Source organism: Lycium barbarum, chromosome 7 (assembly GCF_019175385.1).
Source record: "Lycium barbarum isolate Lr01 chromosome 7, ASM1917538v2, whole genome shotgun sequence".
Classification (NCBI taxonomy): Eukaryota; Viridiplantae; Streptophyta; class Magnoliopsida; order Solanales; family Solanaceae; genus Lycium; species Lycium barbarum.
The window spans coordinates 57569224-57713402 of record NC_083343.1 but is presented as its reverse complement, the minus strand read 5'-3'; positions in this window follow the sequence as shown (position 1 = coordinate 57713402).

Here is a 144179-nt window from a genome sequence, read left to right as displayed (position 1 = left end):
TCGAATGTTAAACTAGCCTCATAGCGTATTGTAATACTTCGGGGAGGTCTCCTCTGTAGATACCTCATGTCACTTAGCATATTCATCTTAGGAGCTTAGGTTGCCTCTTGCGATCTTCACGGTTATAATCCCTTTTTCGTGGCATCCGCCGCGTCTATCCCCTTACTAGACACGTTCCCGTACATCGCCACATTAGGGATTCCTTACCTTAGTTAGTGTGGACTCAATATTGGTCCCACCCTGTGACATCTGTACTTTTTCTCCTTTGTTCCCAAAGCTTTCCGTTGTCACGACTTCCCTTTTTCTGTTAGTGTAGTCCGGCTCGGACAATGTGACTCGTGTGGGGTTTCTAACCATTTTCCACACCCCAATTTACTCTGGGCTGCCTACTTTTACACTCATCTCTTGTTTTCGCATTTACAAAATTTTCAGCATATTTCCCAGGGGGTCACCCATCATGGGATTACTCCCACTTGAGCATGCTTAACCCTGGAACTTTAATGCATTTCGAGGTCTCGGTGTCAATATTTTTACCTCCGCTTCCCCGTACTACTTATGTCGCATTACATGGAACGAGTTGGGGTCTCGGCAGTTTTCGAAACGTCCGCGTAACACGACTTTTCCTTTATTTACAGTTCGGACCTTTCCAATTTCCAGTATTCGCCTTTTACCTATGCGTATGGCCACTTTTCGTCCAGATTTCCAAATTCTTAATGTGTTCAGTAATACAGAGGACAGTATAGGAAAAATAAAATTCGAGTTAATTAACACACGTCTATCACAGAAAATACTGAAAAAATACCTGTGGCCGCGTCTGCAGAAGGCTCAGGATCCTGTCGTCCTGTCAATGCATATAAGCGGTGCGGAGGACCGGCTGAACTGGGTGCTCCTCCCCTACCTCGGCCGCGGCCCGCTGGAGCCTGGGAATTCTGTCCACGAGGGCGCACGGTCGACGATGAACCGATCGCTGATCCGGCTGGCTGAGTTTGGCCTCCTTCACCCTTTAGTGGGCAATCACGTACAAAATGGTCAGTCCGTCCACAGGCAAAACAACCACCGATGTCTAGGTAGCACTGCCCAGAGTGTGGCTTGCCACACCGAGCACATCGTGGTGGGGGAAGCCCCGTCCTGCTAGAATCGGCTCTGTACTGGAGTCTTGAAGCCTTAGAGCCTTGTCCAGTTCCTGAATTGGTAGGTCGGTCAAATCCCCATTCCGCAAATCGAGGAGGTGCACTGGCCGCTGGTTGGCCCGAATACCCAGATTGCTCTTGTGCCTGCCCCCCTCTATACTCGCTCCTACCCCTGGAAAATCTGCCTCTTTTTCTGGAACCCCTATCTGGATAGCTCTCCTCTCTCCGTGTCTGATACTGCTCTTCCAGATTTTGGGCGTGGGCCTGGATGCGGGTAATAGTCATCCCGTCTTGGAGTGAGGCCGTCAAACACTCCTTAACCAAATGTGGACCTAGCCCACTTACAAACCGGTGCACATGGTCTCCCCTATCGGCTATCAGGGCGGGGGCATACCTGGCTAGCGAGTTGAAACGAAGACTGTATTCCCGAACGCTCACATTTCCCTGTCTCAGGTTCAAGAACATATCGGCTCGAGCCCGTCGAACCTCTGGCTGTAGGAAATGTCGTAGGAAAGCCTCAGTGAACTCCTGCCAAACCGGAGGGGGTGTATTTGCTCCCCTCGATGATATCCAGTTACCGTACCATAGAACTGCCACATCCCGCAGCCTGTATGAAGACAACTCTACGGACTCCATATCCGAAGCATGTATGATCCTCAGAGTCCTCAGCATCTCGTCTATAAAACCCTGCGGGTCCTCTTGTGGCTTCGATCCATAGAACTCTGGAGGCTTCAGGGTAATAAAGTCTCGGGCCCTTGCACTTACCGCCCTGTCTCCTGTGTCCACATCTTGCCGCTGAGCTTGTGCGGCGACTAGCTGGGTCAATAACTGGATGGCCTCTGCCATCTGCTGGCCCGGAGCTGCTGGCGGTGGAACTGGAGGTGCGGGGGCTGGAGCTGGAGCTCTTCCCTGCTCTGCCGGTGCAGGGGGTGCAGGAACAGTCTGAGGGGGAGCCTCATTATGAGATTCTTCTTCTTCTAGCTCCCATTCAACTCTGCTGGCCGCCACCCTCTTGGCTTTCTCGGCCATCGTAGCCTTTTTCTTCAGGCGGCATTACTGAAACCATAACATCGATTTTAGAAAAGGAGCATGGAAGCCTGGTAACATAGCTCTATCGCACAGATTTCGGAATACAAAGAAGGTCACATTTCCTAAATGCCCTGTAGCCTCCTGTCTATAAGTATGGCGCGCTACACACCCATAGACAAGACTCTACCGGACACGGCTCGTAGACAAACCCTAGGACCGAACTGCTCTGATACCACTTCTGTCACGACCCGACCAGGGGCCGTGACGAGTACCCGATACTTGTACCGAGCACCCCTTAGCTATCCTGTATAAACAGTGCCATATATATATATTTTTTCTAAACATCAACATTTGCAGTAAACTTTCTAATATCGCGTTACACCAGAACGCGAACCATTCGGAATAAAATACATTAAACTGTACATAGCTGACTGTGTATATCTGTCTAATGAGCCTCTAGACATAGTACATTTATACAGAGAAAGGGCCGAGTACTATCGCGCCCGAAAATACATACACAAAATAGTACCGATGAAATAAGGCTCCGGAACAACTGGAGCGCTGTCGAATGCTGCTGATAGGGCGCTAGGAATCTGGTCCGTATACCTGCTGACCTGCGCGGCATGAAACGCAGCGTCCACAAGAAGGGACGTCAGTACGAATAATGTACCGAGTATGTAAGGCATGGAAAACAATGCAAGCAGTAACATAAAGTATGATCAATAATAATATCACGGAGCCATAGGGCGTATAACGAGGCAAGAACGTAACCTGTACATAGGAAGGCCCCTCTTTAGGCCGGCTGTCATGTAGGCTTGTCTTTTTATCTTTGAAACGTTTCTTTTCATGGGCATAGGAGTCAACATTTTTATATTATTTATTCTCGTGTACAGAAAACAGTACATTTCAGTAACGGTATCTTTTGCTCACATTTACAGACGCCGAATACAATCGGCTCTCCCAACCCCCTCGGTGTCCCTTATTCATGTATACAGAAAACAGTACAATTCAGTAGACGGTAGCTTTCATTTACATTTACAGACGCCGAATACAATCGGCTCTCCCAACCCCCTCCCCAACGATGACCCAACATATTACATCACATATGTATCACACATTATATATATATATATATATATATATATATACAGACGCCGCGTACGGCTCATCCCATATCCCGCGTCCGGGCATCCCGCGTCCAGGATGGAATCCAGCTGAATCAGGTGGTGATATAACAGTGGCCCTTCCCTTTTTCCCCACATACACATACATATACATTTACTCATCTTTTATGCATATACATGTCTTATATACATTTACTTTACCATATATATATACATACCCATACACGTATACCCGTTTTATGTACCTATATCATATAAGCACACAAGAGAGACAAGGAAAATCATGTATCCATCGGAGTGACATAAGGTCGGAGACCTCCGATTACATTACGGAATGCTAGTGATAGCTTCGTCTCACCTTGAAGGAACAAGTATTTTAAGGCGAGACTATCAACGGAGAATAGTGTTACAGTAACCGAAAACGAAATCTTAAGCATTTTAGATGACAGTCATAGGTTTTGGAATCTTAGAAAATAAAGTTATAGCTAGAAAATATAAATATGATTCAAAAATTAGTTTATCGCTTTCATGTTTATATTAGGTGCTTGGCTTAGCCGTAGAGTCGTTCCGGTCGTACTTATCATAGCTACATTCTCTTGTCCGACATTGTCATTATCATTATCATCATAGAAACACTCCCGCTGGAGTAGTCATAACACTTATCACTTGGTGACGAAATCGGGATCAAAGGCCCCCTTTTGATTCACTTCAAGTACGTTAACCAAGATTATAGGAAAATCCGAGAGTAACGGGCCCACCTCGGGCCGGACGAGGTAGCGTATACAATTTACCCATACTTACGTGTCATAGCGTTACTTGTATGAGTCTTAGGGTAATCGGGTCCCACTTAGGCAAGTTATAGGGGTCTAGAAGGTCTTTTCATCATTTTGCACACTTTTTACTTCAATTCAATTGAACGAAAAGTTGAAAACTTTAGGTGCGGATTCCGGGGATTAGGGTTGTCCCCGTAACTCGTACCCGAATTCTTTTAGTCAAGACATGCCATAGAAAGAAGGGTGAAGCCTTACATACCTCTTTCCGCTCCTTTAGCTACTCCAAATTCGAGTCACAATCTCGTCAAAATCTGCGATTTGGTCATTTTCACCAAAACTCTCATTAGCATACTTAGAGTTAACACCTTAAGGAAACAATTGGCTACCGAAATTTCGGCAGCATTTCCTCTGTAAATACACCATCCTCGACATTCAACATATTCAAATTCGCATCAATCACAATCCGGGAATTCAAACCCGGCCAAACTATCGATATGAATTCAACGACTACACTAGCAACTTCCATATTCAAACAATTCACTACTTTTTTTTTTCAAAAACCGTCCAACTTCAATAAAATCAATAACGAGCTCATGTATACGTTCCAACGACATCACACTAATCATATAGTCTTTCATGCATACAAAGAAACATTACATTCCATTCGTTTAACTTCTAAAGCAAGTCTCCACCATTTCAACTTTGCTAAGGTTCATAGATAATCATTAACACAAAGAATCCGCAACATAACGACAATCAAAGCACTACATAAAATTGACTCGTTCTCCTCCATATTATACCACAACCACACGGCCACACCACTACACACAACACACGGCCACATGCATGCATACTACAATCTCTCCTAAAATTCATTCAACTTCCATTTTCCACATTTCATTCACAACCATAACAACCAACACTAGGCAAGATAATTAAAACACACTTTCTACACACATATATATACATATACATACACGGCCATGCTTCATATTCCTCTCCTTCATGATTTTCATCAATTTTAACATACTACTACACATATAAACCATGCATAACTCATAAAACAAGATCAATACTCACCTTTCTTCTTCAACTTCTCACTTGCCTATCTTTTGGCAACTTGTAGGATTATGAGTTGTTCTTGCTCCAACAACAACTCCACCTTGTTAAGCACCTTTATCTTGGTAGGAAATGATTTTTGGAAGAATTGTATCAATTTTCCTTGGGAAATTTTACTATGGCCGAAATGCCTTAGGGTTTTCTCCTTCTTTCTTTGTTCTTTTCTTGAAATTTCTAGAAATTGTTATGATAAAGATGACTTGGTCATCTTATTTAACTACATACTTTGACCCACTTTGGGCCTAGCCCATGGGTATGGCCGGTTGGGCCTATGATTTTGTCTTAAAAATTTAATTCAAGCCCACTTGAATTTTTAGCTAGTTTATGTAATTCATGAAGCATTTTTCCAATTTCCAAATTTGCCCTTCGCCATTCTCCATATTTCCACTTCAAAATTTTTATAAACAACTTGTACACCAAACAAGATCAAACTTATAATCTTGCTCTTAATCTCCCGCAATTACCTTAAATTATCCGAATGCGAAAAATGCGGGATATAACACTTGGTTGGCCAGGTATGTGTGATCACCGAGCCTATATATGGTCGGGTACGTGAAACACCGAACTTTCGAGGTCGGGTATGTTATGCGAGCGATACGTGTATGATATGATTATGTATATGATATAGATATGAGCATGAATACGAATATGAATAAGGATATGTATACGAACACGATCTTGGATACGAAATGTAAAGGAGTACGAATACGAGTACAGATTCGGATAAGGATGTATGTACACAATTATGTGCTAGAAATGGAAAGTCCCTATGAAAGGCAAGTAAGTGCCCGTGACGATGATATTACTATCTCCCATCTTATGTTATTTCTTATGTTGCTTACTACGTTTCTATATTGATATTGATCATGCTTTACATACTGAGTACATTCTTCGTACTGACGTCCTTTTGTTTGTGGACGCTGCGTCATGCCCGCAAGTGCACAGGGAGACAGACTTGATCCATAGCTACATTCTCAGGGACTACATAGCAGAGCTCCATTTCATTCGGAGCCATAGCTTTTGGGTAATTATTCTTTTGTGTACATAATTATGGGCATAGCGGGGTCCTGTCCCGCCTATATGATTTGTTATACTCTCCTTAAAGGCTCATAGACACGTGTACATGGTTAGATATGTCTGGCCTTGCCGGCCTATATTTTGTATGTCATTTTGATAGTCATGTCGGCTCATGTACATTGACGTGGTATAGATGCCAACCATGATATAAAAGTATTGTCGTCCAATGGGACTAGCATGAATGATGAATAGAAATGTATGTTTAATTATGTGTCTCACCTAGATGTAAGCATAAGTGTAATCCAAGGGGTGCCTGGGTGGGCTAGCACCGGGCGCTCATCGCGGTCCTCTAGACGGGTCGTGACAAAAGTGGTATCAGAGCAGTTCAGTCCTAGGGTGTGTCTACGAGTCGCGTCTAGTAGATTCTTGGTTATGGGTGTGTTGCGCGCCACACATATAAACAAGAAGCTGCAGACATTTTAGGAACAAATGACCTTCTTTCTTCATAAGAATCATGCGATAGAGCTATGATATAAGCAATTCTTGTTCCTTAACCGCGTGTTGTGTATTTCAGAAATGCCTATAAAGAGAAAGGCTACAGCAGCCCAAAAGGGCAAGACGGTGGTAGAAAAGCGGGCTGAAAGTGCACCGCCACCAGTAGTGGAGGAAAGTGAGTCCCAGAGTGTGGCTCAATCTCAGTCCTCCCCATCAGTACCTATATTAGAGGAGCGTGAGGGAGCCTCACCCCCAGCTCCAGCACCTGCAGCTCCTCCACCGGATGCTTCAGGCCAAGATGTGAAAGAGGCCTTTTGCTTACTCAGTTGGTTGCTGCTCAGACTCAGCGGCAAAGTACAGGGGAAGGTGACAAGGCTGTTAGTGCAAGGGCCCATAATTTCATTACTTTGAACCCTCCGGAATTCTTTGGGTCAAAGCCGGAGGAGGACCCTCAGGATTTCATCGATGGTATGTTGAGGACGCTTCGATTGATACATGCTTCGGACACCGAATCGGTGGAGTTAGCGTCGTATAGATTGAGAGATGTCTTGGTCAATTGGTACACAGTTTGGATGGCTTCACGGGGAGCCAATGCACCTCCCCCGGTATGGCAAGAGTTTGTTGATGCTTTTCTCCGACATAATCTGCCCCCAGAAGTTCGGCGAGCTAGAGCCGATAAGTTCTTAAATTTCAGGAAAGGTATCATGAGTGCTCTAGAGTATAGTCTCTGCTTTAATTCTTTGGCTAGGTATGCTTCGGCCATGGTAACGGATATGGGTGACCGGGTACACCGATTTGTGAAGGGCCTAGCGCCACATTTGATGGATAGGTGCTTGACTGCATCCCTTCAGGACAATATGACTATTGCACGCATTCAGGCTCATGCTCAGAACTTAGAAGAAAGCCTGTGACAGCAAAGAAGCGAACGCGAGCATGATAGGGAACATAGCAAGAGGGCCATATCGTCAGGTCCGATGAGTGAGTTCAGAGGTGGGTACAGGCAACAGTTTCCCAGGCATTAAGGCTATTCTATGGCTAGTGCATCTCCACGGTTTTCAGGCTAGAGATTTGATAGATCTACTCCTTCCGAGCCGAGTCAGAGTTTTTTGGGGTCCCAGCGCAGAGATGATTCGGGTCAGGCAAGGCCACCCTTGCCACGATGTTCCCAGTGTGGGAAGTTACATTGGGGTCAATGCCGATTGGGTTTAGAGGCTTGCTATTCATGTGGTCGACCATCCCATATTATGCGCGATTGCACTTCGATTCATAGTAGAGGTAGGGCTCAGCCTTCAGGGTCAGTATCCGATCTTCATCTTCTATGCGCCCTATGGGGCCAGGTTTACATGCGCCAGTTGGCCATGTTAGAGGCAGAGGGAGAGTCCCCAGTTCTAGCGGTCCTCAGCAACGTGTTTATGCTTTGGCTGGACGCCAAGATCTTGAGTCTTCTCCTGACGTGGTTACAATTATATTATCGGTATTTTCTCATGATGTATATGCTTTGATTGATCTGGGCTCCACATTGACATATGTTACTCCATATATTGCTGGTCGATTTAGAGTCAAGCCGGAGTCGATTAAACCTTTTGAGGTGTCTATACCCGTGGGTGAATCGGTAATAGCTAGCCGAGTATATAGAAATTGTGTAATTGTGATTTGTGATCGTCGTATCATGATCGACTTGCATGAGTTAGAAATGGTGGATTTTGATGTTATTATGGGCATGGATTGGTTGGCTTCCTGCTACGCCAACGTTGTTTGTAGAATGAAAATGGTTCGTTTCCAATTTCCGGTAGAACCAGTCTTAGAAGGGAAAGGGAATATGGCGTCACCAAAAGGTAGGTTTATTTCCTATCTAAAGGCAAGGAAAATGATCACAAAAGGGTGTATCTACTATCTAATCCGGGTTCAGGATGTAGAAGCTGAGTCGCCGACTCTTCAATCAGTTCCCGTAGTGAATGAATTTCCTGATGTGTTCCCGGAAGAGCTTGGCCTTCCTCCCGAGCGGGAGATTGATTTCGCCATTGATGTGTTGCCAGGCACTAAGCCTATATCTATTCCTCCTTATAGGATGGCTCCGGCGGAATTGAAAGAGTTGAAGGAGCAATTGAAAGACTTGCTTGAAAAAGGCTTTATTAGGCCTAGTTCATCCCCGTGGGGAGCACCCATATTGTTTGTCCGAAAAAACGATAGCTCCTTGAGAATGTGTATTGATTACCGGCAATTGAATAAGGTGACGATTAAGAACAAGTATCCTCTTCCGAGGATTGATGACTTATTTGATCAATTGCAAGGCGCCAAATGGTTTTCAAAGATCGATTTGAGGTCCGGGTATCACCAAGTGAGAGTTAGGGAGAAAGATATCCTTAAGACAGCCTTCAGAACAAGATATGGTCATTTTGAGTTTCGGGTAATGTCATTTGGGCTAACTAATGCACCAGTAGTATTTATGGATTTGATGAACAATGTGTTCAGGCCTTTCCTAGATCTATTTGTGATTGTATTCGTCGACAACATCTTGGTATATTCTATATCCGAGGCCGAACATGCGAATCATTTGCGTACTATCCTCGGAGTTCTTCAAACTCGGGAGCTGTTTGAAAAGTTTTCCAAATGTGAGTTTTGGTTGAACTCAGTGACATTTCTGGGACATATTGTTGTAGCCGATGGTGTTCGGGTAGATGGTCAAAAGAACGAGGCCGTGAAAACTTGGCCAAGGCCCACGACTCCTACGGAGGTTCGTAGCTTTCTGGGCTTAGCAGGTTATTACAGGAGATTTGTAGAGGGTTTTTCTTCTATTTCTTCACCGCTCACAAAGTTGACCCAGAAATTAGCAAAGTTTCAATGGACAGATGCTTGTGAACGTAGCTTCCAAGAGTTGAAAAGTAGATTGACTTCCACCCCAGTCTTGACACTTCCAGAGGGATTCGAAGGATATGTTGTTTATTGCGATGCTTCAGGCATTGGGCTAGGTTGTGTATTGATGCAACATGGTAAAGTAATCGCGTATGCTTCAAGGCAATTACGAAAACATAAGCAGAATTATCCGACCCACGATCTAGAATTGGCTGCAGTGGTTCATGCATTAAAGATATGGAGACATTATTTATACGGTGTCCACGTGGATATTTATACAGATCGTAAGAGTCTTCAGTATATCTTCAAACAGAAAGAGTTGAATTTGCGGCAGTGACGGTGGTTGGAATTGCTAAAAGATTATGATGTTGATATCCCATATCACCCCGGAATAGCAAATATTATGGCTGATGCTCTTAGCCGCAGATCTATGGGAAGTTTATGTGATGTACGACCAGAGAAACGATAAATGGCTCGTAAGCTCCAGCAATTAGCTAGCCTAGGAGTTGGAGTAGTGGACTCGGGTAACAAGGGAACTACTATTCAGAATTTGGCAATCTCGTCACTAGTAGCAGAAGTGAAGAAGCGACAATATGAAGATTCCATGCTAAGGCAATACAGAGATACACTCCCTCAGAAAGAGGAGTCATCATTTGATATTTCAGGAGACGGAGTTCTCTGATGCCAAGGCAGATTATGTGTTCCCAATGTAACAGGTATACGCCACCAGATATTAAGAGAAGCTCATTGTTACCGTTATTCTATTCACCCTGGGGCGACGAAAATGTATCATGACCTTAAGTCTATATATTGGTGGAATGGAATGAAGAAAGATATAGCGGAGTTCGTAGCTCATTGTCCCAATTGTCAACAAGTGAAAATCGAGCATCAAAAGCCGGGTGGATTGTTGCAAGCTATAGAAATCCCAACTTGAAGTGGGAAGTGATTAACATGGACTTCATTTCAGGTTTACCCCGTTCTCGACGTAAGTATGATTCCATATGGGTGATTGTGGATAGACTCACCAAGTCAGCTCATTTCTTACCAGTCAGAACGAAGTACGTGGCAGAAGATTATGCAAAGCTTTATCTTAAAGAGATAGTGAGACTCCATGGTGTTCCAGTATCTATTATCTCCGATAGAGGGACTCAGTTTACGGCTAATTTTTGGAAGTCTTTCCAAGAGAGTTTAGGGACCCAAGTGAGCCTTAGCACGACATTTCACCCGCAGACTGATGGACAAGCGGAGCGCACCATTCAGACTCTTGAAGATATGTTACGGGCATGTATGCTAGATTTTGGAGGTAGTTGGGATGATCATTTGCCACTGATTGAATTTTCTTAAAATAATGGTTATCATTCTAGTATTCCAATGGCACCGTACGAAACTTTGTATGGGCGAAAGTGTAGATCCCCAATTGGGTGGTGTGAAATAGGAGAGGCTAAATTGATAGGGCCAGACTTGGTCCAGCAAGCCGTAGAGAAAGTCCAGCTCATACAAGATAGGTTATTGGCAGCTCAAAGTCGTCAAAAGTCCTATGCGGATAATCGTCGAAGAGACTTAGAGTTCCAAGTGAAAGATTGGGTGTTCTTGAAAGTGTCCGCAATGAAGGGCGTTATGAGATTTGGCAAGAAGGGGAAGCTTAGTCCCCGGTACATTGGGCCGTATGAGATTGTGCGCAAAGTGGGCAAAGTGGCCTATGAATTTGATCTACCTCCGGATTTGGAGTCAGTCTATCCAGTTTTCCATGTCTCGATGCTTCGAAAGTGCGTTGGAGATCCTACTAAGATTGTGCCAATAAGTGATGTGCAAGTGACAGAAAAGTTTACTTATGAAGAGGTACCCATTTCCATACTAGATAGGCAAGTATGGAGGCTTAGAAACAAAGAAGTGGCCTCAGTTAAGGTTTTATGGAGAAGTAGTGAACGAGAAGAAATGACATGGGAAGTGGAAGAAAGTATGCGATCCAGATACCCGCATTTATTCCAGCCCTTGGAAGAGATCCAAGATGAGATATCAAGATCACAAGGTATGTATGTTTTCCTTTTATGCTTTTGGGTCGCGTGTGGCCAAATTCTATTGATATTATGTTGTGGCCCTATGAGGCATTGTTATTATGTGTTGTTGTGACCTGATGATAGTACCATATTATAGGGGAGACTCTGGTAAATTTTTTATAGAATCCCCGAAGACTTTAACATTCGAGAACGAATGTTCTTAAGGGGGGAAGAATGTTACACCTCGGAATATCCTCCATTGTTGTCCAAGTGAATGGACTAGTGAGGAGTACGAGTAACCGATATTTCCATGAGTAAGAAGTAACAGTTGATGGCCTTAAGCGAGATTCCAAAGGCAATTGCAATAAAAGATAGGTTATGCTCCATAACGACTAATTATAGGTTCTGAAAATGTGAAAAGTTGCAGATTTGCACTTTGGCCAGTTGAACGTAAAATGAAATATGGACCGTAAAGTAGTATACAGCCCGTAAAATGCCAGGTCGTATTTCAACCTCCAAAACTTCAACTTTCTGTCAAATGCTTGAATGGTTAAAGACGACTTGAAATATGGACCGTAAACTGAAATCCGGCCCGTAAATTGTGTTCGTAAATCACCATATCTCAGCCTGACTTTCTGGTTCTATTATGATTAAATACGTCCACGAAATATGGCCCATAAACTGGAATACGGACAGTAAACTGAGTTTACGACCACTGCGCACTTTCGACTACTGTTCATCTCAAATCAGATTTCAAGTCATTAAAAGGGAGACTCAAGCTCATTAATTCATTTCATGTCCACACCCCTTCTCTCTGAAACATCTCTCTACATTTATTCCCCAAGAATTCAAGGATTTTTAGTGATCACCAACACAAAACATGTGAATCAAGTGTAAGAAAACCCATCAAAGATCATTCAAGTCAAGAAACCTCATTGGAGAGAAACTAGGGTTTTTGCTCAAGCGGAGTATTATCAACCAAGGATTGTTCCTACAACATCCAAGGTAAGATTTATGGGATTTATATGTTGTTTGAGGTATTTAAGAGTTGAAATATTTGGATTGTAGAAGGGTATCGAAAAATGGGTCATGAATGTGGAATAATCCCATTTTGAGAAATGGCTTGAATTGAGTTATGAGTCTTGATGTATTGTGATGTAAATGTGTTATAAATGATGTTGAGAACATGACAGTAGCAATGTACGTGAATGGACATAGTCATGTGTTATAGCCGTAGATATGGGTGATTGAAGGTAAACTAAGAAATGCGGATAATGTGGATGAATAATGACTATTGTTATAGTATTGAGAATGTATTATTGACGTTCGAGAGTTGATATACGCTACAGAGGAATGACGTATAAATAGAGGAGACGTTGCCCAATTTTTCTCTAAGTTTTTGTCATGTATGCTAGCTATCAATTTTAATGATAGTATGACTTTAATGAAGGTAGAGACCTGAGCTTCGGAAGAGAACGTGCAAGTGTAGAATAGTTCAACAGAAAGGTATGATATTCTCTAAATGCCTCTATCTTCAAAGCTACTAAGCTTACGATTCTCGATATGTTACGATTGTACTAAGTTCCTCATATGACAAACAAGCTTATAAGATAGATGTGACGAATAACGAAAATAGTGATACTGATATTGATAACGACTATAATGGTAATAGCGATAGGGATAACGATAACTATGATGATAGTGACGATAATAGCAAGGATGCTCATGAGCTTATATGTATGTGTGCCTATGTATGGCTATTATGAAAACCCCGAGCTTTTATGGTTGGGTAGAATATATGTAGATGTATATGTATGTATGTTTATGTAAACCGCGCACACCACTGCAGTTGGGTATGGTTAACACTGAGCCTTAGTAGGGCCAGTTATGTGTAACACTGAGCCTTGGTTGGCCAGGTATGTGTGATCACCGAGCCTATGTATGGACGGGTACGTGAAACACCGAACCTTCGAGGTCGGGTATGTTATGCGAGCGATACGTGTATAATATTATTATGTATATGATATAGATATGAGCATGAATACGAATATGAATAAGGATATGTATACGAACACAATCTTGGATATGAAATGTAAAAGAGTACGAATACGAGTACAGATTCGGATACGGATGTATGTACACAATTATGTGCTAGAAATGGAAAGTCCCTATGAAAGGCAAGTAAGTGCCCGTGACGATGATATTACTATCTCCCATCTTATGTTATTTCTTATGTTGCTTACTACGTTTCTATATTGATATTGATCATGCTTTACATACTCAGTATATTCTTCGTACTGACGTCCTTTTGTTTGTGGACGTTGCGTCATGCCCGCAGGTGCACAGGGAGACAGACTTGATCCATAGCTACATTCTCAGGGACTACATAGCAGAGCTCCATTTCATTCGGAGCCATAACTTTTGGGTAATTATTCTTTTGTGTTTATGATTATGGGCATAGCGGGGTCCTGTCCCGCCTATATGATTTGTTATACTCTCCTTAGAGGCTCATAGACACGTGTACATGGTTAGATATGTCTGTGTTATATCCCGTGTTCTCGTACGATTGGAAATCGAGAAATAATTATGACTCGGGTGTTAGAATGACCTAATTTAATTTTTTGTGAATATGACTATGTTGGTTGTGAAATCTTTAATGCTAAGCCCTCGGGAAAGGCCAAGGGTAAATTTGGAACTTCGTAAATTAGTTTCGGGAATTACAAAACGGGACTTTTATGAATTGGGCCAAGAAAGTTGAAAAAAAAATGAAAAATGAAGCCCAAGAGTTGAAGGGTGGCCGGCCCCTTTGCCAAGCCCAAACCCACTTTTAAAGGGTCATGTGCTATGCACATGACCCCTAAATGGATATATATGTAAGACCCTTAGTAGTATTCAAGAGCAAAAATCACAATCAAGAACATCAACAAAGAAAAGGGGCATTCGGCCGTAGCTAGAGGAGAAAGAAAAAAAAAAATCTCCAAGCTTGGTAGTTGATCAAAATTCTTGTTCTTCCCATAATTGTGAAGTACTCAAGGCCCTCTTCAACGGGGTATAATTAGTTTGGCACGAGATCGACGTTTGCGACAAGTCGGGGTTTCAAGGAAAGGTAAGAATTTTGCCCCTTTTATGTTATAGAATTGATGTGAATGTGTTAAGCATTGGAAGTAGATGGAGATCCCGTAATTTTAACGTAAATAGAAAGTCGTGGGTGTGTGTGTGTAGTGTGTTTGGCCGTGAGTATGGAAGGAAAGAAATGGCTTGAATTGATCTTGTTTAAGTTGGCATAATGTGTTGTTGTGATCCTTATATCGTAAATGATTGATTGTTGAATTAGATTGGCGGTGGAAAACGAATTCGGATGTTATCGGAAAGTGTATATCCTTGGTATCTTTATGTATATCAATGTATATTTTTGGTACTAGAGACTTTAGATATGACTTTTTAATGATATGGATGAATTCGGAATGAAACGACGTTAGTTAGAATGTTCGTCGTGAAATTTTGATATTTTGAAGAACTATGGAAATTTATTGATTTTGGTGCAATTTCGTGTATGGCTTAGATTGAATTTGGAATGTGTTTGACTAGTGTTGGATGGGTAAATGAATACAATTATGTGAATATAGAATTGGGATTTTGAAAGTTTGAATGGAAGTTGCCAACTTAAGAAATCATGTAGAATTTTGAAGCTAGGGTGACTTGATTGTTGTTTATATTGTTTGGTTGATGTGTGGGCTGTTGTGGTTGGTTAATTTGAGCCGAGTTACGCCTCGGGGATGTTAGATTTATAGGGGAAATGCTGCCGAAATTTCGGTAGGCAAATATGGAGTTAAAGGCATTTTTGAGCCTAAGAATCTCATTTGGTAACTTTGACCATTTGCAGATTTTTGACGAAACGGGACGGGACTTTTGGAGGAGCTTACGACATCTGTGAGGTATGTAAAGCTTCCCAATTCTTTATTTGGCATATCTTAGTGTGTTGGTTGAATATGAGACCTTCCGGAGCATTTCTGCTCCTCGAAACCCGATCCACAGGAAAGTTACTATTCATTCAATTCGATTGAAGCCTAAAGGCTCCCTTTTGGCTAGAATGCCATTATTCGTCCGAAACCTATCGAAATGTGGTCGGGTAACCTAGAAATGATTATGTATGACCTTTGGCATATTACTGCTCGAAAAAGAATATGTTCGCCACCTCACTTCGACTCGAGGTGGGTCCGCTACCCCAAAATGCCCGATTTGCCCTTCGGGCCATCTTTGAGAATAGAGTTGAGCGTACCACTTCTGATCTTTGGAACATCCTTCCACGGGGTATGTTTGGACTATTCGATGCACTAATCCAGGTTTTGAACTATATGGACCATTTTGGAATTGTTTTGCAAAATGAAACCTTATGTCGACTAAGTATTCGACTATTTTGTAATAGGATATGATTTATGAGTTTACTTTGTTTTGAAACACTATTTTGAAATACGATTTGCATTTGTTTGCTCACGACTCCGCTCGTGCCTTATTATGACTTCGTTCACCGGTTCCCGGGCCGGTTTTGATTCGTGCGTTGTATGATAAATTCGGCCGTATGCTGTGTTACGGTTCCCGAGGCTTCGCCATAGGGCCGGGTTCCGTTTGGAGTTATGCTGTGATATGGCTCGTGATGCGATACGCTCACCGATGATTATGATTATGTTCGGGGATGTACGGAGATTTGAAACCTTCTGGTGTTATGCTGTGTGTGGCGCCAGCGTCGGAGTGGCGACCACGTTCTTAAGCGTTTGCATGATTTTGTTTGCATAAAATACATGTATATTATTTCGATACAGATTTTGACATACCAGTTTGTACCCCACTTTGACATTTGATTTGCTTTCGGTTTTGATCTATAATTCTGTACTCCGTGCTTTACATACTCAGTACATATTTCGTACTGACCCCCTTTCTTCGGGGGCTGCGTTTTATGCCCGCAGGTGCAGATATCGGTGATCCTCCGCAGTAGGCTTCACTTCTTGCTTTTCGGAGTACTCTTACTGGGTCCGGAGTCCACTCTTGGTACAGACTCCTCTACTCTGTATATCCTTTGTATATTTGACAGTTTGGGTTCGGCGGGGCCCTGTCTCGCCATATGTTATGTTTTGAATTCGTAGAGGCCTGTAGTCATATTTGTGGGGCGAGGGTCCTATGTGTATGTTGTCTGATTTTGCTTTCGGGTCTTAAAGCGGTCTGTTTGATATGATGGCCCCAAATGGCCCTTCTGTATATGTTTGTATTTTGACCGGCGATGCCTATTCCGCCGCTTTGTTTGAGTTTGATTTGATATGACCGCTTAAGACATATTTCCGATATAAATTATGTGTGATATAACTTCTTGAAAATTCTGAAATAAGTTTGGATTCGGAAATGAATATGCGATTTGGTCTGGGTACCCAGGTAGGGTGCCAGTCGCGGCCCACGGGGCTGGGTCGTGACAAAAGTGGTATCAGAGCGGTTTGTCCTCGGAATGTCTACAGGCCGTGTCTCGTAGAGCCTTGTTTATCGATGTGTTGTGCACCACATCTATAAATGGGAAGCTACAGGGCATTTAGGATGTCACTTTCTTTGGAATCTTAGATCGTGCGATAGAGTTGTGCTATTAGGGTGATTTTGACCTGACTCGCCTTTGTGTTTGCAGTGATGCCTCCGAAGAAGGCAACGGCGGCCCAGAAGGGCAAGGCGAGGATTGGAGAGACTAGCCAGGCACAGCGAGCTACCCGGGCTCGTGTATATGATTTGCCTGAGGATGTGCCACAGTCTGAGGGGTCTGCTACACCCCCACTAGTACAGCCTGGAGCAGGACCTTCAGCAGCTCCAGAGGTCCGTGTACCCGCACCTGAGACTCCAGCTCCTCAGCCAGGGGCGGAGGATAGGACCCTGAGGGAGGCTGTACAGCTGTTGACTACACTGGTAGCAGGACAGGCTCGCAGGCGCGGGCGGAGGGACGACGATGATGATGACAGGCGGGACAGCCTGAGAGTTCGGGAGTTTTTGTTATGTGGCCCTCCTGAGTTCTTCGGGTCTAAGCCCGACGAGGACCCCCACGACTTTATTCGGGGGATGCGACGCTCACTGGACTTGGTCAGGGCTTCAGAGACCGAGTCAGTTGAGCTGGCTTCGCACCGGCTTCGAGATGTGGCTACCCACTGGTACGAGACTTGGGAGCTGTCTAGAGGAGAGGGTGCCCCTCCAGCCACTTGGGATCAGTTTGTGACAGCATTCACCCGCCACTTTTTGCCCCCAGAGTTACGGCGGGCACGGGCTGATCGATTCTTACGTCTGCAGCAGAGGGGTCGGAGTGTTCGCGAGTATAACCTTGAGTTTGATTCTCTGGCCCGATATGCACCGGCCGTGGTAGCAGATATGTCCGATCGGATGCACAGATATGTTATGGGATTGGACCGGTATTTGGTTGATAGTTGTATGGCAGTGTCATTGCAGGCAGACATGGACATTTCCCGACTTCAGGCCTATGCGATGGGTATGGAGGACCGTCGCAGGTCTGATCCGGCTGGCAGAGATCGAGATAGGAGGCCGCCCAAGAGGGCTAGGTCCGCAGGTTATTCTGGAGATTCTCGAGGCGGACAGCCTCAGCAGCAGCAGTCAGATAGGCATTTTCCTTCGTCCGGCCGGAGTACGCAGTCAGGCAGCCGGAGATTCGATAGTACAGGACCGTCTGGGGCCGGTCAGAGCTCCAGAGTAGCAGGTTCACAGGTACCCAGGGGTCCCAGCCAGGCCAGACCACCCAGGCCCCGTTGTCCTCATTGCGGGAAGTCTCATCCCGGGGAGTGTTACCGAGCGACTGGAGCTTGCTTTTCGCGTGGTGGTCAGGGCCACTTTATGAGAGATTGTCCATTGGCTAGCGGTTCTGGTAGTGCTGCTTAGCAGACAGGGTCAGCCGCCGGTTCTTCTTCTGCTCCATCAGTTGCACGCCCTGGAGGGCGAGGTATTTCAGCACCGGCAGGACGCGGTCGAGGCCGCGGTGGCACTTCAGGTTCTAGCGGTCCCTCGAACCGCATATATGCTTTGGCCAGCCGCCAGGATCAGGAGGCTTCGCCAAATGTCGTCACAGGTACATTGCTGGTTTTCTCCAGATCTGTATATGCATTGATTGACCCTGGCTCTACTTTATCATATATTTCCCCGCTCGTTGCTAGTAAGATTGGGATAGTGTCTGAGCCTATAGAGCCATTTGAGGTAGCTACGCCAGTTGGGGATTTTATTGTAGCGAGACAGATCTATAGGGATTGTTCTGTGACCATTTATGATCGTAGCACTAAGGCTGATTTGATAGAGTTAGACATGCTTGAGTTTGACGTCATTATGGGCATGGACTGGTTGTCTTCCTGTTATGCTAATGTCGACTGCCAGAAAAAGGTAGTCCGTTTTCAGTTTCCAGGGGAACCAGTCATAGAGTGGTTCGGATCTACAACATCGCCGAAGGGTAAGTTTATTTCATACCTCAAGGCTAAAAAGATGATCCAGAAGGGGTATATCTATCATTTGGTTCGTATGCGCGATACTGCCGCGGAGGTACCTACCCTTCAGTCTGTTCCGGTCGTCAGCGAGTTTCCAGATGTTTTTCCTGACGAGCTTCCTGGCCTTCCGCCTGACCGGGAGATTGATTTTTCTATTGAGTTGATGCCGGATACGCAGCCTATATCTATTCCTCCGTACAGAATGGCACCAGCTGAGTTGAAGGAGTTGAAAGAGCAGCTGAAAGATTTGCTGGATAAGGGTTTTATCAGGCCCAGTACATCACCCTGGGGGGCGCCGGTATTGTTTGTCAGGAAGAAAGATGGGTCATTGCGGATGTGTATCGACTACCGGCAGCTGAATAAGGTGACTATTAAGAATAAATATCCCCTCCCCCGGATTGATGACTTGTTTGACCAGCTGCAGGGTGCTAGACATTTTTCAAAGATAGATCTGCGTTCTGGTTACCATCAGGTGCGAGTACGGGAGTCAGATATCCCGAAGACTGCTTTCAGGACTCGGTACGGGCATTATGAGTTCAGAGTTATGTCTTTCGGGCTGACTAATGCTCCAGCAGTATTTATGGATCTGATGAACCGGGTATTTCGGCCTTTCCTGGATATGTTTGTTATTGTGTTTATTGACGATATTCTGATTTACTCGCGATCAGTCGAGGAGCATTCAGATCATTTGAGGACGGTACTTGGCATCCTCCGTCAGCAGAAGTTATATGCTAAATTCTCTAAGTGTGAGTTCTGGTTGACTTCTGTGGCATTCTTGGGCCATATTGTCGGCGCAGATGGTATTCGGGTTGACACGCAGAAGATTGAGGCTGTGCAGAATTGGCCCAGGCCTACTACACCGACAGAGGTGCGTAGTTTTCTTGGATTGGCTGGGTATTACCGCAGGTTCGTGGAGGATTTCTCTTCTATTTCAGCACCACTGACGAGGCTTACCCAGAAAGCAGCAAAATTCCAGTGGACAGATGCTTGCGAGCGCAGCTTTCAGATGCTGAAGGAGAGATTGATTACAGCACCAGTTTTGGCTCTTCCAGAGGGATCTGACGGGTATGCTGTCTATTGTGACGCCTCTGGTATTGGGATAGGATGTGTATTGATGCAGCACGGTCGAGTCATAGCCTATGCTTCCCGACAGCTCAGACCGCACGAGAAGAACTATCCCACTCATGATCTTGAGTTGGCCGCGGTGATTCATGCTTTGAAGATTTGGCGGCATTATTTATATGGGGTCCATGTTGATATCTATACGGACCATAAGAGTCTCCAGTATATTTTTAGGCAGAAGGAACTAAATTTGCGGCAGCGGAGATGGCTTGAGTTACTAAAGGATTCCGATGTTGATATTTTGTACCATCCGGGGAAAGCCAATGTGGTAGCTGATGCGCTTAGCCGCAAGTCCGTGGGCAGTCTGGCTGATGTTCCATCTGATAAGAGAGATTTGGTTCGTGATATTCATCAGCTGGCCAGCCTCGGGGTTCGTTTGGTGGATTCTGGAGATTCTGGGATTTCTGTTCGTCCAGTTGCTGAGTCATCTATTATTCAGGAGGTAAAGCAGCGCCAGTTTGAGGATCCTCTTTTGATTCAGTACAGAGATGTGGCCCTTAGTAAATCAAAGACTCAGTTTGAGATCTCGCCTGACGGAGTATTATTATATGACGGCAGATTCTGTGTACCGGACGTTGCGGGCTTACGGCGGCAGATTATGGGCGAGGCCCATAATGCACGATATTCTGTCCATCCTGGTTCCACTAAAATGTACCGGGACCTCAGGTGTTTGTATTGGTGGGACGGCATGAAGAAAGATATTGCTGAGTTTGTTAGTCAGTGCCCGAACTGCCAGCAAGTTAAGATCGAGCATCAGAAGCCCGGTGGATTATTGCAGGAGATGGAAATTCCAGCCTGGAAATGGGAGATGATTAATATGGATTTCGTTGTTGGATTACCGCGCACTCCACGCAGGTACGACTCTATCTGGGTTGTTGTTGACAGGCTGACGAAATCAGCCCATTTCCTTCCGGTTCGGACTACTTATTCGGCTGAAGACTATGCCAGATTGTATATCAGAGAGATAGTCAGACTTCACGGAGTCCCTATATCTATTATTACTGACCGAGGTACCCAGTTTACAGCAAATTTCTGGAGGTCATTTCAGGAGGGATTAGGGACTCAGGTGAGTCTCAGTACAGCTTTTCACCCCCAGTCCGACGGGCAGGCCGAGCGCACTATTCAGACGCTCGAAGATATGTTGCGGGCCTGCGTTATTGATTTCAGGGGCAGCTGGGATGATCATTTGCCGCTTATTGAGTTTGCCTATAATAACAGTTACTACTCCAGCATCCAGATGGCTCCGTATGAGGCCCTTTATGGCAGGAGATGCAGGTCTCCTATTGGCTGGTTTGACGTGGGCGAGACTAAGTTGATTGGCCCAGACGTGATCCAGGAGGCTGTAGATAAGGTAAAGCTTATTCGAGAACGATTATTGGCTGCTCAGAGTCGACAGAAAGCTTATGCAGATAGACGACGTCGACCGTTAGAGTTCCGGATTGGCGACTGGGTATTCCTGAAGGTGTCGCCCATGAAGGGTGTCATGAGATTCGGTAAAAAGGGTAAGTTGAGCCCCCGGTACATTGGACCGTATCAGATCGTGCGAAAGATAGGCGAGGTCGCCTATGAGCTAGACTTACCATCCGACTTGGAGGCCGTACACCCGGTGTTTCATGTGTCTATGTTGCGGAAATGCATTGGTGATCCTGCCAGGATATTCCCAGTTGACGACATTCAGGTGACGGAGCAGTTATCTTATGACGAGCAGCCTGTATCTATTCTGGATTGACAGGTGCGGAGACTACGCACTAAAGAAGTGCCCTCCGTCAAAGTCCTGTGGCGCAACAATAATCGGGAGGAGATGACTTGGGAGGCGGAAGACGAGATGAAGAAGAAATATCCCCACTTGTTTTCGACATCCACAGGTAATCTAATTTCTTTTTTTCAGTTTGTTGTGTTGATTGCTAAAATAAATTACGTATGTCATTATTAAAAAGGGACACCCCTGCCTTGATCATAAGACCTTATAAGATTAATCTAACATTCGGGGATGAATGTTCTTAAGGGGGGGAGAATGTTATATCCCGTGTTCTCGTACGATTGGAAATCGAGAAATAATTATGACTCGGGTGTTAGAAGGACCTAATTTAATTTTTTGTGAATATGACTATGTTGGTTGTGAAATCTTTAATGCTAAGCCCTCGGGAAAGGCCAAGGGTAAATTTGGAACTTCGTAAATTAGTTTCGGGAATTACAAAACGGGACTTTTATGAATTGGGCCAAGAAAGTTGAAAAAAAAAATGAAAAATGAAGCCCAAGAGTTGAAGGGTGGCCGGCCCCTTTGCCAAGCCCAAACCCACTTTTAAAGGGTCATGTGCTATGCACATGACCCCTAAATGGATATATATGTAAGACCCTTAGTAGTATTCAAGAGCAAAAATCACAATCAAGAACATCAACAAAGAAAAGGGGCATTCGGCCGTAGCTAGAGGAGAAAGAAAAAAAAAATCTCCAAGCTTGGTAGTTGATCAAAATTCTTGTTCTTCCCATAATTGTGAAGTACTCAAGGCCCTCTTCAACGGGGTATAATTAGTTTGGCACGAGATCGACGTTTGCGACAAGTCGGGGTTTCAAGGAAAGGTAAGAATTTTGCCCCTTTTATGTTATAGAATTGATGTGAATGTGTTAAGCATTGGAAGTAGATGGAGATCCTGTAATTTTAACGTAAATAGAAAGTCGTGGGTGTGTGTGTGTAGTGTGTTTGGCCGTGAGTATGGAAGGAAAGAAATGGCTTGAATTGATCTTGTTTAAGTTGGCATAATGTGTTGTTGTGATCCTTATATCGTAAATGATTGATTGTTGAATTAGATTGGCGGTGGAAAACGAATTCGGATGTTATCGGAAAGTGTATATCCTTGGTATCTTTATGTATATCAATGTATATTTTTGGTACTAGAGACTTTAGATATGACTTTTTAATGATATGGATGAATTCGGAATGAAACGACGTTAGTTAGAATGTTCGTCCTGAAATTTTGATATTTTGAAGAACTATGGAAATTTATTGATTTTGGTGCAATTTCGTGTATGGCTTAGATTGAATTTGGAATGTGTTTGACTAGTGTTGGATGGGTAAATGAATACAATTATGTGAATATAGAATTGGGATTTTGAAAGTTTGAATGGAAGTTGCCAACTTAAGAAATCATGTAGAATGTTGAAGCTAGGGTGACTTGATTGTTGTTTATATTGTTTGGTTGATGTGTGGGCTGTTGTGGTTGGTTAATTTGAGCCGAGTTACGCCTCGGGGATGTTAGATTTATAGGGGAAATGCTGCCGAAATTTTGGTAGGCAAATATGGAGTTAAAGGCATTTTTGAGCCTAAGAATCTCATTTGGTAACTTTGACCATTTGCAGATTTTTGACGAAACGGGACGGGACTTTTGGAGGAGCTTACGACATCTGTGAGGTATGTAAAGCTTCCCAATTCTTTATTTGGCATATCTTAGTGTGTTGGTTGAATATGAGACCTTCCGGAGCATTTCTGCTCCTCGAAACCCGATCCACAGGAAAGTTACTATTCATTCAATTCGATTGAAGCCTAAAGGCTCCCTTTTGGCTAGAATGCCATTATTCGTCCGAAACCTATCGAAATGTGGTCGGGTAACCTAGAAATGATTATGTATGACCTTTGGCATATTACTGCTCGAAAAAGAATATGTTCGCCACCTCACTTCGACTCGAGGTGGGTCCGCTACCCTAAAATGCCCGATTTGCCCTTCGGGCCATCTTTGAGAATAGAGTTGAGCGTACCACTTCTGATCTTTGGAACATCCTTCCACGGGGTATGTTTGGACTATTCGATGCACTAATCTAGGTTTTGAACTATATGGACCATTTTGGAATTGTTTTGCAAAATGAAACCTTATGTCGACTAAGTATTCGACTATTTTGTAATAGGATATGATTTATGAGTTTACTTTGTTTTGAAACACTATTTTGAAATACGATTTGCATTTGTTTGCTCACGACTCCGCTCGTGCCTTATTATGACTTCGTTCACCGGTTCCCGGGCCGGTTTTGATTCGTGCGTTGTATGATAAATTCGGCCGTATGCTGTGTTACGGTTCCCGAGGCTTCGCCATAGGGCCGGGTTCCGTTTGGAGTTCTGCTGTGATATGGCTCGTGATGCGATACGCTCACCGATGATTATGATTATGTTCGGGGATGTACGGAGATTTGAAACCTTCTGGTGTTATGCTGTGTGTGGCGCCAGCGTCGGAGTGGCGACCACGTTCTTAAGCGTTTGCATGATTTTGTTTGCATAAAATACATGTATATTATTTCGATACAGATTTTGACATACCAGTTTGTACCCCACTTTGACATTTGATTTGCTTTCGGTTTTGATCTATAATTCTGTACTCCGTGCTTTACATACTCAGTACATATTTCGTACTGACCCCCTTTCTTCGGGGGCTGCGTTTTATGCCCGCAGGTGCAGATATCGGTGATCCTCCGCAGTAGGCTTCACTTCTTGCTTTTCGGAGTACTCTTACTGGGTCCGGAGTCCACTCTTGGTACAGACTCCTCTACTCTGTATATCCTTTGTATATTTGACAGTTTGGGTTCGGCGGGGCCCTGTCTCGCCATATGTTATGTTTTGAATTCGTAGAGGCCTGTAGTCATATTTGTGGGGCGAGGGTCCTATGTGTATGTTGTCTGATTTTGCTTTCGGGTCTTAAAGCGGTCTGTTTGATATGATGGCCCCAAATGGCCCTTCTGTATATGTTTGTATTTTGACCGGCGATGCCTATTCCGCCGCTTTGTTTGAGTTTGATTTGATATGACCGCTTAAGACATATTTCCGATATAAATTATGTGTGATATAACTTCTTGAAAATTCTGAAATAAGTTTGGATTCGGAAATGAATATGCGATTTGGTCTGGGTACCCAGGTAGGGTGCCAGTCGCGGCCCACGGGGCTGGGTCGTGACAGTCTGGCCTTGTCGGCCTATATTTTGTATGTCATTTTGATAGTTTTGTCGGCTCATGTACATTGACGTGGTATAGATGCCAACCATGATATAAAAGCATTGTCGTCCAATGGGACTAGCATGAATGATGAATAGAAATGTATGTTTAATTATGTGGCTCACCTAGATGTAAGCATAAGTCTAAGCCAAGGGGTGCCCGGGTGGGCTAGCACCGGGCGCTCGTCGCGGCCCTCTAGACGGGTCGTGACCAAAGTGGTATCAGAGAAGTTCAGCCCTAGGGTGTGTCTATGAGCCGTGTCTAGTAGATTCTTGGTTATGGGTGTGTTGCGCGCCACACTTATAAACAAGAAGCTGCTGACATTTTAGGAACAAATGACCTTCTTTCTTCATAAGAATAATGCGATAGAGCTATGATATAAGAAATTCTTATTCCTTAACCGTGTGTTGTGTATTTCAGAAATGCCTATAAAGAGAAAGGCTACAGCAGCCCAAAAGGGCAAGACGGTGGTAGAAAAGCGGGCTGAAAGTGCACCGCCACCAGTAGTAGAGGAAAGTGAGTCCCAGAGTGCGGCTCAATCTCAGTCCTCCCGATCAGTACCTATATTAGAGGAGCGTGAGGGAGCCTCACCCCCAGCTCCAGCACCTCCTGCTCCTCCACCGGATGCTTCAGGCCAAGATGTGAAAAAGGCCATTTGCTTACTCAGTTGGTTGCTTCTCAGACTCAGCGGCAAAGTACAGGGGAAGGTGACAGGGCTGTTAGTGCAAGGGCCCATGATTTCATTACTTAGAACCCTCCGGAATTCTTTGGGTCAAAGCCGGAGGAGGACCCTCAGGATTTCATTGATGGTATGTTGAGGACGCTTCTATTGATACATGCTTCGGACACCGAATCGGTGGAGTTAGCGTCGTATAGATTTAGAGATGTCTCGGTCAATTGGTACCGAGTTTAGATGGCTTCATGGGGAGCCAATGCACCTCCCTCGGTATGGAAAGAGTTTGTTGATGCTTTTCTCCGACATTATATGCCCCCAGAAGTTCAGCGAGCTAGAGCCGATAAGTTCTTAAATTTCAGGAAAGGTAGCATGAGTGCTCTAGAGTATAGTCTCCGCTTTAATTCTTTGGCTAGGTATGCTTCGGCCATGGTAACGGATATGGGTGACCGGGTACACCAATTTGTGAAGGGCCTAGGGCCACATTTGATGGATAGTTGCTTGACTGCATCCCTTCAGGACAATATGGATATTGCACGCATTCAGGCTAATGCTCGCATTCAGGCTCATGCTCAGAACTTAGAAGAAAGCCTGCGACAGCAAAGAAGCGAACGCGAGCATGATAGGGAACATAGCAAGAGGGCCAGATTTTCAGGTCTGATGAGTGAGTTCAGAGGTGGGCACAGGCAACAGTTTCCCAGGCATTCAGGGTATTCTATGGCTAGTGCATCTCCACGGTTTTCAGGCTAGAGATTCGATAGATCTACTCATTCCGAGCCGAGTCAGAGTTTTTCGGGGTCCCAGCGCAGAGGTGATTCGGGTCAGGCAAGGCCACCCTTTCCACGATGTTCCCAGTGTGGGAAGTTGTATTGGGGTCAATGCCGATTGGGTTCAGAGGCTTGCTATTCATGTGGTCGACCAGCCCATATTATGCGCGATTGCACTTCGATTCATGGTATAGGTAGGGCTCAGCCTTCAGGGTCAGTACCCGATCTTCATATTCTATGCGCCCTATGGGGCCAGGTTCACATGCGCCAGTCGGCCATGGTAGAGGCAGAGGGAGAGTCCCTAGTTCTAGCGGTCCTCAGCAACGTGTTTATGCTTTGGCAGGACGCCAAGATCTTGAGTCTTCTCCTGACGTGGTTACAAGTATATTATCGGTATTTTCTCATGATGTATATGCTTTGATTGATCCGCGCTCCACATTGTCATATGTTACTCTATATATTACTGGTCGATTTAGAGTCAAGCCGGAGTCGATTAAACCTTTTGAGGTGTCTATACCCGTGGGTGAATCGGTAATAGCTAGCCGAGTATATAGAAATTGTGTAATTGTGATTTGTGATCGTCGTACCATGATCGACTTGCATGAGTTAGAAATGGTGTATTTTGATGTTATTATGGGCATGGATTGGTTGGCTTCCTGCTACGCCAACGTTGATTGTAGAATGAAAATGGTTCGTTTCCAATTTCCGGAGTAACCAGTCTTAGAATGGAAAGGGAATACGGCGTCACCAAAAGGTAGGTTTATTTCCTATCTAAAGGCAAGGAAAATGATCACAAAAGGGTGTATCTACCATCTAATCCGGGTTCAGGATGTAGAAGCCGAGTCGCCGAATCTTCAATCAGTTCCCGTAGTGAATGAATTTCCGGATGTGTTCCCGGAAGAGCTTGGCCTTCCTCCCGAGCGGGAGATTGATTTCGCCATTGATGTGTTGCCAGGGACTAAGCCTATATCTATTCCTCCTTATAGGATGGCTCCGGCGGAATTGAAAGAGTTGAAGGAACAATTGAAAGACTTGCTTGAAAAAGGCTTTATTAGGCCTAGTTCATCCCCGTGGGGAGCACCCGTAATGTTTGTCCGAAAAAAAGATGGCTCCTTGAGAATGTGTATTGATTACCGGCAATTGAATAAGGTGACGATTAAGAACAAGTATCCTCTTCCGAGGATTGATGACTTATTTGATCAATTGCAAGGCGCCAAATGGTTTTCAAAGATCGATTTGAGGTCCGGGTATCACCAAGTGAGAGTTAGGGGGAAAGATATCCCTAAGACAGCCTTCAGAAGAAGATATGGTCATTTTGAGTTTCGGGTAATGTCATTTGGGCTAACTAATGCAACGGTAGTATTTATGGATTTGATGAAAAATGTGTTCAGGCCTTTCCTAGATCTATTTGTGATTGTATTCGTCGACAACATCTTGGTATATTCTAGATTCGAGGCAGAACATGCGGATCAATTGCGTACTATCCTCGGAGTTCTTCAAACTCGAGAGCTGTTTGCAAAGTTTTCCAAATGTGAGTTTTGGTTGAACTCAGTGACATTTCTGGGACATATTGTTGTAGCCGATGGTGTTCGGGTAGATGGTCAAAAGATTAAGGCCGTGAAGACTTGGCCAAGGCCCACGACTCCTACGGAGGTTCGTAGCTTTCTGGGCTTAGCAGGTTATTACAGGAGATTTGTAGAGGGTTTTTCTTCTATTTCTGCACCGCTCACAAAGTTGACCCAGAAATTAGCAAAGTTTCAATGGACAGATGCTTGTGAACGTAACTTCCAAGAGTTGAAAAGTAGATTGACTTCCACCCCAGTCTTGACACTTCCAGACGGATTGGAAGGATATATTGTTTATTGCGATGCTTCAGGAATTGGGCTAGGTTGTGTATTGATGAAACATGGTAAAGTAATCGCGTATGCTTCAAGGTAATTACGAAACATAAGCAGAATTATCTGACCCACGATCTAGAATTGGCTGCAGTGGTTCATGCATTAAAGATATGGAGACATTATTTATACGGTGTCCATGTGGATATTTATACAGATCATAAGAGTCTTCAGTATATCTTCAAACAGAAAGAGTTGAATTTGCGGCAGTGACAGTGGTTGGAATTGCTAAAAGATTATGATGTTGATATCCTATATCACCCCGGAAAGGCAAATATTATGGCTGATGCTCTTAGCCGCAAATCTATGGGAAGTTTATGTGATGTACGACCAGAGAAAAGAGAAATGGCTCATGAGCTCCAGCAATTAGCTAGCCTAGGAGTTCGAGTAGTGGACTCGGGTAGCAAGGGAAATACTATTCAGAATTTGGCAATCTCGTCGCTAGTAGCAGAAGTAAAGAAGCGACAATATGAAGATTCCATGCTAAGGCATTACAGAGATACACTCCCTCAGACAGAGGAGTCATCATTTGATATTTCAGGAGATGGAGTTCTCCGATGCCGAGGCAGATTATGTGTTCCCAATGTGACAGGTATACGCCACCAGATATTGAGAGAAGCTCATTGTTCCCATTATTCTATTCACCCCGGGGTGACGAAAATGTATCATGACCTTAAGTCTATATATTGGTGGAATGGAATGAAGAAAGATATAGCGAAATTCGTAGCTCAATGTCCCAATTGTCAACAAGTGAAAATCGAGCATCAAAAGCCGGGTGGATTGTTGCTAGCTATAGAAATCCCAACTTGGAAGTGGGAAGTGATTAGCATGGACTTCATTTCAGGTTTACCCCGTACTAGACGTAAGTATGATTCCATATGGGTGATTGTGGATAGACTCGCCAAGTCAGCTCATTTCTTACCAGTCAGAACGACGTACGTGGCAGAAGATTATGCAAAGCTTTATCTTAAAGAGATAGTGAGACTCCATGGTGTTCCAGTATCTATTATCTCCGATAGAGGGACTCAGTTTACGGCTAATTTTTGGAAGTCTTTCCAAGAGAGTTTAGGGACCCAAGTGAGCCTTAGCACGACATTTCACCCGCAGACTGATGGACAAGCGGAGCGCACCATTCAGACTCTTGAAGATATGTTACGGGCATGTATGATAGATTTTGGAGGTAGTTGGGATGATCATTTGCCACTGATTGAATTTTCTTAAAATAATGGTTATCATTCTAGTATTCCAATGGCACCGTACGAAACTTTGTATGGGCGAAAGTGTAGATCCCCAATTGGGTGGTGTGAAATAGGAGAGGCTAAATTGATAGGGCCAGACTTGGTCCAGCAAGCCGTAGAGAAAGTCCAGCTCATACAAGATAGGTTATTGGCAGCTCAAAGTCGTCAAAAGTCCTATGCGGATAATCGTCGAAGAGACTTAGAGTTCCAAGTGAAAGATTGGGTGTTCTTGAAAGTGTCGCCAATGAAGGGCGTTATGAGATTTGGCAAGAAGGGGAAGCTTTGTCCCCGGTACATTGGGCCGTATGAGATTGTGCGCAAAGTGGGCAAAGTGGCCTATGAATTTGATCTACCTCCGGATTTGGAGTCAGTCTATCCAGTTTTCCATGTCTCGATGCTTCGAAAGTGCGTTGGAGATCCTACTAAGATTGTGCCAATAAGTGATGTGCAAGTGACAGAAACGTTGACTTATGAAGAGGTACCCATTTCCATACTAGATAGGCAAGTATGGAGGCTTAGAAACAAAGAAGTGGCCTCAGTTAAGGTTTTATGGAGAAATAGTGAACGAGAAGAAATGACATGGGAAGTGGAAGAAGGTATGCGATCCAGATACCCGCATTTATTCCAGCCCTTGGAAGAGATCCAAGATGAGATATCAAGATCACAAGGTATGTATGTTTTCCTTTTATGCTTTTCGGTCACGTGTGGCCAAATTCTATTGCTATTTTGTTGTGGCCCTATGAGGCATTGTTATTATGTGTTGTTGTGACCTGATGGTAGTACCATATTATAGGGGAGACTTTGGCAATATTTTTATAGAATCTCCGAAGACTTTAACATTCGAGAACGAATGTTCTTAAGAGGGGAAGAATGTTACACCTCGGAATATCCTCCATTGTTTCCCAAGTGAATGGACTAGTGAGGAGTACGAGTAACCGATATTTCCATGAGTAAGAAGTAACATTTGATGGCCTTAAGCGAGATTCCAAAGGAAATTGCAATAAGAGATAGGTTATGCTCCATAACTACTAATTATAGGTTCTGAAAATGTGAAAAGTTGCAGATTTGCACTTTGGCCAGTTAAACGTAAAATGAAATATGGACCGTAAAGTAGTATGCAACCCGTAAAATTCCATGTCGTATTTCAACCTCCAAAACTTCAACTTTCTGTCAAATGCTTGAATGGTTAAAAACGACTTGAAATACGGACCCGTAAACTGAAATACGGCCCGTAAACTGTGTTCGTAAATCACCATATCTCAGCCTGACTTTCTGGTTCTGTTATGATTAAATACGTCCACGAAATATGGCCCGTAAACTGGAATACGGACAGTAAACTGAGTTTACGACCACTGTGCACTTTCGACTACTGTTCATCTCAAATAAGATTTTAAGTCATTAAAAGGGAGAATCAAGCTCATTAATTCATTTCATGTCCACACCCCTTCTCTCTGAAACATCTCTCTACATTTATTCCACAAGAATTCAAGGATTTTTAGTGATCAACAACACAAAACAAGTGAATCAAGTGTAAGAAAACCCATCAAAGATCATTCAAGTCAAGAAATCTCATTGGAGAGAAACTAGGGTTTTTGCTCAAGCGGAGTATTATCAACCAAGGATTGTTCCTACAACATCCAAGGTAAGATTTATGGTATTTATATGTTGTTTGAGGTATTTAAGAGTTGAAATATTTGGATTGTAGAAGGGTATAGAAAAATGGGTCATGAATGTGGAATAGTGCCATTTTGAGAAATAGCTTGAATTGAGTTATGAGTCTTGATGTATTGTGATGTAAATGTGTTATAAATGATGTTGAGAACGTGAGAGGAGAAATGTACGTGAATGGACATAGTCGTGTATTATAGCCGTAGATATGGGTGATTGAAGGTAAACTAAGAAATGTGGATAATGTGGATGAATAATGACTATTGTTATAGTATTGAGAATGTATTATTGACGTTCGAGAGTTGATATACGCTACAGAGGAATGACGTATAAATAGAGGAGACGTTGCCCGATTTTTCTCTAAGTTTTTGTCATGTATGTTAGCTATCTATTTTAATGATAGTATGACTTTAATGAAGGTAGAGACGTGAGCTTCGGAAGAGAACGTGCAAGTGTAGAATAGTTCAACGGAAAGGTATGTAAGGCTAACCCTTCTTTCATAAGGCATGGTTCTTTGGCCAATCATCTAAATCTTCTACGAGCTTATGATATTCTCCAAATGCCTCTATCTTCAAAGCTACTAAGCTTACGATTCTCGATATGTTACAACTGTACTAAGTTCCTCATATGACAAACAAGCTTATAAGATAGATGTGACGAATAACGAAAATAGTGATAATGATATTGATGACGACTATAACGGTAATAGCGATAGCGATAATGATAACGATGATGATAGTGACGATAATAGCAAGGATGCTTACGAGCTTATATGTATGTGTGCCTATGTATGGCTATTATGAAAACCCCGAGCTTTTATGGCTGGGTAGAATATATGTAGATGTATATGTATGTATGTTTATGTAAAGCGCGCACACCACTGCAGTTGGGTATGGATAACACTGAGCCTTGGTAGGGCCAGGTATGTGTAACACTGAGCCTTGGTTGGCCAGGTATGTGTGATCACCGAGCCTATGTATGGTCGGGTACGTGAAACACCGAACCTTCGTGGTCGGTATGTTATGCGAGCGATACGTGTATAATATAATTATGTATATGATATAGATATGAGCATGAATATGAATATGAATAAGGATATGTATACGAACACGATCTTGGATACGAAATGTAAAGGAGTACGAATACGAGTACAGATTCGGATACGGATGTATGTACACAATTATGTGCTAGAAATGGAAAGTCCCTATGAATGGCAAGTAAGTGCCCGTGACGATGATATTACTATCTCCCATCTTATGTTATTTCTTATGTTGCTTACTACGTTTCTATATTGATATTGATCATGCTTTACATACTCACTTTTATTTGAAGAGTACAAAGCATACATCAAGTATTTTATGAATTAAATAACTCGTTCATGACCCAAGAACAAATCCGAAGGTAAACTATGTGAATCAAGCATGAGAAGTCCCGTGGTACTTGTCGGATTCTAGTTCTTCTTCTTATGGTGGTTTTGGAGGATGCTTCAGGTAACGTAATCTGGGAGTTGGAGCGTTCTTGTGTTCTTGAGGTAACATTTCATCATATCTTTATGTCCTTGAGTTCATTAGTTCTTAATCATCTAATTGGAGATGGAATTTGTAGAAGGAAAACTCAAACTTGTTGGCTGTCGTAGATCATGTGTTTCATATGTTGTTGATGAAATGCTAGGATAATTTGGAAAGGGCTTGTGACACTAAGGGATGATTTAGGAAAAGGTGGCAAATCTTAATAGAACGTTTTATTGAGGTATCGAGTGAACTGCTAAGTAGGGATAAATTACGACGAGTTTGCGACTAAAAGGAGTAATAGTATGATTGAGATAAAAATACGGAGGAGGAAGAATTATGACAAATACGAATGTATTGATAAGACAGCTTGTGAGATATTAAGGATAAGATTGACCAAAGGTTAAGTACGCCTACTCCACAGAGTGTAATTAAACCATAGTAAGAATCGTGAATAAGGTTAAGAAGTGTTACACTATAGGACTGATTACGAACAGGATATTACGTGAATATAATAAGGATTGTTATAAAAATGTGTAAAGCCTAGCGAGGAAGTGACTAAAAGATATGATGTGATTAGTGTGAAATGGAAAAGCAAATATAGAACGAATAAGAAAGACTTACAAGGTCCTATAGGGAAAGTTCAGAATAGAGATCAAGTGGTAACGAAAGTGAAAGCGAGCACGGGAAGAGAAGGAGTTAAGTGAAAGAAGAAAATAAGAAGAAAAGGAGTGGGATTACAGTGTAGCGATGTGTTATGACATGTATAGCTAAGAATTGTGAAAGACCAAACTAAAGAAAGATGAGCAACGAGACAAAATAAGTGCCAGGAAATGATTGGTATGATAAGAACAAACAGGGATGAACATAATATGTTTTGAAAATGAGAAAGGGGTTATGTAGAAGTAGTGTTTTCCGAAGGATACAGGAGTAGCATGAGATTCCCCGTGTACAAAATAAAAGATGGACATAGACTGGAGAAATGAAAGGAATACTAAAGGAAGCACCCAAGACAGACGTAATTAATTGAGTATGAGTATAGGATAAAAGGGAAATATATAGCTACGAACTTAAGGTGTAGTACAACGAGAATGTGATAAGACAAGACCACTATTAAGACGAATTTGATATGATTTTGAGTAAGTTAGGAGTTAGCGTTGGGTATACAACAAAGGTGAAAGAGCATGAGGCATAAAGGAGTACTGCGTGTATGTGACTTCGCCTCGGAAATAGTGAAATCCTTAAAGGACAAGGATTGTGGATTTGCGAAACAACTGATGTATTGTGAATTTATTAGAAGAAACAGATGATATCCGTTGGGATAAAGATAGTGTTATAAGAAAGCTTGGGACACTTATCATCAGAATATAAGTGCTACCTAATTGAGAATTTGAAACGGCTATTATAAGAAAGCTTGGGACACTTATCATCAGAATATAAGTGCTACCTAATTGAGAATTTGAAACGGCTATTAGCACTAGCTACTTACTGACCGGAATAAATGGAATGTGGCTTTGGATAAATTGCTACATTAATTACATTACTCGAGTACCAACCATCAGATAAGATTTTGTACTATAGATCGAGAGTTATCATCGCTTCGTGATTTGGTTGAGGTTTCGTACTTGGGGAATCAAAGTTATAAATGATAAAGAAAAGGCATGGATATAGTATAAGTACAACCCCAAAGGGGGGAAGCGGGTGAAAGCAAAGTGAGTACAAATGGAAACAATTGACACTATAATATATCCAATATGGATACTCAAACTTCAAGTGAGATCCTATGCGGAAACAAGTTGGTAAGATCTGAAAGTCAGCGATAAACGAATAGTAGTCAGGATGGTATTTGAGACAAGACTGAGGATCATTTGTAAAGATTTTGTATTATATGACATTAGAAAGTGGATGCCTATAAAAAGGAAGAATACAACAAGAAAATGGTAACGAGTAACTTAAGACATATTATAAAGGATAGCAATGCTATACTGGATTGGAGGTTGAGACGTTGGCAACGGGGTTGCTTGCTAATGATATTATGACTTATAAGTAGAAAAGAAGAAGAGATAGGGAATCTCCTATAGTAGAATATGAGAAAATTGAATGGTAAGTAAAGGAAGGGAAAGGAGTACGACAAGATAGACAGCAAGTGAGTTTTAGTACAAATAAGATATGTAAAGCAGAATAAACCAAGCGAAGGAAAGACTATGACTAAGATTGGATGTACTTTGTACAAGCTATACAAGAATAGTTATGCAATCTACGCATATTTTATGTTAGGAATGAGACCAAGTGAGTATTTGATAAGAAAAGTAAGGATTTAGTAACAACAATGTGGGTGTGACATTCTGGACACATTAAGGAAAGGTGAAAAATGATTTGAGCCAAATTACCGGGACCAAATTAGTATTGAGGACAGATAGGACATAGCCATAGTTGAGCCTTGATATCAATTGAAAGATATAAGAAGAATATAGGGTCTTCATAAAGACTAGTGAGGCGACGCTAAGGTATTTCTTGGGCTGATTTGAGCACCTACACATACTTTTGTAAAGATTGCAATATGATGCGTGATAGGAGAACTAAGAGAAAATTTAAGTAAAGGGGCAACAAAAGATTTTGAAGTAAAGATAAAGAAACAACCCGAGATAAGGGAAGTTACAAGTTGGATTAAGGGAAGTTGTGAAACGGTTTAACCGAGACGATCAGAACAAGCGGGTCACTGGTTACTGGATGACAGTGAAGTCTAGCGCTATTTGATAAACCCTAAAGATCGAGATCAAGAACTAAAAGCAAAATGACAATTAAAAACCTTTAAAAAAAGAAAGTCAAAAAGTGATACATGATGCTGAAGCTTCCTGACGGGCTATAACAGTAGGACAAAGCAAGGTTATCAGAGTAAAATAATATTATACCGTGGGAAAGGTCGTCTTAGCCGCAGAGCCTGTGTAGGGTCTATAAGCACCGGAGGTATGAAATACTCCAAAAATTGTAAAGTTTAATAAATCGATGAGGGATGTCTGCACGTTTACAAGATCTTATTTAAAGATTAGAAGGTAAAGTGAAGTGAACAATGTATCATCTTAAGGGAGTAACTACAGAAAAGGAAAGAGTCGAGTTATAACTAAGTGCACCATGAATACAAGTCCGAATCAATCAGTGACAGTATGCAGACAAGAGAAAGAGTAACACTTCGGCAGAAGAGCTCGCAATACAACTGACAACCAACTGTGAAATAGAGAGGAAAGCAAAGACAACGACGTGAAATAATTACCTTCAGAAGCAACAGAAGGATGAAATATTACGGGAATGACTATGTAGATACCTAGAATGCGTTATAGTGAATTATAGCCAATTGACCAATGAAAGAGGCATGTGACGGGCATAATTAATAAGAGAACATTTGGGTAAGTATTGGGAGTTCAGGACCAGTTTAACATTCGAGGACGAATGTTCTAAAGGGGGGAAGGATGTTATACCCCGTATTTTTTCACGTCGGATTATTCGAAAGCTAATCGACGTAAGTTTAAGGACGAGATTATTCTTGGGATATGAGACAAGGGCTTTTAAATCCCCGATTTTTAATGAGTGCGCAATTGCTTGTAAATTTAATTGGTGTAGAAATATCAGTGGAGATTAGGGATTAATTAACCATGATTATATTATTAAGTGGGGATTAACAATTAATTAAGCTAATATGACCACTAAGTTGGCCCCACGACACATGGCAGAATTTGATTGGTGTTGAATGAAAATTGGACAAATGTCATAAGGATAGACACGTGTCACAAGGGTGGACACGTGTCCATTTTGTAGGCACCATATAAGATTATGGTTTGATGACTAAGTCATCAATTACATTACAATTTCAACTTTGCAAAATAGAACTTAGAGAGAGGAGCTCTAAAGCTCTAAGGAGAGGGAGGGTTCGGCCAGCCATGGCAGCCCCTAAATAGCTCACGGCCAGCCCCCCCCCCCTACACCATAAAATTGTTAGATTTTCAAGTTCAATTGGAGGAAAAAAAGGAGGAAGCTCACGACCATGGTTGATAATAAGAGCTTGTCTCTAAGGTATGATTTAATCCTTTTCTACATGTTTTGGAGATGGTTTGAACTTGCTATAATTTGGTAGATGTGGATTGGATATAAGGAATTGTGTATGTTGATGTTGAGGTGTTGTTTGGGCCGTGAAGGGGCTACTCTAATTAAAAATGGTGGATTAATTTTAATTAATGTTGTAGTTCTTGTTGTCATGGATTATGTGATGAAAGTGAAGGAATTTGATGGTTAAAGTTGAAGTTGTATTTGTTTTGTGGGCTGTTTTAAGGACTTATTGTGATGTTAAGGTAGTTTTCATGCATATGAATAATTGATGTTGTTGTCGTGTATGTGTTGATATGATTTGCAAATTTGGATGGAAACAGTGTATGAGAAAATGTCTAAGAAGCGTATGTGGTTTGCTTGGTGTATTTGTAGACGTTTGTGAGATTATCGGGCATCTCTATGTTGTTAATTAAGGGCTGTTTTGGGACGTGTTGTCATTCTTGTAGAATTGGAAGATTAAGTGTAATTAGAGTTATACATCACGTTGCTATAATGGTTGGACTGTTATAAGGTCGTTTCGATGAAATGTTACGACTGTAGATTGCTAAGAATAACTTGAATACGTCGTAGTCATAAGGTTAATTAATATTGAATGTTGTAATGTATGGGCTTATTGGAATATTATGCGGGCTGTTCGGAGTATCCTTGGATCATGTCTTGGTTAGTTTCGATATAGTACTTGAACGTGTGGTTGTTGATGTTGACTTGGTTGTTATGTGGTTGGTTTGAATATAAGGGAAACGTCGTCTAATTTTCTAGAAATAAACTACTAACGTTGGAATACGTTTTGAATCTTCCTGTAGCTTAACCATAGTTCTTGACGTCTTAATATAGGTTGAGACACTTGTGGCAACGTATACATATTGTGTTACGGATAAGCGTTAAAGGTATGTAAAGCTAACCCTTCTTTCTTTTTGGCATGATCTTTATGAAACAAACAGACGACGTATATATATGACTCCAAAGAAGCTCCTATTCTTAGAGCCACTAGGATGGCTAATGTTCTTGATTCCCAGCAGCTATTTCATTATGTCTTAATACGTGTATATGATTCCAGAAGTTCTATTTTGACATAATCCATAGTGACATTCGAAAGGTACTTGATATGACTATTGTCTTGATTTTCAAATGATGGTTTATTTTGATTATTCTATTGAGTCTCAGATATGATTTAGTTTGCATATGGTTGCTCACTACTTTGCTTGTGCATGCCTCAATATGTCTTTCACTGAGTCCCGGGCCAGGATACGTTCTTGTGCACAGTTTCTTTGTATTGTTCACCGAGTCCCTCACTAGAGGGCCGGGATACGTTATATATATATATATATATATATATGATGTGATGATGTGATGGTGTGATGATGTGATGATGTGATGGTGTGATGATGTGATTATGGCGCCAAGGATGGTATGTGGCGACCTTATTCACCGAGTCCCATAATAGGCCGGATATGATATACGCTATTGATATGCATGATTTTCATTTCATAAGGCAAGTGTATTGATATTTTAGAAGTCATACTTGTTTCTGGTAATCTCTATTTCAGTTCTGATTCTCTTTATTGTATTTCATGCTTTATACACTCAGTACATATTCCGTACTGACCCCCTTTCTTCGGTGATCCCCCATCCTAGGATTTCCAGTCAGCTGTCTTGGAGAGCTCCGTTGTTCCGGAGCCTAGACTTTTGGTACAGATCTTATGATGTATATGTATATGTTTATCCAGGGGGACGGCGGGGCCCTGTCCCATCATATATCGCTAACGATACTCTTAGAGGTCTGTAGACATATGTGTGGGTTGTGTATAAGTTGTGTTCAGTGGGGTCTATACGATGTGCTATGGATATGTTCGTATGTAGTGGCAGCCTTGTCGGCTTGCGTATCATTTTATGATTTGATTAGTTGAGACTCCTCAGGAGACAGTTTATCTGGATATATACATATGATGACGTTATGAACCTTCAAAGTTCTTTTGCAAGTTTCCATATTGTTCATAGATTCAATTTGACTATATCTAGTAGGTATGTATATGAGTGTCCAGCTTGGGCACTAGTCATGGCCCATGGGGTTGGGTCGTGACAAATTATGTGGCTCACCTAGATGTAAGCATGAATGTAAGCCAAGGGGTGCCCGGGTGGGCTAGCACCGGGCGCTCATCGCGGCCCTCTAGACGGGTCGTGACATATAACAGTTATTGCTCTTGGTCGAAGTTGTTGTTTATCTTGCCATTCCCAATAACCACATGAAGTAACCTACAAAAAAATTCAACTAATTCAGTGTAGAAAATTCAGCCATCAAATACTAATTTTTCAGAAATAAATAGGAATTTTACCAATAATTAATAATGCATTTAGGTTAACATTACAATGTATAAACATACCAAACGAAATTTAATTTACAACTTACTTTGAGAATTGGACATTTCCAAAACCTTATCCCAGCATTGGGATCTGTCCAAGCTGTCAAGTTTAGCACATTCAGTCCACAATTACATTTTTTGGCATTTCAACTATCAATTGAACTGATGGATCCTTCCGACATTGCTTAGAGAATCAATGGGGAAGATGGATTTTAAAATTAGGGTTCTAATTCTCTATGGTGTAGAAGTGTGAAATAAGAGGTAAAATTATTTTACCCCTTTAATTAGACGCGTGGTGGGTCGGGTTAAATCCTATGTGGAAGGCCACGTGGAATATTTTTTACACATGGGACTGCCCCGTCAGCATCTAACAGGGTCTGTTAACATGAGGGGTATAAGTGGTCCCTTCGAGTAACGGCGAGGGTATATTTGATACCAAATGCAAACGGAGGGTATATGTGATCCATTTCTAATAGTTCAGGGGTATTTTTGACCCTTTTCTGTTATGAATATAATATAGTTGCAAATGATATTAAGAGTGTTGAAGGAGCATTGTGTGTTGACGAATACGATGTAGTGTGGTAGTTTTAGTTATGGATGATTTGAAATGGAATTGGGAGGATTGAATAATGTATGGTTGATGAAGATTGTTGATTATGATATTGTGATGTTGTTATTGATGTTTGGGAGCTGTTATATCATATAGGGGAAGTCGTAGAAACAAAGGAAATACTGCCTGATTTTCGTTAGCTTTAGCTTAGGCTTAAGTACGTTTCTGATTATCTAATCTTAGCACAAATTCCTTTGAATGTAGACTTATGAACTTGGAAGGAAGCATATAGTTGGCAAGTTAGGAAGGCGAAAAGGTATGTGAGGCTAGTCCCTTCTTTTCTAAGGCATGATTCCTATGACATGATTCTCTTTATCTTTCCATGACTTTCTTACATCCTGAAAACTATGAGTCTATGTGTATAAAGAGTTTCTCATGAGATAAAGATAAGAGACATGTTATGAATACAATAATGATGATGACGAGTCTATGTCTAAAGATTCCAAACCCTATAACATGATATTCATTGTTGTTACACTCACCTTATAATGTTAGTTCCTTCAAGGTGAGGCAGGATGATTATGACTACTCCATAATGGAATCGGGGGTTCTCGACCTTATGTCACCCCGATAGAGTTCTAGCTTATCTTTGAGTTCTTATGCATGCATTATGATAAGTACATGATGATGAGATTACACCGTGCCTATATGGTCGGGCAGACACCGCTAAGGCGGGCAGCATATACACCATGTCTAGAAGGCATAGGCAGACACCACTAGTGGTTGACATGAGATGTTTACCCCAGACGCGGGAGGCCTGGATGCAGGCTAATGATGATCACACCGTACCTATATGGTCGGGCAGTTTATATATGCATACTTGATATGATGATGATGTTCATGATGTAAGTTAGCATGCATTGTTCCTTTTTAAATTATTTTCTGTTACAGGTTGTTCCTAACTTGATGTTTCCTTGTTTTTTCGATATGTTATTATTGTTTATGCCTTATATACTCAGTACAATGTTTGTACTGACATCTTTTACTTTTGGACGTTGTGTTCATGCCCACAGGTAGACAGGGAGGTGGCCCAGATTCATAGGAGCTATTAGCAGATTTACAGGAGCACTCCATTATTCCGGAGGTGCCATTTTTGAGGTGTTATTTTGTGTATATATATGGGTACGGCGAGGTCCTGTCCTGTCCCATGATGACTACATTGTATATTCTTAGAGATTATATATCTTCAGGTTATACGTAGATACGTATGTGTGGGTAGCAGCCGTGAGGGCCTATGTATATTTATATATTAACTTAGAGATTATATATGTTCAGGTTGAGTACGATGACTAGCATAATGAGTGGTGCTCGGTAGTCAGCTCCGGGTACCCTTAATATTGGCCCACTAGCCGAGTCGTGACAGAAGTGGTACAAGAGCAGTTCCGTCCTAGGGTGTGTCTATGAGCCGTGTCCAGCAGAGTCTCGTTTATGGGTGTGAAGCGCGCCACACTTATAAATAAGAGGCTGCGGGGAATTTAGGAAAAATGGCCATTCTCCTTCTTATTAGATTGTGCCATAGAGCCGTGTCATAAGATTTCTTTTTCTCTAATTGTGCGTTATGATTTCAGCGATGCCGGTAAAGGGAAAAGTTATAGCCGCCCAGAAGGGCAAGACTACGATCGAAAGGCGGATGGAAAGGGAGCCACCAACAAATATAGAAGAAGGTGAATCTCATAATGAGGTTGCATCCAATACCTCTCACACTCCGCCTATTCTAGAAGAATAGGAGGGGGCTTCGGCTCCGGCTCCTATGCCTCCAGTTCCTCCACTGGGTGCTTTGGGTCAACAAATGACCGAATCTATTCAATTATTGACATAGTTAGTTGCCGCTCAGGCACAACGGCAGAGTACGGGTCTAAGTGACAGGGCGACTAGTGCTAGAGCCCATGATTTCATAAGTTTAAATGCTCCAGAATTTTTCGTGTCAAAACCAGACGAAGACCCGCAAGGTTTTATTAATGAGATGTTGAGGATGTTGACAATCATCCATGCCTCCGATACTAAATCTGTGGAGTTGGCATCTTATATACTCCGGGATGTGGCAGTTCTTTGGTATACTAATTGGATATCTTTAAGGAAGAAAAATGCACCTCCTCCAGTTTGGCAAGAATTCGTAGATGCTTTCATCCGCCATTATTTGCCACCCGAGGTTCGAAGGGCCCGAGCTGACAGGTTTCTGAATCTAAAGCAAGGGAACATGAGTGCTTCGGAGCATAGCCTTTACTTTAATTCATTGGCTAGATATGCTCCAACGATGGTGGCCGATATGGGAGATAGAGTGCACAGGTTTATGAGTGGCTTAGGGCCACATTTGTTCAAGGATTGCTTGACAGCTTCATTGCAGGAGGGGATGGATATTTCCCGTATTCAGGCTCATGCCTAGAACTTAGAAGAGCAGCAACAACCGCAGAGGGGTGAGCATGATATTGATAGAGGACAAAGCAAGAGGGTTAGATCTACCGGTGCTAGTAGTGAGTATAGAGGGGGTCGGCGATAGTAGTATTCCAGATATTTGAGCCAGTCCGCGATTAGTGCACCTCCTCGGTTTGCAGGCAGATGCTTCGATCGCCCGATTTATTCTGCTTCGGGTCAGAGTTCAAGAGTCTCAGGTCTTCAGTTTGGAGGTGACCCTAGCTAGGGAAACCACCAGTGCCGCGATGTAGCCAATGCGATAGGTTACATTCGGGTCAGTGTCGCTGAGGCTCAGATGCTTGCTATGCTTGTGGCCAGGTTGGGCATATGATGCAAGATTGTCCATCGATGAGTAGTAGAGTTGGGGTTCTGCCCACAGGATCAGCAGCTTGTTCTTCTTCGTCTGTGCGCCCGATGGGGCAGAGTCCTCATATTCTAGCAGGCCGTGATAGAGGTAGAGGGGGAGCATTTAGTTCAGGCGGTACCCAGCCCCGTATTTATGCTCTAGCCAGACGACAGGATCTTGAGTCCACCCGGAATGTGGTTACAAGTATAATATCTATATTTTCTCATAATGTTTATGCATTGATTGATTCGGGTTCTACGTTATCTTATATTACTCCCTATATTGCTGGTCGTATTAGGGTGAAACCCGAGCCAATTAACCCTTTCGAGGTGTCTACTCCGGTTAGTAATCCAGTAATAGCGAGGCAGGTGTATAAAAACTGTGTGATTGCGGTGTATGATCGCCCGACTACAGATGATTTCATTGAACTAGAAATGTTAGATTTTGATATGATTATAGGCATGGATTGGTTGGCCTCTAATTATGCTAATGTGGACTGTAGAACGAAAATAATTCGATTCCAATTTCCAGGAGAACCAGTGCTTGAATGGAAAGGTAATACAGCGTCTCCAAGAGGTAGGTTTATTTCCTACCTTAAGGCAAGGAAGATGATATCTAAAGGTTATATTTATCACCTAGTCCGAGCTCACGACACCGAAGCAAAGCCGGTGACATTTCAATCCGTCCCGGTAGTGAATGAATATTCGGATGTATTTCCAGATGAACTTCCAGGCCTTCCTTCGAAAAGAGAGATTGATTTCGCTATTAATGTCTTGCTGGACATCAAGCCTATATCTATTCCTCCTTACCGAATGGCTCCTACAGAATTAAAAGAGCTAAAGGTACAACTGAAGGATTTACTTGAGAAGGGATTCATTAGGCCCAGTTCATCACTGTGGGGAGCACCCGTCCTATTTGTGAGAAATAAAGATGGTTCCCTCTGAATGTGCATTGACTCTAGGCAGATGAACAAGGTGATGATAAAGAACAAGTATCCACTTCCAAGAATCGATGATCTGTTTGGCCAATTACAGGTTGCCAAATGGTTCTCCAAAATTGATCTAAGATCGGGGTATCATCAAGTGAGAGTTAGAGAAGAAGATATTCCTAAAACAGCTTTCAGAACGAGATATTGCCACTATGAATTTCGGGTAATTTCATTTGGGTTGACTAATGGTCCGGCAGTGTTTATGAATCTGCTGAATAATGTATTCAGGCCCTTTCTAGACCTATTTGTGATCGATTTCATAGATGACCTCTTAGTATATTCTCGGACAAAAACGGAGCATGCAGATCATTTGCGTACTATCCTTGGGATTCTTCGGGCTCGTGAGTTGTATGCAAAATTTTCAAAATGCGAGTTTTGGCTAAATTCCGTGACTTTTCTGGGCCATATTATTTCAGTAGACAGCATTCGAGTTGATACTCAGAAAGTTGAGGCTATAAAGACTTGGCCAAGGCCTACGACACCTATAGAAGTCCATAGCTTTTTGGGATTGGCAGGTTACTATAGAAGATTTGTGGAAGGGCTTTCCTCTATTTCAACACCATTAACGAAGCTAACTGAGAAATCAGTGAAATTTCAATGGACTGATGCTTGTGAGCGCAGTTTCCAGGAATTAAATGATAGGTTAACTTCAGCCCCAGTCCTGACACTCCCAGAAGGGCCAGATGGTTTTGTTGTGTATTGTGATGCCTCCGGTGTCGGATTAGGCTGTGTATTGATGTAGCATGGTAAAGTCATTGCCTATGCTTCAAGGCAGTTGCGGAAACATGAAAAGAACTATCACGCTCATGACCTCAAATTGGCTACAGTTATTCATGCGCTAAAGATGTGGAGACACTATTTGTATGGCGTCCATATTTATATTTATACAGATCACAAGAGTCTCCAATATATTTTCAAACAGAAAGAGTTGAATCTTCGGCAGAGGCGGTGGTTAAAACTATTGAAAGATTATGATGTGGGTATTTTATATCATCTTTGGAAGGCGAATGTAGTAGCTGATGCACTTAGCCGCAATTCAATGGGTAGTCTATGTGAGGTTGCTCCGGAGAAGAAATAATTAGTTCGTGAGCTTCACCAGCTAGCCAGCCTTGGAATTCGTCTAATTGATTCAGGCAATGCAGGAATTGGTATTCACAACCCAATTGTTTCATCCCTAGATATGGAGGTGAGAGAGCGCCAATACGAAGACCCTCAGTTGAGCCGCTATAGAGATACATTTTATGAGAAAGAGAAGTCGCCATTTGAAATTTCTGCAGATGGAGTTCTTAGATACCGAGACAGGCTATGTGTTCCAGATGTTGCAAGATTATGTCATCGGATTCTAGAAGAAGCTCATCATTCTCGGTATTCTATTCACCCAGGAAGTGACAAAGATGTATCACGACTTGAAGCTAATGTATTGGTGGGATGGAATGAAGAAGGACATAGCAGAATTTGTAACTCAATGTCTAAATTGCAAACAAGTGAAAGCCAAGCATCAAAAGCTAGGAGGATTGTTACAAGCCATGGAAATCTCAACTTGGAAATGGGAAGTGATTAACATAGATTTTATTATAGGGTTACCTCGTTCCCGAAGCAAGTATGACTCCATATGGGTGATCGTGGACAGACTCATGAAATCAGCTCATTTCTTCCAGTCAGAACCACATATTCAGCAGAAGATTATGCAAGGTTATATCTTAAGGAGATTGTGCGACTTCATGGCATCCCGATATCTAATATTACAGATAGAGGAGCACAATTTACAGCTAAATTCTGGAAGTCCTTCCAAGAAGGTTTGGGTACTCAAGTAAGGCTTAGTATAGTGTTTCACCCACAGACTAATAGGGAAGCCGAACGCACTATTCAAACCTTGGAAGATATGTTACGGGCATGTGAGCTAGATTTGGCGGTAGCTGGGATGACCACCTATCTCTTATTGAGTTTGCATACAACAACATCTCTCATTCTAGTATTCAGATAGGCCCGTATGAAGCTCTATATGGAAGGAAGTGTAGATCCCCAATTGGGTGGTTTGAAGTAGGAGAGGTACAGCTAGCCCTGAGTTGATTCAACAAGCGGTGGAAAAGGTCAAGGTTACCCGAGATCGATTAGTGACAACCCAAAGTCGCCAGAAATCTTATGCGGACAACCATCGGCGAGACTTAGAATTCCAAGTTGATGATTGGATATTCCTGAAGATATCACCGAATAAAGGTGTGATGAGATCTGGTAAGAAGGGAAAATTAAGTCCTCGATACATTAGACCTTATAAGATTGTCCGCAAGATAGGCCAAGTGGCTTATGAACTAGACTTACCTCTAGAACTTGAATCAATCCATCTAGTTTTTCATGTGTTAATGCTCCGCAAATGCGTTGGAGATCCAACTAGAATCATGCCGATAGATGATGTCCAGATTACTGAGAAGTTGGCTTATGAAGAGGTGCTTATTGCCATACTAGATAGGCAAGTGCGGAATCATAGAAATAAAGAAGTAGCTTCGGTCAAAGTCTTGTGGAGAAACAATAATCGAGAGGAAATGACTTGGGAAGTAGAAGAAAACATGAAATCCAAGTACCCGCACTTATTTCCACCCCCGGAAGATACCCAAGATGAAACATCAATATTATGAGGTACGTATGCTTTCTTTTTATGCTTTTGGGTCGTGTGTGGCAATAATTTCTTGTTATTGTGTTGTAGACCTGTGAGGCGTAGTTATTATGGGCTGTTGTGATGGGATGGTAGTGCCACAATACAGGGGAAACTATGGCGAAATTTTCGTAGGATTCCTGAGAACTTAACATTCGAGGACGAATGTTTTTAAAGGGGGGAAGAGTGTTACACCCCGGAAAATTTTATGTTGTTGCTCAGTAAATAGACTAACGTGGGATAGGAAGTATATGATGTTTTACAAGTAAGAAGTACTATTTAACGGTTCCAATTAAGATTCCCAAGATGTTTGAAGTAAGAGAAGAAAGTTCGTTAGGAAAGGCGAAGTATATGTTGTGTTTCGGAAAGGATTTGCAAAGTACTGAGTTAATGCTGACTTAATGATATCTTAAAGAAGAGTTATGATGCCCTTTAGATTGCTAATGAAGTGTTAAACAAGTACCAATAAGGTTCCATAAGAATTGGAGGCAAAACGAAACAAAAAGGACAAATTTCGCGAAATTGTTGATTGTACGGTCCTTTATACGGAGAGTATAATTTATACGGTCCGTATAATAGGTCGTAGATTTCGGGTCGGGTCAGATTTTCTTTTTCCATATATGCACGACCCTTCTTCTTATTTCTCATTTCCCACTTCTTCCACACTCTCAAAAGTCCTAGAACCTTCTTCCAAGTATACTAAGGAAAATCTAAGGTGAAATCAAAGATCAAACACCAAAAAGTAGTAGAATCAAGTGCAAAAATGCTAGCTAAAGTTGATGGAAGCAAGGAATCTCTTTGGAATTGAAGCTAGGGTTTTCTTCAAGTGAACCATTTCCATCTAAAACTCATTTCTACATAATCAAAGGTATGATTTATGATCATTTCATGTTATTTATAGTATTGAGGGGTTGAAAGACTTGGATTATGGAAGAAAATAAAATATGGAGCTCAGAAGTGAAAATAATGGTATTCTTGAATAGTAGTTGACATGAATCATGACTCTTGATGTATTATGAATATAATCTAGTTGCAAATGATATTAAGAGTGTTGAAGGAGCATTGTGTGTTGATGAATACAATGTAGTGTGGTAGTTTTAGTTATGGATGATTTGAAACGGAATTGGGGGATTGAATAATGTATGGTTGATGAAGATTGTTGATTATGATATTGTGAAGTTGTTATTGATGTTTGGGAGCTGTTATATGATATGGGGGAAGTCGTAGAAACAAAGGAAATGCTGCCCGATTTTCGTTAGCTTTAGCTTAGCCTTAAGTATGTTTCCGATTATCTAATCTTAGCACAAATTCCTTTGAATGTAGACTTACGAACTTGGAAGGAAGCGTATAGTTGGCAAGTTAGGAAGGCGAAAAGGTATGTGAGGCTAGTCCCTTCTTTTCTAAGGCATGATTCCTATGACATGATTCTCTTTATCTTTCCATGACTTTCTTACATCCTGGAAACTATGAGTCTATGTGTATAAAGAGCTTCTCATGAGATAAAGATAAGAGACATGTTATGAATACAATAATGATGATGACGAGTCTATGTCTAAAGATTCCAAACCCTATAACATGATATTCAGTGTTGTTACACTCACCTTATAATGCTAGTTCCGTCAAGGTGAGGCAGGATGATTATGACTACTCCATAATGGAATCGGGGGTTCTCGACCTTATGTCACCCCGATAGAGTTATAACTTATCCTTGAGTTCTTATGCGTGCATTATGATAAGTACATGATGATGAGATTACACCGTGCCTATATGGTCTGGCAGACACCGCTAAGGCGGGCAGCATATACACCATGTCTAGAGGGCATAGGCAGACACCACTAGCGGGCGGCATGAGATGTTTACCCCAGACGCGGGAGGCCTGGACGCAAGCTAATGATGATCACACCGTACCTATATGGTCGGGCAGTTTATATATGCATACTTGATATGATGATGATGTTAATGACGTAAGTTAGCATGCATTTTTCCTTTTTAAATGATTTTCTGTTACAGGTTGTTCCTTACTTGATGTTTCCTTGTTTCTTTGATATGTTATTATTGTTCATGCTTATATACTCAGTACAATTTTTGTACTGACGTCTTTTTCTTTTGGACGTTGTGTTCATGCCCACAGGTAGACAGGGAGGTGGCCCAGATTCATAGGAGCTATTAGCTGATTTACATGAGCACTCCATTATTCCGGAGGTGCCATTTTTGAGATATTATTTTGTGTATATATATGGGTACGTCGGGGTCCTGTCCCGTCCGTTTGTCTAGTACTCTAGTAGAGGCTCGTAGATACTTATGCGTGGGTAGCAAATGTCCCATGATGACTACATTGTATATTCTTGTATATCATTTTGCAGCCGTGAGGGCCTATGCATATTTATATATTGCCTTAGAGATTATATATGTTCAGGTTGAGTACGATGACTAGCATAATGAGTGGTGCTCGGTAGTCAGCTCCGGGTACCCGTCATGGCCCCCTAGCCGGGTCGTGACAGTACGATTTCATAAATGCTTCCATAACTTCTTTGTTTTCAAAAGATAGAAGTTTATGACTCCAAGGCATGATTCCTTTCCCGATAATCCATAAATGTTTTCCAAAATGCCCGTATTTTCCAAACCAAAGATTTATGGTTCTGTGAGCTCTTATGATAATAGCGATGAACATGTTTTTACGATGATAATGATGATGTCAAAGACGATAATAATTTCTATGATGATGATGATTTTATGGTTAAAAGTCTCAAGTTATAAGATCAATGCTGTTATGAGATTATTGAGCTTATTTCATGATTTTCTCGATTTTATTCATTGTTATTGGTCTCACCTTATAATAATTGTTCCTTTAAGGTCAGATAGAGCGATGATGATTATTCCATAATATAATCGGAGGTTACCGACCTTACATCACTCCGCTAAAGTAATAGCTTTTATTTGTGCTCCTATGCATGCTACAAGCATAATATATGTATGTACCTATTTTATGGCATTACCGAGTTCTATTATTTCATTTTTCTTATGCACTGTACTCATTCTCATTCTTCATGTACATATAAAAGGCACAGTTGACAGGGGGTGACGCTGTGGCCTTTGTTGTGATGTATATATATAAGGTACAGTTGATAGGGGTGACGCTGTGCCCTATGATGTGATGTTTATATATATAAGGCACAGTTGACAGGGGGTGACGCTGTGGCCTATGATGTGATGTTTATATATATAAGGCACAGTTGACAGGGGGTGACGCTGTGGCCTATGATGTGATGTTTATATATATAAGGCACAGTTGACAAGGGGTGACGATGTGGCCTATGTTGTGATGTTTTTAGGGTTGACGATGTGGCCTATGGGGGGCGTTCATGTGCATTATTATAGATATGTGTGCTTTCTTGATATAGCCATACTGATTTATTTATCCTTGCACATTCATTGACATGTCTCAAATGTCTTCCAGGATTTTATGTACATGTTGATTTCATGCCTTACATACTCAGTATACTATTCGTACTGACCCTCTTTCTTCGGGGGCTGCGTTTCATGTCATGCAGGTGTATATAGATGAGTAGCAGACATTGGCTATAGGATGTTCCCAAGCTATCAGCTGGATTGGTGAGCTCCATCTCAGTTTGGAGTGTTGCCGAGTCAGAGTACTTATGTTATGGTATCTCGTGTATGTTTGAGACTTTTGCAGACAGTGTCTTGTGGATAGTGCGTCGAGATGTAGACAGTTGTTCGATGTGTTTTTATGATTTATTTTTAAAGATTTTATTATGACTATAGGTTTTCTTTGAATTAACTATAAGGCAGTATTCTAGGCACTCAGGCCATTCGGCGACTAGTGCACCTCCACGATTTGCCAGCGAGGGATTCGATAGACCTATGTACTCCAGACCGGATCAGAGTTTAGAAGCTTCGGGTTCTCAGTACAGGGGTGATTCAGGCCAGATGAGACCACCCTTACTACGATGTACTTAGTGTGGTAAGCTACATTGGGGATAGTGCCGATTAGGTTCAGATGTTTGTTATGCCTGTGGACAGCCAGGCCATATCATGTGTGATTGTCCATCGACAGGTGGTAAAGGTAGGGTCAAGGCCACAGGGTCGGCAGCTAGTTCTTCATCATCCATACGCCCTCAAGGGCAAGGCTCACAGATGCCAGCTTGTCATTGTAGAGGTAGAGGAGGAGCGTCGAGTTCTAGTGGTCCTTAGCACCGTATTTATGCTCTGGCGGGGCGACAGGATCTTGAGTCCTCCCTCGATGTTGTCACAGGTATATTATCGGTATTTTCTCATAATGTGTATGCATTGATTGATCCAGGTTCTACATCGTCATATATTACTCATATTGCTGATCGTATTGGGGTGAAACCTGAGCCAATTAAGCCTTTTGAAGTGTCTACACCCATTGGTGACCCAGTGATAGCTAGTCGAGTATATAGAAATTGTGTGGTGGTGATTTGTGGCCATCATACTATGGCTGATTGAAAATGGTAGATTTTGATGTCATTATGGGTATGGATTGGTTGGCTTCTTGCTATGCCAATGTTGATTGTAGAACCAAAATAGTTCGTTTCCAGTTTCTTTGAGAACCAGTTTTAGAGTTTACGAGAAATACCGCGTCTCCGAGAGGTAGGTTTATTTCCTATCTCAAGGCAAAGAAGATGATTGCTAAAGGTTACATTTATCACTTAGTTCGGGTTCAGGATATAGAGGCAAAGTCGCCAACTCTTAAATATGTCCCTGTGGGGAATGAGTTTCCAGATGAGCTTCCAGGCCTTCCATCCGAACGAAAGATTGACTTTGCTATTGATGTGCTACCGGATACTAAACCCATATCTATTCCTCCCTATAGAATAGCTCCTACAGAGCTGAAAGAGTTGAAGGAGCAATTGAAGGATTTGCTTGAAAAAGGCTTTATTAGGCCTAGTTTGTCGCCGTGGGGAGCCGCTGTATTGTTTGTAAGAAAGAAAGATGGCTCCTTATGAATGTGTATTGATTACCGGCAGTTGAATAAGGTTACGATCAAGAATAAAAATCCGCTCCCAAGAATTGATAATTTATTTGACCAGTTGTAGGGTGCCAAATGGTTCTCAAAGATAGAATTGAGATTGGGATACCACCAGGTGAGAGTTAGGGAGAAAGATATTCCTAAGATGGCCTTCAGAATCCGATATGGTCATTTTGAATTCCGAGTAATGTCGTTCGGATTGACTAATGCGTCGGCGGAGTTCATGGATTTGATGAATAATGTGTTTAGACCTTTTCTAGATTTGTTTGTGATTGTATTCATTGACAATATCCTAGTATATTCTCGGTCCGAGGCAGAACGTGCAGATCATTTACGCACCGCCCTTAGAGGTCTTCAGGCTCGGGAGCTATATGAAAAAAAATTCAAAATGTGAGTTCTGGTTAATTCCTGTGACCTTTCTGGGGCATATTATTTCAGCTGATGGTATTCAGGTGGATACCCAGAAGATTGAAGCTGTAAAGACTTGGCCGAGACCTACAACACCTATGGAGGTTCGTAGTTTTCTGGGTTTGGTAGGTTACTACAGAAGATTTGTAGAAGGTTTTTCTTCTATTTCTAATCCATTGACTAAATTGACTTAGAAATCAGCTAAGTTTCAATGGACGGATACTTGTGAGCGCAGTTTTCAGAAGTTGAAGGATAGATTGACTTCGGCCCCGGTCCTGACACTTCCTGAAGGGTTGGAGGGTTATGTTGTCTATTGTGATGCTTCAGGAGTAGTGTTGGGTTTTGTGTTAATGCAGCACAGTAAAGTTATTGCTTATGCTTCAAGATAGTTGCGAAAACACGAGAAAAACTATCCAACCCATGAACTTAAGTTAGCTGCGTTGATTCATGCATTGAAGATGTGGAGACATTGTTTGTATGGTGTTCACGTTGATATTCAAAAGTCCATAAGAGCCTCCAGTATATTTTCAAGCAGAAAGAGTTGAATTTACGGAAAAGACTATGGTTGGAGTTGTTGAAAGATTATGATGTTAGCATTCTATATCATCCCGGGAAAGCGACTGTTGTGGCTGATTCTCTTAGCCATAGATCTATAGGGAGCTTATGTGATGTTCAGCCAAAAAAGAGAGAGTTAGCTCGTGAGATTCAGCAGTTATGTAGCCTAGGGGTTCCAGTAATGGAATCGGGCAATATGGGAGTTACCATTCAGAATACAGCTGTTTCATCGCTAGTAGTTGAGGTGAAAGAACGCCAATACGAGGATCACATATTAGTTCATTATAGAAATACACTTCCTCAAATGAAGAAGTCATCCTTTGAAATTTCTGCAGACGGAGTTCTCAGATGTCGAGGCAGATTGTGTGTTCCGGATGTTGCAGGATTACGTCACCAGATTTTGGAGCAAGCCCATTATTCCCGTTATTCTGTTAATCCAGGAACGACAAAAATGTATTATGATCTTAAATCCATATATTGGTGGGACGGAATGAAGAAAGACATAGCAGAGTTTGTATCTCAATGTCCAAACTATCAGTAGGTAAAGATTGAGCTTCAAAAGCCCAGTGAATTGTTGCAAGCTATGGAAATTCTGACTTGGAAATGGGAAGTGATTAATATATATTTCATCGCAGGCTTGCCTGTTTCTCAGCATAATTATGACTATATATGGGTAATTGTGTATAGACTTACGAAGTCGACTCATTTCCTACCAGTCAGAACTACCTACGCAGCTGATGATTATGTAAATCTTTATGTCAAAGAGATAGTACGACTCTATGGTGTTCCAGTATCTATTATTTTTGATAGAGGGACATAATTTACAGCTAATTTCTAGAAATCCTTCCAAGAAGGTTTGGGCACTCAGGTGAGACTTAGTATAGCATTTCATCCACAGACTGATGGGCAACCTGAGCGCACCATTCAGACCCTTGAAGATATGTTACGGGCATGTGTGCTAGATTTTGGAGGTAGTTGGGATGATCATGTTACACCTCGGAAATTTTCGATCTCATACAGTGAATAGACCAACGAAGAATACGAGTATACGATGTTCTAATAAGAAGGGAATGATGTTTGACGACCCTAATTTAGATTTCAAAGGCAATGGGAATAAGAGGTAGGTTATGAGCCCAACAACTATTTATAGGTTCTGAAAATATGGAGAGTTGCAGATTTGCACTTTGGCCCAGTTGATCGTAAAATGAAATACAGACCGTAAAGTAGTTTACGGGCCGTAAATTGCCATGCCGTATTTCAACTTCCAAAACTTCAACTTTTTGTCAAATGCTTGAATGGTTAAAGACGACTTGAAATACGGACCGTAAACTGAAATACAGCCCGTAATTTGAGTTCGTAAATCACCATGTCCTCAGCCTACCTTTCTGGTTATGTTATGCTTAAATACGCCCACAGAATACGGACTGTAAATTGGGTTTAGGACCACTGTACACTTCAACTACTGTTCATTCCGGATCAGATTTTAAGTCATTAAAAAGGAGACCCAAGCTCATTAATTCGTTTCATTTCCACGACACTTCTCTCTAGAAACCTCTAGAATATTCTCCACTCTTCATCTACAAGAAAACAAAGGAAATCAAAGATCAATATCAAGAATCCAAGTGAATCAAGTGTATGAAACTCATCAAAGTTCATCCAAGCTAAGAAATTTCAAGAGAAGCAAACTAGGGTTTTGGTGCAAGAACAGTAATACCACTCAAGGCTTGTTCCTACAACATCTAAGGTAGGTTTTATGGCATTTACATGTTATTTATGATAAGGAAGAGTTGAAACACTTGGATTATAGAAGGATGTATGAAATGGGTCATGAAAGTGTGAATAGTAGCATTGTTGAGTAAATGTTTGAATTGAGCCATGATCATTGATAATTTGTGATTATGAAAATGTTATGAATGGAATTTAGAACATGTAATAAGTATCCTATGTGAGAAAAATGTAACAAAGAACCATGGCCATGATTGTGGAGAAATTGAAGACAAAGTGTGAAATACGGATATTGTAAACGAATGATGAGTGTTGTCTATCATATTGAGAATGTTGTTATGAATGTTCGAGATTTGATATAGAATATGGGAAAAGTAGTATAAACGAAGGAATTGTTGTCCAATTTTATCTAGCGTTAGTAAGCTGTTCTTATAATTGTTAGCTAATGTCGATACGAATTCTCTTGAAGGTAGAACGTGTGCATTAAGGAGAACAAGCAAGCAATAGATTAGTTAAACGAAAAAGGTATGTGAGGCTAGTCCTTTCTTTCTATGGCATGAATCCTATGGTATGATTTTTCCTCCTTCTCCATTAATCCTTTATATCCCGGAAAACTAATAGTCCATGTTCATGAATAGCCTTATGAGATGAGAGATATATTATGAGTTCAACAATGATGATGATGAGTTAAGTATAAAGATTCTAGCGTTCCCGATATGATGTTCCTATAAAGTTGATGATGTTACTCATTGTGTATACTCACCTTATATACTATTTCCTTCAAGGTGAGGCAGAATACTTATAAATGTCCATAATGGAATCGGGGGTTCACGACCTTATGTCACCTCGATAAAGTATAATTACCTTTGAGTTATTGTGCATGCATTATGATGAGTACATGTTGATGACATTACACCGCGCCTGTAAGGTCGGGCAGCACCGCTAAGGCAGGCGGCTTATAGATGATTACACCGTGTCTATGTGTGTTACACCTCGAAAATTTCTCCGTGAGCGTACAATGAATAGACCAACGAAGAGTATGAGGGTACGGTGTTTTACTAAGAAGGGGATGACTACTTATGAGTTTTGAAACTGCGAAAGTTGCCGATTTGCACTTCGACCCAGTTGGTCGTAAAATAGAATACGACCCGTAAAGTGATTTACGGACCGTAAACTACTATCGTCTTTCAACATTCCAAAACTTCAACTTTCTACCAAATGTCTAAATGGTTAAATACGACTCAGAATACGGACCGTAAATTGAATTACGGCCCGTAAACTGTGACCGTAAACCACCATGACCTCTAGCAAACCTTTCTGGTTTTGTTATGCTTAAATACGATCGTGAAAGATGGACTGTAAACCAGAATACGGCCCGTAAACTGGGTTTACGGCCACTGTGCACTTTCGACGACTGTTCACTTCAGATCAGATTTTGGGTTATTAAAAAGTGGACCAAGTTTATTATTTCATTTCATTTCACTTCTACATGACACCCCTTCTCTCTAAAACATCTCTCTACATAAATTCCACAAGAATTCAAGGATATTTGGTGATCAACAACATAAACTAAGTGAATCAAGTATAAGAAAACCCATTAAGGATCATACAAGTCAAGAAATCTCATTGGAGATAAACCAGAGTTTTGCTCAAGTGGAGTATTATCAACCAAGGCTTGTTCCTATGAAATCTAAGGTAAGATTTATGATGTTTCTATGTTGTTTAAGGTATTTAAGATTTGACATACTTGGATTGTAGAGAGGTATGGCAAAATGGGTCATGAATGTGGAATAGTGCCATTTTGAGAAATAGTTTGAATTGAGTTATGAGTCTTGATGTATTGTGATGTAAATGTGTTATAGATGATGTTGAGAGCATGAGATGAGCAATGTACGTGAAGGGACATAGTTGTGTGTTATAGCCATGGATATGAGTAATTGAAAGTAAGTCTAGAAATGTGGATAATGTGGATGAATAATGATTATTGTTATGGTATTGTGAATGCATTATTGACATTTGGGAGTTGATATATGCTATGAAGGAATGTCGTGTAAATAAAGGAGAGGCTTTCCGATTTTCTTTAGTTTTGGTCAGATATGCTATGTATCGATTCTAATGATAGTATGACTTTAATGAAGGTAGAAACGCTAGCATTGGAAGTGAACGCGCAAGTGTAAAATAGTGAACGGAAAAGGTATGTAAGGCTAACCCTTATTTCATAAGGAATGGTTCTTTGGCCAAATATCTAAATCTTCTATGAGACTATGATATCCTTCAAAGGATTTGATCTTCCGAGCTAGTAAGCTCACGATTCATGATACACCACGATTGTACTAAATCCCTCGTATGACGAGTAAGCCTATAAAGATAAATGTGATGAATCACGATAATAGTAATAACGATGTTGATGACGATTATGATAATGATGTAAATATTAAAGATGCTTATGAGCAATTATGTATATGTGGCTATGTATGAATACTATGGAACCCCGAGCTTATGAGGTCGGGCAAGATATGTAAATAAGTATGTATATGATTACGTAATGCGCGCACACCTCTGCAGATGGTATGGATAACCCTGACGCCTTGGTAGGGCCAGGTAGATGTAACCCTGAAGCCTCGGTAGGGCCAGGTATGAGTAACCTTGAGCCTTGGTTGGCCAAGTATGCATGCAACACCGATCCTGCATGGTCGGGTATGCTATATAAATGCTATGTATATGATATGGTTATGAGTATGAGTACGAATATGATACGATATGAATGTGAATAGAGGTATGTATACAAATACGAGTACAAATACGGAACAGAAAGATCTTATGCACGGCAAGTAAGTGCCTATGACGATGATATTACTATCTCCCATCTTGTGCTATTTCTCATGTTGCTTATTATGCTTCTATATTGATATTGATCATGCTTTACATACTTAATACATTCTTCGTACTGACGTCCTTTTGTTTGTGGACGCTATGTCATGCCTGCAGGTGCACAGGGAGACAGGCTCTATCCATAGCGGTATTCTCAGAGACTACCTAGCAGAGCTCCATTTCAGTCGGAGCCATAGCTTTTGGGTACTTATTCTTTTGTGTACATAATTATGGGCATAGCGGGGTCCTGTCCCGCTTATGTGATATGTTATACTCTTCTTAGAGGCTCGTAGACATGTGTATGTGGTTAGAGATGTCTGGCCTTATCAGCTTATATTTTGTATATCATTTTGATAGCCTTGTCGGATCATGTACATTGATGTGGTATAGATGCAAACCGTGATATGAAAGCATTGTCGTCCGATGGGACTAGCATGAATGATGAATAGAAATGTATGTTTAATTATGTGGCTCACCTAGATGTAAGTATAAGTGTAAGCCAAGGGGTGCCCGGTGGGCTAGTACCGGGTGCTCGTCGCGGCCCCCTAGACGGGTCGTGACAAAAATGGTATCAGAGCAGTTCAGTCCTAGGGTGTGTCTACGAGCCGTGTCTAGTAGAGTCTTGGTTATGGGTGTGTTGCGCGCCACACTTATAAACAAGAAGCTGCAGACATTTTAGGAATAAATGACCTTCTTTCTTCATAAGAATCGTGCGATAGAGCTATGGTATAAGAAATTCTTATCCCTTAATCGTGTGTTGTGTATTTCAAAAATGCCTGTAAAGAGAAAGGCTACAGCAGCCCAAAAGGGCAAGACGGTGGCAGAAAAGCGGGCTGAAAGAGCACCGCCACTGGTAGTAGAGGAAAGTGAGTCCCAGAGTGCGGCTCAATCTCAGTCCTCCCGTTCAGTACCTATATTAGAGGAGCGTGAGGGAGCCTCAGCCCCAGCCCCAGCACCTCCAGCTCCCCCACCAGAAACTTCAGGCCAAGATGTGAAAGAGGCCATACATTTGCTTACCCAGTTGGTTGCTGCTCAGACTCAGCGGCAAAGTACAGGGCAAGATGACAGGGCTGTTAGTGCAAGGGCCCGTGACTTCATCACTTTGAACCCTCCGAAATTCTTTGGGTCAAAGCTAGAGGAGGACCCTCAGGACTTCATTGATGGTATGTTGAGGACGCTTCGATTAATACATGCTTCGGACACCGAGTCGGTGGAGTTAGCGTCGTATAGATTGAGAGATGTCTCGATCCAATGGTATACGGTTTGGATGGCTTCATGGGGAGCCAATGCACCTCCCTCGGTATGGAAAGAGTTTGTTGATGCTTTCCTTCGACACTATATGCCCCCAGAAGTTCGGCGAGCTAGGGCCGATAAATTCTTATATGGACAAGTGATGACAAATTAAGAGATATTCATCTTCTAAATTAAGAAGGTTGGAGAAGCATGGAGAAGGGACATGTGTCCACTTTGTATTGGCAGAACCCATATATATATAGAGAGACAATTGATGACAAAATAAGACCTAGTCATCTTTTAAATCAAGAAGCTCGAAAAAAAAAAAAAAAAAGTATTCGGCCACCATGGCCAAATTTGGTGCCATGGAAATTTATCAAGAAAAATTATTTTCTTCTAGTATTCCAACTTGAAGGCCCTAATTAACATGGAGTGGTTGTTGGAGCAATAAAACCATTCATTCTTGCAAGGCACAACTCTTGCCAAGTTGAAGAGCTAAGTGGAAAAGGTAAGGTTTGATCCTCTTTTATGTGTTATGGATGGTTTGTATATGTTGTAGAGTGAAGAAATCGATGAAATTCATGAAAGTGTGGATGATATGTTGTAGCCGTGTAAGTTGGTGCTTGGCCGTATATGTATTGTGTTGTGTAGAAGTGATGAATTAATTTTATTTAGTAGTTTGATTGTTGTTGTTGCGGATTCCATAATAAAAATGAAGGTTTGATGAATTGAAGTGAATTTGGAATCATTGTGGAGGTTGTTGAAGAAGTTAGTGTGACATTGGTATGGTTTCTTATAATTGAGAAAATGATATTGCTAATGTGTAGGTCGTAAATATAATTCATGAATTTGGAAGTGAGACATGTGTTAGGAAGATTGTAAGTTGGGTTGTTGTGATTGAATTTGAAAGAAGGAAATAGGTTGTTATTGTTCTTGTTGAATTTGGAAGGTGTCGGGTGAAGTAGTATGTTGATTGAGTCGTTTTGAATGTTATGTGAATTGTATAACAAAGGTTGTTAATGTTAGAATGCGTCTTGAATTGATTGTTGATGTTGTTGGTATGATTGTTGGTATTGTTGTGATAATTTGGCTGAGTCGAATTCTCGGATTGTTGTTGATAAATTGGCCGAGTTAGATTCTCGGGTATGGTGTATTTACAGGGGAGATGCTGCCGAAATTTCGGCAGATTACAAATGAATTCATTTGAAGGATTAAGAAAAGTATATGATGATGAGTCTAATGATTGTGTCAATCTTCTTGAATGTAGACTAGCGATAACGAGCTTGGACAATTAAGTGTAGCTAATAGGACGTGGAGCAGGTATGTTAAGGCTCGTCCCTTTTCTTTCAAGGCATGATTCCGATGTTATGATTTCATAATGGCTTCCATATTTTCCTTGTTTTCAAAAGTTAGATGTTTATGATTTCAAGGCATGATTCTCCTCCCGATAACTCGTAAATGTTTTTCCAAAGTGTCTGTATTCTACCAAAATAGAAGTTTATGATTTTGTAAGATCTTATGACAATAACGATGGATATGTTTTACAATGACACTGATGATGTCAAGGATGAAAATATTTCTATGATGACTATGATAAGAATGATTTCATGTTTAAAGGTACTTGGTATGATTATTGCTTTGATTTTCCAAAAATGGCTTCTGAAACGCTCGTACAAGGTTCTGCACTTCAAACGCTCATAACTTTCTTATACTAAGTCGGATTGACCCGAAACTTGTTTCTGAGCCTTCAGGTGTCGATTTATGTATGTACCCATCAAGTCTTGAAAATTTGTTCTATGTGCATATGTATACGAAGCGACGCCTTATGAGATTTATGATCTTGTTCCATGTTCTCTTAACGCTGTTATTCGTTGCTAGTCTCATCTTATAATAATTGTTCCTTCAAGGTGACACAGAGTCAGGATGATCATTCCATAAGATATTCGGAGGTTACCGACCTTACGTCACTCCGATAGATACATGACTTTCTTTTGGCTCTCCTGCATGTTGTTATATGATATATGTATATGTATATGTATATGTATATGGGGTAAGGGGAAAGGTGAGAGCGTTATATACGCGTAGCCACCTGATCAGTTGGTATAATATGATATCGTCCCGAACGCGAGATGCCCAGACGCGGGATATATGGATAAATCGATCGGGCTGCACGTTCCGCATCAATATATATATGGATCGGGTTGCACGTTCCGCAGCAATATATATATGGATCGGGCTGCACGTTCCGCAGCAATATATGTATATGGATCGGGCTGCACGTTCTGCAGCAATATAATATAGTATATGTATATATGGATCGGGCTGCACGTTCCGCAGCACTAAGCATGCATGGTATCAGCCTAAAAGGCATTCAGATGTATAGGTTACTCTTTTACCCCATGATATACCCTATATTTCTATTCTGTTATTATTCATAATTACATCCCTTACTATGTTACTATTCATGCCTTACATACTCAGTACATTGCTCGTACTGACGTCCCTTCTTGTGGACGTTGCGTTTCATGCCGCGCAGGTACACCCAGATGAGTAGAAGTCATTATAAAAGATGTTCCAGCGAAGTTGGCAATCTCCATTTGGCCCTGGAGTGTTGCCGAGTCAGAGTATTATGCTATGATGTCTTGGTTGAAGTTAGAGACTTTGCAGACAGAGTCGTGGGTATAGAATGTCAGTCTTGTGGGCGGCCCCGTCAGCCGATGTGTCCTTTTGCCTTATGTTATAAATTCCATATGATTACAGATGTTACTTGATTTGAGATTGACGGAAAAAAAAAAGATGTTCTGGGAGCCCTTTGTATGTGTTTCACTTTTGTGTAATTCAAGGAGTCCAAAAGATTATGTATGTAATAAGAGTCAGCGGGTTCACTCGGCTCCGAATATGGGGTCGGGTGCCCATCACACCCTAGTAAGATCGGGGTGTGACAAAGTGGTATCAGAGCAGGTCGTCCTAGGGGTTGTCTGCAAAGTCGTGTCTGGTAGAGTCCTGTTTATGGGTGTGAAGCCGGCCACATTTATAAACAGGAGGCTGCAGGGCATCTAGGGATTGTTGACCTTCTTTCTATCTTAGATCGTGCGATAGAGCCAAGTCATGGGAAAATGAGATTCCTTATATAAGTCTTACACACGACGGAAGAAGGTGAGTGACGATATGGCAAGTCACAGAAGTAAGCCTTGATATATTGGTTCTGTTATCTGAAATTGGAAGCTCTGGATGGCTAGAATGTGATATATAGCCATATGCTCTGTGAGGCATTGTTGATATTTTTTGCGTACAGATTTTGAATGGTAAGAATTGTAAAGGAGACCCGGTCAGAATTTTTCAAAATCAGGCTATTTGCTCTTGAACACCTAACAGGAAGAGCGTGGAAAGGAAACATCGTAAATAAACAATAAGCGGGAGGTAATATGTTAGAGGAGCTACGGATTTGGGCATGACATGAAAAATGATTGTGAGAAAGACGGTTAGCGGCCCAAAGGATTAAAATGGAGAACGTTCGAGGTTTAGTAAGAGCAAGGTCTGTTGAAGGATTCAGAGAAAGTTGACAATCAGTTTTGCTGTAGATTATTATGTAAGGATGGTGAGTGGAAATCCGAACAGACTGATATCCGAGTACTTATAAGTAACGGCGACGAAGGTATATTTGTTACCATCGGGAATCTGGGGATCTAGGACGAAAGGTAGTATACACGAAAGTGAAAAGTGAATATTGAGGATTAAAAAGGGTAAAATAGTAATTGTAAAGGAAAGGACGTGTTACGAAAATGTCTCGGAATCTGTAAGACCTCGATTTGCTCTAGATCATGTAATAAAGGTCATGCGAGGAAGCGGACGCGATTATATCAGCATTAAGGCACCGGATTCCATCGAAGTTACGAGGTTAAGCGTGCTGAGGTGAGAGAAATTTTAGGATGGGTGACCCCCTGAGAAGTGAACTAGAAGTTCTATAAATTGAGACATAAGAGGCAAATGAGAAGCTAGAGTAACCTAAGGGGAACTAGAGTGTGCGGGATAGTTGGAGACCATAAGAAGGTCGCACAGGACGAGGCAGGCTAAACTGGTGAAGAGACAGAAAGTGCATTGCAACTCTGGAATTAGAATAGGCTTGAATAGCGTTTGGAAGTATTTTGTGGGCTAGTTGATAGTAATTATATATATATATATATATATATATATATATATATATATATATATGAATGCGTATGATATCTCATATGTGATTGTATCGGTGGACATGTGAGTCCCAGCAACCGAAGCCACGATATGGAAGGCATCAATCGAGTAAGGGTACCGAAGTTACAAGGTAAGTTGATGTCATTCTCACTACAGGTCAAGATTGGAAAATTCTAATACAGCGATATTTGGAAAAGAAAGAGAGTGATTTGATGGAAGATAAAGAGATCAAAATGTCGGAAAAAGGGTAAAAGGTAAGAAACCTCTGTGAGCGAAACCCTGAGAGAAACTATCGGCAAAACACGAGACTATTTGGATAAAACAATTCAAAGGTAGGCACGTGAAAGGGATAAAGTATGGTAATATGGAACAAAAGAGGAGTGTGTGAGGTCGAGAACCGATTTAAATAAGTGGGGCTAACATAATAGTGAGCTAAATGGGTGAAAGGGACTAATAGTGGATAGGAAGATATGGAAATGTTGACAAGGTGATGATATGGTCATAAAATGAAAGAAAAACCTATGGTAAGAAGTTTCGATATGATATGCACGGAGTGGGAAAGAAAGACGAGGAATAAGGTAATTACTGTAGACGAGGGTACTCGGAGGCTGTTGGCGTATAAGGAGCCCCTTAAAAGGGGGGGGGGGGGGGGGAGAACATATTATATTAGACCTAAGAGGAATTATATGATCTGTTAACGTGAAGCAATGCCCAACAATATTCATAAGGAATCCACACCGAGGAGCCAACAAAGAATAACGATGGACGAAACGAGCGCCAATACAAAGAAATCGAAGACAAGTATACTTGTGCCAAGAAATGACCTGCGAAGGACAAGGATAATAAGTTGGCACAATGGATTAGAAAAACCCATGACACGGAATGAGGACTCATGTAGAGACCGTAGAGTTCGGTTGTAAAGAAAATATAATGAAAAGATAAGGAACGGGCATGAAGAAAAGGGCAACTATAAGAGGGACCCCCCCCCCCCGAAGTGTTACAAGACCCCATAAGATCAGTTGAACATTCGAGGACGAATGTTCTAAAGGGGGGGAGGATGTTATAGCCCGTATTTTGTACGTTCGGATAATTCAAGTTGATTGCGAGAAGCTAAGGGTAAGATTATTTTCCAAATTATTTTAATGAACAAGTTGTTTATTGGTATGGAAATATTGTGGAAGGCTAGGGGCAAAATGGAAATTTAAAAAAAAATATGGTTATGAAGCCACAAGTGGCCGTGTGGTGTGTCTCCTTGTATATGTAGGAACAATATATATATATATATATATATATATATATATATATATATATATATATATATATATATATATATATATATATATGGACAAGTGATGACAAATTAAGAGATATTCATCTTCTAAATTAAGAAGGTTGGAGAAGCATGGAGAAGGGACATGTGTCCACTTTGTATTGGTAGAAGCCATATATATAGAGAGAGACAATTGATGACAAAATAAGACCTAGTCATCTTTTAAATCAAGAAGCTCGAAAAAAAAAAAAAAAGAGTATTCGGCCACCATGGCCAAATTTGGTGCCATGGAAATTTATCAAGAAAAATTATTTTCTTCTAGTATTCCAACTTGAAGGCCCTAATTAACATGGAGTGGTTGTTGGAGCAATAAAACCATTCATTCTTGCAAGGCACAACTCTTGCCAAGTTGAAGAGCTAAGTGGAAAAGGTAAGGTTTGATCCTCTTTTATGTGTTATGGATGGTTTCTATATGTTGTAGAATGAACAAATGGATGAAATTCATGAAAGTGTGGATGATATGTTGTAGCCGTGTAAGTTGGTGCTTGGCCGTATATGTATTGTGTTGTGTAGAAGTGATGAATTAATTTTATTTAGTAGTTTGATTGTTGGTGTTGCGGATTCCATAATAAAAATGAAGGTTTGATGAATTGAAGTGAATTTGGAATCATTGTGGGGGTTGTTGAAGAAGTTAGTGTGACATTGGTATGGTTTCTTATAATTGAGGGAATGATATTGCTAATGTGTAGGTTGTAAATATAATTCATGAATTTGGAAGTGAGACATGTGTTTGGAAGATTGTAAGTTGGGTTGTTGTGATTGAATTTGAAAGAAGGAAATAGGTTGCTATTGTTCTCGTTGAATTTGGAAGGTGTCGGGTGAAGTAGTATGTTGATTGAGTCGTTTTGAATGTTATGTGAATTGTATGACAAAGGTTGTTAATGTTAGAATGCGTCTTGAATTGATTGTTGATGTTGTTGGTATGATTGTTGGTATTGTTGTGATAATTTGGCCGTGTTGAATTCTCGGATTGTTGTTGATAAATTGGCCGAGTTAGATTCTCGGGGATGGTGTATTTATAGGGGAGATGCTGCCGAAATTTCGGCAGATTACAAATGAATTCATTTGAAGGATTAAGAAAAGTATATGATGATGAGTCTAATGATTGTGTCAATCTTCTTGAATGTAGACTAGCGATAACGAGCTTGCACAATTAAGTGTAGCTAATAGGACGTGGAGCAGGTATGTTAAGGCTCGTCCCTTTTCTTTCAAGGCATGATTCCGATGTTATGATTTCATAATTGCTTCCATATTTTCCTTGTTTTCAAAAGTTAGATGTTTATGATTTCAAGGCATGATTCTCCTCCCGATAACTCGTAAATGTTTTTCCAAAGTGTCTGTATTCTACCAAAATAGAAGTTTATGATTTTGTAAGATCTTATGACAATAACGATGGATATGTTTTACAATGACACTGATGATGTCAAGGATGAAAATATTTCTATGATGACTATGATAAGAATGATTTCATGTTTAAAGGTACTTGGTATGATTATTGCTTTGATTTTCCAAAAATGGCTTCTGAAAAGCTCGTAGAAGGTTATGTACTTCAAACGCTCATATCTTTCTTATACTAAGTCGGATTGACGCGAAACTTGTTTCTGAGCCTTCAGGTGTCGATTTATGTACGTACCCATCAAGTCTTGAAAATTTGTTCTATGTGCATAAGCATACGAAGCGACGCCTTATGAGATTTATGATCTTATTCCATGTTCTCTTAACGTTGTTATTCGTTGCTAGTCTCATCTTATAATAATTGTTCTTTCAAGGTGACACAGAGTCAGGATGATCATTCCATAAGATATTCGGAGGTTACCGACCTTACGTCACTCCGATAGATACATGACTTTCTTTGGGCTCTCCTGCATGCTGTTATATGATATATGTATATGTATATGTATATGGGGTAAGGGGAAAGGTGAGAGCGTTATATACGCGTAGCCACCTGATCAGTTGGTATAATATGATATCGTCCCGAACGCGGGCTGCACGTTCCGCAGCAATATATATATGGATCGGGTTGCACGTTCCGCAGCAATATATATATGGATCGGTCTGCACGTTCCGCAGCAATATATGTATATGGATCGGGCTGCATGTTCCGCAACAATATAATATAGTATATGTATATATGGATCGGGCTGCAGGTTCCGCAGCACTAAGCATGCATGGTATCCGCCTAAAAGGCACTCAGATGTACATGTTACTCTTTTACCCCATGATATACCCTATATTTCTATTCTGTTATTATTCATAATTACATCCCTTACTATGTTACTATTCATGCCTTACATAATCAGTACATTGCTCGTACTGACATCCCTTCTTGTGGACGTTGCGTTTCATGCCGCACAGGTACACCCAGATGAGTAGAAGTCATTATAGAAGATGTTCCAGCGAAGTTGGCAAGCTCCATTTGGCCCTGGAGTGTTGCCGAGTCAGAGTATTATGCTATGATGTCTTGGTTGAAGTTAGAGACTTTGCAGACAGTGTCGTGGGTATAGAATGTCAGTCTTGTGGGCGGCCCCGTCAGCCGATGTGTCCTTTTGCCTTATGTTATAAATTCCATATGATTACAGATGTTACTTGATTTGAGATTGATGGAAAAAAAAATGTTATGGGAGCCCTTTTTATGTGTTTCACTTTTGTGTAATTCAAGGAGTCCAAAAGATTATGTATGTAATAAGAGTCAGCGGGTTCGCTCGGCTCCGAATAGTACCCAAAAGGTATGGCTCCGAAGGAAATGGAGCTCTCTATGTAATCTCTGAATAGGCAGCTATGGATCAAGTCTATCTCCCTGGGCACCTGCGGGCATGACGCAGCGTCCACAAACAAAAGGACGTCAGTACGAAGAATGTACTGAGTATGTAAAGCATGAGCAACATCAATAAATAAGCATCATGAACAACATATGAAATAGCATAGGAGGGGGGAGACAATAATATCATCGTCATAGCGCTTACCTGCCTTTCATAGGACTTTCCATTTTTGATACGTATTTGTACACCTACGTCATCATCCGTATCCCATAATAGTACTCGTACCATACTTGTGCTCATATTCGTATACATGTCCTTATTCGCATTCATATACATAGTCTTTTCAAATTCATATTCATATTATATACATAGCCATACTATTATAAACATACATAGCGTGCCCGACCATAAGGTTCGGTGTTTCATACGTACTTGGCCAACCAAGGCTCAATGTTATTTCTACCTGCCCCGACCAAGGCTTCAGGGTTATCCGTACCATCTGCAGAGGTGTGCGCGCGTTACGCAATCGTATACATACTTTATACATAATCATATACATATATCCTACCCGGCGTTATAACCTCGGGAGTGTCATTATAGCCCTCCATAGGCACATATAAGTATAATAGCCCGTAGGCACCTTTGGCGTCATTATTGTTACTATCGTCATCACTATCATCATCATTATTGCTACATCCATATCTTAGGCTTACTCGTCATATGAGGGGCGTAGTACAATCGTACTACATGTTAAGGATCGTGAGCTTATGAGCTCGGAATGTCAATCACTTGAATACAACATACTCATATAGAGGAATTAGAAATTTGGCCACGAACCATGCCTTATGAAATAAGGGTTAGCATTACATACCTTTTCGTCGGACTATTCTACACTTGCACGTTTCCTTCCAATGCTAGTGTCTATACCTTCATTAATATCATAACAATGGCCATTAGTCATTCACATCATCCACATTATCTAGATTTCTCAATTTGCTTCTAATTCTCCCATATTTATGGTCATGACCTCCAACTTCGTCCATTCGTCTAAAGTGTCGAGTTCATGATCTTAGTACCATTTTTAATACATTCATATCGTAACACAGCAACATTCATAATTCAATTCAAACTATTCCTCAAAATGTCATTATTCACCATTCATGACCTAGTTGACCACATTTTCTACAATCCATGTATTTTAATTCTCCAATACCTTAAACATCTTGTAAAAATGATGAATCTTACCTTAGAAGTTTTAGGAACAAGCTTTGGTTGATAATACCCCACTTTGAGCCAAACCCTAGTTTTTCTCCATTTGCATTTCTTAACTTGAATGGTATTTGATGGCTTGGTTACACTTGATTCACTTGTTTATGTTGTTGGGGACTTATAATCCTTGAAAACTTATGAAATAAATGTAGAGAGATGATTCTAGAGAGAAGTGGTGTAATGTGGAAATGAAATAAAACAAGTCTTGATCCTCATATTTAATGAATTGAAAAATCTGTGCTGGGTCAACAGTTGTCGTCCATGGAGGTTTACGGTCCGTATTTCAGTTTACGGACCGTCCCTTGTGGTCGTCTTTAAGCTTAAGCAGAACCAGAAACTTAAGGCTGTATGCATGGTGATTTACGACCATGGTTTACGGGCCGTAAATCACTTTACGGTCCGTAAACCTAGTCGTATTTTACCATTTCTCGGCTGGGCAGAAAGCTGAAGCTTTTGCATGGCAGTTTACGACTGCCAGTTTACGGACCGTATAGCAATTTGCGGTCCGTATTTTGCAATTTACGACCACTGGGCAGTTGCAATTCTGCAACTTCCCATATTTCTTAGACTTCTCATTTTAATCACCCCCGTCCATGCACATGCATTGCTTACCTTGTATCTCATCTTAACTTAGCCAGCTTCCTCGTCTCGCATCGGATACTTTCGAAATCTCGCCTAAGGTCATCAAACGTCGTTTCTTGCTCATGGACATCATGCACTCATATTCATCACTAGTTCATTCTCTTGCGTACCAACGGAAAATTTTCCGAGGTGTAACATTCTCCCCCCCTTAAGAACATTCGTCCTCGAATGTTAAAGTCTTCGGGAATTCTATGAAAATTTCGCCAGAGTTTCCCCTACATTATGGCACTGCCATCCTGCCACAACAACCCATAATATCGATGCCACACAGGGCCACTACACAATAACATAAAAATTGGCCACACACCACCCAAAAGCATAAAAGGAAAACATGCATACCTTATGATCTCGACTTCTCATTTTGTACTTCTTCCAAGGGCTGAAATAGATGTGGGTATTTGGATCGCATACTCTCTTCTGCTGCCCACGTCATTTCCTCTCGATTGTTGTTCCTCCATAAGACCTTAACTGAGGCCACTTCTTTGTTTCTAAGTCTCCGTACTTGCTTATCTAGTATGGCAATGGGTATCTCTTCATAAGTCAATTTCTCTGTTACTTGCACATCATTCACTGGGACGATCCTAGTAGGATCTCCAACACATTTCCGAAGCATCGAAACATGAAATACTGGATGAACTGACTCCAAGTCTGGAGGTAGATTTAACTCATAGGCCACTTTGCCTATCTTGCGTACAATTTCGTATGGCCCAATATACCGGGGACAGAGCTTCCCCTTTTTGCCAAATCTCATTACGCTCTTCATCGGCGACACTTTCAAGAATACCCAATCTTTCACTTCGAACTCTAAGTCTCTTCGACGATTATCCGCATAGGACCTTTGACGACTTTGAGCCGCTAGCAACCGATCTTGTATGAGCTTAACTTTCTCTATTGCTTGCTGGACCAAGTCTGGCCCTATCAACTTAGTTTCTCCGGTTTCAAACCACCCAATTGGGGATCTACACTTTCGCCCATATAGAGCTTCATACGGTGCCATTTGAATGCTGGAATGGTAACTATTATTGTAAGCAAATTCAATGAGTGACAAATGATCATCCCAATTTCCTTCAAAATCTAAAATACATGCTCGCAACATATCTTCAAGAGTCTGAATGGTACGTTCGGCCTGCCCATCGGTCTGTGGGTGAAATGTCGTGCTAAGGCGCACTTGGGTCCCTAAAACCTCTTGGAAAGATCTCCAAAACTTGGCTGTAAACTGGGTCCCTCTATCGGAGATAATACATACTGGAACGCCATGGAGTTTCACTATCTCTTTAAGATAAAGCTTCGCATAATCTTCTGCCACATAGGTCGTCCTGACCGGTAAGAAATGAGCTGACTTTGTGAGTCTATCCACAATCACCCATATGGAATCATACTTACGTCGAGAACGGGGTAACCCTGTAATGAAATCCATATTAATCACTTCCCACTTCCAAGTTGGGATTTCTATAGCTTGCAATAATCCACCCGGCTTTTGGTGTTCAATCTTCACTTGTTGGCAATTAGGACACTGAGCTACGAATTCCGCTATATCTTTCTTCATTCCATCCCACCAGTATATAGACTTAAGATCATGATACATTTTCGTCGCTCCGGGGTGTACGGAGTAACGGGAACAATGAGCTTCCCTCAATATTTGGTGACGTAGACCTACCACATCGGGAACACATAACCTGCCTCGACATCGGAGAACTCCGTCTTTCGAAATATCAAATGATGACTCCTCCTTCTGAGGGAGTGTATCTCTGTACTGCATTAGCATGGGATCCTCATATTGTCGCTCTTTTACTTCCGCTACTAGCGATGAAACTGCTGAATCCTGAATAGTAGCTCCGCTGCTACCTGAGTCCACCACTCGGACTCCTAGGCTCGCTAACTGTTGAAGCTCACGGACCATCTCTTTCTTTTTCGGTCGTACATCACTTAGACTTCCCATGGATCTGCGGCAAAGAGCGTCAGCCACAACGTTAGCCTTTCCGAGGTGATACAAGATATCAACATCGTAATCCTTTAGCAACTCCAACCATCATCGTTGTCGCGAATTCAACTCTTTCTGCTTGAAGATATACTGAAGGCTCTTATGATCTGTATAAACATCCACATGGACACCATATAAATAATGTCGCCATATCTTTAATGCATGGACCACTGCGGCTAATTCTAAATCATGGGTTGGATAGTTCTGTTCATGTTTTCGTAATTGTCTAGAAGCATACGCAATCACCTTACCATTTTGCATCAATACACAGCCTAGCTCGACGCCTGAAGCATCACAATAAATAACATATCCTTCCAATCCCTCTGGAAGTGTCAAGACTGGGGCTGAAGTCAATCGGTCTTTCAACTCTTAGAAATAATGCTCTTAAGCATCTGTCCATTGAAACTTAGCTGACTTCTGAGTCAACTTGGTGAGTGGTGCAGAAATAGAAGAAAAACCCTCAACAAATCTTCTGTAATAGCTTGCTAAGCCCAAAAAGCTACGAACCTCCGTAGGAGTCGTGGGCCTTGGCCAAGTCTTCACGGCCTCGATCTTTTGGCTATCCACTCGAATACCATTGGCTGCAACGATATGGCCCAGAAATGACACCGAGTTCAACCAAAACTCACACTTGGAGAATTTTGCAAACAACTCTCGAGCTCGAAGAACTCCAAGGACAATTCGCAAATGATCTGCATGCTCGTCCTCGGATCTAGAATACACTAAGATGTCGTCGATGAATACAATTACAAATAGATCCAGGAAAGGTCTGAATACATTGTTCATTAGATCCATAAACACTGCCGGGGCATTAGTTAACCCAAACGACATCACTCGAAACTCGAAGTGATCGTATCTTGTTCTGAAGGCCGTCTTAGGGGTATCTCTTTCCCTGACTCTCACTTGATGATACCCAGACCTCAAATCAATCTTTGAATACCACTTGGCACCTTGCAATTGATCAAATAAGTCGTCGATCCTCGGAAGAGGATACTTGTTCTTAATCGTCACTTTATTCAATTGCCGATAATCGATGCACATTCTCAAGGAGCCATCTTTCTTTCGGAAAAACAGTACGGGCGCTCCCCACGGGGACGAACTAGGCCTAATGAAGCCTTTTTCAAGCAAGTCTTTCAATTGCTCCTTCAACTATTTCAACTCTGCGGGTGCCATTCTATAGGGAGGAATAGATATGGGTTTAGTGTCTTACAACACATCAATCGCAAAATCGATCTCTCGCTCGGGAGGAAGGCCTGGAAGCTCTTCCGGGAACACATCCGGAAATTCATTCACCACTGGAACTGACTGTAAAGTCGGCGACTCAGCTACTACATCTTGAACTCGCACTAGGTGATAAATGAACCCTTTCATGATCATCTTCCTTGCCTTTAGATAGGAAATAAACCTACCTTTTGGTGATGCCGTATTTCCTTTCCATTCTAAGACTGGTTCTCCCGGAAATTGGAAATGAACTATCTTCATTCTACAATCAACATTGGCATAACAAGAAGCCAACCAATCCATGCCCATAATGACATCAAAATCTACCATCTCTAGCTCATGCAAATCAATCATGGTACGATGGTCACAAACCACGACTACACAATCTCTATACACTCGGCTAGCTATCACCGATTCGCCAACGGGCGTGGACACCTCAAAAGGATTGATCGACTCCGGCTCGATTATAAATCGACCCGCAATGTATGGAGTAACATAAGACAATGTAGAGTCTGGATCAATCGAAGCATATACATCATGAGAGAATACCGATAATATACCTTTGACCACGTCAGGAGAAGACTCAAGATCTTGGCGTCCAGCCAAAGCATAAATACGGTGCTGAGAACCGCTAGTACTGGGAGCTCTGCCTCTACCTCTACCATGGCCGACTGGCGCCTATGAACCTGGCCCCGTAGGGCGTGCAGATTTCGAAGATCCGGCTACTGACCCTGATGGTTGGGTCCTACCTCTACCATGCACTGAGGGGCAATCACGCATAATATGGCCCGGTCGACCACGTGAATAGCAAACATCTGAACCCAATCGGCACTGACCCCAATGCGACTTCCCACACTGGGAACATCGTGGCACAGGCGGCCTTGACTGGCCTGAATCACCTCTGAACTGGGACCCTGAATAACTCTGACTCGGCCCTGAACGAACAGATCTATCAAGGCCTTGGCCTGAAAACCGTGGAGGTGGACTGGTCATGGAATAGCCCGAATGGCTGGGAAACTGCTACGTGGGTCCGCCTCTGAACTCGCCCCTCGAACCCGAAGGTCTAGCCCTCTTGTTATGCCCCCTATCTTTCTCCCGTTCATTTCTTCTCTGCTGTAAGTGTTCCTCTAATTCCTGAGCATGTGCCTGGATGCATGCAATATCCATGCCATCCTGAAGGGACGCAGTCAAGCATTTATCCATCAAGTGTGGCCCTAGGCCTTTCACAAATCGGTGCACCCGATCGCCCATATCCGCTACCATGGCCGAAGCATACCTAGCCAAGGAGTTAAAGCGGAGACTATACTATGTAGCACTCATGTTACCTTGCCTCAAATTCAAGAATTTATCGGCCCTAGCTCGCCGAACTTCTGGAGCCAGGTAATGACGGAGAAAAGCATCGACAAACTCTTGCCATACCGGCGGAGGTGCATTGGCTCCCCGTGAAGCCATCCAAACCGTATACCACTAGATTGAGACGTCCCTCAATCTATACGATGCTAGCTCCACCGACTCGGGGTCTGAACCATGTATCAATCGGAGCGTCCTTAATATACCGTCAATGAAGTCCTGAGGATCCTCCTCCAGTTTCGACCCAAAGAATTCCGAAGGTTTCAAAGCAATGAAGTCATGGGCCCTTGCACTAACAACCCTATCACCTTGCCCTGCGCTTGGCCTCTGAGTTTGGGCCGCAACCAACTGAGTCAACAAATTAATGGCCTCTCTCACATCTTGGCCCGAAGCATTCGGTGGAGGAGCTGGACCTGGGGCTGAGGCTCCCACGTGCTCCTCGGTAATAGGCACTGTCTGGGAGGACTGAGATTGAGCCGCACTCTGGGACTCATCTTCCTCTACTACCGGTGGCGGTGCTCTTTCAGCCCGCTTTTCTGCCACCGTCTTGCCCTTTTGGGCTGCTGTAGCCTTTTTCTTTTTAGGCATCTCTGAAATACACAACACACGATTTAGGAACAAGAATTTCTTACATCATAGCTCTATCGTACGATTCTTATGAAGAAAGAAGGTCATTTATTACTAAAATGTCCGCAGCTTCTTGTTTATAAATGTGGCGCGCAACACACCCATAACCAAGACTCTACTAGACACGGCTCGTAGACACATCCTAGGACTGAACTGCTTTGATACCACTTTTGTCACGACCCGACTCGGGGCCGCGACGAGCACCCGGTGCTAACCCACCCGAGCACCCTCTTAGCTTACTCTTATACTTACATCTAGGTGAGCCACATAATTATACATGCATTTCCATTCATTCGTCAACTAGTCCCATTTGGACAACAACCCATTTATATCATCATAGGCATCTATGCCACATCAATGTACATGGGCCCACGTGGCCGACAAAATGATATACAAAACATAGGCCGACAAGGCCAAACACATCTACCCACACACACACATGTCTACGAGCCTCTAAGAGTATAACATATCACATTAGCGGGACAGGACCCCGCTATGCCCATAATTATATACACAAAAGAATGAGTACCCAAAAGATATGGCTCCGAAGGAAATAGAGCTCTCTATGTAATCTCCGAATAGGCAGCTATGGATCAAGTCTGTCTCCCTATGCACCTGCGGGCATGACGCAGCGTCCACAAATAAAAGGATGTCAGTACGAAGAATGTACTGAGTATGTAAAGCATGAGCAACATCAATAAATAAGCATCATGAACAACATATGAAATAGCATAGGAGGGGGGCGACAATAATATCATCGTCATAGCGCTTACCTGCCTTTCGTAAGACTTTCCATTTTTCATGCGTATTTGTACACCTACCTTATCATCCGTATTCCATAATAGTACTCGTACCATAGTTGTGCTCATATTCGTATACATGTCCTTATTCACATTCATATATATAGTCTTTTCACATTCATATTCATATTATATACATAGCCATACACTTATATACATATATAGCGTGCCCGACCAAAAGGTTCGGTGTTTCATACGTACTTAGCCAACCAAGGCTCAATGTTATTTCTACCTGGCCCGACCAAGGCTTCAGGGTTATCCGTACCATCTGCAGAGGTGTGTGCGCGTTACGTAATCGTATACATACTTTATACATAATCATATACATATATCCTACCCGGCTTTATAAGCTCGGGGTGTCATTATAGCCCTCCATAGGCACATATAAGTATAATAGCCCGTAGGCACCTTTGGCGTCATTATTATTACTATCGTCATCACTATCATCAACATTATTGCTACATCCATATCTTAGGCTTACTCGTCATATGAGGGGCGTAGTACAATCGTACTACATGTTAAGGATCGTGAGCTTATGAGCTCGGAATGTCAATCACTTGAATACAACATACTCATATAGAGGAATTAGAAATTTGGCCAAGAACCATGCATTATGAAAGAACGGTTAGCCTTACATACCTTTTCGTCAGACTATTCAACACTTGCACGTTTCCTTCCAATGCTAGCGTCTATACCTTCATTAATATCATAACAATGGCCATTAGTCATTCACATCATCCACATTATCTAGATTTCTCAATTTGCTTCTAATTCTCCCATATTTATGGTCATGACCTCCAACTTCGTCCATTCGACTAAAGTGTCGAGTTCATGATCTTAGTACCATTTATAATACATTCATATCGTAACACAACAACATTCATAATTCAATTCAAACTATTCCTCAAAATGTCACTATTCACCATTCATGACCTAATTGACCACATTTTCAACAATTCATGTATTTTAATTCTCCAATACCTTAAACATCTTGTAAAAATGATGAATCTTACCTTAGAAGTTAGAGGAACAAGCTTTGGTTGATAATACCCCACTTTGAGCCAAACCCTAGTTTTTCTCCATTTGCATTTCTTGACTTGAATGGTATTTGATGGCTTGCTTACACTTGATTCACTTGTTTATGTTGTTGGGGACTTATAATCCTTCAAAACTTATGAAATAAATGTAGAGAGATGATTCTAGAGAGAAGTGGTGTAATGTGGAAATGAAATAAAACAAGTCTTGATCCTCATATTTAATGAATTGAAAAATCTGTGCTGGTGAACAGTGGTCGTCCATGGATGTTTACGGTCCGCATTTCAGTTTATGGACCGTCCCTCGTGGTCGTCTTTAAGCTTAAGCAGAACCAGAAACTTAAGGCTGCATGCATGGTGATTTACGACCATGGTTTACGGGCCGTAAATCACTTTACGGTCCGTAAACCTGGTCATATTTTACCATTTCTCGGCTGGGCAGAAAGCTGAAGCTTTTGCATGGCAGTTTACGATTGCCAGTTTACGGACCGTATAGCAATTTACGGTCCGTATTTTGCAATTTACGACCACTGGGCAGTTGCAATTCTGCAACTTCCCATATTTCTTAGACTTCTCATTTTAATCACCCCTGTCCATGCACATGCATTGCTCACCTTGTATCTCATCTTAACTTAGCCAACTTCCTCGTCTCGCATCGGATACTTTCGAAATCTCGCCTAAGGTCATCAAACGTCATTTCTTGCTCATGGACATCATGCATTCATATTCATCACTAGTTCATTCTCTTGCGTACCAACGAAATATTTTCCGAGGTGTAACACGTGGTCACAGGTATATTGGCGATATTCTCTCATGATGTATATGCTTTGATTGATCCGGGCATAACATTGTCATATGTTACTCCATATGTTACGGGTCGATTTAGAGTCGAGCCGGAGTCGATTAAACCTTTTGAGGTGTCTACACCCGTTGGTGAATCGGTAATAACTAGCCGAGTATATAGAAATTGTGTAATTGTGATTTGCGATCGTCGTACCATGATTGATTTGCATGAGCTAGAAATGGTGGATTTTGATGTTATTATGGGCATGGATTGGTTGGCTTCTTGTTATGCCAATGTTGATTGTAGAATGAAAATGGTTCGTTTCCAATTTCCGGGAGAACCAGTCCTAGAATGGAAAGGGAATACGGCGTCACCAAAAGGTAGGTTTATTTCCTATCTGAAGGCAAGGAAAATGATCACAAAAGGGTGTATCTATTATCTAGTTCGGGTTCAAGATGTAGAAGCTGAATCGCCGACTCTTCAGTCAGTTCCTGTAGTAAATGAATTTCCGGATGTGTTCCCGGAAGAGCTTCCATGCCTCCCTCCCGAGCGGGAGATTGACTTTGCCATTGATGTGTTGCCAGGCACTAAGCCCATATCTATTCCTCCTTATAGAATGGCTCCCGCAGAATTGAAAGAGTTAAAGGAGCAATTGAAGGACTTGCTTGAAAAGGGCTTTATCAGGTCTAGTTCATCCCTGTGGGGAGCACCCGTATTGTTTGTCCGAAAGAAAGATGGCTCCTTGAGAATGTGCATTGATTACCGGCAATTGAATAACGTGACAATTAAGAACAAGTATCCTCTTCCAAGTATTGATGACTTATTTGATCAATTGCAAGGTGCCAAATGGTTTTCAAAGATTGATTTGAGGTCCGGGTATCATCAAGTGATAGTTAGGGAGAAAGATATCCCTAAGACAACCTTTAGAACAAGATATGGTCATTTTGAGTTCCGGGTGATGTCATTTGGGCTAACTAATGTGCCGGCGACATTTATGGATCTGATGAATAATGTGTTCAGGCCTTTTCTGGATTTATTTGTGATCGTATTTATCGACGACATCTTGGTATATTCTAGATCCGAGTCAGAACATGCGGATCATTTGCGTACTGTCCTCGGAGTCCTTCAAACTCGAGAGTTGTTTGCAAAGTTTTCCAAATACGAGTTTTGGTTGAACTCAGTGGCATTTCTGGGGCATATTGTGGCAACCGATGGTATTCGAGTGGATAGTCAAAAGATTGAGGCCGTGAAGACTTGGCCAAGGCCCACAACTCCTACGAAGGTTCGTAGCTTTCTGGGCTTAGCAGGTAATTACAGGAGATTTGTTGAAGGTTTTTCTTCTATTTCTGCACCACTCAAAAAGTTGATCCAGAAATCGGCAGTGTTGACACTTGTGAGTGTAGCTTCCAAGAGTTGAAAAGTAATGTTATATCCCGTGTTTTTGCGTATTTGGAAAATTTGAAATAATGTTGACTTGTAAGAAATAAGGTCATAATTAATTTTATTCAACATATGAGTTGTTCATGAAAGAAAAATATTAGTGAGGAAGTATTGAGGAAGGCTAGGGGCAAAATTGGAATTTTGGAAAATTAGTTCGGGAATTACAAAATAAGATTTCTAATGAATTGGGCTCAACACAATAAAAGAAAAATTTATGCCCAATTTGCTAAGGGTGGCCGGCCATGTGCTAGCCCAACCCATAAATTAATTACCCATGTGATAATTTATTAAAGGGGCTTGTCATATATATCTCTAAATAGAAGTTTCAAGAAGATAAAATCAAAGAGAGACCAAGAACAAAAGAAAAAGGCCATTCGGCCGAGTACCAAGGAAAATAAAAAAAAAATTCTAGCCATCAACTTTCAATCCAAAAATCTTACTCTTCTTGAATTCTTGTTAAGCTCAGGACGCTCTCCAACACGGTATAATTAGTTGAGCGAGAAGACTACGTTGCGGCAAGTTGAAGTTTAAAGAAAAAGGTAAGAATTAATCCCTTTAAGTAATATTACGAAGGGTTACCTATATTGTAGTGGGTAGATATGAGTAGAAATCATGAAAATATAGAACTTTGCATATTGGGTGTACATATATGCATATAGCCGTATATGGGTATTAATGTATAGATGGAATGAGTTGAATTTTTATCGTATTTTAGTTGTGGTTATTGTAGATTTTTGTATTGGAGATGAAAGTTGAATGAAATAGGTTGAAGTGAAAAAAAAGGGGGTGTTGGCTGTGTGGTGCATAGTGGTGGAATGAAAATGAATTAATTTTGTTTAATATGTTAGTTGTGACCCTTATGATGTAAATGAAGGTTAAATGGGTTAAGTTGGCATGGAAATTGATTGTAGAAGATTATGTCATTTTAATGTGATTTTATATAGTTATATGTAATTACGAAAGTAAGATGTTAGAATGTGAATTATTGTTATTGTTATCGATTTTGGAAGAAGACAATGTGATTTGGTAGTTTTGTTACAATTGTGGAGGTTTTGGATAGAATATGGAATTGGCGGGAATGCTTAAATCCATGAACATTGCTTGAAATGTTATTGAATTATGTTTGAATGATCTTGAATTAGTAAATGAATATGGAAATGTTGATATTAGCTTGAAATTGTTAAGTTGGAATGGAAGTTGTTGAACTATGTAGAAAGGAAGAATAGTTGTGTTATAATATATTCTGTGATGATTATTGATGCTCTTGGTATTGTGGTGTTGTTGTTGTTGATATTTTTGGCCGAGCAAATTCTCGGGAATGTTGAATTTATAGGGGAGGTGCTGCCAAAATTTCGGTAGACAAATATGAATTTAAGTTGAATTCTTAGAAGCTATAAATCACAATTGGTAAATGTGACCAAATTGTAGATTTTGGCGAACTTGAGACTTGATTTTGGAGACGTATAGGAGGCGGAAAAGGTATGTAAAGCTATCCCTTTCCTTCTCTTGGCATGTCCTAGGTGTCCTAGGTTTGAGTTTGAACCTTGGGGATCATCCTATTCATAGAAATCCGAGTTTACTTTTAGCACTATTCCATTCAGTGAAATTGAATTAGAAACTTATGCTTTGTTGAAAAGAAATGTTCAAACATTCGTAACTTTCGTAAACATGATCGAATCACCCCTAAGCTTCCATGGTTGATTCCATAAGGTCAAATGTCTGTAAAAATTTGTACGCCGCCTCGACTTGGACCGAGGTGGGCCCACTAGCCCCGAGTCTCCTTCGTTGCCCTAATTGACTTAACTTTGTACGATATCGGAAAGATACTTTTACTTATGACTTTAGCTATTAAAGGATAATGTTGTGATTACTCCATGATATTCTGATTTGCATTTTGAACCATGAATACGATTTCAGAAGTACTTTTGTGAGATAAACTCCGTGTGGATCAGTTGTCCAGACTAGTTTGCCTAACGGGTTGTCATATGATTATATCCAGTTTCATAAATGTTTTGATATGTAAATTGCATTAGTTTCCGCACTACTCTGCTCGTGCCCATTATTATGATATCGTTCACCGGTTCCCGGGCCGGTTTTGTGATCGTGCGCACTATGATATATTCGGCAGTATGCTGTGTTACGGTTCCCAAGACCTCGCCATAGGGCCAGGTTCCGTTTATGGAGTTATGCTGTGATATGGCTTATGATATGATGTGTGTGATGATATGTTATGTTCGGGGTTGTACGGAGATTTGAAACTTTCCGGAGTATGCTGTGTTGTGGCGCCAACGTCGGAGTGGCGACCACGTTCCTGAGCCTTATGCATGATTTCTTTTATTTGCATTATGTACTCATGATTTCCGTACCGGTTTGATATACTGATTCGGTATTCTCTTTCTGTACCTTTACTACAGTTATGGTTTGGATTTCTGTACCCTATGTTTTACATACTCAGTACATCTTTCGTACTGACCCCCTTTCTTCGAGGGATGCGTTTCATGCCCGCAGGTGTTGAGGTTCGTGACCCGCCAGTGTAGGCCATACTTTCTGCTATTACAGAGCGCTCCTCTTGATCCGGAGCCTACATCTTGGTACATATCTTTTGTCATGTATCTGTTTCTGTATATATTTGGACTATTTGTGGTACGGCGGGGCCCAGTCCCGCCATATGTTTCCGTTTTGGTTTGTAGAGGCCTGTAGTCATATATGTGGGTCGAGGGTCCTACGTGTGTGTTATGTCCTGTGTTTTCGTATAATTGGAAATCGAGAAATAATTACGATTTGTGTGTTATAAGGAAATAATTTGATTTTAGTGGATGTGACTATGTTGGTTATGCAATCATTAATGTTAAGACATCGGGGAAGGCCGAGGGTAAATTTGGAATTTTGAAAATTATTTTCGGGAATTACAAAACGGGACTTTTACGAATTGGGCCAAGAAATGGACAAAAAAAAATGAAGCCCAAGTCTATGGGGGTGGCCGGCCACTTTGGCATGGCCCAAACCCATTTTCATGTCATGTGTTAAGCACATGACACTTATAAGTGGATATATATGATCCACACTTAGACTTATCAAGAAACAAAGCTAAAAAAAAATCAAAGAACACCACAAAAGAGGGTTCGGCCGAAGCAAAAGGGAAGAGAAAGAAAAAATTCTCCAAGCCTTGTTTGTAGTCCAAAGATCCTAATCTCTACATAGTTGTGAAGTGCTCAAGACCCTCTTCAACGGGGTATAATTAGTTTGGCACAAGAACTACGTTTGCGACAAGTCGGGGTTTCAAGAAAAGGTGAGAATTCTTACACTTTTATGTTATAGAATTGATATGAATATGTCAAGGATTGAGAATAGAAGAATCCCGTAACTTTGATGTATATAGAAAGCCATGGGTGTGTGTGTATATGGTATGTTGGCCGTGAGTTATATGTAGTGCAAAGGTATGGGAATTTTATCTTGTTTAGTTGGTTTGTGGCGTCGTTATAACATTTAGGACGTAAATGATTGGTTAGTGAATTAAATTGGCGTTGGAAAATGATTTCGGACATTATCGGATAGTGTATACCTTTGGTATAATTGTGTATATCATTGTATATTTAGGGTGCTAAATACTTTAAATATGAGTTATAGTTGATATTAATGAATTCGGAATGAAACGACGCAAGTTAGAATGTTCGTCGTGAATTTTCGATGTTTTGAAGAATTATGGAAAGTAATGGATTTTGGGGCAATTTCGTGTATGGCTTGGATTGTATTTGGGATGTGATTGTATAAGTTTGAATGAGGAAATGAATACAATTATGTAGATATAGAGTTAGAGTTTTGGAAGTTTGAATGAAAGTTGCCAACTTAGGTAACAAAGTAGAACTTTGAAACTAGAGTGGTTTGATTATTACTTGTGTTGTTTGATGATGTGTGGGCTGTTGTATTGATGTATTTTGAGCCGAGCTAAGTCTCGGGGATGTTAGATTTACAGGGGAAATGCTGCCGAAATTTCGGTAGGCAAAAATGAAGTTAAAGGCATTTTTAAGCCTAAGAATCTCAATTGGTAACTTTGACCATTTGCAGATTTCAGACGAAACGGGACTTGACTTTTGGGAGAGCATACGACGTCTGTAAGGTATGTAAAGCTTCCCACTCCTTCGTTTGGCATATCTTCGTATGATAGGCGAATATGAGAACTTCCGGAGCATTTCTGCTCCTCGAAACCCGATCCACAGAAAATTTACTATTCATTCAATTCAATTGAAGCCTAAGGGCTCTATTTTGGCTAGAATGCCACCACTCGTCCGAAACCTATCGAAATGTGGTCGGGTAACTTAGAAATGATTATGTATGACCCTTCGACCTATAAACGTTCGATAAATATGTTCGCCACCTCAATTCGACTCGAGGTGGGCCCGCTACCCCGAAACGCCCTATTTGTCTTATTGGGCTATCTTTGTGAATAAAGTTTGACATGCTACTTTCGATTTTGGAACTTCCTCCTACGGGATATGTTTTGGATATTACGATGCGCTAAGTTACGTTTTGAGCTATACGTACTATTTTGGAAACGTTTTGTGAAATGAAACCTTATATCGACTAAGTATTCGATTACTTTGTATTATGAAATGACTTATGGGATTACTCTGTTTTGAAAGACTATTTTGAAGTATGATTTGCATTTGTTTGCTCACGACTCCGCTCGTGCCTTATTATGACTTCGTTCACCGGTTCCCGGGCCGGTTTTGATTCGTGCGCCTTATGATAATTCGGCCGTATGCTGTGTTACGGTTCCCGAGGCATCGCTATAGGGCCGGGTTTCGTTTGGAGTTATGCTGTGATATGGCTCGTGATGCGATACGCTCACCTATGTTTATGTTTGTGTTCGGGGATGTACGGAGATTTGAAACCTTCTGGTGTTATGCTGTGTGTGGCGCCAGCGTCGGAGTGGCGACCACGTTCCTAAGCGTTTGCATGATTTCGTTTGCATTATGTATACGTATATGATTTTGACACGGATTTTGACATACCAATTTGTACTCCACTTAGTCATCTGGTTTGTTCTCTGCTTTGATCCGGTAGTGGAGCGGTATGTTAGACAAGCTTCCCCAGAGAGTGTTACGCCTTATTCCAGCCCTTTGTCCTGGCCGTCGGTGAACCAGGAATTGCCAGGCTACCTACACTCCTCCGATTCAGATGCAGGTAACAGTGGGGGCCAGACCGACGACGATGATGAGGGACACAGTTCCCACGGCAGCTCCCCAGGTTAGACCCGAGTTTATCAGTTATGGGTACGTAAGTTTCCTAGAATTTTCGATATGTGTATGATATTTGTAAAACGTTGTTCTATGAAGACGACGGAAATTTAAAAGGATTAGAGACCTAGTGACCAAAGGCAAAGGCGACTGATATGTCCCCACCGTCAATGTGAGTCTAGAAATCCCGGATGAAAGTAAACAGGAAAGTGCCTCCGATGCTGTTGAGTTGGGCACGTGTGGTAAGTGTCGACGACGTTATAATTCTTACTTGAGGTTATTAGCCCCGTGTGGCTGCGATACTACATGATATGATATGTATGTGTGTGTATATGTGTTGGCCCTGTGAGGCATAATTGGTATTTCTGGTGTACAGGTTTTGGATAGCAAGAAAAACAGAGGAACCTCTGCCCAAAATTTTCCAGAAATATGGAAGTAAATATGTAGGCTAAGTACAAAAAGGTCCCGCAATATTTGTCGGACTTTAGTTTTCTTCTGTCAGTGGCCGGAGAACACCTTACGGTGATATTTTATCAGATTCCACCGATTATTTGGAGGCGGAATTCGTGGGACGAAGACTTAAATCCGTGGGTTATCCGTAATCATATGTATATGTGTATGAAGGTGAATGTTTAAGATTCAGAAAGGCGACATGGTAAGGGTACGATTTAGCCGGGGGTGGGACCCGCTACAAAAATTTTCCGAAAATTTGTTAGGACCCCGATTTGCTCAAAAATTTCGTGACAGAGGTCGTGCGGGGCGATCGACGAAATTATATCAGCCCTAACGCGTCGGAATGCATGAATGTTTCGGAGTTAAGCGTGCTCAAGCCAGAGCAATTTTGGGATGGGTGACCCCCTGGGAAGTGACATAAAAATTTCTCATAAGAGTAAGTATAATAGATATAAATGGAAATTTGGGGTAATCTATAGGAAAAGAGAATATGTGGAGTAATTAGTGCCTTTACAAAAGCCACACAGACCGACGCGGATTAAATGGGCAAAAAGGAAAGGTGCGATACCGCTCGGGAAATTGAGCGAATTCGAATAACAGTCAGAGACGTTCGCCAGTAAGACAGTAGTAAATATATGTGTATGTGTATGTGTGTATGCATGATTTTCATTTGGTGCCCATATGGGTTAAGAACCGAGTCCCGGCAGCTCAGACCGCACGAGAAGAACTATCCCACTCATGATCTTGAGTTGGCCGCGGTGATTCATGCTTTGAAGATTTGGCGGCATTATTTATATGGGGTCCATGTTGATATCTATACGGACCATAAGAGTCTCCAGTATATTTTTAAGCAGAAGGAGCTAAATTTGCGGCAGCGGTGATGGCTTGAGCTACTAAAGGACTACGACGTTGATATTTTGTACCATCCGGGGAAAGCCAATGTAGTAGCTGATGCGCTTAGCCGCAAGTCCGTGGGCAGTCTGGCTGATGTTCCATCTGATAAGAGAGATTTGGTTCGTGATATTCATCAGCTGGCCAGCCTCGGAGTTCGTTTGGCAGATTCTGGAGATTCTGGGATTTCTGTTCGTCCAGTTGCTGAGTCATCTATTATTCAGGAGGTAAAGCAGCGCCAGTTTGAGGATCCTCTTTTGATTCAGTACAGAGATGTGGCCCTTAATAAAGCAAAGACTCAATTTGAAATCTCGCCTGAAGGAGTATTATTGTACGACGGCAGATTCTGTGTACCAGATGTTGCAGGCTTACGGCGGCAGATTATGGGCGACGCACATAATGCACGGTATTCTGTTCATCCTGGTTCCACTAAGATGTATCGGGATCTCAGGTGTTTGTATTGGTGGGACGGCATGAAGAAAGATATTGCCGAGTTTGTTAGTCAGTGCCCGAACTGCCAGCAAGTTAAGATCGAGCATCAAAAGCCCGGTGGATTGTTACAGGAGATGGAGATTCCAACCTGGAAATGGGAGATGATTAATATGGACTTCATTTTTGGGTTGCCGCGTACTCTACGCAGGTATGACTCTATTTGGGTTATTGTGGACAGGCTGACGAAATCAACCCATTTCCTTCCGGTCCGGACTACTTATTCGGCTGAGGACTATGCCAGATTATATATCAGAGAGATAGTCAGACTTTACGGAGTCCCTGTATCTATTATTACTTACCGAGGTGCCCAGTTTACAGCTAATTTCTGGAGGTCATTTCAGGAGGGATTAGGGACTCAGGTGAGCCTCAGTACAGCTTTTCATCCTCAGACCGACGGGCAGGCCGAGCGCACTATTCAGACGCTCGAGGATATGTTGCGGGCCTGCGTTATTGATTTCAGGGGCAGCTGGGATGATCATTTGCCGCTTATAGAGTTTGCCTACAATAACAGTTATCACTCCAGCATTCAGATGGCTCCGTACGAGGCCCTTTTATGGCAGGAGATGCAGATCTCCTATTGGTTGGTTCGACGTCGGCGAGACTAAGTTGGTTGGGCCAGATGTGATCCAGAAAGCTGTAGATAAGGTGAAGCTTATTCTGGAGCGACTATTGGCTGCCCAGAGTCGGCAAAAAGCTTATGCTGATAGCCGACGTCGACCGTTAGAGTTCGAGATTGGTGACTGGGTATTCCTGAAGGTATCGCCCATGAAGGGCGTTATGCGATTTGGTAAGAAGGGTAAGTTGAGCCCGCGGTACATCGGGCCATACCAGATTGTTCGGAGGATAGGCGCAGTCGCCTACGAGCTAGACTTGCCATCCGATTTGGAGGCCGTGCACCCGGTGTTTCATGTGTCCATGCTGCGGAAGTGTATTGGTGACCCTTCCAGGATATTCCCAGTAGATGATCTTCAGGTGACGGAGCAGTTGTCTTATGACGAGCAGCCTGTATCTATTCTGGATCGTCAAGTGAGGAGATTGCGCACTAAGGAGGTGCCTTCTGTCAAAGTTCTGTGGCGCAACAGTAACCGGGAAGAGATGACTTAGGAGGCGGAGGATGAGATGAAGAAGAGATTCCCCCATTTATTCCCTACGCCTCTTGTAACCTAGACTTTTGTATTTATTGTACCAATGAACGGATGGACCATGTGTGCTATTTATAAAAATGGTTTTCCCGTTATGTTTGTGAGCCTTCATAAGATTTATTTAACATTCGGGGACGAATGTTCTTAAGGGGGGGAGAATGTTATGTCCCGTGTTTTCGTATAATTGGAAATCGAGAAATAATTACGATTTGTGTGTTATAAGGAAATAATTTGATTTTAGTGGATGTGACTATGTTGGTTATGGAATCATTAATGTTAAGACATCGGGGAAGGCCGAGGGTAAATTTGGAATTTTGAAAATTAGTTTCGGGAATGACAAAACGGGACTTTTACGAATTGGGCCAAGAAATGGACAAAAAAAAATGAAGCCCAAGTCTATGGGGGTGGCCGGCCACTTTGGCATGGCCCAAACCCATTTTCATGTCATGTGTTAAGCACATGACATTTATAAGTGGATATATATGATCGACACTTAGACTTATCAAGAAACAAAGCTAAAAAAAAATCAAAGAACACCACAAAAGAGGGTTCGGCCGAAGCAAAAGGGAAGAGAAAGAAAAAATTCTCCAAGCCTTGTTTGTAGTCCAAAGATCCTAATCTCTACATAGTTGTGAAGTGCTCAAGACCCTCTTCAACGGGGTATAATTAGTTTGGCACAAGAACTACGTTTGCGACAAGTCGGGGTTTCAAGAAAAGGTGAGAATTCTTACACTTTTATGTTATAGAATTGATATGAATATGTCAAGGATTGAGAATAGACGAGAATCCCGTAACTTTGATGTATATAGAAAGCCATGGGTGTGTGTGTATATGGTATGTTGGCCGTGAGTTATATGTAGTGCAAAGGTATGGGAATTTTATCTTGTTTAGTTGGTTTGTGGCGTCGTTATAACATTTAGGACGTAAATGATTGGTTAGTGAATTAAATTGGCGTTGGAAAATGATTTCGGACATTATCGGAAAGTGTATACCTTTGGTATAATTGTGTATATCATTGTATATTTAGGGTGCTAAATACTTTAAATATGAGTTATAGTTGATATTAAGGAATTCGGAATGAAACGACGCAAGTTAGAATGTTCGTCGTGAATTTTTGATGTTTTGAAGAATTATGGAAAGTAATGGATTTTGGGGCAATTTCGTGTATGGCTTGGATTGTATTTGGGATGTGATTGTATAAGTTTGAATGAGGAAATGAATACAATTATGTAGATATAGAGTTAGAGTTTTGTAAGTTTGAATGAAAGTTGCCAACTTAGGTAACAAAGTAGAACTTTGAAACTAGAGTGGTTTGATTATTACTTGTGTTGTTTGATGATGTGTGGGCTGTTGTATTGATGTATTTTGAGCCGAGCTAAGTCTCGGGGATGTTAGATTTATAGGGGAAATGCTGCCGAAATTTCGGTAGGCAAAAATGAAGTTAAAGGCATTTTTAAGCCTAAGAATCTCAATTGGTAACTTTGACCATTTGCAGATTTCAGACGAAACGGGACTTGACTTTTGGGAGAGCATACGACGTCTGTAAGGTATGTAAAGCTTCCCACTCCTTCGTTTGGCATATCTTAGTATTATAGGCGAATATGAGAACTTCCGGAGCATTTCTGCTCCTCGAAACCCGATCCACAGAAAAGTTACTATTCATTCAATTCAATTGAAGCCTAAGGGCTCTATTTTGGCTAGAATGCCACCACTCGTCCGAAACCTATCGAAATGTGGTCGGGTAACTTAGAAATGATTATGTATGACCCTTCGGCCTATAAACGTTCGTTAAATATGTTCGCCACCTCAATTCGACTCGAGGTGGGCCCGCTACCCCGAAACGCCCTATTTGTCTTATTGGGCTATCTTTGTGAATAAAGTTTGACATGCTACTTTCGATTTTGGAACTTCCTCCTACGGGATATGTTTTGGATATTACGATGCGCTAAGTTACGTTTTGAGCTATACGTACTATTTTGGAAACGTTTTGTGAAATGAAACCTTATATCGACTAAGTATTCGATTACTTTGTATTATGAAATGAATTATGGGATTACTCTGTTTTGAAAGACTATTTTGAAGTATGATTTGCATTTGTTTGCTCACGACTCCGCTCGTGCCTTATTATGACTTCGTTCACCGGTTCCCGGGCCGGTTTTGATTCGTGCGCCTTATGATAATTCGGCCGTATGCTGTGTTACGGTTCCCGAGGCTTCGCCATAGGGCCGGGTTCCGTTTGGAGTTATGCTGTGATATGGCTCGTGATGCGATACGCTCACCTATGTTTATGTTTGTGTTCGGGGATGTACGGAGATTTGAAACCTTCTGGTGTTATGCTGTGTGTGGCGCCAGCGTCGGAGTGGCGACCACGTTCCTAAGCGTTTGCATGATTTCGTTTGCATTATGTATACGTATATGATTTTGACACGGATTTTGACATACCGATTTGTACTCCACTTAGTCATCTGGTTTGTTCTCTGCTTTGATCCATATTTCTGTACTCCGTGCTTTACATACTCAGTACATATTTCGTACTGACCCCCTTTCTTCGGGGGCTGCGTTTTATGCCCGCAGGTGCAGATATCGGTGATCCTCCACAGTAGGCTTCACTCTTTGCTATTCCGGAGTACTCCTCTTTGATCCGGAGTCCACTTCTGGTACAGACTCCTTTTGCTTTGTATATATTCTGTGCATTTGACTATTTGGGTACGGCGGGGCCCTGTCTCGCCATATGTCTTTGTTTTGAATTCGTAGAGGCCTGTAGTCATATATGTGGGGTAAGGGTCCTGTGTATGTTGGTTTGATTTCAATTCTGGTCTTAAAGCGGTCTGTTTGTTATGATGGCCCCAAATGGCCCTTATGCTTATGTTTACACTTTTGACCGGCGATGTCTATTCCACCGCTCCGTTTGTATTTGATATGGTATTTTGATTTGGCGCGACCGCTTAAGACATATTTTCATATAAATTATGTTTGATATGATTTCGTAAAATTCGGAAATAAGTTTGGACCTTATAATGAATGTGTGATTCGGTCTGGGCACCCAGGTAGGGCGCCAGTCGCGGCCCACGGGGCTGGGTCGTGACAGTGTGTTTGTTCTGTCTATGATTTGTGTCTTAATGCGGTCCTACCTGTTATGGCAGCCATGGTGGCCCATATGTTTGTATATATGCATATGTTCGGCGATGTGTATTCCGCCGCCTCTTTTGGCTTTGATATGATATCTTTGCACGCGCGACCGCTTAAGATAATATTTGACTTCCAATCTGTTTAAAACAATTGACACGAGATCTGAGTTAAATTAGAATATGCCGAGTTAGCATGTGAGTTTGTTTGGGGTGCCCAAATAGGGCACCAGTCGCGGCCCCCGGAGCTGGGTCGTGACAAAAGTGGTATCAGAGCGGTTTGTCCTCGGAATGTCTACAGGCCGTGTCTCGTAGAGTCTTGTTTATCGGTGTGTCGTGGACCACATCTATAAACAGAAGGCTACAGGACATTTAGGGTGTTATCTTTCTTTGAATCTTAGATCGTGCGATAGAGCTGTGCTATTACGATGATTCTGTTCTGATCAGTTGTTGTGTTTTTCAGTGATGCCTCCGAAGAAGGCGACGGCTGCCAAAAAGGGCAAGGCGGTGGTAGGAGAGACCAGCCAGGTGCATAGAGTTACTCGGGCTCGTGCTCAGGATTTGCCTGATGTCGTGCCCCAGTTAGAGGGTTCAGCTACACCACCACCGGAGGAGCCTAGAGCAGGCCCATCATTAGCTCCAGAGACTCCAGCACCCGAGCCTCCAGCTCCTCAGCCAGGGGTGGAGGATAGGACGTTGAGGGAGGCGGTACAGTTACTGACGACTTTGGTTGCGGCACAGGCTCGCAGACGCGGGCTGAGAGGTGATGATGATGATGACAGGCGTGATAGCCTGAGGGTTCGTGATTTTTTGACATGTAGTCCCCCAGAGTTTTTCGGGTCTAAGCCCGAGGAGGACCCCCACAACTTCATTCGGGGGATGAGGCGCTCATTGGGACTGGTCAGGGCTTCAGAGACCGAGTCCGTTGAGTTAGCCTCGCACAGATTACGAGATGTTGCGGCTAATTGGTATTAGTCATGGCAGCTGTCCAAAGGTGAGGGTGCTCCCCTAGCTACATGGGACGAGTTTGTGGCCGCTTTTCTCCGCCACTTTTTGCCCCCGGAGTTGCGGAGGGCGAGGGTTGACAGATTTTTGCGGCTGCGGAAGAGATGTCGGAGTGTTCGTGAGTATAATTTGGAGTTTGATTCCTTGGCTCGATATGCACCTGCTATAGTAGCGGATATGGCTGACCGGATGCACCGGTACATGATAGGGCTGGACCGTTACTTAGTTGACAGTTGTATGGTGAAGGCATCGCAGACTGATATGGACATCACCCGATTACAGGCTTATGCCCATGGTATGGAGGACCGGCACAGGGAGGACCGGTCGGGCAGAGATAGGGATAGGAGGCCGCCCAAGCGGTCTAGATCAGCAGGGTATTCTGGAGATTTCCGAGGCGGACAACCTCAGTCACAGCAGTCAGGCAGATATCCTTCTCCGTCAGGCCGGGGTACACAGTCCGCCGGTAGACGATTTGATAGTGCAGGACCATCTGGGGCCGGCCAGAGTTCCAGAGCATCAGGTTCGCAGATGACCAGGGGTTCCAGCCAGTCCAGACTACCCAGGCCCCGTTGTTCTTATTGTGGGAGATCGCACCCAGGGGAGTTCTACCGAGCCACAGGAGCTTGTTTTTCCTGCGGCCGTCAGGGCCATGTTATGCGAGATTGTCCTATGGCGAGTGATTCTGGTAGTACAGTTCAGCCGATGGGATCAGCCGCTGGTTCATCTTCTACTCCCTCAGCTATGCGCCCTGCAGGGCGGGGTTTGCCGGCACCGGCGGGCCGCGGTCGAGGCCGTGGCAGTGTTTCAGATTCTAGCGGTCTTTCGAACCGCATATATGCATTGGCTAGCTGCCAGGATCAGGAGGCTTCGCCAATTGTTGTTACAGGTACATTACTGGTTTTCTCCCGATCTGTATATGCATTGATTGATCCTGGTTCTACTTTGTCGTATATCTCCCCGATTGTTGATGGAAAAATTGGAATAATACCCGAACCTATAGAGCCATTCGAAGTAGCTACACCGGTTGGGGATTATATTGTAGCAAGGCAGGTATATAAAGATTGTTCTGTGATTATATATGATTGTTGCACTAAAGCTGATTTGGTAGAGTTAGATATGCTGGAATTTGATGTTATTATGGGCATGGACTGGTTAGCTTCCTGTTATGCTAATGTTGACTGCCAGAAAAAGGTAGTTCGCTTCCAGTTTCCAAGGGAACCGGTCATAGAGTGGTCAGGGAGTACAGCGTCGCCGAGGGGTAAGTTTATTTCATACCTCAAGGCTAAAAAGATGATTCAGAAAGGTTATATTTATCATTTGGTCCGTGTGCACGATACTAAGGCCGAGAAACCTACTCTTCAGTCAGTTCCGGTTGTTAATGAATTCTCAGATGTATTCCCAGATGAGCTTCCAGGCCTCCCGCCTAAGCGGGAGATAGACTTCACTATAGATTTGTTGCCAGATACGCAACCCATATCTATTCCTCTGTACAGAATGGCACCTGCAGAATTGAAGGAATTAAAGGAGCAACTGAAAGATCTATTGGATAAAGGCTTCATCAGACCCAGTACATCGCCCTGGAGAGCGCCGGTATTATTTGTTAGAAAGAAAGATGGGTCACTGCGAATGTGTATTGATTATCGACAGCTGAATAAGGTGACTATAAAGAATAAATATCGCCTCTCCCGGATTGATGATTTATTTGATCAGTTGCAGGGTGCCAAATATTTCTCGAAGATAGATTTGCGTTCAGGCTACCACCAGGTACGGGTACGAGAGGCTGATATTCTGAAGACTGCTTTCAGGACCCGGTACGGGCATTATGAATTCAGAGTGATGTCTTTTGGGCTGACTAATGCTCCAGCGGTATTCATGGATTTGATGAATCGGGTATTCCGACCGTTTCTTGATATGTTCGTGATTGTGTTTATTGATGATATCTTGGTTTAATCACGATCAGTAGAGGATCATTCAGATCATTTGAGGACAGTACTTGGTACACTTCGGCAACAGAAATTATATGCTAAATTTTCCAAATGTGAATTCTGGTTAACCTCTGTGGCTTTCTTGGGGCTTATTGTCGGAGCAGATGGCATTCGGGTCGATACACAGAAGATTGAAGCTGTACAAAATTGGCCTAGGCCTACCACACTGACAGAGGTACGCAGTTTTCTGTGTTTGGCCGGGTATTATAGAAGATTCGTGGAGAATTTTGCTTCTATTGCGGCACCATTAACGAAGCTCACTCAGAAAGCAGCAAAATTTCAGTGGACTGATGCCTGTGAGCGCAGTTTCCAAATGTTGAAGGAAAAATTAGTTACAGCTCCAGTTTTAGCTCTTCCAGAAGGGTTAGACGGGTATGTTGTTTATTGTGATGCCTCTGATATTGGGATAGGTTGTGTGTTAATGCAGCACGGTCGAGTCATAGCCTATGCTTCCCGGCACCTCAGACTGCATGAAAGAAATTATCCCACTCATGATCTGGAATTGGCCGCGGTGATTCATTCTTTGAAGATATGGCGGCATTATTTATATGGGGTCCACGTTGATATTTATACGGACCATAAGAGTCTCCAGTATATTTTTAAGCAGAAGGAGCTAAATTTGCGGCAGAGAAGATGACTTGAATTATTGAAAGATTATGACGTTGATATTTTGTATCATCCTGGGAAAGCCAATGTGGTAGCGGATGCACTTAGTCGCAAGTCCATGGGCAGTTTGACTGATGTGCAGCCTGATGACAAAGAATTAGTTCGTGAGATTCATCAGTTAGCTAGCCTTGGAGTCCGCTTGGCAGATTCTGGAGATGCTGGGGTTTCTGTTCGAGAGGTTTCTGAGTCATCCATTATAGAAGAGGTAAAGCAGCGTCAGTTCGAAGATCCTGTTTTGGTACAGTACAGAGATGTGGCTCTTAGTAAAGAAAAGACTTAGTTCGAAATTTCGCCTGAAGGAGTGTTATTATATGGAGGCAGATTATGCGTGCCTGATGTTGCAGGGTTGCGGCGACAAATTATGGGTGAGGCACATAATGCTCGGTATTCTGTTCATCCTGGTTCCACAAAGATGTATCATGATCTCAAATGTTTATACTGGTGGGACGGTATGAAAAGAGATGTCGCAGCGTTCGTTGGCCAATGCCCAAATTGTCAGCAAGTCAAGATCGAGCATCAGAAGCCCGGTGGGTTATTACAGGAAATGGAAATTCCAGCTTGGAAATGGGAAATGATTAGCATGGATTTCATTGTGGGTTTGCCGCGCACTCCACGCAGGTATGATTCTATTTGGGTTATTGTTGACAGATTGACGAAATCAACCAATTTCCTTCTGGTCAGGACTACTTATTCGGCTGAGGACTATGCCAGATTGTATCTTAAAGAGATAGTAAGACTTCACGGGGTCCCTGTATCTATTATCAGTGACAGAGGTGCCCAGTTCACAGCGAATTTCTGGAGATCATTCCAGGAAGGATTGGGGACTCAGGTGAGTCTTAGTACAACATTTAATCCTCAGTCCGACGGACAGGCCGAGCGCACTATTCAGACATTGGAAGATATGTTCCGGGCCTGTACTATTGATTTCAGAGGTAGCTGGGACGATCATTTGCCGCTCGTTGAATTTGCTTATAATAATAGTTATCATTCCAACATACAGATGGCGCCGTACGAAGCCCTATATGGTAGGAAATACAGATCTCTGATTGGTTGGTTTGACGTGGGCGAAACTAAATTAATTGGGCCAGATGTGATCCAGGAAGCAGTTGATAAGGTGAAACTTATTCGAGAACGGTTATTGGCTGCCCAGAGTTGACAGAAATCATATGCCGATAAACGACGTCGACCGTTAGAGTTCCAGATTAGAGACTGGGTATTTCTTAAGGTGTCTCCCATGAAGGGTGTAATGAGATTCGGTAAAAAGGGTAAGCTCAGTCTGCGGTATATCGGGCCATACCAGATCATCCGAAAGATAGGCGAGGTCGCCTATGAGCTAGACTTACCATCCGATTTGGAGGCAGTACACCCGGTATTTCATGTATCCATGCTCCGAAAATGTGTTGGTGATCCTTCCAGAATATTCCCAGCAAATGATATTCAGGTGACGAAGGACCTATCTTATGAAGAACAGCCTATAGCTATTTTGGATCGGCAGGTAAGGAGATTACGCACCAAAGAAGTGCCTTCTGTTAAAGTCCTGTGGCGGAACAACAACCGGGAAGAAATGACCTGAGAGGCGGAGGATGAGATGAAGAAGAAGTATCCCCACTTGTTTCCTACGCCTACAGGTAATCTAAACTTTTAAGTCTATTATATTGATTGACAAATGATCTATGTGTGCTATTTATAAGGAGAGACTCCCCCGCCATGTTCATAAGACCCTATAAGACTAATTTAACATTCGAGGACGAATGTTTTAAAGGGGGGGGGGGGGGGAGAATGTTATATCCCGTGTTTTTGCGTATTTGGAAAATTTGAAATAATGTTGACTTGTAAGAAATAAGGTCATAATTAATTTTATTCAACATATGAGTTGTTCATGAAAGAAAACTTTTAGTGAGGAAGTGTTGAGGAAGGCTAGGGGAAAAATTGGAATTTTGGAAAATTAGTTCGGGAATTACAAAATAAGATTTCTAATGAATTGGGCTCAACACAATAAAAGAAAAATTTAGGCCCAATTTGCTAAGGGTGGCCGGCCATGTGCTAGCCCAACCCATAAATTAATTACCCATGTGATAATTTATTAAAGGGGCTTGTCATATATATCTCTAAATAGAAGTTTCAAGAAGATAAAATCAAAGAGAGACCAAGAACAAAAGAAAAAGGTCATTCGGCCGAGTACCAAGGAAAAGAAAAAAAAAATTCTAGCCATCAACTTTCAATCCAAAAATCTTACTCTTCTTGAATTCTTGTTAAGCTCAGGACGCTCTCCAACGCGGTATAATTAGTTGAGCGAGAAGACTACGTTGCGGCAAGTTGAAGTTTGAAGAAAAAGGTAAGAATTAATCCCTTTAGGTAATGTTATGAAGGCTTACCTATATTGTAGTGGGTAGATATGAGTAGAAATCATGAAAATATAGAAGTTTGCATATTGGGTGTACATATATGCATATAGCCGTATATGGGTATTAATGTATAGATGGAATGAGTTGAATTTTTATCGTATTTTAGTTGTGGTTATTGTGGATTTTTATATTGGAGATGAAAGTTGAATGAAATTGGTTGAAGTGAAAAAAAAGGGGGTGTTGGCCATGTGGTGCATAGTGGTGGAATGAAAATGAATTAATTTTGTTTAATATGTTAGTTGTGACCCTTATGATGTAAATGAAGGTTAAATGGGTTAAGTTGGCATGGAAATTGATTGTAGAAGATTATGTCATTTTAATGTGATTTTATATAGTTATATGTAATTACGAAAGTAAGATGTTAGAATGTGAATTATTGTTATTGTTATCGATTTTGGAAGAAGACAATGTGATTTGGTAGTTTTGTTACAATTGTGGAGGTTTTGGATAGAATATGGAATTGGCGGGAATGCTTGAGTCCATGAGCATTGCTTGAAATGTTATTGAATTATGTTTGAATGATCTTGAATTAGTAAATGAATATGGAAATGTTGATATTATCTTGAAATTGTGAAGTTGGAATGGATGTTGTTGAACTATGTAGAAAGGAAGAATAGTTGTGTTATAATATATTCTGTGATGATTATTGATGCTCTTGGTATTGTTGTGTTGTTGTTGTTGATATTTTTGGCCGAGCAAATTCTCGGGAATGTTGAATTTATAGGGGAGGTGCTGCCGAAATTTCGGTAGACAAATATGAATTTAAGTTGAATTCTTAGAAGCTATAACTCACAATTGGTAAATGTGACCAAATTGTCGATTTTGGCAAACTTGAGACTTGATTTTGGAGACGTATAGGAGGCGGAAAAGGTATGTAAAGCTATCCCTTTCCTTCTCTTGGCATGTCCTAGGTGTCCTAGGTTTGAGTTTGAACCTTGGGGATCATCCTATTCATAGAAATTCGAGTTTACTTTTAGCACTATTCCATTCAGTGAAATTGAATTAGAAACTTATGCTTTGTTGAAAAGAAATGTTCAAACATTCGTAACTTTCGTAAACATGATCGAATCACCCCTAAGCTTCCATGGTTGATTCCATAAGGTCAAATGTCTGTAAAAATTTGTACGCCGCCTCGACTTGGACCGAGGTGGGCCCACTAGCCCCGAGTATCCTTCGTTGCCCTAATTGACTTAACTTTGTACGATATCGGAAAGAGACATTTACTTATGACTTTAGCTATTAAAGGATAATGTTGTGATTACTCCATGATATTCTGATTTGCATTTTGAACCATGAATACGATTTTAGAAGTACTTTTGTTAGATAAACTCCGTATGGATCAGTTGTCCAGACTAGTTTGCCTAACGGGTTGTCATATGATTATATCCAGTTTCATAAATGTTTTGATATGTAAATTGCATTAGTTTCCGCACTACTCTGCTCGTGCCCATTATTATGATATCGTTCGCCGGTTCCCGGGCCGGTATTGTGATCGTGCGCACTATGATATATTCGGCAGTATGCTGTGTTACGGTTCCCGAGACCTCGCCATAGGGCCGGGTTCCGTTTATGGAGTTATGCTGTGATATGGCTTATTATATGATGTGTGTGATGATATGTTATGTTCGGGGTTGTACGCAGATTTGAAACTTTCCGGAGTATGCTGTGTTGTGGCGCCAGCGTCGGAGTGGCGACCACGTTCTTGAGCCTTATGCATGATTTCTTTTATTTGCATTATGTACATATGATTTCCGTACCGGTTTGATATACTGATTCGGTATTCTCTTTCTGTACCTTTACTACAGTTATGGTTTGGATTTCTGAAACCTATGCTTTACATACTCAGTACATATTTCGTACTGACCCCCTTTCTTAGAGGGCTGCGTTTCATGCCCGCAGGTGCTGAGGTTCGTGACCCGCCAGTGTAGGCCATACTTTCTGCTATTACAGAGCGCTCCTCTTGATCCGGAGCCTACATCTTGGTACATATCTTTTGTCATGTATCTGTTTCTGTATATATTTGGACTATTTGGGGTACGGCGGGGCCCTGTCCGGCCATATGTTTCCGTTTTGGTTTGTAGAGGCCTGTAGTCATATATGTGGGTCGAGGGTCCTACGTGTGTTTGTTCTGTCTATGATTTGTGTCTTAATGCGGTCCTACCTGTTATGGCGGCCATGGTGGCCCATATGTTTGTATATATGCATATGTTCGGCGATGTGTATTCCGCCGCCTCTTTTGGCTTTGATATGATATCTTTGCACGCGCGACCGCTTAAGATAATATTTGACTTCAAATCTGTTTAAAATAATTGACACGAGATCTGAGTTAAATTAGAATATGACGAGTTAGCATGTGAGTTTGTTTGTGGTGCCCAAATAGGTCACCAGTCGCAGCCCCCGGAGCTGGGTCGTGACAAGTGGATTGACTTCCACCCAGTCTTGACACTTCCAGAGGGATTGGAAGGATATGTTCTTTATTGCGACGCTTCAGGTGTTGGGCCAGGCTGTGTATTGATACAACATGGTAAGGTGATTGCGTATGCTTCAAGGCAATTACGGAAACATGAACGGAATTATCCAACCCGTGATTTAGAATTGGCCGCAGTGGTTCATGCGTTAAAGATATGGAGACATTATTTATATGGTGTCCACGTGGATATTTATACAGATCATAAGAGTCTACAGTATATCTTCAAGCAGAAAGAGCTGAATTTACGGCAACGACGATGGTTGGAATTGCTAAAAGATTATGATGTTGATATCTTGTATCACCCTGGAAAGGCAAATGTTGTAGCTGATGCTCTTAGCCGCAGATCTATAGGAAGTTTGTGTGATGTACGACTTGAGAGGATAGAAATGACTCGTGAGCTCCAGCAGTAAGCTAGCCTAGGAGTTCGAGTAGTGGACTCAGGTAGTAGGGGGACTACTATCCAGAATTCAGCAGCCTCATCGCTAGTGGCAGAAGTGAAAGAGCGACAATATGAAGATCCCATGCTAATGCATTACAGAGATGCACTCCCTCATAAAGAGGAGTTATCATTTGATATCACAGGAGACGGAGTTCTCCGATGCCGAGGCAGAGTGTGCGTTCCTGATGTGGCAGGATTACGCCACCAGATATTGAGGGAAGCTCATTGTTCCCGTTATTCTGTTCACCCCGGAGGGATGAAAATGTATCATGACCTCAAGTCGATATATTGGTGGAATGGAATGAAGAAAGATATAGCGGAATTCGTAGCTCAATGTCCCAATTGTCAACAAGTGAAAATCGAGCACCAAAAGTCGGGTGGATTGTTGCAAGCTATAGAAATCCCAACTTGGAAGTGGGAAGTGATTAACATGGACTTCATTATAGGGTTACCCCGTTCTCGCCGTAAGTATGAATCCATATGGGTGATTATGGATAGACTCACCAAGTCAGCTCGTTTCTTACCAGTCAGGACGACGCAGGTGGCAGAAGATTATGCAAAGCTTTATCTTAAAGAGATAGTAAGACTCCATGGTGTTCCAGTATCTATTATCTAAGACAGAGGAACTCAGTTTACAGCCAATTTTTGGAAGTCTTTCCAAGAGGGTTTAGGGACCCAAGTGAGCCTTAGTACGGCATTTCACCCGCAGACTGATGGACAAGCCGAGCGTACCATTCAGACTCTTGAAGATATGTTGCGGGCATGTATGATAGATTTTGGAGGAAATTGTGATGACCATTTGCCACTCATTGAATTTGCTTACAATAATAGTTACCATTCTGGCATTCAAATGGCACCGTATGAAGCTTTATATGGGCAAAAGTGTAGATCCCCAATTGGGTGGTTTGAAACAGGAAAGACTAATTTGATAGGGCCAGACTTGGTCCAGCAAGCCATAGAGAAAGTCAAGCTCATACAGGATCGGTTGTTAGCAGCCCAAAGTCGTCAAAAGTCCTATGCGGATAATCGTCGAAGAGACTTAGAGCTCCAAGTGAAAGATTGGGTATTCTTGAAAGTGTCACCAATGAAGGGTGTAATGAGATTTGGGTAAAAAGGGGAAGCTTAGTCCCCGATACATTAAACCTTACGAGATTGTACAAAAGATAGGCAAAGTGGCCTATGAGTTAGATTTACCTCTGGATTTGGAGTCAGTCCATCTAGTTTTCCATGTCTCGATGCTTCAAAGATGTGTTGGAGATCCTACTACGATCGTGCCAATAAGTGATGTGCAAGTGACAGAAAAGTTGACTTATGAAGAAGTGCCCATTGCCATACTAGATAGGCAAGTACGGAGGCTTAGTGTCACGACCCAGCCCCCGTGGGCCGCGACTGGCACCCTACCTGGGTACCCAGACCAAATCGCATATTCATTTCCGAACCCAAACTTATTTCAGGATTTTCCAAAAGTTATATCACACATAATTTATATCGAAAAAATGTCTTAAGCGGTCATATCAAATCAAACTCAAACAAAGCGGCGGAATAGACATCGCCGGTCAAAATACAAATATATACAAAAGGGCCATTTGGGGCCATCATATCAAACAGACCGCTTTAAGACCCGAAAGCAAAATCAGACAACATACACATAGGACCCTCGCCCCACAAAGATGACTACAGACCTCTACGAATTCAAAACATGACATATGGCGAGACAGGGCCCCACCGTACCCAAACTGTCAAATATACAAAGTACATATACAAAGTGGAGGAGTCTGTACCAAGAGTGGGCTCCGGATCAAGTAAAAGTACTCCGGAAAGCAAGAAGTGAAGCCTACTGCGGAGGATCACGGATGTCTGCACCTGCGGGCATAAAACGCAGCCCCCGGAGAGAGGGGGTCAGTACGAAATATGTACTGAGTATGTAAAGCACGGAGTACAGAATTATGGATCAAAACCGAAAGCAAATCAAATGTCAAAGTGGGGTACAAACTGGTATGTCAAAATCTGTATCGGAATCATATACATATATTTTATGCAAATAAAATCATGCAAACGCTTAAGAACGTGGTCGCCACTCCGACGCTGGCACCACACACAGCATAACACCAGAAGGTTTCAAATCTCCGTACATCCCCGAACATAATCATAATCATCGGTGAGCGTATCGCATCCCGAGCCATATCACAGCATAACTCCAAACGGAACCCGGCCCTATGGCGAAGCCTTGGGAACCGTAACACAGCATACGGCCGAATTTTCATAAAACGCACGAATCAAAACCGGTGAACGAAGTCATAATAAGGCACGAGCAGAGTCGTGAGCAAACAAATGCAAATCGTATTTCGAAATAGTGTTTCAAAACAAAGTAAACTCATAAATCATATCCTATTACAAAATAGTCGAATACTTAGTCGACATAAGGTTTCATTTTGCAAAACGATTCCAAAATGGTCCATATAGTTCAAAACCTGGATTAGTGCATCGAATAGTCCAAACATACCCCGTGGAAGGATGTTCCAAAGATCAGAAGTGGTATGTTCAACTCTATTCTCAAAGATGGCCCGAAGGGCAAATCGGGCATTTTGGGGTAGCGGACCCACCTCGAGTCGAAGTGAGGTGGTGAACATATTTTTACGAGCAGTTATATGCCAAGGGTCATACATAATCATTTCTAGGTTACCCGACCACATTTCGATAGGTTTCGGACGAATAATGGCATTCTAGCCAAAAGGGAGCCTTTAGGCTTCAATCGAATTGAATGAATAGTAACTTTCCTGTGGATCGGGTTTCGAGGAGCAGAAATGCTCCGGAAGGTCTCATATTCAACTAACACACTAAGATATGCCAAATAAAGAATTGGGAAGCTTTACATACCTCTCAGATGTCGTAAGCTCCTCCAAAAGTCCCGTCCCGTTTCGTCAAAAATCTGCAAATGGTCAAAGTTACCAAATGAGATTCTTAGGCTCAAAAATGCCTTTAACTCCATATTTGCCTACCGAAATTTCGGCAGCACTTCCCCTATAAATCTAACATCCCCGAGGCGTAGCTCGGCTCAAATTAACCAACCACAACAGCCCACACATCAACCAAACAATATAAACAACAATCAAGCCATTCTAGCTTTAAAGTTCTACATGATTTCTAAAGTTGGCAACTTTCCATTCAAACTTTCAAAATTCCAATTCTATATCTACCTATTTGTATTCATTCCCACATTCAAACTTATACAACCACATTCTCATTACAATTCAAACCATACACGAAATTGCACCAAAATCCATTAGTTCCATAATTCTTCAAAACATTAAAATTCACGACGAACATTCTAACTAACGTCGTTTCAATCCGAATTCGTCAACATCGATATAGATTCATATCTAAAGTCTATAGCACCCCAAAATATACATTGATATACATAAGAATACCAAGGATATACACTTTCCGATAATATCCGAATTCGTTTTCCACCGCCAATTTAATTCAACAATCAATCACTCACGATCTAAGGGTCACAACAACACATTATGCCAACTTAAACAAGATCAATTCAAACCATTTCTTTCCTTCCATAACTCACGGCCAAACACACTACACACACACACCCACGACTTTCTATTTGCGTTAAAATTACGGGATCTCCATCTACTTCCAATGCTTAACACATTCACATCAATTCTATAACAAAAAGGGGACAAAATTCATACCTTTCCTTGAAACCCCGACTTGTCGCAAACGTCGATTTTACGCCAAACTAATTATACCCCGTTGAAGAGGGCCTTGAGTACTTCACAAATATGAGAAGAACAAGATTTTTGGATCACAAGAAAGCTTGGAATTTTTCTTTCTTTCTCTTCACTATTCGGCCGAATGCCCCTTTCCTTTGTGTGTTCTTGATTTTTTTTTTTTGATTTGATCTAAATTACTAAGACTTCAAGTGATATATATCCTTTTGGGGTCATGTGCATAGCACATGACCCTTTTAAAATGGGCTTGGCCGGCCCCTCTCTTTCCTTTGGGCTTCAATTGTAATTTTTTATTTCTTTGGCCCACTTCTTGAAAAGTCCCGATTTGTAATTCCCGAAACTAATTTCCGAAATTCCAAATTTATCCTCGGCCTTCCCCGAGGGCTTAGCATTAAAGATTTCACAACCAACATAGTCATATTCACAAAAATTAAATTAGGTCCTTCTAACACCCGAGTCATAATTATTTCACGATTTCCAATTATACGAAAACACGGGATATAACATTCTCCCCCCCTTAAGAACATTCGTCCCCGAATGTTAAGTTAATCTTATAAGGTCTTATGATCAAGGCAGGAGTGTCCCTTTTTAATAATGGCATACATAGTTCATTTTATCAATCAACACAACAATCTGAAAAAGAAATTAGATTACCTGTGGATGTCGGAAACAGGTGGGGATATTTCTTCTTCATCTCGTCCTCCGCCTCCCAAGTCATCTCCTCCCGATTATTGTTGCGCCACAGGACTTTGACGGAGGGCACTTCTTTAGTGCGTAGTCTCCGCACCTGTCGATCCAGAATAGATATAGGCTGCTCGTCATAAGATAACTGCTCCGTCACCTGAATGTCATCTACTGGGAATATCCTGGCAGGATCACCAATACATTTCCGCAACATAGACACATGAAACACCGGGTGTACGGCCTCCAAGTCGGATGGTAAGTCTAGCTCATAGGCGACCTCGCCTATCTTTCGCACGATCTGATACGGTCCAATGTACCGGGGGCTCAACTTACCCTTTTTACCGAATCTCATGACACCCTTCATGGGCGACACCTTCAGAAATACCCAGTCGCCAATCCGGAACTCTAACGGTCGACGTCGTCTGTCTGCATAAGCTTTCTGTCGACTCTGAGCAGCCAATAATCGTTCTCGAATAAGCTTTACCTTATCTACAGCCTCCTGGATCACATCTGGCCCAATCAACTTAGTCTCGCCCACGTCAAACCAGCCAATAGGAGACCTGCATCTCCTGCCGTAAAGGGCCTCGTACGGAGCCATCTGAATGCTGGAGTGATAACTGTTATTATAGGCAAACTCAATAAGCGGCAAATGATCATCCCAGCTGCCCCTGAAATCAATAACGCAGGCCCGCAACATATCTTCGAGCGTCTGAATAGTGCGCTCGGCCTGCCCGTCGGACTGAGGGTGAAAAGTTGTACTGAGACTCACCTGAGTCCCTAATCCCTCCTGAAATGACCTCCAGAAATTTGCTGTAAACTGGGTACCTCGGTCAGTAATAATAGATATCGGGACTCCGTGAAGTCTGACTATCTCTCTGATGTACAATCTGGCATAGTCCTCAGCCGAATAAGTAGTCCGAACCGGAAGGAAATGGGCTGATTTCGTTAGCCTGTCAACAACAACCCAGATAGAGTCGTACCTGCGTGGAGTGCGCGGTAGTCCAACAACGAAATCCATATTAATCATCTCCCATTTCCAGGCTGGAATTTCCATCTCCTGCAATAATCCACCGGGCTTCTGATGCTCGATCTTAACTTGCTGGCAGTTCGGGCACTGACTAACAAACTCAGCAATATCTTTCTTCATGCCGTCCCACCAATACAAACACCTGAGGTCCCGGTACATTTTAGTGGAACCAGGATGGACAGAATATCGTGCATTATGGGCCTCGCCCATAATCTGCCGCCGTAAGCCCGCAACGTCCGGTACACAGAATCTGCCGTCATATAATAATACTCCGTCAGGCGAGATCTCAAACTGAGTCTTTGATTTACTAAGGGCCACATCTCTGTACTGAATCAAAAGAGGATCCTCAAACTGGCGCTGCTTTACCTCCTGAATAATAGATGACTCAGCAACTGGATGAACAGAAATCCCAGAATCTTCAGAATCCACCAAACGAACTCCGAGGCTGGCCAGCTGATGAATATCACGAACCAAATCTCTCTTATCAGATGGAACATCAGCCAGACTGCCCACGGACTTGCGGCTAAGCGCATCAGCTACCACATTGGCTTTCCCCGGATGGTACAAAATATCAACGTCGTAATCCTTTAGTAACTCAAGCCATCTCCGCTGCCGCAAATTTAGTTCCTTCTGTCTGAAAATATACTGGAGACTCTTATGGTCCGTATAGATATCAACATGGACCCCATATAAATAATGCCGCCAAATCTTCAAAGCATGAATCACCGCGGCCAACTCAAGATCATGAGTGGGATAGTTCTTCTCGTGCGGTCTAAGCTGCCGGGAAGCATAGGCTATGACTCGACCGTGCTGCATCAATACACATCCTATCCCAATACCAGAGGCGTCACAATAGACAACATACCCGTCAGATCCCTCTGGAAGAGCCAAAACTGGTGCTGTAATCAATCTCTCCTTCAGCATCTGAAAGCTGCGCTCGCAAGCATCTGTCCACTGGAATTTTGCTGCTTTCTGGGTAAGCCTCGTCAGTGGTGCTGAAATAGAAGAGAAATCCTCCACGAACCTGCGGTAATACCCAGCCAATCCAAGAAAACTACGCACCTCTGTCGGTGTAGTAGGCCTGGGCCAATTCTGCACAGCCTCAATCTTCTGCGTGTCAACCCGAATACCATCTGCGCCGACAATATGGCCCAAGAATGCCACAGAAGTCAACCAGAACTCACACTTAGAGAATTTAGCATATAACTTCTGCTGACGGAGGATGCCAAGTACCGTCCTCAAATGATCTGAATGCTCCTCGACTGATCGCGAGTAAATCAGAATATCATCAATAAACACAATAACAAACATATCCAGGAAAGGCCGAAATACCCGGTTCATCAGATCCATAAATACTGCTGGAGCATTAGTCAGCCCGAAAGACATAACTCTGAACTCATAATGCCCGTACCGAGTCCTGAAAGCAGTCTTCGGGATATCTGACTCCCGTACTCGCACCTGATGGTAACCAGAACGCAGATCTATCTTTGAAAAATGTCTAGCACCCTGCAGCTGGTCAAACAAATCATCAATCCGGGGGAGGGGATATTTGTTCTTAATAGTCACCTTATTCAGCTGCCGGTAGTCGATACACATCCGCAATGACCCATCTTTCTTCCTGACAAACAATACCGGTGCCCCCCAGGGTGATGTACTGGGCCTGATAAAACCCTTATCCAGCAAATCTTTCAGCTGCTCCTTCAACTCCTTCAACTCAGCTGGTGCCATCCTGTACGGAGGAATGGATATAGGCTGTGTATCCGGCATCAACTCAATAGTAAAATCAATCTCCCGCTCAGGCGGAAGGCCAGGAAGCTCTTCAGGAAAGACATCTGCAAACTCGCTGACGACCGGAACAGACTGAAGGGTAGGTACCTCCGCGGCAGTATCGTGCACACGAACCAAATGATAGATATACCCCTTCTGGATCATCTTCTTAGCCTTGAGGTATGAAATAAACTTACCCCTCGGCGATGCAGTAGATCCGAACCACTCTATGACTGGTTCCCCGGGAAACTGAAAACGGACTACCTTTTTCTGGCAGTCGACATTAGCATAACAGGAAGACAACCAGTCCATACCCATAATGACATCAAACTCGAGCATGTCTAACTCTACCAAATCAGCCTTAGTGCTACGATCATAAATGGTCACAGAACAATCCCTATAGATCTGTCTCGCTACAATAAAATCCCCAACTGGCGTAGCTACCTCAAACGGCTCTATAGGCTCAGACACTATCCCAATCTTACTAGCAACCAGCGGGGAAATATATGATAAAGTAGAGCCAGGGTCAATCAATGCATATACAGATCTGGAGAAAACCAGTAATGTACCTGTGACAACGTTTGGCGAAGCCTCCTGATCCTGGCGGCTGGCCAAAGCATATATCCGGTTCGAGGGACCGCTAGAACCTGAAGCGCCACCGCGGCCTCGACCGCGTCCTGCCGGTGCTGGAATACCTCGCCCTCCAGGGCGTGCAACTGATGGAGCAGAAGAAGAACCGGCGGCTGACCCTGTCTGCTGAGCAGCACTACCAGAACCGCTAGCCAATGGACAATCTCTCATAAAGTGGCCCTGACCACCACACGAAAAGCAAGCTCCAGTCGCTCGGTAACACTCCCCGGGATGAGACTTTCCGCAATGAGGACAACAGGGCCTGGGTGGTCTGGCCTGGCTGGGACCCCTGGGTACCTGTGAACCTGCCACTCTGGAGCTCTGACCGGCCCCAGACGGTCCTGTACTATCGAATCTCCGGCTACCTGATTGAGTACCCCGGCCGGAAGGAGGAAAATATCTGTCAGACTGCTGCTGCTGCTGAGGCTGTCCGCCTCGAGAATCCCCTGAATAACCCACGGATCTAGCCCTCTTGGGCGGCCTCCTGTCTCGATCTCTGCCAGCAGGATCAGATCTGCGACGGTCCTCCATACCCATCGCATAGGCCTGAAGCCGGGAAATGTCCATGTCTGCCTGCAATGACACTGCCATACAACTATCAACCAAATACCGGTCCAATCCCATAACATATCTGTGCATCCGATCGGACATATCTGCTACCACGGCCGGTGCATATCGGGCCAGAGAATCAAACTCAAGGTTATACTCGCGAACACTCCGACCCCTCTGCTGCAGACGTAAGAATCGATCAGCCCGTGCCCGCCGTAACTCTGGGGGCAAAAAGTGGCGGGTGAATGCTGTCACAAACTGATCCCAAGTGGCTGGAGGGGCACCCTCTCCCCTAGACAACTCCCAAGTCTCGTACCAGTGGGTAGCCACATCTCGAAGCCGGTGCGAAGCCAGCTCAACCGACTCGGTCTCTGAAGCCCTGACCAAGTCCAGTGAGCGTCGCATCCCCCGAATAAAGTCGTGGGGGTCCTCGTCGGGCTTAGACCCGAAGAACTCTGGATGGCCACATAGCAAAAACTCCCGAACTCTCAGGCTATCCCGCCTGTCATCATCATCGTCGTCCCTCCGCCCGCGTCTGCGAGCCTGCCCTGCTACCAGCGTAGTCAGCAACTGCACAGCCTCTCTCAGGGTCCGATCCTCCGCCCCTGGCTGAGGAGCTGGAGTCTCAGGTGCGGGTACACGGACCTCTGGAGCTGCCGAAGGTCCTGCTCCAGGCTGTACTAGTGGGGGTGTAGCAGACCCCTCAGACTGTGGCACATCCTCAGGCAAATCATATACACGAGCCCGGGTAGCTCGTTGTGCCTGGCTAGTCTCCCCAATCCTCGCCTTGCCCTTCTGGGCTGCCGTTGCCTTCTTCGGAGGCATCACTGCAAACACGAAGGCGAGTTAGATCAAAATCATCCTAATAGCACAGCTCTATCGCACGATCTAAGATTACAAAGAAAGTAACATCCTAAATGCCCTGTAGCTTCCCGTTTATAGATGTGGTGCACAACACATCGATAAACAAGACTCTACGAGACACGGCCTGTAGACATTCCGAGGACAAACCGCTCTGATACCACTTTTGTCACGACCCAGCCCCGTGGGCCGCGACTGGCACCCTACCTGGGTACCCAGACCAAATCGCATATTCATTTCCGAACCCAAACTTATTTCAGGATTTTCCAAAAGTTATATCACACATAATTTATATCGAAAAAATGTCTTAAGCGGTCATATCAAATCAAACTCAAACAAAGCGGCGGAATAGACATCGCCGGTCAAAATACAAATATATACAAAAGGGCCATTTGGGGCCATCATATCAAACAGACCGCTTTAAGACCCGAAAGCAAAATCAGACAACATACACATAGGACCCTCGCCCCACAAAGATGACTACAGACCTCTACGAATTCAAAACATGACATATGGCGAGACAGGGCCCCGCCGTACCCAAACTGTCAAATATACAAAGTACATATACAAAGTGGAGGAGTCTGTACCAAGAGTGGGCTCCGGATCAAGTAAAAGTACTCCGGAAAGCAAGAAGTGAAGCCTACTGCGGAGGATCACGGATGTCTGCACCTGCGGGCATAAAACGCAGCCCCCGGAGAGAGGGGGTCAGTACGAAATATGTACTGAGTATGTAAAGCACGGAGTACAGAATTATGGATCAAAACCGAAAGCAAATCAAATGTCAAAGTGGGGTACAAACTGGTATGTCAAAATCTGTATCGGAATCATATACATATATTTTATGCAAATAAAATCATGCAAACGCTTAAGAACGTGGTCGCCACTCCGACGCTGGCACCACACACAGCATAACACCAGAAGGTTTCAAATCTCCGTACATCCCCGAACATAATCATAATCATCGGTGAGCGTATCGCATCCCGAGCCATATCACAGCATAACTCCAAACGGAACCCGGCCCTATGGCGAAGCCTTGGGAACCGTAACACAGCATACGGCCGAATTTTCATAAAACGCACGAATCAAAACCGGTGAACGAAGTCATAATAAGGCACGAGCAGAGTCGTGAGCAAACAAATGCAAATCGTATTTCGAAATAGTGTTTCAAAACAAAGTAAACTCATAAATCATATCCTATTACAAAATAGTCGAATACTTAGTCGACATAAGGTTTCATTTTGCAAAACGATTCCAAAATGGTCCATATAGTTCAAAACCTGGATTAGTGCATCGAATAGTCCAAACATACCCCGTGGAAGGATGTTCCAAAGATCAGAAGTGGTATGTTCAACTCTATTCTCAAAGATGGCCCGAAGGGCAAATCGGGCATTTTGGGGTAGCGGACCCACCTCGAGTCGAAGTGAGGTGGTGAACATATTTTTACGAGCAGTTATATGCCAAGGGTCATACATAATCATTTCTAGGTTACCCGACCACATTTCGATAGGTTTCGGACGAATAATGGCATTCTAGCCAAAAGGGAGCCTTTAGGCTTCAATCGAATTGAATGAATAGTAACTTTCCTGTGGATCGGGTTTCGAGGAGCAGAAATGCTCCGGAAGGTCTCATATTCAACTAACACACTAAGATATGCCAAATAAAGAATTGGGAAGCTTTACATACCTCTCAGATGTCGTAAGCTCCTCCAAAAGTCCCGTCCCGTTTCGTCAAAAATCTGCAAATGGTCAAAGTTACCAAATGAGATTCTTAGGCTCAAAAATGCCTTTAACTCCATATTTGCCTACCGAAATTTCGGCAGCACTTCCCCTATAAATCTAACATCCCCGAGGCGTAGCTCGGCTCAAATTAACCAACCACAACAGCCCACACATCAACCAAACAATATAAACAACAATCAAGCCATTCTAGCTTTAAAGTTCTACATGATTTCTAAAGTTGGCAACTTTCCATTCAAACTTTCAAAATTCCAATTCTATATCTACCTATTTGTATTCATTCCCACATTCAAACTTATACAACCACATTCTCATTACAATTCAAACCATACACGAAATTGCACCAAAATCCATTAGTTCCATAATTCTTCAAAACATTAAAATTCACGACGAACATTCTAACTAACGTCGTTTCAATCCGAATTCGTCAACATCGATATAGATTCATATCTAAAGTCTATAGCACCCCAAAATATACATTGATATACATAAGAATACCAAGGATATACACTTTCCGATAATATCCGAATTCGTTTTCCACCGCCAATTTAATTCAACAATCAATCACTTACGATCTAAGGGTCACAACAACACATTATGCCAACTTAAACAAGATCAATTCAAACCATTTCTTTCCTTCCATAACTCACGGCCAAACACACTACACACACACACCCACGACTTTCTATTTACGTTAAAATTACGGGATCTCCATCTACTTCCAATGCTTAACACATTCACATCAATTCTATAACAAAAAGGGGACAAAATTCATACCTTTCCTTGAAACCCCGACTTGTCGCAAACGTCGATTTTACGCCAAACTAATTATACCCCGTTGAAGAGGGCCTTGAGTACTTCACAAATATGAGAAGAACAAGATTTTTGGATCACAAGAAAGCTTGGAATTTTTCTTTCTTTCTCTTCACTATTCGGCCGAATGCCCCTTTCCTTTGTGTGTTCTTGATTTTTTTTTTTGATTTGATCTAAATTACTAAGACTTCAAGTGATATATATCCTTTTGGGGTCATGTGCATAGCACATGACCCTTTTAAAATGGGCTTGGCCGGCCCCTCTCTTTCCTTTGGGCTTCAATTGTAATTTTTTATTTCTTTGGCCCACTTCTTGAAAAGTCCCGATTTGTAATTCCCGAAACTAATTTCCGAAATTCCAAATTTATCCTCGGCCTTCCCCGAGGGCTTAGCATTAAAGATTTCACAACCAACATAGTCATATTCACAAAAATTAAATTAGGTCCTTCTAACACCCGAGTCATAATTATTTCACGATTTCCAATTATACGAAAACACGGGATATAACACTTAGAAACAAAAAGGTGGTTTCAGTTAAGGTTCTGTGGAGAAGCAGTAAACGAGAAGAAATGACATTGGAAGTGGAAGAGAGTATGCAATCCAGATACCTGCATTTGTTCCAACCCCCAAAAGAGATTCAAGATGAAACGCTAACGACATAAGGTATATGTACTTACTTTTCATGCTTTTGGTCGTGTGTGGCCATACATATGTTGATATTGTGATGTAGCCCTGTGAGGCGATGATATTATGGGTTGATGTGACAGGAATGTAGTGCCATATTATAGGGGAGACTCTGGCGAAATTTTTATAGAATCCCCGAAGACCATAACATTCGAGGACGAATGTTCTAAAGGGGGGAGAATGTTACACCTCGGAAATTTCTCCGTGAGCGTACAATGAATAGACCAACGAAGAATATGAGTGTACGTTGTTTTACTAAGAAGGGGATGACTACTTATGAGTTTTGAAAATGCAAAAGTTGCAGATTTGCACTTCGACCCAGTTGGTCGTAAAATAGAATACGGCCCATAAAGTGGTTTACAGACCGTAAAATGCTATCGTCTTTCAACATTCCAAAACTTCAACTTTCTGCCAAATGTCTAAATGGTTAAATAGGACTCAGAATACGGACCGTAAATTGAAATACGGCCCGTAAACTGTGACCGTAAACCACCATGACCTCCAACAAACCTTTATGGTTATGTTATGCTTAAATACGGTCGTGAAAGACGGACCGTAAACCAGAATACGGTGCACTTTCGACGACTGTTCACTTCAGATCAGATTTTGGGTTATTAAAAAGGGGACCAAGTTTATTATTTCATTTCATTTCACTTCTACATGACACCCCGTCTCTCTAAAACATCTCTCTACATGAATTCCATAAGAATTCAAGGATATTTGGTGATAAACAACATAAACTAAGTGAATCAAGTATAAGAAAACCCATTAAGGATCATACAAGTCAAGAAATTTCATTGGAGATAAACTAGGGTTTTGCTCAAGTGGAGTATTATCAACCAAGGCTTGTTCCTACGACATCTAAGGTAAGATTTATGATGTTTCTATGTTGTTTAAAGTATTTAAGAGTTGAAATACTTGGATTGTAGAGAGGTATGGCAAAATGGGTCATGAATGTGGAATAGTGCCATTTTGAGAAATAGTTTGAATTGAGTTATGAGTCTTGATGTATTGTGATGTAAATGTGTTATAAATGATGTTGAGAACATGAGATGAGCAATGTATGTGAAGGGACATAGTTGTATGTTATAGCCATGGATATGAGTAATTGAAAGTAAGTCTAGAAATATAGATAATGTGGATGAATAATGATTATTGTTATGGTATTGCGAATGCATTATTGACGTTTGGGAGTTGATATATGCTATGGAGGAATGTCGTGTAAATAAAGGAGAGGCTGTCCAATTTTCTTTAGTTTTGGTCAGATATGCTAGCTATCGATTCTAATGATAGTATGACTTTAATGAAGGTAGAAACGCTAGCATTGGAGGTGAACGCGCAAGTGTAAAATAGTGAACGGAAAAGGTATATAAGGCTAACCCTTCTTTCATAAGGCATGTTTCTTTGGCCAAATATCTAAATCTTCTATGAGACTATGATATCCTTTAAATGATTTGATCTTCCGAGCTAGTAAGCTCACGATTCGTGATACGCCATGATAGTACTAAATCCCTCGTATGACGAGTAAGCCTATAAAGATAAATGTGATGAATCGCGATAATAGTAATAACGATGTTGATGACGATTATGATAATGATGTAAATAGTAAGGATGCTTATGAGCTATTATGTATATGTGGCTATGTATGACTACTATGGAACCCCGAGCTTATGAGGCCGGGCAAGATATGTAAATAAGTATGTATATGATTACGTAATGTGTGCACACCTTTGCAGATGGTACGGATAACCCTGACGCCTTGGTAGGGCCAGGTAGATGTAACCTTGAAGCCTCAGTAGGGCCAGGTATCAGTAACTTTGAGCCTTGGTTGGCCAAGTATGTATGAAACACCGATCCTGCATGGTTGGGTATGCTATATAAATGTTATGTATATGATATGATTATGTATATGATATGATTACGAGTATGAGTACGAATATGATATGATATGAATGTGAATAGAGGTATGTATAAGAATACAAGTACAAATACGGAACGGAAAGATCCTATGCACGGCAAGTAAGTGCCTATGACGATGATATTACTATCTCTCATCTTGTGCTATTTCTCATGATGCTTATTATGCTTCTATATTGATATTGATCATGCTTTACATACTCAGTACATTCTTCGTACTGACGTCCTTTTATTTGTGGACGCTGCGTCATGCCCGCAGGTGCACAGGGAGATAGGCTCGATCCATAGCGGTATTCTCAGAGACTACCTAGCAGAGCTCCATTTCATTCGGAGCCATAGCTTTTGGGTACTTATTCTTTTGTGTACATAATTATGGGCATAGCGGGGTCCTATCCCTCTTATGTGATACGTTATACTCTTCTTAGAGGCTCGTAGACATGTGTATATGGTTAGAGATGTCTGGTCTTGTCGGCCTATATTTTGCATATCATTTTGATAGCCTTGTCGGCTCATGTACATTAACGTGGTATAGATGCCAACCGTGATCTGAAAGCATTGTCGTCCGATGGGACTAGCATGAATGATGAATAGAAATGTATATTTAATTATGTGGCTCACCTAGATGTAAGTATAAGTGTAAGACAAGGGATGCCCGGTGGGCTAGCACCGGGCGCTTATCGCGGCCCCCTAAACGGGTCGTGATAATAGGGCACGGGCAGCACCACTAGTGGGCGGCATGAGATGATACCCCGGACGCGGGAGGCCTGGACGCAGGCTAATATTATGACTATCACACCGATCCGACATGGACGGGCAGCTTATACATTATCACACCGTACCTACATGGACGGGCAGCTTATACAATTATGCATACATGACATGATGATGATTATGAGTAAGCCAGCATACATTATTTCCTTTGTACTTGACAGTTAGATACAGATGCTCCATATTGATATTTCTTCTATATCATTGTTTTATTTCATTGTTTATGCTGCTCATACTCAGTACAATGTTCTTACTGACGTCCGTTTCTTTGGACGCTGTGTTCATGCCCACAGGTAGATACGGAGGTGAGCTTCATCCAGATTCATAGTAGCTGTCAGCTGATTCGAAAGCACTCCTTTGTCCCGGAGGTGCTTATGATTATTCTTTTGTGCATATTCATGTATATGTATTTTGGGCATGACGGGGTCTTGTCCCGTCTTTATGTTTAACACTCCAGTAGAGGCTCGTAGATGCGCAGTGTGGGTTAGATGGTCTAACGATATTGTTACTATGTACATATATTATTTCGATGGCCGAGAGGCTTATGCATATAAAAGTATTTTATGTTCTCAAATGAAATGATGATTTTCTTATGTCTTGAGTATAAATTGATAAAACAGGGCTTAATGATTATGATGAGTAATAGAATGAGCGTTGCTTGGTGGTTAGCCCCGGGTACCCGTCGCGGCCCCTAGTCGGGTCGTGACAAAATTGGTATCACAGCAGTTCAGTCCTAGGAAGTGTCTACGAGCCGTGTCTAGTAGAGTCTTGTTTATGGTGTGTTGCGCGCCACACTAATAAACAGGATACTACAGGGCATTTAGGAAAAATAACCATCTTTCATCTTAAGAGATCATGCGATAGAGCTGTATTATAAGATTATCTCCTCCTTAATAGTGTGCTATGATTTCAGCGAAACTTATGAAAGGAAAAACTACAGCAGCCCAGAAGGGCAAGATGGTGGTTGAAGAAGGGCTTGAACGAGAGTCTTCTATAGATATGGAGGAGGGCGAACGCCAGAATAAGGTCCCACCTCGGTGTTCCCATACTTCGCCCACTTTTGAGGATCAGAAGGAAGCCTCAATTTTAGCTCCAGCACCCCCCGTTCCTCCACCAGATGCCTCGGGCCAAAAGGTAAGACATGCCATTCTTCTACTGACTCAATTGGTAGTCGCTCAAGCTCAGCGGCAAGATGTGGGCCACGATAACAGGGGTTGGAGAAAGAGATTTAGTTCTTCAGGGTTTGATCATAAGTGTAGGGGTGCTCCGAGGAAACAATTCTTTAGGCACTCAGTTCGTTCAGCAAGTGGTGCTCCTCCGCAGTTTCCTGGACCCAGATTTGATGGATCTACTTATTCTAGGTCACCCCAGAGTCTCAGAGTTTCTAGATCTCAGATTCGGAATGGTTCTAGTCAGGCGAGATCCCCGGTACAACGCTGTACTCAGTGTCGCAAGTTACATTGGGGATCGTGCCGCTTGGGCTCGGATGTTTGTTATACCTGTGCTCGGTCAGGCCATCTCATGCGCGACTGCCCATGGAGGCGTGGTAAAGGTAAGGTTTGGGCTACGGGAGTTATAGCTGGCTCTTCGTCGTCGGTACGCCCTCTAAGGCCAAAGCCACAAATGTTAGTAGGTGGTGATAGAGACCAAAGAGAAACGCCCAGTCCAAGTGGATCCCAACATCATATCCATGCGTTAGCTGAGCGACAAGATCTTGAGTCTTCCCTTGATATTGTCCCAGGTATATTGTCAGTGTCCTTTTACGATATGTGTACATCGATTGATTCAGATCTTATGCTGTGTCATCTATCACCCCCGTTGTGATGATTGGGTTGAGGTGAAAAATATGAACCAATCCGACAATTTGAGATGACTATATTTGTTAGTAACCTGTGACAGCCAGAATCGTGATTTGTGAGTAAGTTGATTGATAGTGAATGAATATAAATAATATGTGTATGTATATAGATATTGGAATTCTAGACCGAGTGTGCAGGCACAACTTATGAGACAAACTCTACTATTTATATTCTTTAATGGTAAGTGATCTTGTGATGTGCAGTTGCGTATTATGTGTGCTCCGATATATGTCCTATTGAGACATCGGACGTGTTTTCTGGGCTATGTGCAGGTTTGGGATCGTTATGCTTACGAAAGAAACTCTGCCAAATTTTCCTAGAATCTAAGGGAGATAAGGTATAAGCTTGTGACATGTCCTGACGAGAAATGATGATGTGCAACAGGGTAATGGCAGGACGAGATTAAGTTAGGAGTATCATTGACAACTACAAGAGATTAGTAACGATAATTATAAGATCGACAATGATATGGTAAAGATAAATACTAGGGTAAATTAGGAAGACTGGTAGTGCTAAAGCACAACATAGAAGACAAAAGGTAACTCCAATAGAGTGTGATACCGAGGTATTGATTGGAGGGATAAGCACGAGAAAAACACGATAAGTTTACTAGCGAATAAAGTGACAGTACCCGGAGACAGAGGTACGAATACGAAGGGTTATAATGAATGAGAACACGTTGGTAAAACGACTTATATGGTAAGTGTAATAGAACGGATTAGAAAGTGTAACGGGTTGAGTATGCTTACTTCACGAGGTTTACCCTGTGTTATAAGAAGGCTTGCGAATGAGATCAAGAAGTGTCACCCTATAGAGTTGATTATGGTCAGGGTATAATGAGAACGCAACAAGAACTGTAATGCAAAGCATAGCGAGGAAACGACTAAGGATGTGACATGTTCCATATGAATAAAGAGTGAATGCAAGTGTGAAATCAACAAGCGAGCCATGGGGCACTAGATGAGAAAGCTTATAAGACTTTGTTAGGGGAAAGTCCAGCATAGGGATTCCTCAATGACAGAAATGATAGCCAGTAAAAAGAGGGGAAGTCAACTTAAAAAAAGAAAGAAATCAGAGGAAGGTGATATGGCAAAGTAGAAGTAGTTTGTGATTGGCATAATCGAGAGCTTGAGTGATATCTTTAGCCGGATGTAAAAGACCCAGACTACCGAAAGATGAATAACTAAATAGGACGATTATTAAGAAAAGGATCAACACAATAAGGGTAAGAGGAGATGATCATAATGAATAGAATAAGTTTTAAAAGCAAAGAATGGATTGTACAAAGGTAGTATATTCTAAAGGACAAAGTGGTACTCAGTTAGGGATAGGGTTCCTCATACGAAGAATGAAGGATTGATTATAAAACGGGAGAAAACAAGATAAATTGAGGAGGAAGGAATAAGAACGAGAATAGAGAGAGAAGGAAATATGCGAAGTACGCGTGCTTGAGAAGTAGTTGCGTTATAATTAAAGGGAGATGCATTTCCTACGAATATCTTGTATCAAGTTAGAACGAGTAAAGTATATGAAGTAAAGAGTAGAAACGAAAAAGATGATCATGAGTTATGAGTTTACTGTACGACGATAAAGTGATGGAGTAAAGCTGTCATCAACGACAAATATAATACGATTATGATTGGCTTTGAAATCAGTGTTGAGTGCAAAACAAGAGTGAAAGAATAACAAGCATGCGGGGTATTAGTTGCGTATGAGACTTAGGCCCTGGGAAACAAAGATGACATTACAGGTGAACTTTGAGCACCGAAGAAGAGGGCAAGTGACATTATATGGATGGTAAGGATAACTAGACCTACTACTATGGTGAGCATCCCTATGGGACAAAAGTTGTTAATTGGAGCGGATTTAGACGTTGACTCATAACCACTAAATGAGCTAAGAAAAATACATTCTTGTTCGGATTGCTGTATCGGTTGTATTATTTGGTTACAAGACTGCAAGGTGAGTATGCTAAGACTTCACACATGAATTATTGTAGCTATAGATTATGGGAAACGGTATGAATAAGATGTACTAAATTCAAGCCTTGAAGGTGAGGCAATGGATTTGAGAATGGTACGAGTAAAACCCTTAAAAGGGGGAAGCGAATAAGAGGATATAAGTGCGAAGGTTGGAATGATAGGCCCTAAGATGTGACAGACATGGACTCTAAAACAAAGAGTGAGAGTTATGCAGAAATTAATCAAATGACTAGTAAATAAATGAACATAAATTGAACAGGTATCTGAAATTGTACGGGAAACCATTCGCGAAGACCTTGAACCACATGACATTGAGAGTAAATAACACAAGGGGTATTGTAATGGATGACGGTGTTATACTAGAATAGAGGTACAGACACTAGCGGTAAAGTCGTTGTGAATGATATTGCTATTTATAAGCGACAATTAAGAAAGAGACCTAAGGTTTTCTATAGCAGGACACTAGATATGATAATCAAGGAAAACAAAATAAAGAAGGAAGAGAGCACGACGAGATAAGTTACTACAGATAGACAAAAGACTTTTGGTATGAATGATACCGAGCCTAGTTAGGGTCGGGTGCGCGAAACACCGAACCTTCGTGGTCGGGCATGCTATGTATATGAATATGACTATGGATACGATATGTAAATGAGTACGATTATGAATACGGATGCAGATATGGATACATGTATATGTATAGATGTGTATGTACACGAATAACGCAAGAAAGATTATGTAACTCGCAAGTAATTATACGTCGCCAATGAAACCAAGTGGATACTTAAAAAGAGGAGTAAGACGTAAACAAGGGTAGTGTGTTCATGATGCCCCGGGTCAGTTAAAGAAAAATATATGGTAAATTGAGTTGAAATGTTGAGTTGGGATTATTGTTAGAGATAAATAGGACAATTACTTGGAATATGACATCAGTATGTGCTATACGCTTGCTACAGCAGCCCTGGGGTGTGACAACTTACGAATGCAATAAAGATCACTAAATGGAGGGGAAGCTTAGTCCTCGATACATTAGGCCTTATGAGATGGTGTGCAAAATAGGCAAGGTGGCTTATGAATTAGATCTACCATCCATGTCTCAATGCTTCACAAGTGTGTTGGAGATCCCACAAAAATTGTTCTAATAAGTGATGTGCAAGTGACAGAAAAGCTAACCTATGAAGAAGTGCCTATTGCTATTCTAGACAGGCAAGTGCGGAGACTTCGAAATAAAGCAGTAGCTTCAGTCAAAGTCTTGTGGCGAAACAACAACTGAGAAGAAATGACTTGGGAAGCGGAAGAGAGTATGAAGTCCAAGTACCCGCATTTATTTCAACCCCCCCCCCCCCCCCCCCGCCCCGAAGAGATTTAAAGTGAGACACTAACACTATGAGGTATGTATGCTTTCTTTTTATGCATATTGGTCGTGTGTGGCCAGATTATATTACTATTGTGTTGTGGCCCTGAGAGGCAGTGATATTATGGGTTGCTGTGACACGATGGTATTGCTATGTTACAGGGGAGACTCTGGCAAATTTTTTCTAGAATCCCAAATAACTTAACATTCGAGGACGAATGTTCCAAAAGGGGGTAAGAATGTTACACCTCAGAAATTTTCGATCTCGTACAGTGAATAGACTAACGAAGAATACGAGTATACGATGTTCTAATAGAAGGGAATGATGTTTGACGACCCTAATTTAGATTTCATAGGCAATGGGAATAAGAGGTAGGTTATGAGCCCAACGACTATTTATAGGTTCTGAAAATGTGGAGAGTTGCAGATTTGCACTTTGGCCCAGTTGATCGTAAAATGAAATACAGACCGTAAAGTAGTTTACGGGCCGTAAACTGCCATGCCGTATTTCAACTTCCAAAACTTCAACTTTCTGTCAAATGCTTGAATGGTTAAAAACGACTTGAAATACGGACCGTAAACTGAAATACGGCCCGTAATTTAAGTTCGTAAATCACCATGTCCTCAGCCTACCTTTCTGGTTCTGTTATGCTTAAATACGCCCACAGAATACGGACCGTAAACTGGGTTTACGACCACTGTACACTTCTACTACTGTTCATTTCGAATCAGATTTTATGTCATTAAAAAGGAGACCCAAGCTCATTAATTCATTTCATTTCCACGATACTTCTCTCTAGAAACCTCTAGAATATTCTCCACTCTTCATCTACAAGAAAACAAAGGAAATCAAAGATCAATATCAAGAATCCAAGTGAATCAAGTGTATGAAACTCATCAAAGTTCGTCCAAGCGAAGAAATTTCAAGAGAAGCAAACTAGGGTTTTGGTGAAACAAGAGTAATACAACTCAAGGCTTGTTCCTACAACATCTAAGGTAAGTTTTATGGCATTTAAATGTTATTTAGGATACGGAAGAGTTGAAACACTTGGATTATAGAAGGATGTAAGAAATGGGTCATGAAAGTGTGAATAGTAGCATTGTTGAGTAATGGTTTGAATTGAGCCATGATCATTGATAATTTGTGCTTATAAAAATGTTATGAATGGCATTTAGAACATGGAATAAGTATCCTATGTGGGAAAAATGTAACAAAGAACCATGGCCATGATTGTGGAGAACTTGAAGACAGTGTGAAATACGGATATTGTAAACGAATGATGAGTGTTGTCTATCATATTGAGAATGTTGTTATGAATGTTCGAGAGTTGATATAGAATATGGGAAAAGTAGTATAAACGAAGGAAATGCTGTCCAATTTTATCTAGCGTTAGTAAGTCATTCTTATAATTGTTAGCTAATGTCGATACGAATTCTCTTGAAGGTAGAACATGTGCATTAAGGAGAACAAGCAAGCAATAGATTAGTTAAACGAAAAAGGTATGTGAGCCTAGTCCTTTCTTTCAATAGCATGAATCCTATGGTATGATTTTTCCTCCTTCTCCATTAATCCTTTATATCCCGGAAAACTAATAGTCCATGTTCATGAATAGCCTTATGAGATGAGAGATATATTATGAGTTCAATAATGATGATGATGAGTTAAGTATAAAGATTCTAGCATTCACGATATGATGTTCCTATAAAGTTGATGATGTTACTCATTGTGTATACTCACCTTATATACTATTTCCTTCAAGGTGAGGCAGAATACTTATAAATGTCCATAATGGAATCGGGGGTTCACGACCTTATGTCACCTCGATAAAGTATAATTAACTTTGAGTTATTGTGCATGCATTATGATGAGTACATGTTGATGACATTACACTGCGCCTGTAAGGCCGTGCAGCACCGCTAAGGCGGACGGCTTATAGATGATTACACCGTGTCTATATGGCACGGGCAACACCACTAGTGGGCGGCATGAGATGATACCCCGGACGTGGGAGGCCTGGATGCAGGCTAATGTTATGACTATCACACCGATCCGATATGGACGGGCAGCTTATATATTATCACACCGTACCTACATGGACGGGCAGCTTATACAATTATACATACATGACATGATGATGATTATGAGTAAGCCAGCATGCATTATTTCCTTTGTACTTGACAGTTAGATACAGATGCTCCATATTGATATTTCTTCTATATCATTGTCTTATTTCATTGTTTATGCCTCTCATACTCAATACAATGTTCGTACTGACATCCGTTTCTTTGGACGCTGTGTTCATGCCCACAGGTAGATAGGGAGGTGAGCTTGATCGAGATTCGTAGTAGCTGTCAGCTGATTCGAAAACACTCATTTGTCCCAGAGGTGCTTATGATTATTCTTTTGTGTATATTTATGTATATGTATTTTGGGCATGACGGGGTCTTGTCCCGTCTTTATGTTTAGCATTCCAGTAGAGGCTCGTAGATGCACAGTGTGGGTTAGATGGTCTCACGAGATTGTTACTATGTACATATATTATTTTGATGGCCGAGAGGCTTATGCATATAAAAGTATTTTATGTTCTCAAATGAAAAGATGATTTTCTTATGTCTTGAGTATAGATTGATAAAAGAGGGCTTAATGATTATGATGCGTAATAGAATGAGCAGTGCTTGGTGGTTAGCCCCGGGTACCCGTCGCGGCCCCTAGTCGGGTCGTGACAGATCACTTACCACTTATTGAGTTTGCTTATAACAATAGCTATCATTCTAGCATCCAAATGGCACCGTATGAGGCTTTATATGGACACAAGTGCATATCACCAATTGGGTGGTTTGAAGTGGGAGCAACTAAACTAATAGGGCCAGACTTGATCCAACAAGCCATATAAAAGGTCAAACTTATTTAGGATCGATTATTAACAACTCAAAGTCGTCAGAAATCTTATGCAGATAATTGTCGACGAGACTTAGATCTCCAAGTGAATGACTGGGTATTCTTGAAGGTGTCGCCGATGCAAGGCATCATGAGACTGGGAAAAAAGGGAAAGTTTAGCCCTCGATATATTGTGTCTTACAAGATTGTACGCAAGGTAGGCCAGGTGGCTTATGAGTTAGATCTACCTTCGGATTTGAAGTCTGTCCATCCAGTTTTTCGTTTATCAATGCTTCGTAAGTGCATTGGAGATCCTTCCAGAATTGTACCTCTAGATGATAACCAAGTCATCGAGCAACTATCCTACGAAGAAGTTCCTATTGCTATTCTAGATAGACAAGTTCGGAGGCTTCAAACCGAAGATGTAGCTTCAGTTAATGTCTTATGGAGAAACGATAATAGGAAAGAAATTACTTGGGAAGCTGAGGAAGATATGAAGTTCAGGTATCCACATTAATTTCCACCCCCAGAGGCGATTCAGATAGAGGCACCATTGTCCTCAGGTATGTAATGCTTTCTTTCGATGATTTCTTGGTCGTGTGCGGCGATTATTGTTGTTGTTATTGTAGTCCTTTGAGGCATTGTATGTTTTAGGTTGTTGTGACAGGATGGTACTGACATATTATAGGGGAAACTCTAGCAAAATTTCGGTAGAATCCCTAAGAGCCTAACATTCGAGGACAAATGTTCCTAAGGGGGCGGAATGTTACACCTTGGGAATTTTCGTGTCGTTTGCATTATGAGTAAACTAAAGAAATCCCAAAGTGCATATGAATCCCTTATAAGGTCAATAATGTTATATAATAATTCTAAGTGTGTACCTTAAGGTTTCAGAGTCACATGTAGCGACGAAAGTAAGTTCGTCAAAGGAATTGGAAATTTGAATCATGTTTTGGGAAGGTTTCGTATTGTTTGAATTATGCATTGTGAGGTAATTTATTTAGGAGGAAGATATAAGGCCCCTTAGGTTAATTAAGTTTTACACAAGTATCAAGAAGGTTCCATAAGGATGGGAGGTTAAACTAATCGAAAAGAACTTTCCTCGAAATCAGGAAAATTAGGCAATGTGCAGTCGCACACTCAGTGTGCTGAGCTGCATACTGGCTGCCAACTTCCGAAATTAGCTGGCCTCACGGCCGATTATCCTCCCTTGGTCCAGGAGGGGAGATTTGGTGGCACACTCAGTGTGCTGAGCCTCATCTCCACCGCACGCTCAAGCTGGGGGGGAGGGGTTTAAAGCCTCTTTAAGTCCCAAAAGATCCCATTTCTTATATCCACCTCCCACACTCTTCTCTCCATATTATTGGAGGGTTATTGAGAGTTATTTAAGGTTCCATAATATTCCAAACCTTTCCATATCATCAAGCGAGAAGATCAACATCAAAACCCAAAGAGAATCCATGGAAAGTGATTGTTCTTGCTTCTCTTCAAAGTTATGATAAACTTGGTCTTGAAAGGAGTTGGGGAAGATGAATTTCTTATATAATAAGGTATGATCTTCCAATTATTTACATGATTGAGTTGATATAAAGGTTTAGTGAATCTTGGGAAGGAAAAGAATTGAAGTGGAAAAGTCATAAATGTTGAAGCGAAGAAGATGATTATGAGATGAACTTAAAAAGGGGATTTTGGGTAAATTCGAGAAAAAATTGAATATAACTTCTTGATTATGATATTATGGATGTTGTTATTGTTATTTGAGAATTGATTTGTATTTTGGTGGAAGTTGATAAAATAGGGGAAATGCTGCCCAAATTTCGTTAGTTCGTTAATAGCACTAGTTCGAACTTAGAAGTGTTTTCAAGACTTAACCTTCATATGAATCCTCTTGAATGTAGAATTTTCAGACTTTGGAGAATAAAGTTAAGTAGTTAAGAAGACATAAAGGTATGTAAGTGTTACACCCAGGAAATTTTCCCGTTAAGCGTACAGTGAATAGGCTAACAAGGATATAGTGTATACGATGTTATGGAGACGAGTGATAACGTTCAATTATTGGTATCGAGGTGTTGAACAACTGTTAAGAAGGTCCCGTAAGGATCGGAGATAAAACGAAGTGATAAAATAGGACTCAGTGAACTGGCGAATTATACGGTAGGTTATACGGACCGTATAATGAACCGTTAAAGTGTCACAGAATGAAGTTGAGGAAAAGTGGGTTTTTCGGTAGATTATACGGACCGTATAAAATTATACGGCCCGTCAAATGAACCGTCAAGTTGACACAGAAAGGGGTGATCACTGAGTCAGTTTTACGGTCAATTATACGGACCGTATAAATTTATACGGACCGTATAATGGCATCCGGACTGGTTTTGTATTTATAAAAATATGATCCAAGTTTCATTTTCTCATTTCCTCTTCTCACTACACGGCCCAATCTCTCTCTCTAGAAACTTCCAAACACTCCAAACCAAGAATTCAAGTGAAAATCAAGATCAATAACACCCAAATTCATGAAATCAAGAGTGTGAGACTCCTCATAGTTCATCTAAGTCAAGGAACTCCAAAGAAGGTGGAACTAGGGTTTTGTCTAAGTGGAGTATTTCAACTCAAGACTTGTTCAACCATCATCCAAGGTAAGTTTCATGATCATTTCATGTTGTTTAAGGTATTGGGAGGCTTAGATATTTGAAATGTAGAAGAACATAGAAAGTGGGTCATTACTGAGTGAATAGTGACATAATTGAATGATAGTGGAATTGAATCATGAAAGTTGAAAATTTGTGCTTATGAATACGTTATAATGATGTTTATATCATGAAACAAGTATTAAACGCGTGAAAACACAAAGATGAGTTAGAAGGAGAAATATGGGAAAATTGGAGGAAAATGGTGGATTTTGCTAAATATACATAAATGATGATTGTTGATTGTGACATTGTGAGTAGTATTGTGAATGTTGGGAGTAGATATAGAACATGGGAGAAGTAGTATAAACAAAGGGAGTGCTGCCCAATTTTTCCTAGAATTAACGATGCGTTCTTGTAGTCGATTAACTAATGTTAGTCCAATTCTCTCGTGAAGGTAACGACGTGACCTTGAAGGAAGACAAGTGATCGATAACGTAGCTAAGAGACAAGGTATGTGAGGCTAGTCCTTCTTTCTAATGGCATGAATCTTTTAACTTAAATTCCTATTCCTTTCACGAGTTCTTGCATTCTAAGAAGTTAAAAGCTTATACCCATGAATGACTATATGAGATAAGTTATACGATATGATGACACTAGAATGATGATGATGTTATTCCTTGCCTACACTCACCTTATGTACTAGTCCTTTCAAGGTGAGGCAGAATGTCCACGATGGTTCCATAATGTAATCGGGGGATCACGACCTTACGTCACCCCGATAGAGTAAAGTTGGTCATGAGTCTTATATACGCATTATGATAAGAAAAGTATTTTATGATAAGCATATTACTATGAGTATTTACGCTAAGCATGTCATGATTGCATTCACACCGGGCCTAGTTGGCCGGGCAGACACCGCTTCGGCGAGCGGCGATACGGATACACAACGACCTACGGGCGTGGGCAGACACCACTAGTGGGCGGCATGAGATGGTACCCCGGACGCGGGAGGCCTGGACGCGGGCTAATGTTATTGATTATCACACCGTTCCGATATGGACGGGCAGCTTGCATATGATACATACATGTTATGATGATAAGTATGAGTAAGACAGCATGCATTATTTCATATATGTATGTCAGTCGGGTCTAGATGTTTCACATTGATGTTCTCATTATACTATTAATGTCTTTCTTCATTATTTATGCCTCTCATACTCAGTACAATATTCGTACTTCGTCCGTTTTCTTTGGACGCTGTGTTCATGCCCACAGGTAGACAGGGAGGCGATCTTGGTCCAGATCCTTAGTAGCGGTCAGCTGATTGAGAGCACTCCATCGGTCGGAGGTGCTTATGGTTATTCTTTTGGTATATATGCATATTTTGGGCACGACGGAGTCTTGTTCCGTTACAGTATGTCAGTAGAGGCTCGTAGGTACGCAATGTGGGTTAGATGGTCTCACAAGATGTTATCACGTGTATATATAGTATTTTGATGGCCGAAAGGCAAATGAATATAAATCATTTACGTTTCTATACAAAAATATCTTTTCTTATACTTTCAATTTGCAAAGGAGCATTAAATGAGTAATAGAGCGAGCGGTGCTCGGTAGCTAGCTCCGGGTACCCGTTGCGGCCCCTAGTTGGGTCGTGACAGAAGTGGAATCAGAGTAGTTCACCCTAGGAAGTGTCTACGAGCCGTGTCTTGTAGAGTATTGTTTATGGTGTGTTGCGCGCCACACTAATAAACAAGAGGCTACAGGGCATTTAGGAAAATGACCATCTTTCTTCTCATGAGATCGTGCGATAGAGCCATGTCTAGGATTATATCATTCCTAAAAGTGCGTTATGGTTTCAGAAAAATGCCGCCGAAATGAAAAGCTACAGCTGCCCAGAAAGGCAAAGCTACGACGAAGAAGCGGGCAGAAAGGGAGCCTCCGGCGGAGGCAGAGGAAAGTGAATCGCAAAGTGAGTCCGTGCCCGATGTAGAAGAGCAAGGAGGAGCCTCAGCTCCGATTCCTCCACCGGGTGCTTCGGGTCAACAAGTGTCCGAGGCCATAAAGTTATTGACACAGTTGGTTGCCGCTCAGGCACAACGACAGAATGCTGGCCCAAGTGATCGTTCAGCTAGTACAAGAGCCCGTGATTTCCTTACTCTAAATCCTCCAGAATTTTTCGGGTCGAAGCCGGATGAGGACCCACAAGGTTTTATCGATGAGATGTTGCGGACGCTGAAACTTATGCATGCTTCTGAGACCGAATCCGTAGAGTTGGCCTCATATAGACATCGCAACGTGGCGGTACTATGGTATAAGAATTGGGTGATAACAAGAGGGGAGAATGCACCACCTCCCGTGTGGCAAGAGTTTGTAGATGCCTTTATTCGTCACTAGTGCCCGAGCTAGAGTGGACAGGTTCTTGAATTTGAAACAAGGAAGCACGAGTGCCCGAGAGTATAGTATGAAATTCAACTCATTGGCCCGGTATGCTCCGACTATGGTGGCTGACATGGGAGACCGAGTCTATAGATTTGTGAGTGGTTTAGGACCACACTTGTTCAGAGATTGCTTGACAGCTTCTTTGCAAGACGGGATGGATATTTCTCGGATACAGGCCCATGCTCAGAACCTCGAGGAACGACAACGACAGCAGAGAAGTGATCGTGAGCGTGACAGAAGACAAGGTACGAGGGCTAGATCTATGGGGGAGAGTAGTGAGTACCGAAGGGGACCAAGATAGACGCATTCCAGGAACTCAGGTCAGTCAGCGACCAGTGCACCTCCCAGATTCTCGGATAGGAGATTCGACCTTTCTTTTCAGTCAGGCCAGGGGTAGATTTCGAGGGCCTCAGATTCGCAGTCTAGGGGAGACTTTAGCCAGAGGAGACCTCCAGTACTGCGGTGTAGCCAGTGTGGCAAATTACATTCCGGACTGTGTCGTCAGGGTTCGGATGCTTGTTATGCTTGTGGGCAGGTTGGTCATATGATGAGAGATTGCCCTTCGGCTAGAGATAGAGCGGGGACTCAGCCCACAGGTTCAGCAGTGGGGTCTTCTTCAGCGCGCCCGACAGCACAGACTCCTCAGACTACAGCAGGCAGAGGCAGAGGTAGAGGGGGAGCATCCACTTCAGGTGCTGTTCAGCCCCGTGTGTATGCTTTAGCAGGGCGACAGGATCTTGAGTCTTCCCCAGATGTTGTCACAGGTACCTTGACTATATTTTCCCTTGACGTATATTCTCTGATTGATCCAGGTTCTACCTTCTCATATATTACTCCGTATATCGCTAATTGTGTTGGGGTAAGACCTGAGCCAATTAAACCCTTCGAGGTATTCACTCCGATTGGTGATCCTGTAATAGCGAGGCAAGTATATCAGAACTGTGTAGTCATTATAGGTGATCGTCAGACAAGGGCTGATCTAATTGAACTTGATATGATAGATTTTGACGTAATTATGGGTATGGACTGGTTGGCATCATGCTATGCTAATGTTTGTTGCCGGACAAAGGTAGTTCGATTCCAATTTCCGGGAGAGCCCATACTCGAGTGGAAGGGTAATACAGTTTCGCCAAAGGGTAGGTTTATTTCCTACCTTAAGGCGAGAAAGATGATAGCCAAGGGTTATATTTGTCATCTAGTTCGGGTTCATGATACGGAAGAGGAAGTGCCAACTTTCCAGTCTATCCCGGTAGTGAATGAATTCCCAGATGTGTTTCCCGACGAGTTACCAGGCCTTCCTCCAGAAAGGGAGATTGATTTCGCCATTGATGTATTACCAAACACCGAGCCTATTTCTATTCCTCCGTATCGAATGGCTCCAGCAGAACTGAAAGAGATAAAAGCACAGCTAAAAGATTTACTTGAGAAGGGGTTTATAAGGCCTAGTTCCTCGCCATGGGGAGCCCCAGTCTTGTTCGTAAGGAAGAAAGACGGTTCGTTACGAATGTGTATTGATTACAGGCAGTTGAACAAGGTGACAATAAAGAATAAATACCCTCTTCCTAGAATTGACGACTTGTTCGATCAATTGCAAGGTGCTAAATGGTTCTCTAAGATAGATCTGAGATCGGGTTATCATCAGGTGAGAATTAGGGAAGCAGATATTCCCAAGACTGCCTTCAGGACAAGATATGGTCACTACAAGTTTCGAGTAATGTCGTTCGGGTTGACGAATGCCCCGGCGGTGTTCATGAATTTAATGAATAATGTGTTCAGGCCATTTTTGGATCTTTTTGTGATCGTGTTTATCGACGATATCCTGGTATATTCTCGCACATAATCAGAACATGCAGATCATCTAAGAATTGTTCTTGGCGTTCTTCGAGATCGGGAATTGTATGAAAAGTTTTCAAAGTGTGAGTTTTGGCTAAACTCAGTGGCATTTCTAGGCCATGCTATTTCAGATGATGGCATCCGAGTCGACACTCAGAAAATAGAAGCTGTGAAGACTTGGCCAAGACCTACGACGCCTATAGAAGTTCGTAGTTTCCTTGGGCTAGCAGGATACTATAGAAGATTTGTAGAGGGCTTCTCATCTATTTCAGCCTCATTGACAAAGTTAACCCAGAAGTCGGCTAAATTCCAATGGATTGATGCCTGTGAGGGTAGCTTCCAAGAGCTGAAAAACAGGTTAACCTCAGCGCCAGTGCTAACACTTCCAGAAGGATCAGATGGCTATGTAGTGTATTGTGACGCCTCCGGTGTGGGATTAGGATGTGTATTGATGCAGAATGAGAAAGTTATTGCATATGCTTCGAGGCAGTTGCGAAAACATGAATAGAATTATCCCACTCATGATCTTGAGCTAGCTGCGGTCATCCATGCATTGAAAATATGGAGACACTACTTATATGGCGTACACGTGGATATCTATACGGATCACAAAAGCCTTCAATATATTTTCAAACAGAAGGAGTTGAACCTGCGGCAAAGGAGATGGTTAGAATTACTGAAGGATTATGATGTGAACATTCTATATCATCCAGGGAAGGCGAATGTAGTAGCAGATGCACTTAGCCGCCGATCTATGGGTAGTTTATGTGGAGTTCCTTCGGAAAAGCGAGAAATGGTTCGTGAAGTCCATCGGTTAGCAAGTCTCGGCGTACGGCCAATTGATTCGGGTAATGCAGGTATTAGCATCCATGACCCCACAGTTTCATCATTGAATCTAGAAGTGAAGGAACGGCAATATGAAGATCCTCAGTTAAGCCACTATCGAGATCTATCTCAGGAAAAGGAAGAGTCTCCATTCGAAGTTTCCCTAGAAGGGGTTCTTAGATATCGAGGTCGGCTATGTGTACCGAATGTGGCAAACTTGCGCCAACAGATTTTAGAGGAAGCACATTATTCCAGGTATTCTATTCATCCAGGTGCAACCAAGATGTACCATGATCTTAAATCAATATACTAGTGGGATGGCATGAAGCGAGGCATAGCAGAATTTGTAGCACAGTGCCCAAATTGCCAGCAAGTGAAGGCGAGCATCAAAAGTCAGGAGGCTTATTGCAAGCAATGGAAATCCCTACGTGGAAATGGGAAGAAATTAATATGGATTTTGTGGTAGGATTACCCCGTACGCGAGGGAAGTACAATTCTATATGGGTGATCGTGGATAGACTCACGAAAGCAACTCATTTTCTCTCCGTTAGAACCACATATTCAGCGGAAGATTATGCTAAATTGTATCTCAAGGAGATTGTACGACTTCACGGTATTCCTTTGGCCATTATCACAGACAGAGGGGCACAGTTCACAGCCAAGTTCTGGAAGTCCTTTCAAGAAGGTCTAGGTACTCAAGTGAAGCTCAGCACGGCTTTCCATCCGCAGACCGACGGACAAGACGAGCGTACTATTCAGACCTTGGAAGATATGTTACGAGCGTGTGTGCTGGACTTTGGTGGTAGTTGGGATGAGAATTTGCCTCTTATCGAATTTGCCTACAACAACAGCTATCATTCCAGCATTCAAATGGCCCTGTATGAAGCCTTATATGGAAGAAAATGCAGATCTCCAATTGGATGGTTTGAAACCGGAGAAGTACAATTGATTGGCCCCGACTTGATCCAACAAGCAGTTGAAAAGGTTAAAGTGATTCGAGACCGACTGTTAACAGCTCAAAGTCGCCAAAAGTCTTATGCAGATAATCGCCGACGAGACTTGGAATTTCAAGTGGGCGATTGGGTGTTCCTGAAGGTATCGCCGATGAACGGAGTGATGAGATTTGGCAAGAAGGGAAAGCTAAGTCCTAGATATATCGGACCCTACCAAATCATTCGTAAGGTGAGTCGAGTAGCCTATAAATTGGACTTGCCTTCAGAGCTCGAATCCGTGCATCCAGTATTCCATGTTTCGATGCTCCGCAAGTGTATTGGGGACCCAACAAGAATAGTTCCGGTTGACGATGTGCAAGTGACAGAGAAGCTAACATACGAAGAAGTGCCTATTGATATTTTAGATAGACAAGTACGAAGGCTTCAGAATAAAGAGGTTGCTTGAGTCAAAATTCTATGGCGGAACAACAATCGGGAAGAAATGACTTGGGAAGCAGAGGAGAAGATGAAATCTATATACCCCCATTTGTTCCAATCCCCGGAAGAGGTTCAAGATGAAACGTCGACGATATAAGGTATGTATGCTTTATTTTTTTTTATGTTTTTGGCCGTGTGTGGCCATAGATGTGTTGATATTGTGATGTAGCCCTGTGAGGCGATGATATTATGGGTTGCTGTGACAGGTCAGTAGTGCTAGATTACAGGGGAAACTCTGGCAAAATTTTTATAGAAGCCCGAGTGTTTAACATTCGAGGATGAATGTTCCAAAAGGGGGGAAGAATGTTACACCCCGAAAATTTTCCCGTTAAGCGTACAGTGAATAGGATAACAAGGATATAGTGTATACGATGTTGTGGAGACGAGTGATAACGTTCATTTGATTGGTATCGAGGTGTTGAACAACTGTTAAGAAGGTCCCGTAAGGATCGGAGATAAAACGAAGTGACAAAATAGGACTCAGTGACCTGGCGAATTATACGGTAGGTTATACGGACCGTATAATGGTTTTACGGCCGTATAATGAACCGTTAAAGTGTCACAGAAAGAAGTTGAGGAAAAGTGGGTTTTACGGTAGATTATACGGACTGTATAAAATTATACGGCCCGTCAAATGAACCGTCAAGTTGACACAGAAAGGGGTGATCACTGAGTCAGTTTTACGGTCAATTATACGGACCGTATAAATTTATATGGACCGTATAATGGACCGTATAATGGCATCGGGACTGGTTTTATATTTATAAAAATATGATCCAAGTTTCATTTTCTCATTTCCTCTTCTCACTACACGACCCGATCTCTCTCTCTAGAAACTTCCAAACACTCCAAACCAAGAATTCAAGTGAAAATCAAGATCAATAACACCCAAATTCATGAAATCAAGAGTGTGAGACTCCTCATAGTTCATCTAAGTCAAGGAACTCCAAAGAAGGTGGAACTAGGGTTTTGTCTAAGTGGAGTATTTCAACTCAAGACTTGTACAACCATCATCCAAGGTAAGTTTCATGATCATTTTATGTTGTTTAAGGTATTGGGAGGCTTAGATATTTGAAATGTAGAAGAACATAGAAAGTGGGTCATTACTGAGTGAATAGTGACATAATTGAATGATAGTGGAATTGAATCATGAAAGTTGAAGAGTTGTTATTATGAATACGTTATAATGATGTTTATATCATGAAACAAGTATTAAACGCGTGAAATCACAAAGATGAGTTAGAAGGACAAATATGGGAAAATTGGAGGAAAATGGTGGATTTTGCTAAATATACATAAATGATGATTGTTGATTGTGACATTGTGAGTAGTATTGTGAATGTTGGGAGTTGATATAGAACATGGGAGAAGTAGTATAAACAAAGGGAGTGCTGCCCAATTTTTCCTAGAATTAACGATGCGTTCTTGTAGTCGATTAACTAATGTTAGTCCAATTCTCTCGTGAAGGTAACGACGTGACCTTGAAGGAAGACAAGTGATCGATAACCTAGCTAAGAGACAAGGTATGTGAGGCTAGTCCTTCTTTCTAATGGCATGAATCTTTTAACTTAAATTCCAATTCCTTTCACGAGTTCTTGCATTCTAAGAAGTTAAAAGCTTATACCCATGAATGACTATATGAGATAAGTTATACGATATGATGACACTAGAACGATGATAATGTTATTCCTTGCCTACACTCACCTTATGTACTAGTCCTTTCAAGGTGAGGCAGAATGTCCACGATGGTTCCATAATGTAATCGGGGGATCACGACCTTACGTCACCCCGATAGAGTAAAGTTGGTCATGAGTCTTATATACGCATTATGATAATAAAAGTATTTTATGATAAGCATATTACTATGAGTATTTACGCTAAGCATGTCATGCTTGCATTCACACCGGGCCTAGTTGGCCGGGCAGACACCGCTTCGGCGGGCGGCGATACGGATACACCACGACCTACGGGTGTGGGCAGACACCACTAGTGGGCGGCATGAGATGGTACCCCGAATGCTGGAGGCCTGGACGCGGGCTAATGTTATTGATTATCACACCATTCCGATATGGACGGGCAGCTTGCATATGATGCATACATGTTATGATGATAAGTATGAGTAATACAGCATGTATTATTTCATTTATGAATGTCAGTCGGGTCCAGATGTTTCGCATTGATGTTCTCATTATACTATTAATGTCTTTCTTCATTATTTATGCCTCTCATACTCTGTACAATATTCGTACTGACGTCCGTTTTCTTTGGACGCTGTGTTCATGCCCACAGGTAGACAGGGAGGTGAGCTTGGTCCAGATCCTTAGTAGCGGTCAGCTGATTAAGAGCACTCCATCGGTCGGAGGTGCTTATGGTTATTCTTTTCGTATATATGCATATTTTGGGCACGACGGAGTCTTGTTCCGTTTATATATACAGTATGTCAGTAGAGGCTCGTAGGTACGCAGTGTGGGTTAGATGGTCTCACAAGATGTTATCACGTGTATATATAGTATTTTGATGGCCGAAAGGCAAATGAATATAAAGCATTTACGTTCCTATACAAAAATATGTTTTCTTATACTTTCATGTATAAAATTTGCAAAGGAGCATTAAATGAGTAAGATGAGTAATAGAGCTAGCGGTGCTCGATAGCTAGCTCCGGGTACCCGTTGCGGCCCCTAGTTGGGTCGTGACAGTAAGGCTAACCCTTCTTTCTAAAGGCATGATTTCCTTATTTTGAACCTATACGTGATATCCATGATATTCCTACTCCTATAAATGCTATAAGCTCATAATTCTCGAGATTCTCTTAATGTTATTGACAATGTTCTTTGTGATGATAATGATAACGATTATGACGATGAGTTCAATTCTAGAGATGCCATCTAAGACATTCGCAATTTCTAATTCCTAGAACTGCTAGAAGTTCATGACTTCCAATATTCTTGAAATACTTTTGGTAAAAGCTCTTCATAGTGATGATGATAATGATGATGAGGATGATGGTGATTCAATAATAGAAATCGGGGGTTTTTTCGACTTTATGTTACCCCGATAGTGTTGTAATGTTTCTCTCAGATACCTATTGATCTCATAGATGTATGTAGCTATGTTGTAAAACCGAGATTATATGGCCGGGTATGATATCTATTGCGCGCACACCACTGCAGTTGGGTACGGACAACGCCGAGCCATGTTATGGCCGGATATGGATGACACCGAACCTACATGGTCGGGTATGGTATCATTGTACTATATATGCCTTACATACTCAGTACATTGTTTGTATTGACTTCCTTTTGTTTGTGGACACTGTGATAATGCTGTTGACACCTAATTTTCACCTCATAAAATGCGTATTTTAATTTTCCAAATCTCCCTAGTCCAAGACGGAGTAAGGATACCATTAAAAATTTAAAATTTAAAAATCCCGAGAAAATTGCAAAGATTGACGTTTAATTATTTTTCTGTAAAAATTACGAGTTATTTACTTTCCTAAATATAATTCAGAAGGAAATACGTATCCCGCTCCATCTAATTCGGGAAAATTGTTAATTAAGACGACGTATGAATTACGGTTTATTTTTTACCGCCCTTTTCACATACTTAAATATTCCCCGGAACTATATCAATATTAGGCTTGTTTTGAAGCTAATATTTTAAATTTGTAAGTTTTAAATTTTATTTTCCTGAATAACTATTTTTATATGCGTATTTTAATACTTAGTTTTATTTTAACTTAGAATGGAGGAGGGGTTGAATTTAACTCGGAGGGGTTGAATTTAACTCTTTTAAAACTATAGGGGGAGAACTTATTAAAAAATAGGGGGTGGAAGTTTATTAAAATAAACATTCCACCCCCCCCCCCCCTCTTCGTCTTCCATGAGACGATAATGGCAACTGACCTAGGGTTTCATCGCGGTTCGATTACAGCCTTCTCCATGTCCGTTTTGGGCTTGATTTTTGGGGGGTTTTTATCCTTATATCTTGTTCTATCGATTACCATGGTAATTAAATTAAAATCCATATTTTTTGTTCTTAAAATCAATTCGTTCTAGGGTGTTACTCAGGCTATGTTCGTAGTAGGGTTGCTATGGCTCGAGTCCTTGGCCATCTTGTGCACCCTACCACACATGAACTGTCACGACCCGACTAGGGGCGGCCATGACGGGTACCCGGAGCTAACTACCGAGCACCTCACATTAGGCTAATCATCATACTCAACTAGAACATATATAATCTCCAAAGCAACACATGACTATATACATAAGCCCTCACGGCTGCAAAAATGATACGCAAGAGTACAATGTGCACATCATGGGACATCAACTACCTACACGTATGTATCTACGAGCCTCTACTAGAGTACTAGACATAAGGACGGGACAGGACCCCGTCGTGCCCAAAATATATACACAAAAGAATATGATCATAAGTAGCACCTCCGGAATAATTGAGTGCTCCTGTGATTCTGCTGATAAGCTCCTACGGATCCGCACCGTCTCCCTGTCTAACTATGGGCATGAACACAGCGTCCATAAAAAGAAAGGACGTCAGTACGAATATTGTATTGAGTATGTAAGGCATGAATAATAATAGCATAACAAATAAACAATGAAGCATAAGCTGAATATATAACCTGCTTAACCTTTTAAGGAAAACACATGTATGCATATCATATATGTATCATCATCGTTAACCCGCGTCCGAATAACTATCACACGCTGCTCGCTAGTGCTGTCATGTCCGGCCATCTAGGCACGGTGTTATCTTAAGTCGCCCGCCTTACCGGTGTCATGCCCGGCCATCTAGGCACGGTGTAATCATAAGCCGCCCGCTTTCACGGTGTCATGCCCGGCCATCTAGTCACGGTGTTATCTTAAGCTGCCCGCCTTAGCGGTGTCATGCCCGGCCATCTAGGCGCTGTGTAATTATAAGCCGCCCACTTTCGCGGTGTCATGCCTGGCCATCTAGGCACAGTGTCATCTTAAGCCGCCCGCTTTAGCGGTGTCATGCCCGACCATCTAGGCATAGTGTAATCTGATCATTATATACTTATCATAAAGCATGCATTAGAAATCAATTAAATACTACAACTCTATCAGGGTGACGTAAGGTCGAGAACCCCCGATTCCTTTATGGAGTAGTCATGACCATCATGCCTCATCTTGAAGGAACTAGCATTATAAGGTGAATCTAGCAATAGTGAATACATCAAGGAATCATATAAAGATCATTAGCTGCATAAGAATATCATATCGTGAGCCTTGGAATCTCTAGATTTAGACTTATCATCATCATTGTCATATTCACAACGCATCTCTAATCTCTATTTCATGGGAAGCTCTTACTAATCATAGATTCATAGTTTTCGAAATATGAGAAAATCATGGAAAGTTAAAGGTAGTCATATTATAGGAGTCATGCCTTGGAAAAATAAGGGACTAGCCTCACATACCTTTATGCCTCTGTAACTTTATCGATTAAACGCTTCCCTCTAATGTTCACGATTCTACATTTAAGAGAATTCATACTAAGATTAGATAATCGGAAACATATTTAAGCTTAAGCTAAAGCTAACAAAAATTAGGCAGCATTTCCTTTGTTTCTACAACTTCCTCCATATGATATAACAGCTCCCAAACATCAATAACAACATTCATAATACCATAATCAATAACTTCGACAAGTTCGACATTATTCAATTCTCAACATTCCCTATCAATCCTTCATAATCCTAGCTATAGCACCATACCGTATCCATCCTCATACAATGCCCTTACACCATCTTTAATACTATTCATAGCAAGATTATATTCATTACAAGTCAAGAACTACGGTTTAAGTCAAGTCATGATTCAAGAATACTATTATTTTCATATTTGCACTCCATATTCTTCTCCTTTCCATAATCCAAGTCTTTCAACCCCTCAATACTCTCAATAATATGAAATAAATATAAAACTCACCTTAATCACTTGGGAATAAACCTTGAGTCACTCTACTCCATTAGAATGAAATCCTCCACTTGCATGCCAAAGAAATTCTTACTCTTCACAAACCCTAATAAACTTCCTTGTACATGTATCTCTTAGTCTTTGCTTTTGATCTGGGTTTCTTAGTATATATTTGTTGTGGAAGTAGAGGGAGGGTTTTGGAGAGTTCTAGAGAGAGGAGAATCTATTTTTCGAGGAAATAATGGAATAAAACGTGGGAACCTATATTTATAACCAGGGCTGGAAAGTTCCAGATCCGTGGGTTGATGATCGTCGACCCTTCGATAGTCCGTCGACATGCCCCGTCGAACTGCCGCCTGAAATGTCTGATTGCAGAACCTCGTCGACGGCGCCAGACGACAGCTCAGTCCCTTGGGCCGTCGACGCTGACTGGTTTTAGCAGTTTTCGGACCTGCTTCGTTTTGCTCCGTTTCGATTCGTTTCACTTCTAATTCCCTCGTAATGTCAAGAATGCATACTTATACTCCTGTACACATACAAAGTAAAATATCTTGTGAGCAAAGCTTTGGTGCGGACTACCGAACCGAAGGTGTACACCACCAATAAGCCAGAATCTTCTTGCAATAAAACAGCAGGTGTAACATAAACATGACCTAGGGGAAATTCCCTAGAAACCCCATCCCATTTGTGTACGATTTTAAGGATTCTTATCTGTTTAGTACTATTTGTTACCGTTTGAATTGTTTTTTATATGTCCTATGTGTACTATTCGGTTACTTTCAGAATTTTTAGGGATTTTGAGTTGGATATTTTGCACAATTTGGCTGGATTTTTGTTTGTATGTGTGAAGTGTATAATATCTGATTGGATAATGGTACTATCTGTACAATTTTGTTACAAAATTCCCTTACCTATGTTGGATTTTTGAAAATTTTGAATTTAAGGTGGGAAAATATGTTTTGATGGAAGGGATATACCTTTTTTATCCCTAAAACCTACTGGGAATTGATATAAATAATAGGTCTTGTGACCATTTGAGGGATCCGAATTTTTGTTCTGCTAAAAAAACTCTAAGTACAAAAATCCTACTACACTACGGAATATATATACTATATATACTACAGTAGTATACAAAAAAAAAAAAACAACAGGACTAGATACTAACTTATAAAGTATATACCATTCCAAAGAATATAATTTTCACTAAATATTGCAAAAAAGAAGTTGTTTTAAGGTCTTTGTTGGTGTTTGGTGTTGAAGCTTGATCATCCCTCCTTTGATCTTTTGGTTGCCCCATAGAAAGGTACTAACCTATTCCAGCATTTTTTTTTCTTCCATAGTTATTGTTTTCAATTTGTTTGGTGCATTATCTACCTTTATGTGATTCTAAAATCATTTCAAGATTTCATTTAAGGAACTTAGTATTTGTGTCTATTTATATGTGATTTTGTTTTTACCTATTGGTACAAGTTTTGGTTAGTTACTGTTTCATTGAAAGTTTAAGGCTACCATGATGTAAAATGGGTGTAATGAAGTTTAAAAGGGGAAAAGAAAGTTTCTTTAGCAATTAACTATTTAAGTATCAAGGTTTACTAGGTTTAAAATGAGTTATGTGTTCACTTTGGACCCTTTTTATTGCCTCATATGTTAGTTTTAAAGGCTGTAGGAGAACCTCTTATATTCTTCTTTGAGACAATAAGTTGTTGTTTTATGTATTTCCTGAATATCTTTTGGTCCTGTCATGGTTACCTAGTCTGCTTTCTAGCTGTTGGATATTCTTAATAGAGAATGGATTACTTGGTTGGTTTTTGTGAGGGACTGTCATATGTTTATCATCTAAACTGCTTAAAGCTCTAAAGTAAGCCTCTTTCTTGTATGCATTAATCATTAGTTAAATCTTAGTCAAAAATGGTAATTGGAAAGTGATAGGAGCGCCTTTGAGATGGTTAAGTGATCATCAAATGAAACTTGCTTCAAAAGAATGAAATTAAGGCTTTATTCTTGTTTTTTTTTTTTGGAAAATAATTTGTTCATGTGCACCCTTGTTTCTTTCTGAATCTGCCTTGTCTGATAACTTCAATGACCTCCTAGGACTACTTCAGATGGAGAGAATAACTCTGAAAGATCAATATATTATGCTTATACTCTTATTCATGTATATTTGAACTTAAAAGGTGTTAATCTCCTGCTTGTTTGATATCATGGATGTTAGAACGTGTTTTCATCTCTTTAGGATTATTTTCCCTCCAAACCGATGAAGAGTGACTTCCTAAACCCTTGATTCTCTCTTACTGGACTTGAATAACATGCTATGACTATAAGAAAGTGATTCTTTATCTGCTTTTATAACTATTTGCCTTATTGGATATGTCTTTGACATTCTGTAACTTGGCTAGACATCTGAAAGTTAGGAATGACTTTGTACACTTGTTTAAGGGACACTAGGATGGTTAAATGTAAACTAGAGACTCTAAAAAGAAGAATTTGTTAATAAATAAGAACTGGATAGGTCTCTAATTTGTCTAACTAGTTTATTAGAAGGATTTGAATATCTTTGGTCTTGTGTGTGTATTAATCTTCCACCTAAGTCATTGCTGGTATGATCTGATGAGAATGCCTTGGCCAGAAAAGTTCTAACTATCCTCCTCATTTGCCATATCACGTTGACACACACTCATATAAAAACTAGAGTCTACTCCCCCCTTGTAGGTCAGTTACCTAGGTTTGTTGTTGTATTCTATGTGATTTATTGTAGGTTGTGAAACTAGAGTTGGGAACCTGATAAATGTTTGATCTTGGAATACCCTCTAAAGGTTGTTATGAAGTTGAAAATGATCTTAACACCTGGAATTACTTCTTGTTTAAGATTCTGTGTTTCCTTATTTGCTTTGAATTTGATCTAAACCTTGGCTTATCATGCTCATGTGGAGCTCACCTTCATAATCTAAGACTGTTGTCCTTCTTATTTGTCACATAAACTTGCAAAAATGGCTTCAAATCTTGTTTTAAAAACTGGTATGTTGAAGACTCTCCCTTTTTCCTAAAACTGTTTAGTTGAACCTGGTATGTTGATATGGAAACTCTGTTAGTTCCAAGAATCTTTAAAAGGGATTTTGACTTTTTTGTTCTTGACTCTGTGACTTTAAAAGATTTAGGAGAAGGGTTGTCTTGTGGCTGTTATTTGTTTGGCTTACATTGTGAATTGCCCCTCTTGAATCCTGTCAGTTATTAGAAGTCCAAAACTTGATTGCTCGAATTTACCTATTTAAATTATAAGACTAATAAGTGGCATATTTGTTTAAAATAAGGGCCTTAAACACCTGTGACTTGCCTTTTCAAATTTTTTTGTAGGAGATTTGAAGTCTGAATATTGTATGGATGTTGATTCTGTTACTTTTGAGGATTTTTCCAAGAGGAATAAAGGAATAGGAAGTATGAGGTGGTTGACTTTCTTTACTGGTTTGTGATTTGCATCTGATAGTAGCATTGTTCATAGTTTGCTTGGTTTTCTTGGTCTAACATTGTTATCTAAATGGGCTAAGTATAGGAAGCATGAAACCTAATCTAATGATAAACTTAGGATTCTTTTTCCCATCTTTTCTATGTGTCTGATTGTTGAAACTTGTTTCCTATGTCCCTTGCATACTGTTGAATTATTCTATGCTTTAACAAACCAAGACTAAACTAAAAAGAGATTAACATGAGCTTTCTTTATTCACCATATGAATGTTTAGCCATTTATGTGCTTTTCCCTTAGCTGTGTGCTCACTATAGACTGCCTATTGTTGTTTGCTTGTATGAATTCTACCATGGCTTTCTTTATTTTAACTAAGACATGTCTGGGGAGATGTTTGAACTTAGAATAGTGCCATAAACCTATCCTGGCTATGGTTTAAACCCTTGTGGGATCTGTAACTGCTTTCACATAAGTTTCTCCTTTCATTTGTGACTTGCCATGACCACTCTTTATGGCTTAACGAGACTCTGTTTTCTCCTACAGTTGATTTGGACCAGTTTGTTTAAATTCTATGAACAAGACTGAGTATAAACCATTAGGCCCTATCAGTGTTTTCCATGAGGTTATTCATATACTAAGATGATTCTTGTGTTGAGTTGAGACTTTTGTGAATTATGATTGAACCTAAGCTAGAATTTGGGAACCTGGGAAGGCTTTTAAATCTGTGACTTATGTTGCTTGACATCTAGACCTGCGGGGTTAAAACTGACTTAGAAAATAATTTTAGACCTTGAACTTGTTTCTTTGACATCTTATTTTTGTAAAATAATAAGAATTGAAATGTCTCCTACCACTAGTTTGATTTGTCAACTGTTTGAGTGAGTTTTCAAAATCTAGTTGACTGTAACTTGAAAATTTGGAAACTGAAGAATATTGAGACTAAACCAGTCTTTTCCCATTTTTCCTTGAATCTTGTCCTCTGCTAATCATAATCCTAGGTGATAATTCCCCTCTATATCATTGTTCTTCACTAAAGACTGCTTTAAACTTAGATTTTGCACAACTTGTTTGGTTTTGAAATTGCTTGTTTCCTTTCCTATGCTAGTTGACATTCATGCTTTGAGCTTATTGTTTATCAGTTTTAAAACTATGATTAGCTTTAGTTGTTCATTCAACCTTGCTAGAACATGAGTTTAGGGGGGTTGTGGATCTTTGTTTAGACTTGGTGGCTCCCTGTGTGGTCTAAGTTAGTATTGGAGGATATGTATGTGCTGGATATATGGTGTATATTGAACTGTATAGAGGGTATGCCTTTCATGGGTTTTGCTCTCTTATCTTAGCATATCCATGGTATACTATGTATACTACGGCTTGACACTTAGAAAATTTGAGAAGAAAATTGGGTGGTATATTAGTTGTATATTGCGCATATCATGGCTTGGCACTTAGAAAACTTGAGTAAGGAAATAAAGACTTGAGCCTGTCATTTGGGCATGACACTCCTATTACTATGCTTGGTCTGTCATTACTGCTGCTTTGAGCCTATTTTCCGGTTGGACCATTTTTGATCATTTACCGTTGCTTTGTATTATTAGGATGGCCGGTTCACACAGATTGTAATTTATTTTTTGCTTGTGTAATAAATATTATAATTTATTTTTATATACTCAATTTAATTCATGAATATATACTAATGTCATGCACATCCGTTTGTACCTTTGTCTGTCCCAAACCCGTTTGGGGCCCACTGACGTATCTATATCGAGTCAACCCAACTTGGAGCAAAATGGAGCATACGTGGAATTAAAACAAGATTGATTGTATAAATGTTTTCTTTTTGGGCTTGGTCAGCCCAACTCTCTACCTCATTTAAATTAGACACTTTAAATTGATTATTTGCCTAATTATCATGCTAATTGGAACCCTTATGAGATTGCCATGTTTTAAAATCGCCAAAAAATGAATTTACCACAAAAGATAAGACTAAATTTGGAGCATTAACACAATTTGGGACTGATTTGACTAAAGGACTAAAACTGCCAACTTTTAGGAAGATTGGGACTGATTTGAACATTTGCAAAAGACAATGGACTTAGACGTGTGGGAAGACTTGGACAAAACTTGTGAGACTAATATGATTATTTAGACTTAGGCTAAAGAATAAAAATTGACTAAAACATAGAAAAGCCTAGAAATAAAAAATGGACTATATATATATGCATGTAGAATATTTTATGGAACTATAATAGTATATCTAAATTATTTTCTTAAAACTACTTTCTTACACTTCGAAATATTTTTTAGGTGGACTTACGTAGAGTCATACTTAGGCTAACAGCCTTCGGGTATTAGCCTAAGTGTTCTAGTCCGATACCCTAAACGCCCAATTTTGGGTAAATCTTACCACTTTTGATTCTTGAAAAGTAGCATCTTTTTGCATGAAAGACTAATTTCTATTGGCGGAAATATAAAGCAAAGCTATTTTTAACACAACCAATTTATACCTACATAGACATATTATTAGAACACGTAGGTTAACCGTATTTTACGGATCCTTAATACCAGGGTGCCTAACACCTTCCTCGGGGGGTCACCAGAACCCTTACCCATACATTGGTTAGATTAGGATTCTTTTAAAACTTAACTGCTTTAAATGAACCCTTTTCGAATTGATTTTTCCTAATTTCCAAAAAAATAGGTGGCGCCTCTAAAATAAAGTCCATTTAGAGCACCATCCACGTAGAAGTATATTTTTCCTTTTTCCCGGTACGATTGACAACCGTACTTCCCCTGGACAATTTCATTTTTAAATGAGACAAGTGCAAATACGAATCGGAAAAAATATGACCCGCTACATATGGCGACTCTGCTGGGGACAATTTAAGGTTCTAACAATAAGGGTTCCAATATTTTGTCTGTTTATGTGGTATAAATTATTTAAGTGATATAAATTGTTTATGTGTTTACATTTCTGCAAAAATAAGTATCTCATGCATGTATACTCCGCCACTCCTGGCATTTATTTTACATTTTTTCTAAGGGCGGGGACGCAGGATGAGCTGTAGTCATACCTTTACTAAAAAACCTTTAATATATTATTCGGGGGTCTCTAAGGTCGAGTGGGCATGCGGTCATCCCACAGCCTTAGAGAGCTCACCCTCAGCTTGTCTGCATGGGTAACCTGTGTCATTCGCTTGAAAACCACTCTAGAATAATTAGCTTAGAGCGAAATCAAATCCCTACTGATATAGCGCATGCTGACCATAGATCGGTTTGGGTATTTCAGACCTACCTGAATCGGACAGGAAAGACACCTTTCTGTGTTCAGATGGTGTAAAAACTTGAAGACACTGCCTCCCACTATTTGCTATTTGGAAGCATTATTGTGCCATGTGTGAAATAAATTATTGTTCCGGGAGGAGGGGGAACGAACAGTGTTTTGTCTGGCAGATGTCTCATGATGTGCAGTTTGATATGGTTGTGGGTCCACCACCAGGTTTAGTGATATGGTGGAAAGGTTTGGCTAATGCTCAGAAGAAAGAGATAAAGTGTTGTATAGGGCATCTACCTTCGTTGATAGATATGACTGGGGATTCGGGTCTGCTAGAGATTATTACTGGTTATTGGGACAATGACAGAATGGTATTCAGATTTGGAAAGATAGAGATGACTCTCACTTTAGAAGAGATTAGAGATGTCCTGGAAAGAGATGGAAGTGCAAACAGATCCAAAAAGAAATTAGTTTAGAATATCCTTATCCCTCACAAACCTACCCCGAAAGAAATCAAAGACATGTTTGCTGTCAACAGAGCCGATTGGGCACAGGGAACCACTATAGCCTTTAGAGAGTTATATAGGAGGTATTCATCCAAACAGGGGTACGAGAACCACATCATTGAGTTTTCCTCACCCCAATCCTGGGAAGCCAACCAGAGACTAGCCTTTATCACCTGTCTACTGGGAACCATGGTGTTTCCACTAAATGCCTCCCTAGCTATTGATACCCGAGTTGTCTTTGTTGCCCATGCTGTTCTTAGGGGAGTTACAACAAATGGGCTTACCAAATATTTTGACATCATCCCTATTATCTTATCAGATATATACCGAGCTTTGGGGAAATGCCACAACCGTTATTATCATTTCCAGGGTTGCAGCCTCTTAGTTCAATGGTGGATACTTAAGAATTTAGATAAGAACGATTTATCTACCCGCCGAGATCCAGCCCTAAGAGAGGAGGACTTGGGAGTCGCTGCTATGCCTTGTGGGGTTCAAGATAAAATATGATGGGCTCACATCTTTTCCATACAGAGAGAAGAACACATCAGGTAGAGGGTACTTGATTTTCATTCTAAGACTATTTGTGTTAAAATCCGTAGGCCTCCATATCTACTGCTTATGGGAATTAGGGGAATCAGATCCTGCGTACCATTGAGGGTACTTAAACGGTTTGGCATGA